Raw genomic sequence first — 103737 nt, forward strand, 5'->3', positions numbered from 1 at the left:
TGGACCCACCACTGCCGGGCCTAATTGACTTGAATTTTGCGTGTTCATTCCCTTCCCCAGTACAGACGCTTTCACCACCTCCTACAGAAAAAGCATTTCTCTGCTGGCCTTGCAGTACCTGTCTACTTTAGGGGTCCCGGCCCCTTTTATCACCAACGTCAGTACCTTGCTCATATTTTTTTAACATCTTACCTGAATGTTCTTAAGATTTTCGTGTTCTCTACATATTTTCATCACTGAGTATGTAAATGCCACGTTAAGCTGACTTGGGCTGTGGACAAACCCGTAAAGAAAACAACTAACAGACTAACAGACAACTTTCGTAGAGACAGCGGGCAGACCGCCGCGCATGCGTGTGTACCGCCCTCCTCCCAAGGGTAACACGCAGGCGCGCCCAGGCTACACTCACAGGGAAGTGCGCCTGCGCTGACTGACGCCCCGCCCTGCCAGTCGCCCGCTATAAAACCTCGCGCCTTTCCTCGCGAGAAACGAGTAGCTCATGCTCGCTGCTGCAGGGGTCGGAGGTCAGGGCGAGCGTCTCCCGGGCCGAAGGAGGAAGATGGCGGTGGAATCGCGCGTTACCCAGGAGGAGATTAAGAAGGAGCCCGAGAAGCCGATCGACCGCGAGAAGGTGCGGGCGGCGGGCCGCTACGGGGCTGAGGCGGGCGGACGGGCGGGCGGTCGCGGCCTGCCTGCGGGTGGGCGGGAAGGCCAAGCGGCGCGGCCGGGGCTGACTCCCCGCCTCTCCCCAGACCTGCCCGCTCCTGCTGCGGGTCTTCACCACCAACAACGGCCGCCACCACCGCATGGACGAGTTCTCCCGCGGGAACGTGCCCTCGAGCGAGCTGCAGATCTACACCTGGTGAGCCGCGCGGGACTGGGGCCTGGCGGGCTGCGCCCCGGGGGGACCGGGCTCTCTCTCCCCCTGCAGGGACGCGGGCTTACCCTCCTTGGAAGGCTCTAGGGAGCGATGAGGAAACGGTAGGGTGGAACGGACGGACCGGCCCGGCTCCCGCCATATGGCTACCGGGTACAGAAACACATAGGTCGTTTAAAATGCCACGGCGAGATGGGAGACTATCCGGAGTTGGGTGCTGCGAGCTGTGCTCAGAGCGTTGACACCGAGAAGCCTCAAGTATCGCAGCACCGGCAAACCCGAGTCCTTTCTGCTCTGGCACTCGGTGTGAAAACGTTTGGTGGTGGTTCAGTGAAGACGGCTGTGTACTCAGCTAGGACCGTACAAGCTTTGTGTCGGGTTAACATCGTAATGGGTTTTGGAAAGCAGTAAAAGCTAATTTTAATATATTTTTGTTGTCGCAAAATGTAACCAGAAATTTGCCTCTGTGACTTTTGAAAGCTCCACTTTTAAAATCTTTTCACACACATCACAACTAGAAACTCTGTACCTGTTATGCAAACAGTAATTTCTTGTTACTGGTGAATCTGTGTTCGAGGCCAACCTGGTCTACATGGTGAAGCCCACAGCCAGGGCTACACAGAGACCCCATCTCAAACGCACACCCCCAAAAACAAAAGGTAGTGATTGAAGAAATATTCAGTAATGGCTTAATGTAAGCCACTTTCCAAATATTAAAATTCCGTATGTCTTCCCAACGACTAAGATTTCAAATTTGTCAGTACTTTCCTTACACCCTGAGCTTGTAACGAATTGCCTTTCTGCACAGAGCGCAGCTTTTCAGAGGTCACCTCTCTGTATTGTTCGAGATTGTTCGAGAACCACATGGGTGTCAACAGAAAAGGAACGCAGTGTTTTTTTTACTTGGAAGCTGTATGCATCCTTCAGTTTATCCTTACGACTTCCTGCTGGTAATTCAGGCCCACTCAGACTCATAGAGCCTAGTTAAGTTTTAGAAAGTTGCCTCCAAACAAAAGAAAATTAGTTATTTCACCTCATAGTTTATGCCAGCGTTGAAGTTCACTGGAGGCAAAATTGCAATTTTCAGAGTTAATTGAAGAATAGAATATGAATTCTGAGAAAGTAAAATTCAACTGCAAAATTCCATAAGGTCACAGTGAGAGTCTTTCCGTCTGAAGTTTCACAACTCTGACTACACAGTCTCTGTGCAGCTCTTCTGAGAAAATAAGACTTCGTGAGGAGTACACCCGACATGAACTACATATTTTTGTGTCATAGTTTCAGTATGCTATCTTTCAGTTTTTAATTTACTTTTACGTATATGGGTGTTTTACCTGCATGTATTTGTGTGCACCATATGAATGCCTGGTGCCCACTGAGCGTAGAAGTGGGGTAGGATCCCTGCAGTTAGTTACATGGGGTTGTAAGCTGCCCTGTTAGTGCTGGGAATTGGAACAAGGGCTTTGCCGAAGCATCAGGTGCTCTTAACTGCTGAGCCAGCTCTTCAGCACCCCGTCCCCAACCCTTGGCAGTGGTGGTGCCCACCTTTATTTAATCCCTGCACTTGAGAGGCAGAGGCAGGCTAATTGAGTTTGAGGCCAACCTGGTCTACAACTGACCAGGACAGCAGTGAGTTCTAGAACAGCAGAACAGCCAGGACTGTTACACAGAGAAACCCCGCCTCAAAAAGAAGAAAAAGGTTTTTTAGGTTCTGAAGAGAGAGCTGAGTGGATAATAGTGCTCACGGGGCCAGAGTTCAGTTCCCGCACCCGTGTTGGGAACTCACAGCAGCCTCTAACCCCAGCTCTGGGGTCATCCTCTGGCTCACACTGACATTGGGCACACACATGGTGCACATAACATATGCAAGTAGAATACTCATAAAATGTTTTCCAAAATCCCTCTTGAATTCTGTATTTTAACGTGCAGAGAGGCCACAGTGATTATTTTTTTGATGGGTAAGAATTGTGCTATATTTCATTACATTCTAGAAGCAGTATGTATGCATTCTTGCAGTGCATAAAGTGGCCTTTGGTCTGGAACATTCCCATGGGAAAAGATAGGGGAGACCTTCTAATCTGTTTCTAGAAATATCATTCCCTGTTCTGGGCTTGTATACTTCTTTATTCCACTGAAGTGTGTGTGCACGTGCAAGCGTGAGTGTGACCACCTCTGCTCTGTCTGTTCCCAGTGGGGAGGAAACAGGTGGACCATGTCTGTAGTGAGATAAGGATGCCAGCTTGGGGGAGCCTTTGCTGATCTAACTTGTATCTTTGTGAGCAAAGTATTTATAATAATCAAGTAATGTCTTTCTTGGTGACTGACACCTACAAGTCACTCATTAGCTTGATGACAGGCTAGGACTTAAAAGATGCCAGGCATTGGCATCCTGTGCTATACTGTATGCAGGAGACCCTCCCCTAGAGGTGACAACAGGTGGCACTCCACAGCATTTATAGATTGGAGCTGAGGGTGTAGAACTCAGCACAGCTGAACATGGTGGGTATCGGATTTTCATCTGTGTTTAAGAGCTAGAATGGAAAGCCTTAGTTAGGGCAAGCTGGGGCAGCTAAATGAGTGGGTTATTTTAATCAGACTAGCAGAAAGGAGCCTATAGTTTATCTTAAAGTTTCATGTCCTTGACTTTATTTTTTTTGTTTGTTTTTTCGAGACAGGGTTTCTCTGTGTCTTTGGAGCCTGCCCTGGAACTAGCTCTGTAGACCAGGCTGGTCTTGAACTCACAGATATCCACCTGCCTCTGCCTCCCGAATGCTGGGATTAAAGGCTTGCGCCACCATCGCCCAGCTATGTCTTTGACTTTAAAAAATCATTTTTTATTATTTTGTGTTGTGCAGTGTGCAAGTACTACAACATTTGTAGAAGTCTGAGGGCAACTTTTGGAATATATTCTCTCCACATTTACTTGAGAATTCTGGAGATTGAACCCAGGACAGCAGGCTTGTGCAGCAAGTGCCTTTACCTACTGAGCATCTCACTGGCAGATTTTCATTACACTTTTGCGTATATATGTGGCATATGGGGTGTCATGGTACGTGTGTGGAGGTCAGAGGGCAGGTTGTGGGAGTTATATCTGTCTTTCCATGATGTGGGTTCCTTGGATCGAATTCAGGTCATCAGGCTTGGCAGCAAGCACCTTTACCTGCTAAGCCATCTTCTGCCTCCATCATTAGGATTCTATGAGAGAACGAGAAATTGCATATCCTATAAAGATGCTGTCCCTGCCCATTGGTCCTAAGATGCATTCCGATTTTAGGGGCTGTAATGTATGAGAGGTTATTTATCTTAGAAATTAGACAGTTTGTGTAGTTGAATAACTTTGACTGGTTTTTCTTGTAGGTAAGTATATCACTGAGCCAGATATTGTTATGTAGCCTCAGAAGAGTTATGTGGGAGTCTCTTTAATCTCTTGTAGCAAGATTAATTTATTGATGTTTTTAGCATTGAGGACAACACAGGATATATTCAGAGGCAAATTAATTTATTATTTAATGTGTGTTTGTGCATATTGCACGAAATGCTGGAAGAGGTCAGAGGACAGCTGGAATTGGTTCTCTCCTGACCTTCACTTGGGTTGACACAGGTAGCCAGGACTGTGCAGCAAATTGCCTTTTCCATGCCAGCCGTCTTGTAGTAAATCATAGTGCAAGGGCCCTGGAGTATGACTTGAGAATGTACTATGTGCTGGTTTTATGCCCTTGTTATACTAATGTTTATCAATCATCTTTTCAAAAAAATTAGGATGGATGCAACCCTGAAAGAACTGACTAGTTTAGTAAAGGAAGTCTACCCAGAAGCCAGAAAGAAGGGCACACACTTCAATTTTGCAATTGTTTTTATGGATCTTAAAAGACCTGGATATCGGTAGGTGACTTGTTACTTTAATTTCTGTAATCTCTGGACTTTGCAAGAATTTCCCCCCTCCCCCCACGTCTCTGTCAAGAGGACGTTCTCAGTCTGTCTCAGGCTCCAGTGTTGGAATCACATCATAAGCCGCCAGGCCTGGCTTTGGGATAATCTCCTTAGTGCCAGTGGTGGTGCCCGTCAGTTTATATTCAGAGCTCAAGTGCTTACATTCTGGAAATTCGTTATGTGTAGATCATTCCCTGTTCTCTGTAGTCTGTACTGTTTGCTGATGCAGTTTTAGTCTATTAACAGTTGACTTCCTTTCCAACAGAGTTAAGGAGATTGGCAGCACCATGTCTGGCAGGAAGGGCACTGATGACTCCATGACCCTGCAGTCACAGAAGTTCCAAATAGGGGATTATCTGGACATAGCCATCACTCCTCCAAATCGGGCCCCTCCTTCAGGACGGATGAGACCGTACTAAATTCTATTGACTTTCTTGAAGTTATTTTTCAGCCAGTTTGTAAAATAAACTTACTTAATCTTTTCCTCCCTTGAACCTTGCCATTAAGCCTTTAAATTTTAAGCAAATTGTAACACATTTATTTAGGAATTAGAGTTGGATGTACTTTGGTATATTAAAGAAAATGTATGTTTTAAACCCTTCTGTAAAATACAAAGAAAAGTGCTCTTAGCATTCTGTGTAAAAATATTGTGAAATACATGTGTGCAATTAGCCCATTTGTGAAAGTTAGTGGTGATGTGGGAGCAGTCTCAACTCATGGGATTTTTATTAAGCAGCAGAGGGCTTTTTAAGCCCTAGAGGCAGAACAAGAAAGCCGTCGAGTTTGTATAAAATGGTACAGTATGTTTGTGACCTTAGACTAGAGGCCTGACTAAGACGAGTTGAAGAAGCTATCTTGTGTGAAAAGTTTGTCTCACTTAGGTGACGAGAGCTGGAGAGATGACTTTGGTTAAGAAAACTTGTTGCTCTTGCAGAGGACCCAGGTCCTATTCCCAGCATCTTCGTGATGGCTCACATTCTAACTCCAGTCCTAGAGGATGAGAGCCCTTCTCTTGACCTCAGCATCAAGCATGCATGTAGTGGAGAGAGGAAATGACTCGGTCTAGGCTACAGTGAGCTACCTTCAAGAGCTGAGAGTGGAGGGAGAAAGGAAGCAGGTCCTGTGAAGTGCGGGAGAACTGCAAAACCTAGTGCCTGCAGGGCAGCTGAGATGGCTGAGCAGGTGTCATGGACTAGGTGGCATTTGTTTCAGTATCAGGTGTGTCGATGTGCGTGCTGGTACGTGTGTGAAGGGCAAGTGAGGAGGGAGAGCTAGTTACGCACTGACACAGAGCTGGGCTTGTCCTACTGCTTAGCTGTGCCAGGTACCGTCTCAAAACCTCCACAGCTGAGGTGCAGTGATTGACTCCTGTCCACGGGTAAGGCTGTGCCTGCTTTTGAGTTCAAGGCAGGCATTTGGAATAACTGACCCTGCTTTATTGAATTCATACACAATTAGAAACTCCAATCTTAAAAATTCATGGTAGTTTCCACATTCAAAGTGGTTAAGAGAGCAGAATGACTGCCTGTTGGGTTTGTTGTCATAAACACTCGCCGATGGCTATGATTTCATAGGGTTGGCAATGAAATAAACTTCTCAAAGTATTTATTGCATTGGGATTAATGTTGTCCAGGTAACCATTCTCCGAAGACTAAAAATCCCAGATTTTTTTCCCCCCAAATAAGGAAATTCCTAGGGGCACTAAGCTAAAACTAAGATCAAAATAAAATGACATTTATCTGGAGGAAGGAGAGCGTGAACTAGGACAACGTTGGGAGCTGGTTCTCTGCTTCCACCATTGAGTCCCGAGGTTGTCACTCAGGGCAGCAGGCAACTTTACCCACCGAGCCACCTCACTAGCCCCAAGTGCATCTTAACAATTTCATTATTTTATGTATATGGGTGTTTGCCTACAAATATGTGCACCACATGTATGAATGGTCCTTTCAGAGGTCAGGGGGTTGTGTCAATTGTGGACAACTGGTTGTGAGTCTGCATGTGGATGCCAGGAACCAAGAGGGGTTCTCTGTAAAAGCAACAAGTTCCCTCTCTGACCCTTGGTTTTGAGATGGGGTCTCACTGTGTAGACCAAACTGGCCTAGAATTTGGAGAAATGACCTGCCTCTGCTTTCTACACCGGGTCAAAGGCATGTGGGACCACACCTAGTACAAAGAGCATTTTTAATACCAAACACTTCAGTCACTTTAGCAGTTCACCTGGAAAGGTCCTGTGGTCATACTTTTTGGTTTCTCATGGATCCACCTGGCTCTGCCTCCTGAGTGCTGCAATCCAGCATGCGCAACCCAGAGCTTGGCACACAGCTGTTGTTTTCAAAGAGGGAAGGACCGCCTGTCCCTCTGCTCTGCACTGTAGGTTGCTGAGATGTCCTAACCCTGTTCAGCAGCTTTTCACCACTTCCAAGGAAACTTCATGTACAACAACTAAATTAAATAAAAACCGTTTTTAAGATGGTGTCTCTACTGTAGTCCTGCAACTCTCTAGTTAAGGATGACCTTGAACACCCGACTGTCCTGCTATTGGTTGTTCCCAACTAAAATAATTTGAATGAACGAGGGGAACTTTCAGATAGTAATCAGAAACTAGGAAAAAAAACTTGCTGCTTCTGATTTGCTCCACTCAAGTTTTCCAGCAGTGACAACATGTGACTTAAATACAAAGAGACAGATCCTTAAAAAAATGTAAGGAAGAAAAAAGAATGTCATGAAAAAGATAATTGCTGAAAGTACGCGGTACAGTTCTGGAGATCGTGTGAGCTGCTCCAGCTCCAAGAAGGGCCACAGCGCACAATGCAAGGTCCTTCATGTTAGGCAAGCACTGCCACTGAGTTACACCCCAGGCTTTCACCCGTAGTCAAGAGTTGAAGGTAAAGAAGTAGACATGTCAGAGTACATAACCTAGGTACGTAACTGAAAACATCCCAGATTTTAGAGATTAGAGTTTTGCAAACAGTATAAAACAGGATATGAGGAAAATGCCTGTTTCCTCATTTGAAATGCCATTTAACCTAACTTATGTAAGAATTATATAGAATTATAAACATAGCATTTAGAGTCGAAACTGACAGTAAACAAGGATTCAGCGAGTAGCTCGTGTGGAGATGAACATGGGTTTATACTTGCATATACAGAACAAGTTGCACCACCAGCTGGGCTGGGATCTGGGACCAGTAGCGTAGCACACAGGTTTATGACCATTTATATGGGAAGCCCAGGTAGACTCACCCTGGATGGCTCCAGGTGTGCCCCTGCACATTCCACCTAGCACTGGGTCAGAGAGTGCAATGCTACTTGGTTGAGCTGTAAGTTCTTTTTTGTTTTTTGTTGTTTTTTCAAGACAGGGTTTCCTGTGTTATCTCTGGTTGTCCTGGAACTCGCTTTGTAGACCAGACTGGCCTCGAACTTACTGAGAGAGCTCCACCTGTCTCTGCCTTCTGAGTGCTGGGATTGAAGGCATGTGCCACCACTGCCTGGCAATCCATTAAGTGTAGAGAAAGAGGCAAACAATAACTGTCAACTGCTGGAAGACTGTAAAGGATGAAGCAGAGTAGGCAGAAAAAAATTCTAGGCAGAGCAGCCAATTTGTAAGACCCAAGGCAGGAAGCTGAAGGCTGGTGCGGCTAAGCCACACATTGCAGGGAGCGGTCACCTATGCCATAGTAAAAATCTTGGCTCTCATTTAAAGAATAGTGGAAAACACCCTGGGAAGACCATGGCATATATAGCTTGGTGAGCTGGAAGCACCATTCTAAGTGACAAGCTAGGGATAGTAGGGAAGTGCTGAGGGTGAGGCTCAGGGAAACAAAATTTGTACAATCTGAGGATCCAAGATCAAAACGAGCAGAGCCCAAGCCCAAGACTAACCTTGAAAAGAGCCTATCTTGTCTTTCCCATTTAGTAGCTGTCTTTAGTAAATTCCAAAGAGCTGCCTAACCTGCTCTCTACTCCCTCCCCTCTGCTCTTCAGTCAGTTCCAAACTTCATGTCTAAAATTGGTTGACATCAACTTTGGCAAACCTAACAGCCTCAGCCTCCGTATTCTCAGCAGCACTGAAAGAAATGAATGCACGGCCTAAAACACTCCTTCCTGCGTCACCAGCCTCTTCCCCACCTCTGTACAACACTCCCCTCTTCCTGCTTCTTTAAATATTAGATTTACTCAACATATTTTATGTGTGTTTTGCTTGCATGTAGTATGTGTACCACATCTGTGTGTGCTTGGTGCCCTGGAAGTCAGAAGAGGGCTGGGGGTTAGGGATGGCTGTGAACTCAGGTACCTGGAATCAGATGGGGTCCTCTGCAGGAGAAACAGCAAATAGCACTCTAAGTGCAGAGGGAGCCCTGTCCCCAGCGCTCTTCAGCTCTTCACTCCTCCCGCAGTCCCAGCCAGTAGTGTAAGGCAAATGCCATGGTGTGAAAAGGTGGGCTAGAGTTGACTTTGAAAATTATTTATTTTAGCCGGGCAGTGGTGGCGCACGCCTTTAATCCCAGCACTGGAGGCAGAGGCAGGCGGATCTCTGTGAGTTCGAGGCCAGCCTGGTCTACAAGAGCTAGTTCCAGGACAGGAACCAAAAGCTATGGAGAAACCCTGTCTTGGAAAAAAAAAAAGAGAGAAAATAATTTATTTCATATTATGCAACAAAAAAATTATACAAGCACTTAGAATTCTGGAATTCTCCACTTAATTTTCAATGCATAATTAAAGTAATCTTTATGTCACAAAATATTTCCTAAAGCTGCTGGGAGGTGGTGACGTACTCCTTTAGTCCAGCACTCAGGAGCAGAGGCAGGCGAATACAGGAAGTGAGTTCCTGGACACAGGACAGTCAGGGCTACCAGAGAAACTATGTCTCGCGGAAAGGGGTGGTTAAAAAAAAGGGGGGGGGGGAATTCCCTAAGCCCATTAAGTACCTTACAGTATTTGCTAATTTGTCTCAAAATTTTAGCTGGTCACTACAGAATACAAGCTCCTCATTCCCCTACTGGCAACAATGCAAAACTCTCCCAAAAGCACTATCATGAACTTAAGAGATTACTTTCTAGCTGTTCTTGGATCAGAAGGATCTTAGATAGTTCTAGAATCAAGATGTTCCCATGACTCCTGGTTTCAGAATCTTCCAGACAGAATGAAGTTCAGATCTGCTGGGGGGAGAGGCCAACACAGTGTGGTGGAACAAACAATCGTGGAAGAATAAAAACAGTGAAAAACTGGAAGAAAAGAAAAAAGACTGACAGCAGTGAGCCCTCCTTCCTCCTCCACAGGTCTGTGCTAAAATTTCTAATAGAGAAATTTGAGAACTTGAGTCCAGCTTGCTTCCCCATTTTTGTATTTCTGTCCAGCTTCTGTATTGGAAGTATCCACACTAGAATTCCTACAAACAGAAACAAATAAAATCAAGTAAGGACAATTAAGAGACATCAGGACATAAGGCAACATAGTAGCTAAGTATTCCACAAACACACACACACACTAAATTTTTTTTATTAATTTTTTTTTTTTAGAAAACCTGTCAAACTTAAGATGAACTTAAGACACTATTAAATGTAGCTGAAGAACTTAACTTTATTCTTCCAGTGTATCTAGGAGTACTTAGTAATTTATTTCATGACTTATTTTTTAAACGTGCAAAACGACACACTCATACCCCATTACTCTAAATTTTATTTGTCATTCTTCCTTCAGTCTGAAGAAAAAGAGTAATTTATGAAGTTCTAGAGATACCAATCTCACAAATGTAACATTTATTCTCAAGTCTATACTCACGAAAATTAAGAATAGCCAGTATCACACTGGCCTAAAACCTGACTAAGTTCTTTACTTAGAACACTTGCTGCACATCTGTCGGCTCACACTAAAACACAAAACTAGACTGGGGTGTATGCATCTCATAAAAAATTCTTAGGACAGATTAAAGATTAACATTAAAATTTCAACTTCATTGATTACCAAATTAAACTTTTAAAATGCTTATTTACTGTGAATTAATTGCAAATAATTTTCTTTCAGGTTTCCAAGCACTTCAAAACAGCTAATAAGGCAATATAACCTTTAAGTAGACTATACATATTGCACTTTTCTAACAGGCTAGGCTAGTATCTTCTGTGATGATATAAAAAGTACTGAATAAAATATGTGTTAAAAATCAGTTAAGTTCTCGATTAATCTCCCTCAAATGATAAATATAATTCTCAAAACATCCCAGGTTTTCCTAAGACTTAATTTTAAAAGAGGATGGTGGCAGAATTTGAAGCAGGTAGGCAGATGTGTGATTTGAAGCCAGCCTGGTCTATGTAGCAAGTTCCAGGCCAGCCAAGGCTATACAGTAAAATGCTATTTCAAGAATTAATAATAAAAAAAATATAAAAAGGGAATGGACTCAGTACCACACAAACAGACTAGCTAATTCGGGATGAGACCATGGGCCAGTTCCATGCTCAGATGGAGCCAGGCTGTTAGGCCTCCCTGGCAATGCAAATGAAAAGGGAAACTACTTCCATTCGTGCCCTATTTTTCAGTCTCAGGTAACACAGGCTCGTTCTGCCATGGCATCTTACTCACTGTCACCAGTTTTCCTTGTTGGCAGCTCCCCGGACGCTCTGCCCCTCATACTTAAGGAAGCCTTTCCTGGGTGGCTTCGCTTTAACCTCCAGTGGAGTAGCTAGGTTTGAGTTGTGCTTTAACATCTAAAAAGCAACGACAAATCCAGAAGTTGTTATAAACATTCAAGAAAAGCTACCAACAATTAGATACAGGTTACTTAAAATACTTTAAAAATCAGCAGTCTATACAGACATTGAACAGCAAAGACAATAAAAAATGTTGCATGGAAGTTTGATGTCTGAAATCTAAATACATGTTTACTAAAGTTAATGGAAACATCTTGAGAGCCTGTTAAGTCTTGCTGATGGTGTGGATGACAGGAGGACGGACAGACTAGCGCACTGAAGAGAAGGTGTACAATGGGTGTGACTATGTGCAAATCAGCACCCATCATGGAGAGGGAGAGGCTCACAGGCCCTACCTCTCTGAGTATCTAGACACAGTTACTTGATGTAGGTGGGTCTTCTATCTATCTGTTGTTTCATTGGTTAATTAATAAAGAAAACTGCTTGGCCTTATAGGTCAGAATTTAGATAGGTGGAGTAGACCAAACAGAATGCTGGGAGGAAGAAGGCACTGAGGCACACACTATAGCTCTCCTCTCCTTCCTGGTAAGCCACTACCTCGTGGTGCTACACAGATCATTAGAAATGGGTTAATCAAGATGTGAGAATTAGCCAGTAAGAGGCTAGAGCTAATGGGCCAAGCAGTGTTTACAAGAATATAGTTTCTGTGTAATTATTTTGGGTAAAGCTAGCCGTGTGGGAGCTGGGAGGCAGGAAGCGGCCCGCAGCTCCTTCAACAGTTAATGAGGATGAGAGTCTTCAGTGGCTTAGCCACTCCTACATACTCACTCGCGCTCCAGAAAGAGCCCTAATGAAACTCATTTGAGGACACATTCACCCTCTTCTGTCTTAACATAAAAGGAGAGGGGCTCAGTTGGGAAGGGAAAGGATTGCAAGACTGGGACATGAGAAGGTACTGGGTGTCTATGCGACTGTGAAGGCCAACAAGATATATTATGTACCTGTATGAAAATGTTATCATGTAAGCCAGGAAGTGATGGCACATCCCAGCACTGCGGAGGCAGAGGCAGGAGGATCTCTGTGAGTTCGAGACCAGCCTGGTCTACAGCATGAGTTCCAGGACAGCCAGGACTATACAAAGAAACCCTGCTTCAAAACCAAAATAAAAAAAAAATCATGAAATCAATCACTTTATATAATTAACATAGGCTATTTAAAACATGAAAAAAAAACCCAGAAGCAGCATACTGGATGTAACGTGTCCTTGGGAATGGGCATGCAATAAAAGGTAGAATAAGAAAAGCAAACAAGGAAACAAAGACAAGGCTCCCTTACCTTCTCATAGAAAGGAAACCCACAACAGGAAATTGTAACCTTCTACATACACCCCCACAAAGACAGCCGTTCTGTTCATTTTACCTCCTAGGAAAGCAAGCCGTCAGGAGGGACTGGAGATGGCTTAGCAGATACGAGCAAGTACAGCTCTTAGGATTAGAGTTCGGTTCCCAGCCCCACTTTGGGCAGCTCACAATTGCTTGTAACTTTAGATTTGGTGCGCTCTTCTCTCTACCCAGGCACCTGCACATATCCCACAGAGACACACATACATCACACACATAATTAAAGACAAAATAAATATTTAAAAAGACAAAACTGTAACAGATCCTTTGTTGATCTTTCCTGGTGAGTCAGTTCTACTGGCATTTAGGCATTTTCTCACAGTTCATTGTCCTCACGGCTCCCCGTGAGGCTGAAAAGCTCTAGAATAGTCACTGAGGGATTCATTACACCTGAGTACTGACTGCCCAACACTATAGTAACTCGGATTAGAGCCAGACTGGCCCGCAGCATCTACTAGCTGGTGATGCCACACTACAGAGTCACCTATTTTAACATCATGTGAGTCAGTTTGAGAAATACAGACACACGTTATTAACGACACCCTGCTGTGGTAAGTATACAGAAAACAATGTTTTCCCTTCCAGTGGAACAACAAATAGTCAATGTGGCAACCAGAGATAAAAACATACTATAGAACATAAAGAGAAACCACCTTCTAAGAGTTAGGAACTGGTACTTGGTTCAGGAAAACCTTAAGGATTTTCTCAATACTCAAAGTTACACATTGGCTTGATGGTAAATATGACAGTTAATATGCAATTTCGATTCTCGTAATACAAATACACAATTGTGAAAATATTAGAAAACAATAGCCCGGGAACCAACCTGGAGAATGTCCTCTGGAATTGCAGTGACTTCTGGAGGAGTAGGTGTTCTGATATTTTCACAAGAAGTAATTGTAGGAGAAGGGGGGTCTTCAAAATTCTCATAGCATTCATCTGAATTTAAAATTAACGGAGCACAATCTTCAACTTCCAGATCACTTGATGAACTATTTAGTTTTGATAATGGATAATTTCTATATACCTATAGGATAAAAATAAAATCACTAAATTATATGGTAAGTAAATAATAATGTTGTAATGTATTCTTTTAACTCCACTGGAGTCTATTAAAGCAGGCCCACAAATGATCCCACTTTCCTGGCCGAATTCTACCAAAATCAAGAAAATTGTATATAAAGATAAAGTACTATCTTTACTATTAATGCAGGCTTTTGGGGAGAACTCAACAGAACGGTGGCTGAACCCCGGATCTAGGCAGATTCCCCACCCCATTGTGGGCAGCACAAAACCGACCAGTTAGAGCTGAAGAGGAAGAGCTGGGTAGCAGCTCCTGAGTCCTAAGGAGGAAGATTGAGCTCCAACTTCATGAAACGTTACCAAAGCCGTGAGTGCAGAATTTCAGTGCTAAGGGTAGAACAAAGGAGGAAGGCCCAGCTCAGAACAGAATGTCTATATACGCTGCCTACATACACACAGGATGCTTCCCCCATCTAAGAGAGACTTAACATACACTCAACTCATGCTAAGTCTCAAGTTAATAAAGACAGAGTGGCTAGGAATATCACGGCAATGGGGTGCCTTCCACAGGGACAGAAACACAAGTGGGCATGGTGGTGCAGGCAAGAGGTCGTAGTCAATTCTCAGCAATGAAGCTACGTGCAGCCCATTCTCTTAAACAAAATGAAAATACACACACAACAAAGATGTAAATGAGCTGAAAACAGCAAGTGCCTGCAGGCAGCCGACACGTGAAAAGAAACTGTCTGCAGCAGCACTGCCTGGTGTCACTTACTAGCTGCAGCTCAGGTGCACCAAGCTACATTTCAGTGCTTAAAAATACTGTCTGATTGCAGGCCACCATACTGAACACTAAAAAGGACAGAGCATTCCCACCATCAGCAGAGTACTGGCTGTCTCACCTGACTAATGAGGAAGGTTTTGATTATGTTAGATAAGGTAACAAGGAAAACTGAACCGGCGAGACATTAAATTACTTAAAAATTTCTTACTCAGGGAAAACCACTTTGATCTGTTTCTACTAATTCTTTTTTCTTTTTTGAGGGGGAGGAGGGATTTCAAGTCAGGGTTTCTCTGTGGCTTTGGAACCTGCCCTGGAACTCACTCTGCAGACCACGTGCTCTGCCTGCCTCTGCCTCCCAAGTGCTAGGATTAAAAGAGTGTATCACCACCACATATGCATGTATATAATTATTTATCTTCAAGAACAACAAATTTCTTGTAAACATTCTCTTTGCTTGGTCTCAGCTAACTTTCAGATCACGACAGACAGCTGCCATCAGCTCTTGGCTCCACTCACTGTACTCACTGCTGCCTTCTCACTAGCTACTTACATTTCTGTAGGCATCTTCTCTCTTTTGGTTTTCCAAAACAGGCTTTCTCTGTAGCTTTGGAACCTGTCCTGGAATTAGCTCTTGTAAACCAGGCTGGCCTCGAACTCACAGAGACCCGCCTGCCTCTGCCTCCCGAGTGCTGGGATTAAAGGCGTGCGCCACCACTGCCCGGCTTCCTTTCTCCTTTCTCTACTGTTATGAACAGATTCTGACACAATATGCACATTCCTAAGAGCTGCACTAGTCTAATCTGTTAGACACACTAACTCCAAAAGTCATGACTGAGTCCTAAGGAGGAAGATGAGAGCTTTTAACTTTAGTGGAACTTTACCGAAGCTCTATTGCTCACTGTAGAAGGGATTTTCAAACCAGGAGTACAGAATTTAGGTGGCAACGGTGAATCTGTATATTCAGCATCTAGAAGACATAAAATAGAAATGAAAATTAAGTTGAAATTTGGGGCAGGGAGCAGAAACCAGAAGCTGCAGAAGTCACCACGAGGCAAGGAAAAGCCCGGGGAACGCAGCAGTTGTGCGTGCGTTTGGGAAACTGACAAGTTGCCACACACAGTAAAGCAGTAAACTCTGCTGTGGCGGGGATTCCTCGCATGCACAAAGCCTGGAGTTCAGTCCCCAGTATCACAGAAAACGTGGTGGTGGAGGGCTGAAGAGACGGCTCAGAGGTTGAGAGCACTTGCTGCTCTTGGAGAGGTCCTAGGTTGGTTCTGAGCACTCACGGAGGCTCACAACCACCTGCAGCATGAGCTCCACAGCTAGTGCCGCCTTCTGCCCTTTGTGGGCACTACACGGTGCACAGACATTCAAGCGGGCAAAACACTTACATACATAAAATGAAAATAAATAAATCTTTTTGGGAAATGTTATTTTAAGGTGTCTGACTTTTGTTTATGCTGCATTTGTTTAACTCTGTGAAGCTGTGATTCTTTGCCTGTCTAAAACACCTGATGGTCTAATAAAGAGCTGAATGGCCAATAGCAAGGCAGAAGCAAGGATAGGTGGGCTGGCAGGAAGAAAGAATAGAGAGAAGGAGAAATCTGGAGGCCCAACAACGAGAGGAGGACACAAGGGACCAGCCACCGGTCTGCCACAGATAAGTGTGAAAGTAAGATTTACAGAAGAGGAAGATAAGAGCCCACAGGAAAAAGGTAGATGGGATAATTTAAGAAAAGCTGGCTAAAACAAGCCAACCTAAAGTCGGGCATTCCTAAGTAATAAGTATCCGCATGTGTGACTTTTTTTGAGAGCTGGATGGTGAGCCCCCCAAAAACCAAAAGAATAAAACATCACATAACAAAATCTTAAAAGAAAAAAAAAAAGATATTTTAACTGGTATGGTGGTGCAAGTCTGTAATCCCAGAACTCAAGAGGTTGGGGCAAGAAGACTGCTGTGAGTTCAAGACTCAAGGTGAGACACTGCCAAAATATATATATATATATATATATATACACACACATACATACATACAGAGTCTCCTTTCTCTCTTTCGGGTGAGTGGTGTGGTATATGCACAAGTGTGTCTCAGTACACACGACTAGAGGGTAGAGGCAGACATCAAGTGTCTCTTCAGTTGCACCCATTTATTTGTTTTGCTTCGAGACAGGGTTTCTCTGTGTTGCCCGGGCTGTCCTGGAACTCACTCTGTATGTAAATCAGGCTGGCCTTAAATACAATGCTCTGTTTGCTTCTGCCTCTGCCTCCCTCAGTGCTGGCTCTAACATACACACATCACCACGCCTGGACTTTTATACAAATTCTGGGAATCCAAACTCAAGTCTCTCCTCATGTTTGTGTGGCAAACACTTGACCAACTGAACTATCTCCCCAGCCATACTTAAAAAAAAAAAAAAACATACTCTAATGATTTATTTACTTTGGTGTGAATGAGTGTTTTGTCTGCTTGAATGTCTGTTCATACTTGTGCCTGTAGAGGTCAGAAAAGGACACTTCTCAAAGCAACTCTGAGATTCCATCTTACACCAGTAAGAATGGCCAAGATCAAAAACACTGATGACAACTTATGCTGGAGGAGGTTGTGGGGAAAAGGGAACACTTCTACATTGCTAGTGGGAGTGCATGCTGGTACAGCCCCTTTGGATGTCAGTGTGGCGATTCTCAGGAAATTAGGAAACAATTTTCCTCAAGACCCAGTAACACCACTTTTGGGTATATATCCAAAGGATGCCCAATTGTGCCACAAGGACATGTGCTCAACTATGTTCATAGCAGCTTTGTTTGTCATAGCCCGAACCTGGAAACAACCTAAAAGCCCCTCGATCGAAGAACGGATAAGGAAAATGTGAGGGGTTGGAGAGATGGCTCAGTGGTTAAGAGCATTGCCTGCTCTTCCAAAGGTCCTGAGTTCAATTCCCAGCAATCACATGGTGGCTCACAACCATCTGTAATGAGATCTGGCGCCCTCTACTGGCGTGTGGGCATACATGCAGGCAGAATGTTGTATACATAATAAATCTTTAAAAAAAAATTTATATTAGCCCGGCGGTGGTGGCGCACGCCTTTAATCCCAGCACTTGGGAGGCAGAGGCAGGCGGATCTCTGTGAGTTCGAGACCAGCCTGGTCTACAGAGCTAGTTCCAGGACAGGCTCCAAAGCCACAGAGAAACCCTGTCTCGAAACGCCCCCCCCCCCCAAAAAAAGGAAAATGTGGTACATTTATACAATGGAGTACCACACAGCAGAAAAAAATAATTTTGCAGGAAAATGGGTAGAGCTAGAAAACATCATTTTGAGTGAGGTAACCCAGACACAGAAAGACAATTATCACATGTACTCACTCATAGGTGGTTTTTAAACATAAAGCAAAGAAAGACAGCTTACAAACCACAATCCCAAAGACCTTAGACAATGCGGACACTAAGAGAGACTTACATAGATCTAATCTACATGGGAAGCAGAAAGTAGAAAAAGACAAGATCTCCTGAGTAAATTGGGAGCATGGGGACCTTGGGGAAGGGTTGAAGCGGGGAAGGGAGAGGCAGGGAGGGGAGCAGAGAAAACTGTAGAGCTCAATAAATATCAATTAAAAAAAGAAAAGAAAAAAAAACCCACCCAAACAAACAAAAAGGATACAGTAAACTACCTAAGGTTAGTAATCTAAAAATAGAGAATAGTTGTGCCCACAGTTAACTAGGAAAGAGTACAAAGGAGAACTTAATTTTTAAACTCACCAGTCTTTCTCAGCTGCTGGCTTATAGAACGAGGAATGGCAAAAGAACTCTCAGTGGTCACAGGCCCTGTCCCCATGGCCTCTCCACTGGCAGTGCTCAGAGGGGAACTGTAAAGTCACATGAGTTAAACTTTATCTTATACTTCAGTTTGGGGTCGTTCGTTTTTGGTTTATGAAATAAAGACCAATGAAAGAAATGAAAATAATTTAGAAATGCATTTGATATACACACCTTTAAATATTTAAAGTAGTATACATATTTATTTTAAATAATCAAATATATAAAGCAAGATGTGGAGGCACATACACACAATCCTAGCACTTGAGAGACAACAGGTGATTCCCTGCTTGATCGCCCGGAATCAGAAATCTGTGGATATTACCCAGTATACACAGTAAGTTAGTATTAATAGGCTAGTGTGGCAGGATTTGGTTGTTTTTTTTTAAATTAGTCTATCTGGTAGAAAGCAAAATTACTGAAGCCCATTAACAAGTTGGGTGGAAGGAGGTTAGAGAGATGGTTCAGTGGTTAAGAGCACTGGCTACTGTTCCAAAGGACAATCCTAGGTGCTCTGACACCTTTTTCGCCAGGCATGAATGAGGTGCATGCATAGACACACATTCAGATAAAAGACCCAAACATATAAAAAACTAAAACTAAAAACACACAAACAAAATAAAACTGTCATTATTTTAGAGTAAAAAGACTAAATCTGTCATTTTATTAAGATTGACTTGCTCTAGCTGGGCAGTGGTGGGTGCACAACTTTAATCCCAGCACTCTGGAGGCAGAGGCAGGTGGATCTCTGTGAGTTTGAGGCCAGCCTGGTGTACAGAGTAAATTCTAGGACAGCCTGGGCTACTCAGAGAAACACTGTGTGTGTGTGATGTGTGTGGGGGACTGACTTGATCAATTACACAAATACACAGGAGAGAATACTGCATGCTGTGTAGAGCCTACCACTCCTTAGGAAATTAACAGCATACACTTCATTGATGAAATTACTGATTCAAGATTTAAAATACAAAACAGTTGAAATCTTTCTAAAAGTGGGCTGGAGAGATGGCTCAGTGTTTCCTGTCCTTCCAGAAGACCCCAGCTCAGCTCCTAGGCACAGACATCAGGGATCAGGAACAGCTCGTGTTACCCTAGTTACCAAGGCTAAGATTAAAAAAAAAAAAAAAGTAATGGCATACATACACCTTTAATCTCAGCACTCAGAAGGCAGGGGCAGGGGCGTCTTTGTGAATTTCAGGCCTTCGGAGATTACATAGAGAAGCCCTGACTCAAAGGAACAAAATCAACAACAAAAACTCAACCAAACACAAAACCCCAAGTTTTGCTGGCATGGAGGTAGGAAAGCAGGGCACATTCTTTTACTATTGGTGGGAGTTTAAACCACTGATGGGCATGCGCCCAAAGGAGTCTATATCCTATTACAGAGATACGTGGTGCTCAACTACATCCACTGTTGCTTTATTCATGGCAGCCAGGAAAGCTTGCATGGTCATCAACTGACAACAGATAATGAAAATGCGGCACATTTACACAATGGAACATTATTCAGCTGATAAGAAAAATGAAATCATGATATTGTAGGTAAATGGATGGAGCGGTAAACAATCATATCTTCTCTTGAATGTAGAATGGATACAGTACTGGTGTGTGTGTGATATTGGACTCCCCTCTGTATGCTGTAAATATGATTGGTTAATTAATAAAGAAACTGGCTTGGCCTGATAACGTAGGGTAGAGCGAGGTGGGGAAAACTAAACTGAATGCTGGAAGAAAGAAAGGCAGAGTAAGAGAGAAGCCATGGAGCCACTGCCAGAGACAGACATGCTGAAATTTTGCCAGTATGCCACAGCCTTGTGGCGATACAGATGAATGGAAATGGGCTAAATTAAGATGTAAGAGTTAGCCAGCAATACACCAAGCAGTGATTTAATTAATACAGCTTCTGCGTGATTATTTTGGGAGTCTGGGCGACTGGGAAACGAATAGGCAGACTCCTATGACATGTGTGTCTGTGCGTGTGTGTGTTTGTGGTGTACAGAGATGATGGTTGTATAACCAAGTATGAAGAATTAAGTAGGGTGGGGGAGGAGGGCAGAACAGAGGGACAACTAACACTAACAATCTTTGAAAAAGTCATGAAGACCCACTACTGTAAATGCTTCTTAAAACTTATGAAACGTTTCAATGGAGTTACGCTATAACCAGGAACAATGGTGCCATCCCAGAGATATCACAGATTAAAAAGCCCAGCGATGGGCTAGAGAGATGGCTCAGAAGTTAAGAGCAGTGACTACTCTTCCAGAGCTCCTGAGTTCAATTCCCAAATAGTGGCTCAAAACCATCTATAATGAGATCTGGTGCCCTCTTCTGGTGTGCAGGCAGAACACTGTAAACATAATAAATAAATAAAAAAATCCCAGCGCCTGGAATTGGTTACCTTTTGGAGTTATTTGTTGGTGATGTCCCATAGACTCCCACACATTACAGATGACATATGTCCACTGGAATTTCAGAAATAAAACCATGCTTAACACCTAACACCACTATTGGGGACAAGAACCCATGGCTAGATGGGTCTTAGGAAAGAAACTACTATTAATTCTGATACATGGACATAGTATTAAACTGAAGCTTAATGACACTGCTATGCCACAGATTAGTGTACCCACCTACCCAATGCTTTCTTTAAGACAAGCTCTATGACGCCGGGCGATGGTAGTGCACGCCTTTAATCCCAGCACTTGGGAGGCAGAGGCAGGTGGATCTCTGTGAGTTCAAGACCAGCCTGGTCTATAGAGCTAGTTCCAGGACAGGCTCCAAAGCCACAGAGAAACCCTGTCTCGAAAAACCAAAAAAAAAAACAAAAAAACAAAAAAAGACAAGCTCTATGTAGGCCTGCTTGTCCTGGAGCTTACTATGTAGACCAGTGATGTGGGATCCCCTCTGTATGCTGTGAATACCATTGGTTAATAAAGAAGCTGCTTTGGGGCTATTGCAGCGCAGAATAGGGCAAGACAGGAATTCCAAGCAGATGCAGGAGGAGAAAGATGACGGAGTCAGACAGAAGCCAAGTAGCTGCTGCAGAAGACCAATACCGAACACTTACTGGTAGGCCACAACTATGTGGCGATACGATTAATAGAAATGGGTTAAGATATAAGAGCTAGCCAATAAGAAGCACGAGCTAACAGGCTAAGTGGTGTTGTAATAATACAGTTTCTGTATTATTACAGGCTGGTCTCGAACTCACAGAGATCGGCCTGCCTCTGCCTCCCGAGTGCTGGGATTAAAGGCGTGCGCCACCATCGCCCAGCTGGCCTTGAACTCTTGACAGAACAGCCTACCTCTGCCTTTTGAGTGCTGGGAGTAAAGGTGTGCGTCACCACGTCTGCCTGTCTGGGAAAAGCTTCTTTTTGCAGATGACCATTACAGTCAACATGGGGAGGGTAAAAGACAACAGAGTGCTCAGCCCTGAGTCTTGGGATCATCTTGGTGGAGATGAAAAGAGCAGAGGCAGTAGATGACGACATTAAAATGTATTTTCCTGGCACAATAGGCGGTTGTTTGCATATAGGAACTCACAACCATTTTGACAGAATACCTAAGGTTAAATCACACAAAATCCCAACATGGAGGAGGAAGTCACAAAGTCTTACCCTTAGCAGAGGAGCTACAGGCAACTGTTATCTGCTGTTTTCCTTAAGGTAGACTAGACTATGCTCCAGCAGTAAAGGGGTAACACAAATCAGACTCCATGGGTTATTAAAACAAAACAAAACAAAACAAAAAAACAAAAAAGACATGAATTGGAGGAGTTTAGGTACTAAAATCAAAAACACTGTATAAAGTTTCCAAAGAATTAACAAAAATATTTTCAAGGGCCTGAGGCCCAGCAGTTAACATCACATATGGCTCTAGGACCAGAGTTTGGTTCCCAGCATCTACATCAGACAGCTCACAAGTTGTGCACTTCCAGTTCCAAGGGGCATCCAATGCCTGTGCCTCTGAGGGCACCTGCACATGAGCTCACCAGCATATACTCACACATGTAATTAAAAACCACAAAATAAATCTTTAAAAAAATTCCAAGTTGGGCTGGAGAGATGGCTCAGTGGTTAAGAGCATTGCCTGCTCTTCTAAAGGTCCTGAGTTCAATTCCCAGCAACCACATGGTGACTCACAACCATCTGTAAAGAGTTCTGGTGCCCTCTTCCGGCCTGCAGGCATACACACAGACAGAATATTGTATACATAATAAATAAATAAAATAAATATTTAAAAAAAATTCCAAGTTGTTTACCTTTTAATGTTCTTCATATTTTTAAGTCCTATTGTATAATCTTCATTTAAACACATAGTGTATTCGGATATACCAAAGTTTTCTAATTTAGGAGTTACACACTCAAAATCATCCATCTTTAGAGCACACCTGGGAGTCTTTAGCACTGTGATGCAAGAGTCTTTGGCAGGAGGGGTTTCAGACAGGCATTCTTCTTCAGGGCTCTCAGCAGTCTGCGGAGGATTTGGTGGGACTTGGGAGACCATGTACCGCTCAAGTCCAAAATCTGAAAGCTGTGGGCTGCACAGTAGGGGCTTTTCAGCAACAGAACTGCTGGGAACACATGGCTCTGACTGCTCACCCTCCACTCCAGGTTTCTGAATGTCTTCACACACACCCAGCTCCGAGGTCGGGTCACTGACCGTGAGCTCACACACTGGGAGGAAAAGCCAAAGACGTGATTTCTGGTCAAACAGCAAGACAGAAAATCTGTTGTTCATTAAAACAACACAGTATAGCCAGCCCACCCCAAATCCTCCATGTCAGTCAACTGTCTCTTCTGCAAGTCTGGTATATACATCTTACCTACTTGTGTTCCATCTACACACTTCAGAGAAATGAAACTGCTTCGAAAAAACCAACACCCACTAAAAAAAATCCAATTTCTTATTCCTCAATATGATTTATTAATCAGACTTAAGTTTTCTGAAAGTATTATTAGTATGGAATTAGTGCATAAGCAACTTTATCGTAGATTTAATACAAACTGTAACAATATGATTTTAGACTGAGTTTTGTAAAAATTTTTAATTACATTTTGTTTATGTGTGCCACAGGGTACATGGGGGTCCTGGAAACCAAACGCAGGTTGTCAGGTCAGGTGACAAGTGCCTTTACCCAGAGCCGTTTTGCCAGCCACAGACTTAACTTTTGAGTACCCAAGTACAAAAGAAAAGGAGTATTTGAATCTTTGATTATTTTAGGAGGAAAGCAAACTATATTTATTATACATTTTCTATCTTCCAAAGTAAACTGAATTCTAGTACCTGTTGATTAACATAGCACACATATATACTTGCTGGATTTCATTAATGCTTTCCTCAGATACAAAGATCATCTTCATAAAAGACCAAGATATTGAAGCATACTAAAGCCCGCCCTGAGAGGTAATGAGCAGAATGGCGGCAGCATTAACACTGGGCGACAATCACCAGCTGGCCTCCAAAGGGCTGCAAAATGCTCAGCTCTAACTGGTCTTCATGAGACCTCATGAAGTAGACACATTAAATTCCCCCACCATACACTGAGGAGCAAGGTCAGTTATTAGACCCTGAGTAACGACAACTTTTTAGCTGGTGACCCTTCTCTCCCCGGTTCCTAGGTTACAGGCATGTGCTGCTTTGATGAGCCACCATGGTACAGTAAACTACTTTATTAATTTACATAGTTCAAACACCTTGTTCTGCTGAGGAGGAATCTGAATGTAAGAGAAATGAGAGAGTTCCCAGTGGTTCTCCAGCTACTTATTGGTGGAGCTAACCAGGCTCACTTGTTCATTTTCAACAGCTCAAAGACACTTTCACCCAGCACCACGGAAAGGAGAGCAAGGGCAGTTTTATTTCTTGCTGCAAGTCTTACTACTATGTAGCCCAGGCTAGCCCGAAGCTTGTTAGTTAGTGTCCAAGAGGTCCTTCAAATTCAAGATCCACAAGGACTGCTCACAGTGTACCGCTGACTAGCACAGAGTGCTGAATGCTCACCGAACAACCCGGCAGACAGAACTAAGGCCCCAGTCAAGCCTTTTGTTGTCTTACTCATTCTGCCTTCTTCTGTACCAAGATGCTAAGAAATGAAAGTCAGTCAAACCTGAATCTTTCTTGTCACGTGTCTGATAGCCATACTTCTGGAAAAACTCTCTTAGTTTCATGATGTCTGTTGAATTTTTTTTCATCAGTACTTTTGTTGCCTTTATGAATCTTGTGCTATCTTGACTTTCCAATCTTGCTTTATTGAGATGAGTGGTAACATCATCCTTTTAGGGAGAAAGCAAATATAATACGTATGGTCTAATCTACTGTGTAATGGCTATGTTTAAAGTTTAGACTTACTATGCTCAAGAGACCAAGAAACAAAATAGCCTCTAAAAATAAGCCCCTAGATTGTACAGGCTATCCCCTAATTGCCCACTTCCCTCCTTCCCCAGACAATGACAACTAATCTTAAAATTAAATGATCTTGTAAAATTTACTTTTCCTGCAAGAAGTCACAAGATTAACCGCCATTCCTGCTTTTGTAATCAAGCTTGCTTACTCTGCTCAAAGAGATGACTAGACTATTGCAAGACATACATGTTAAAACAGGCCCTACCTACATGCACACAGAATACTTGTAATCCCTGACTTTTGCCTTGATAAGCCCTGGGTTGATATGGCTAAATGCTGCAGCTTGGGAGCGCTCTCAGGGACTACTCTGGTCCCAAGCAGTCAGGTGCCAGGAAATAAAGTCTCTTATTAAAATCTTAGGTGCTGCCTGACTGGCGGATCTCTGAGAGACCCAGACTCGTAATAACTTAAGCTACAGAAAATCACCCACCATGAAAAATGATAAATAAATAGTACCTTTAGAGTCTGAACTTCTGAGAGAAGGTCATATAAAACTCTCATTGGAGAATCCTCAAAGTCTTCTAGGAAGGAAGGGAAAAAGTTCAATAAGGATGAGGAAAACAGAAAAGTTAGTATAGTTCCTCAGACATAAAAATCCTGCTGGGTGTGGTGCCTTTTAATCCCAGCAGTTGGAAGACAGAGCTGGCAGATCTCTGAGTTCCAGGACAGTCAGAGCTACAGAGAAATTCTGTCTTAACAAACTAACAGCAAAAACAAAATAAACAAATAACCTTCAATGAACAACAACATACGCAAAGTACATAAATCTCCAGACGTAGCAGGCCAGGTCTTTGATTCACAACTGAGGCAAAAAGCAGATGGATCTATTTGAGTTCAAGGCCAGATCCCCGGTTCTGATCAACACAGCAGCTACACAGTGAGTTCTTATCTCACCAAATAAAGTACACCTAACAGACAAATGTCCTACAAACACAGAAACACAAAATATAGCAACTGATAGAAGGGAGTAATGGAGTAACTGCTGTACAATGTGGATGATGGACGTGGGGAACGATGCTAAAGGGCTGCATCCTCTAGGGTTCTTTTTACAGGAAAGGTCTGGAATGGGCAAGTCCACTCACACAGAAAGACATAAGGTTGTCTAAAGCCAGCGGGGTGGCACTGATAGGACTGGGGGAACAACTGTTTGCTATTTTCTTCCTCCCTCCCTCCCTCCCTCCCTCCCTCCCTCCCTCCCTCCCTCCCTCCCTCCCTCTCTAATGAATCGGTTTGGGTTTACTAAGAGACACCTGTAAAGACAGGAGCAAGCTGAACCTTCTTCTGTACTGAGAGTTCCACAACTGACTATACTTAAGAACCAGTGAAAAGCATTTTGAAGAGTTTTGCTGTATGTAAATTATCTCAAAGAGAATTTGGAAGTCCATTTAGTGATCCAACACTATAGTCATTGTTGGTTGGGGTTTCTATTGCTGCAAGGAACACCATGACCAAAAGCAACTTGGGGGAGGAAAGGGTTTATTTGCCTAACACTTCCACATCACAACCCATCAGTGAAGGAAGTCAGGACAGGAACTCAAACAGGGTAGGAACCTGGAGGCAGGGGCTGATGCAGAGGCCATGGAGGAGTGCTGCATACTGGCTTACTCAGCCTGCTTCTACAGAACCATGACCACCAACCCAGAATAACCCATCTACAATGGGCTGGGCCCTCCCACATCACAAGCACTAAGAAAAAGCCCTCTGGGCTTACCTACAGCCCAGTCTTAGGGAGGCATTTTTCAACTGGGATTCCCTCCTCTCAGAGGACTCTAGCCTGTGTCAACCTGACAGAAAATTAGCCTGCACAGTTATAAAGAGTAAAACTGCTGGTAACTATCTTCTGTGTATGTTTACATAATAATTAATTATTACTATTACAACTTTTCACTGTAAAAAACAAATGAAGTTTGTGCAGAGGTAATGTTTTGGTAAGAATACTGACTAGCAAACACTTTGTGAAAAGCAATTTTTATAGAGTCAAAAATACTAATGCACTTTAATATATTATGCTGCGTTCACTCAAAAACATAAACAAATACAGCACACTTTAATCCCCTAAAATAAGAATGGCAGAAAGGCTGCTAAAACAGTAAGTTATGTCTCTTGTGAGTTAACATTTCCAAATGGACGGTTTGCCAGAACTAATAGGAATCTGTGTCTACAGGGTGCAATATTATTTAAGACACATTACAATTGTGTCATTTTAAGGAAACAATCTCAAAATTTGAACCACTGTTGCAACAATTTTTTTTTTTTTTTGGTTTTTCTGTAGCTTTGGAGCCTGTCCTGGAACTAGCTCTTGTAGACCAGGCTGGTCTCGAACTCACTGAGATCCGCCTGTCTTTGCCTCCCGAGTGCTGGGATTAAAGGCGTGCGACACCATCTCCAGGCTTGCAACGATTTTTTTAAAGACAGGTTCTTACTATGGACGGTCTGGAGCTCCCTATGGGGCGCAGGCTGGCCTGGAACTCGCCAACCACTTGGGAGGCAAAGGCAGAGTGAGTTCCAGGACAGGCTCCAAAGCTACAGAGAAACCCTGTCTCAAAAACAAAACAAAAGGCGTTGGATTTTATTTATTAAAAAAAAAAAAACAGCAGTACTGAGTATTTGTACTGGAAATACATTATCACTGGAGAAACTGCAGATGTTTGTTAACTTCAACGCACACACAGGAGAACTGCGCTTAGTGCGTTTCCGAACAGACGAAGGTGGATGCTGTTGGTAAGCACCCAACACCCCCAGGACGCCTGGCAAGCACAGTCAGCCTGGACGACACCGGCAAAGCACAGTTCGCCTTCGCCCACCCTGGCGTGGGCCGCCGCCCACTGACAACCGCGCCCGCCCGGCCGCCCGCGCCCTCACCGCTGTCCTCGCCGTCCAGCGCCCGCGTCAGCCGGGCCGTCTCGCCGTCCAGCACGGCGGCCAGACCCCGCAGCTTAGAGTGGAAACTCTGGATGGGGTTCATGCTGCGGGAAGCTGAGCCGACCGCCGACCTCCTCGCACACCCTCCAACCCGCCGCTCATTTGAATCCTCCCGCCCGGAACCAGGAGCCCACTCCGCGCACGCGCAGACTCTCGCGAGAGCGGAGATCTCGCACCGGGGCCCCAGGACTCCCAGGACGAAACTCGCGCGTGCGTCCTCGCTTCGGTCAGTGTCTGAGAACTCGGAGGTGAGAGCGTCTAAGTGAGTTCGAGGGGTCAGGCGCGTTCTTTGGGGGGCCTATCGTCCCCCGCCGTGTGGTCGGCACCGGTGCCCCAATTCCGGTGAGGGGCAGAGCGAGCCCTGGCATCGGCCCGGTCCTCTGATCCCCACTTCCGGTGAGGAGCAGAGCGAGCCCTGGCGTCGGCCCGGTCCCCTGCCCCCCACTTCCGGTGAGCTGCTCAGGCATCGGCCCAGTGGGCGCGGGACGTGGGAGGCAGCGCGGCACGCACGCTGCTCGCTTCCCGGCTCCGGATCTCAGCGACCCCGGCTTCCGTGTCCTTTCCTCAGGAGGCGCCATGTTCCTCACCGCCGCCCTCCTCCGCGGGCGCATTCCGGGCCGGCAGTGGATCGGGAAGCACCGGCGGCCACGAAACGTGTCTTCCCAGATGAAGGCGAACATGCTGCGTCGCCTGGAGGTGGAGGCCGAGAACCACTACTGGCTGAGCATGCCCTACATGACGGCGGAGCAGGAGTTCGGCCACGCCGCGCAGCGCCGGGCGCAGGCGTTCGAGGCCATCAAGGCGGCCGCCACTTCCAGATTCCCCGAGCATAGATACGTCGCCGACCAGCTAGGCCATCTCAACGTCACCAAGAAATGGTCCTGACCTGGAGTCATCACCTTTGCGCTCATGGAGACGAGACTGTTGTGTACTTTGCTGGCCCCGGAGCTGAAGGAAAATGTAATTTATGTAACCTTCGACCAGAATATTATTAAAGTAAACATGATTAATAGTTGTTTCCTCTAGGATATTTGGGACTCTCCCTAAGCACTGGCTCACGCCTGTGACCCTCACACCCAGGAGGAAGAGGGAGAGAAATCTCTGCTGGTGTGCTCAGACCCAGCCTCAGAAAGCCAAGGAAAGAATATTTGGGGCTCTATCTAACCTTGCTATCTGTGCGTAATTTCTGATCGATTGTCAGTTGTGGTTTGTTTGTTTCCTGACCTCAAATTTGCGGTAGCCTTGCCTGTCTCCAGGAGCTGAAATGAAAGTCATTGGCTCCCTGCCCTACTGTGAACTGTGACTTTTTTTTTTTGGAGCTAGGTCTCCCTGTGTATTGAACTCAGGAGATCCGCTGGCCTCCGCCTCCTAACGCTGGAATTAGCGGCTCCCCTTCGCACCTTGAGCTTTTTTTTTAAATACTGTTATAAAAACTAACCTGACGAGTCTAGTCGGAGACACTTGCCTAGGACTTTGTTGTACAAGCTTTCTTAGTTTCCGTCTAGAGCAGCACCTATGTGTGGGGAGCAGCTCCGTCGGTGGGGGATGGGATGTGTTGAAAGACCATTTCACAGGAGTCACCTAAGACTATCAAAAACAGACATTTACGCTTCAGAACAGTAGCAAAATTACAGCTATAAATGTGCAATGAAAACATTTTATGGTTGGGGTCACCACACCATGAGGAACTGTATTAAAGGGTCACAGCATTAGGAAGTTTGAGGACCACTGGTCTAGAGTGTTTACTCCCCAGCACAGTAAGGTGGGTATGGTGGAACATACCTGGAATCTCAGCATTCTGGAGCTGGAGGCAGTTCAGAAGGACAAGGTCATAGCCCACTGTGGAGCAAGGCTGAGGCCAGCCTGAGATACATGAGACCATTTCGCAAAAGAAAGGGGTATTTTCTTCCAGGATTTGAGCACCGTGGGTGGGCGTGTGAAGTGGAAGACGTTTATTAAGTCAGGTCTCTATATTTTCGTTCTTTGAAGAAGGGTCTATAAGTAGAAAAATTTATATTGTCTTTTTTTCTTGACTGTGTAGTGTGTGGAACAGTCTTAAGGTGGCAGTAGACCCTTTGTGTACTGACACTGCCAAAATGCTACCCTGCAGTTACACAGAAAAGAGTAGTGAATTTGTTCCCTTCTGTACTGTTTGTGGTAGGAAAGCAATTCAGGTCTACAGTCCAGAGACTGCTGCTTTTGACACTCTGGTTTACATCTTCGCAGCTACCCACAGATGCTTAGTCACTGTTCATATAGAGGGAATTATACTAGTGTTTCAGAAATGCTGAGTCAAGTCTGCACTTGGGACTGTTTAGGCCTCTTTGCTTATAATCCACCTTCTCTCTCTAATTTGGTCATTACAGTTTTTTATAAATTTGCAGGAAAGTTTGTGATTCACGAAACAACAGTGAAAACTATGAATGGTTCCCTTCATCATTTTGCTTCCTATTTCCCTTTCCTCAACAGCACAGTGTTTTCTTGGACATGAGTCAACTACCTTTTCTTCTAAATCTAATGGACATAAGCAAAACTAGTAGACTTAATACATAATCCATACATCTACTCTTAACACGTAGTGAGCACTTCTAAACAGGTAGCAAAACTAGACATTTAAGCAAAGGGCTGAGAGGTAATCACTACACTCACAGGGCAGGGTAATACACACATGAAGCAACAGTTCTAATACACAGATTTTAGAAGGAACCGTTCCACTTCCTTACAGTGGCATTTCATTTGTATTTTAATAAATAAAGCTTTCCTGAGGATCAGAAAAGTAAAACAGCCACACTGGCCAGCCTTACAGACCAGGCAGCAATGACACACACCTTTAATCCCAGTAGCCACACTAGCTTGCTATAGAAGCCAGGCAGTAGTGGTGCACAGCATTAATCCCAGCCCTAGAGAGGAATATAAGACAGAAGACAGCTCTCAGTCCCAGTCTCATTCTGAGCTGTAGTTTCCTGGAGGCAGGATCAACATTTTCGGACTGAGGTCAAGGTAAGAGCCAGTGGCTGACTGCTTTGCTTTTCTGGTCTTCAGGTTGAACCCCAATATCTGTGAGTTTTTATTAATCATGCTACACTTCCTACTTTCTACCCTCCAACCTGTGAGATAAAACTCTGGCATGAATGAGTCCAAGTGATGTGAACATCACATTACGAACTTTCCATCTCTCTAGATTATTAAACTCGATAGTGCTGCTGATGAAACCTGGGGTGTCACATGTTATACGGGGGCTCTGCCAACTGAGCTCCATACCCTGCCTGAAAAGTAGGGGATTTTGTTGGCCGTGGTGGATGCCTTTGATCAGCATTCAGGAGGCATAGCAGATGACAGTTCCAGACCAGTCTGGTCTACATAGCTCCAACCCAGCCAGGGCTACATAGTGAGACCCTCTCAAAACAACAAAAATGGGCAGTGGGTGTGGTCCACAGGATGTGTGAGGACAACTCACACAGATTCAAGTCAATAGAAACTATTAGCCAGTCGGTCACTACACTGGGTGTTTGCCACTTGAGTCCTCAAAACACACCTGGGTTGACATACTTCCCATAACAAGAACAGTTAGCCAGAAGCAGAACTACAGAAGAAAAAAAGGGTAGGAGACATTTAGAAACTTGCCCAGAACTCTGGACTTTGATGGGTTAGGTTTTGTTTTCATTTTTGGCAGGTATTGCTGCTTCTGTGCATGTCCATTGTGCTGTGTTGGGGAATATTTTCAGGTGTGTGACTTTTGTTTCCACTGTATTTGTTTAACTCAAGCTGTGTTACTATGCCTGTCTAAAACACCTGATGGTCCTAAAAAAAAAAAATGTACAACCAATAGTGAGTGAGGCAGGAGCAAGGATAGGCGGGGAAATCTGGGAGGAACAAGAGCTCGTGGCAAGAGAATAAGGAGAAGAGGACATAAGGGGCCGGTCACCCAGCAGCCATGGGAGTAAGAGTGAAAGTAAGATTTACAGAAGAGAAAGATAAAAGCCCAGAGGCAAAAGGTAGATGGGATAATTTAAGAAAAGCTGGCTAGCCTTTAATCCCAGCACTCGCGAGGCAGAGGCAGGCGGATCTCTGTGAGTTCGAGACCAGCCTGGTCTACAAGAGTTAGTACCAGGACAGGCTCCAAAGCCACAGAGAAACCCTGACTTGAAAAGCTGGCTAGAAACAAAACAGGCTAAGGCTAGGTTATTATAACTAAGAATAAGTGTGTTTACTTGGGAGCTTGGTGGCAGGCCCCTCAAAAAGCCAAAATAGGGGCTGGTGAGATGACTCAGTGGTTAAGAGCACTTGACTGCTCCTCCAGAGGACCAGGTTCAATTCTCAGCACCCACATGGCAGCCTGCAGCTGTCTGTAACTCCAGATTCAAGAGAATCTGACATCGTTATACCAATGCACATGAAATAAAGTTTTTTAAAAAGCCAAAATAAAACATCACACTAGAGTTGTTTATGTTGTGCTAAGATCTGGGACTTGTTACAGGTTCATGTAACCCAGACTGACCTACAAATTATCTTCCCCCAGTGCTGGGATTATATGGAAAGTGAGTTTTTCAAACTACTTCCAGCACACATCCACATCCCCACACTTTGAAAGGACAGCATGATACAGGCACCACATTCATTTGAAAAGATTGAAGTTGATTGCAGCACTCAGAAGGCAGAAGCAGGTGATCTGAGTTCGAGGCCAGTCTGGTCTACAGTGAGTTCCAGGATTGCCAGGACTACACAGAGAAATCCTGTCTCAAAAAGCCAAAAAAAGAAAAAGGAATGGGTTGCAGGTATACTTCAGAAGTAGTGTTTGCTTCCTTACCAGGTTCTAGACCCAGAATAGGAAAAAAACAAAAGCCAAAAAGGCAGAGGCAAAGCTAGGTCACTCTACATCCAGGTTCACTCGGAGTTGATCAATCTTCCAAATCCATGGCCATTACTACCAGTGGCCAATGAAGTCAGACTTAAGCTAACATTGTGTGTGTGTTTGAGACAGCCCTTTGTTACAGTTCAGAATGAATTTGAGCAATCCCGCCCCAACCTCCGAGTGCTGGGATCACAGGTGTGAGCTGCCACAAGTGGCAATGAGCCATTTCTTCGTGCCAGACATCTTCCAGAGCCCACTGCAGTCTTCAATTCTCTCACTGGCTGTTACCATCTAACCATCTTAGCCCTCCCTTTGCCAGAGAACCCCGGCCCTTAAAGGTGCCCACGTCTATACCCACTGCCTAGAGGACAGCTGCTTGGGGCATTTCCACCACTCACCCTGTGCAGCTCAATAGCTGGCAAAGGAACTTACGAGTACTGCCGTTGGGCCACCATGTGTGAAGGTTCCTGAAAACTTTCATTTTCGCTTCATCTTCAAGGTCTTTCCCATGTATATACTTCAATGCTTTTGTGTTGTTTTGTTGGACAGGGTCTCTGTAGGTAGTCCTGTACTGGAACTATGTAGACTAGGCTGGCCTCAAAGTCAGGTATCCTCCTCTATCTACCTCCAGAATGCTAGAATTAAAAGCTTATTCAACTACACCCACACCCAGGGATGCCCCAACTTCTCTATCTAGTTATAGGAAACATTTACATGGTTTCATGGTGTCTCTGTAAGTGCAATGTAAGACACAGGTCTCCCTCATCAAGTACCTTTTTCTCTGCACATTCCTGTGTACATTCCTAAGGGCATTCATCCAGAGGTTACATCTCAGGTCTCCATCTAATCAGTGCTACTTCCCAAGTCTTCATGTAAAGTCAACGTTTTCCTTTGATTACTAGCATGACAACTTAGCTGATTTCTTGGAATAGTTTTAAATTTTATTATATTCATGTGTGAGCATATGTACATGTGCTGGCTACTAAGCACACTGGCTTCCTGGAACTAAACCCAGGACTTCAGGTTGGAGCAACTGCCTTTACCCGCAGAGCTATCGCACTGGCCCAGTAGATTTAAAGTAAGTGCAAGTCCTATAGAATCTATGTGCATGAAATATGTATATGAAAGAGGCAGACCACCCTCAAATGGATAACACAATGGTCTAGCATCCAACGGTTTTCTCATCATTGATGTGGACTATCTATGGGAAATTTTTTGGTTTAAAACCCAATGTAGGCATATGGTAGGAAAATGTAAGACATACATGGAAGCAGCTGCTATCAACTCCAGGCTCCCCTCTCTGGAAGCAGACCTCCTGAGGCTTGGCTATACATGTCCTTAGACACTCCACTGCACGTGCAAACTCAGACACAGGGCACTTCAGTCTTCTCTTGCTTCAGACAGTACTGTAATGGATACTTTTTTCCTTGTAGGGTAGAGCATGAATACAGTCTCCCATACCACAAACGATTCAGCAGGGTTTCCTACATTAGGGGAAATTGCAGGTCAACACATTCTCGGTGCAATAGATAAGCCTTGCCCTGGGAAACCATTTTTGTGATCATGGTAAATCCACTGCCAGACAAATATACGTAATTATTCTTACACCAAATACAACTCCTGAAAGGAAATGAGTCAGACTGTGAGCACCTGAATCCTCAATGGCCACCGCCAAACCTATAGTCTCCTGAGACTCAGGCCACAGAAACACAACACTCGGATCCTTTTAGAAGGTATTTTTAATTGTGTATTTGTATGCTTGTATGTAGATATATGTACAGAATAGGTGTCTGCCAAGGTCAGCTGTTGGATTCCCCAAAGCTGGAATCAGTCACCATTATAGGTGCTGGGAACTGAATTCTGGTCCCCTGGAAAAGCAGTATGTGCTCTTAGCCACAGAGCTCTTTCTCTAGCTCCTGGTTAATCTGGGACACCATGAAAAGACCAAACCTAAGAATAATAGGGGTAGAAGGAGAAGAACTCCAGCTCAAAGGCACAGGAGACATGTTCAACAAAATCATAGAAGAAAACTTTCCCAACCTAAAGAAGAATATCCCTATGAAGGTACAAGAAGCTTACAGAACACCAAACAGACTGGATCAAAAAAAAAAATCCCCTCACCATATAATAATCAAAATACAAAACATACATAATAAAGAAAGAATATTAAGAGCTGCAAAGTAAAAAAAAAAAAGCCAAGTAACATAAAAAGGTGAAACTATCAGAATTACACCTGACTTTTCAATGGAAACCATTAAAGTCAGAAGGTCCTGGACAGATGTGCTGCAGACACTAAGAGACCACGGATGAAAGCACAGACTACTATACCCAGCAAAGCTTTCAATCACCATCAATGGAGAAAACAAGATATTCCATGACAAAAACAGATTTAAACAATACATATCCACAAACCCAGCCCTACAAAAAGTACCTGAAGGAAAACCCCAACCCAAGGAAGCCAACTGCACCCACAAAACACAGGCAACTGATAACCTCCCCCTCCAGCATAACCCAAAGGGAAACACACAAACGCTCCTACCAAAAAATAACTGGAAGTAACAACCACTGGTCATTAATATTGTTTAATATCAATGGACTCAATTCACTTATAAAAATACACAGACTAAGAGAATGGATACAAAAACAGAATCCAGCTTTCTGTTGTATATAAGAAACACATCTCAACTTCAAAGACAAACACTACCTCAAAGTAAAGGGTTGGGAATGGGTTTTTCAATCAAATGGACCTAAGAAACAAGCGGGAATAGCTATCCTAATATCTAACAAAATTGATTTTAAACTAAAATCAATCAGAAGAGATGGAGAAGGCAGTTTATACTCATAACAGAACAATCCATCAAGATGTAGTCTCAATCCAGAACATCTATGCCTCTATTACAAGAGCACCCACATATGTACAAGAAACTTTATTAGAACTTAAATCACTTATCAAACCCAACATAATGATAGTCGGAGACTTCAACACTCCACTCTTGACAACGGACAGGTCAACCAGACAGAAACTTAACAGAGAAATAAGAGAAGTAACAGATGTTATGAATCAAATGGACTTAACAGACATCTATAGAACATTCCACCCAAACACAAAAGAATATACCTTCTTCTCAGCACCTCATGGAACCTTCTCAAAAATTGATCACATCCTCAGAAACAAAGCAAACATCCACAGATACAAAACAAAATTGGAGTAACCCCGTGTCTTATCAGATCACCATGGATTAAAGTTAGAATTTAACAACAATACTAATCTCAGAAAGCCTACAAACCCATGGAAATTGAACAGTGAAGTACTGAACCAACCCTGGGTCAAGGAAGAAATAAAGAAATTAAAGACTTCCTTGAATTCAAAAAATGAAGGCACAACGTATTCAAACCTATGGGACACTATGAAAGCAGTGCTAAGAGGAAAGTTCATAGCACTAAGTGCCCACATAAAGAAGAGAGAAAGACCACATTAGTGACTTAACAGCACACCTGAAAGCTCTGTATCTCTTCAAGAGACTTATTGAAGTTTTGGCAATAGCAATAAGACAACAAAAGGAGATCAAGGGGATTCAAATTGGAAATGAAGAAGTCAAACTTTCATTATTTGCAGATGATATGATAGTATATATAAGTGACCCCAAAAACTCTACCAGAGAACTCTTACAGCTGATAAATACCTTCAGTGATTTGGGAGGTTACAGAATCAACTAAAAAAAAAAAATCAGTAGCTCTCTGTAGCCCTTCTATCCACAAATGATAAAGAAGCTGAGAGGAAAATCAGAGCAGCATCACCTTCACAACAGCCACAAATAACAGAAAATATCTTGGGGTAACAACTAACTAAAGAAGTGAAAGACCTATTTGACAAGAACTTTAGTCTGTGAAGAAAGAAACTGAAGATACAAGAAAATGGAAGGATCTCCCACGCTCTTGGATAGGTAGGATCAATACAGTAAAAATGGCAATCCTACCAAAAGTGATCTATAGATTCAATACAATCCCCATCAAAATCCCAACAAAATTCTTCACAGATCTTGAAAGAATAATCAAATTCATATGAGAAAAAAAAAACAGGATAGCCAAAACAATCCTGTGCAATAAAGAAACTTCCAGAGGCATCTCTGACATCAAGCTCTATTACAGAGCTGCAGTAATGAAAACAGCTTGGTACTGGATAAAAACAGAGGGTGATCAATGGAATTGAATCAAAGACCCAGATATTAATTATGATCACCCGCTTTTTGATAAAGAAGCTAAAATTATACAATGGAAAAAAGAAAGTATCTTCAACAAATGATGAAGGCATAACTGGATGTCAACATGTAGAAGAATGCAAACAGATCCATATCTATCCCCATGCACAAAACTCAAGTCCAAATGGAATAAAGACCTCAACATAAATCTGACCACACTAAACCTGACAGAAGAGAAAGTGGGAAGTAGTCTTCAATACATGGGCACAAGAGACCACTTCCTAAATATAACACCAGTAGCACAGATACTGAGAGCAACAATAAATTAATGGAACCTCCTGAAACTGAGAAGCTTCTGTAAAGCAAAAGACACAGTCAGTAAGACAAAAAGGCAACCTACTGAAGGGGAAAAGATATTCCCCACCCCACATCAAAGGACTGATCTCCAAAATATATAAATTACTCAAGAAATTAGACATTAAAATTATAAATAACCCAATTAAAAATGGGGTAGAGAATTCTCAACAGAAGAATCTCAAATGGCCAAAAGATACTTAAGAAAATGTTTTGAAACAACTCTGAGATACCATCTTACACCTGTCAGAATAGCTAAGATCAAAAACACCAATGATAACCTATGCCGGAGAGGATGTGGAGTAAGGGGAACACTCATCCATTGCTGGTGGAAACGCAAACTTGTGCAACCACTTTGGAAATCAGTATGGCAGTTTCTCAGAAAATTGGGAATCAACCTACCTCAGGACCCAGCAATACCACTCTTGGGCATATACTCAAAAGATGCTCAATCATATTACAAAGACACATGTTTAACTATGTTCACAGCAGTATTATTTGTAATAGCCAGGACCTGGAAACAACCTAGATGCTCCTCAACTGATGAATGGATAAAGAAAATGTGGCACATTTAAACATTACTACTCAGCGGTAAAAAAAAACGACATCTTGAGTTTTGCAGGCAAATGGATGGAATTAGAAAACACTATCCTGAGACAACCCAGACCCCAAAAGATGAATATGGTATGTACTCACTCACAGTGGATACTAGCTATAAACAAAGGATACTGAGCTTATAGTTTACGATTCTAGAGAAGCTAATAAGGTGAACTCACAGAAAAACATATAAAGATCCACCTGAAAACTGGAGACAGACAAGACCACCTGACAAAATTGGGAACATGTGGGTGGTGGGAGAAGGAAGGTAGAAAGGGAAGAGAAGGGGAGGGATGAGAACTTGAGGGAATGGGATAGTCGAGATGGAGGAATAGAGAGAAAAGAAAGCGTTATCTTGATTGAGGGAGTCATTATGGGGTTAGCAGAAACCTGGTCTAGAGAAATTCCCAGGAATCCACAAGGATGACCAGCTAAGACCCTAAGCAACAGAGGAAAGGGGACCCGATCTTGACTTCCCCTGTAGTCAGACTGATGAATATCTTAAATATCATCATAGAACCTTCATCCAGCAACTGATGGAACTAGAGGCAGAGACCTGCATTGGGGCACTGGACTGAGCTCCCAAAGTCCAGTTGAAGAATGGGAGGAATGAGAATATAAGCAAAGATGTCAAGACCATGATGGGTTCACCCACTGAAACAGTCTAATGGGAGTTTACCAATTCCAGTCACACTAGGAAGGAACAAGCATAGGACCAAGCTAGTCCCTCTGAATGTGGGTGACAGTTGCATAGCTGGGGCAGACTGAGGGGCCACCAGGAGTGGCACCAGGATTTATCCCTACTGCATGTATTGGCTTTTTGGGAACCTATTCTCTTTGGATGGATACCTTGCTCAGCCTAGATATAGTAGGGAGGGACTTGGACCTTCCACAAAGCAATGTGCCTTACCCTCTCTGAGGATTGGATGGGGGTGGGGAAGGAGGGTCTGTGAAGGGAAGCGGGGAGGGGAGTGGAACTTGGATTGGTATTTTTAAAAACCTAATGAATTATATAAAAAAAGAATTTAGAGTTGACTGGAGTCACACAACCAGCACGGCAAAATAGAAACTCTGGTAACCAAGGTGTCAACCTGCGATGGAAGCCAGGCAGCTCAGGGGTAAAGGTGATGGAGTTTAAATGCAGCCTGGAGTGGATCCCTGAGCAGAAGTAACACTTAGAAGCTTTATAGTTGGTTCAGTGCTTAGAAGTGCTTCCCACTCTCCAGAGGAATTTTGAGTGACTCACAACTGCCTTTAACTCTAGCTCCACAAAATCCAGGGCACCACTGGTCCCTTTCTCCCACCCCCCCACCCCCATAAAAAATACACCTTAACACAAACAAACAAAAAAACACCCTATAAGGTGGGAGTCATGGACACAAGGTCAAGGACTTAACATCATGAAACTGTCGAATACCCATAAAATCCTGTGGCTTCAAAGAGCTATTAGTTGCTATCCTTGTGGAGTTTGGAACACCACCTAATGGTGCTGTTCTGTTGTCTAGAGACAGAGTTTCAACTATGTATCCCTCGATTGCCTGGAAATTGATATGTAGACCAGACTAGCTTCAACTCACAGATATCCTCCTGCCTCTGCCTCCTGTGTTGGGATTATAGATGCGTTATCACCAAGACTGGTCTCAGACAGTATACTTACTGAACCAGAGGAAAAGGCGGTCACCTCTGTGAACCTCTCTCTATTGGCTCTTACACATACTCTTGAGATTTTAATGGTCAAGACAACACCTATTACTCAGTAATTTAACAACCACAATTCAACCATTTTACATATCTAGCAGGTATGCAAGATCCTAAAGTACTCTGTAAAACAACCTGTGTCCAGTTAAAAGCCTAATTAAACCTTTTAGGTTCTGAAGAAAACTGAAGTACAATGTAACTTGCCTCTCAGAAGCCAGCTGTCCTCAGAAATCACTAAGCTCTCTAAACCAGTGGTCCTCAACCCATGCATGGGCCAAGACACCTTGAGGGGGTCAAACATCAGATATCCTGAATCTCAGATATTTACATTGCGATTCGTAACCGCAGCAAAATTATAGTTATGAAAAATCAACTTATGGTTGGGGGTCACCACAACGAGAGGAACTGTTTTAGAGGGTTGCAGCATTAGAAAGGTAGATGAACCACTGCATTAAATAAACAATACTTTTAACAGATTTTTACACTGATCAAAATGAAATTATTTCCTCATTTGGCAAATATCACTTTATAATGATAACAAAACATTACAAAACAAGGCAATATCTTTTCTGTTTATTAATAAAGTAATTATGATTGCTGAAAAAAAGTTGAAAAATGCACACATATAATGTAGGTTAGGCCATCCAAAATACAGAGCAAAGAGTCATCAGTCATGGTTGGGGTTCACACAAACGAGAAATAAATACAAGGCTAGACTACTTGATAAAGACAAGTAAGATAAACTATAGTAAGTATCACCTTAACTAGTAGCCATCTTTTCTCTAGCATGGGCACAGGCTTGTCTGTATCCTGCACAAACGTAACGAACTAACAGCTTTCTGAGCCCCTTAATACAAATCTGATTCCTGCTTTACGTAACCCAAGAAAATAACAGTGAAGTCATTAGAAAAATATGGACCCTTCTGAATATCTATTGTATTTTAAATTTAAAAATACAGCTTAGATCATATGAAATATGAATTTCAGATTTACATCTTATCTATACGTTTACATATGTTCTTATTAGTTTGACTGAAATGCAAAAATATGTCTTAATATCAGATTAGTTAAAAATACTTATCCATGGCTAGAAGTACTAGTTTGTAGAACGAGATGTAAGCTAGGCGTATTTTTGAGTTACTGCCTTTCCCAAATACACAGGCTCTAACACTAAGCCTTTAATAGAGATTTGATTCAGAGAGAACGGGAGATCTCTTGACTCATCTCAAGCATTCCTGTAAACAGTCAAAATCTGCTTTCTGTAAAGATTAAAATTCAAGTAAATACCATACATTTAAGCTAACCTGTTATGCTCATAACACATTGAATCATAACCACTATGTAAAAAGTTTTTAAAAAATCATTCTTATGTGACAAGAAAACAACTCTGTAAACATGTTCATTTCAATAGCTGGTATACTGCAGCTGCTTTGGTTGGCACAGTGACAACGATCATGTGCCGCAGGTACTGAACGTCAGGTACCTCTGCACCTGGATAAACCAAGCCTCCTATCTAATGTTTTTAATGGCAAGGGCAAGACCTGAAATTCAACTTCATTTTCTTTACAAATGTTCAAGTGTTTGAAATTTTGGCAAAGCTTAATTTTGACCTGGTCTTCCCAGCGGACAGCAGACTTGAAGCCAGTTGAAATACTGAAGTCAGCCTTCCCTGACTCACCGTCACCTGCTGCCCCTTATGAACAGCCACTAGTAGGTATGAACAGATTCAGCCTGAACCAGTGGCAGAGGACTTCCCTAGTATGCACAAGGCCCTGGGGTTTGATTCCCCAGAACTCTGAAAACAAAACAAAATACAACAACAAAAACCAGGTAAATATTTTAGACCATGGCAAAATGCTGGCTATAGAGGCTACCAAAACCAAAAACTAAAAAAAAAAAAAAAAAGCCTACTATGCTAACAAACAAATGGTAAGAACTCAAAAAGATGATACCTCTACACAACAGTGCATTAAAGGGGCAACTGTGCCAGGAGCATGCAAATCCCTTGATGTGAAAAGAGAACAGAAGGACCAGGACACTTCTGAAAGCAGCATGCCACTACCAAACTGAGGTTGTAGTTTTGGGTGGTGATCTCTCTCTCTCCTGGTCTCATGAAGCACAGGCTACTTCTGAACTCGCCACAAACCTGGCGTGAACCTGACCATCCTGCCTCAGGCTCCCAAGTGTTGAAGCTGCCAGTGTGTAAGCGGTAATTTTTATCTCTTAATTCATTCTGTTTTTTGAGAATCAAAATTGTTAACAATAAAGAGTTGAAACAAAGAGAAATTCATGCTACATAACATTTTAAACCAAAGTTTAAAGCGAACTTACTTCTCTGGTCCAAAGGGGAAGTTTCTTAAGATACAGAATTAGTGCAATCAATGAGAATCCAATCAATTCCCAAAATTACAAAGCTGGAACAGCAGGTGTCTTGATTTGTGTAGGATTGGGAAATCATAGCGCTATCTTTAGTATGTTTGGTATACAGAGAAGACCAGAGCTAACTGGTGGGTAAATGAACTTCAACACTGGGGAATCCTGGGAGTCTGGTAGTTCAGTTCACTCAGGATACCCTCTCCCCGCAGCCCCTGTACAGACACTGTGTAGCCCTGACACCCGCACATCCGAGTGACACTTCTCTCTGCTGGTCTACTGCGAGCCATCATTTTCAGGTTTGTTCCTCTGATAACAGTATGAACTGAGAGCATTTCTACACTGTCTTTCTATAGGACACTGGAATGGTCTCCTAACACAACTGTTCCTGTTAAAGTTGGCAGGTGACTGTCAGGGAGTCACACTTAAGACTTCCCATATGAGTCCAGAGACTGAGAATTTAAAAAATAGAGTCTGTGCGCACCACAGTTCACACGTGACTGTCAGAGGACATGCGGGGCTGGTCTCAGGCTTAGGAGTAAGTGCCTTTATCCACTGAAACATTTCATCAGCCCATGACTGGGAACTGTTTTGTTTCAGCTTCCTCTGAAGTGCACTTTCAGTCACTGTTTAAGCCGCTGTAAGATGACTGGAAAGGACCACAGGAATTCTTAGACATCACCTAAACTGAATGTCTGTTCAGTAACATTTTGTAGCTTACATACTTCTAGGGCTGAGAATTTGTTTCACTGTTTAAAATAAAATGTTCCGTCTCCCACTCTTTCCTTTAGTTACTTCCACTTATTCATACTGTCAATCTCTGTATACTATGTGCACCTCTGTGCTTCCATGCCAATATAAATTCCCCTGAAAATTCAACTTACAATAATGAATAAACAGAGAGCATCCAAAGATTTCTCTTACTACCACGTTTCCTGAGCCTCGGGCACACACTATACCACACAGCTGCAAGAATGCTCCTTTACTCCGCTCTTTGGATACAGTCCCTATGTAACCTAGGCAAGACTCAAACTCACAGCAATCTGGCCTCAGTCTCCTGAGTGCTGGGATTACAGGTGTATATTATAGTGCTTCCAACTAAACCTTTGCTGAATTATATCAATGTCTTCAATGTTCTATATGATTATGTTTGTCTGAATCCTTCTGAGTGTTATTTCATAGCCAATAATAGAAAGTCTTTATTAAAATATTGAAAAATATAAAACAGCAATTATAAATTAGTAAACATCTAATAAAAAAGCAGTATTTTCTTCCCTTATACAGCACAAGAATCAGTGATTTGGGTATCATTTTTAGCCACCATTTGCCCTAGACTCACTTCACCACTGGAGACAACTTTTTAGTTTTTTAGGGTGGAAATCTATGTAGATACTAAGAAATAACTCTATTGTTTAAACTCGGGTGTTAAAAAATACAAATGCCATGTTAACATGTGAGGATAGCATCTCAAGACAGGTATTATTTCAAAGGAGCTGTGAGGAATGCTGCACAAATGGACACTGAAAGTTAAGGCATCTTTCTGCTCTGTAGTGCTCCCGTGGGTCCAGCAAACTGTACAAATACTTCCTTTAAAAATATATCTTCTCTTATACTTCCATTATTTCACTCCATCCATCATTTTCTTGCAAATAAAACTGAAAATAGTCCAAAATGTGTTTTTATATACCTATAAAAACAGAAACAATTATTAGTTGGAAGCCAATTTTCCTATTTCCTTAGATATTTAGTAATGCCCTATGGACTAACAAGTTAGGAACCAGTCTTGAATTCTATAATAACACAGGCTTTTGTAAACAGTGGAGAAGGTACCACTGAGCTTTCAACTTCCACTCAGGGTACCCTGCCTGCCCGCATAGACACCACCCTGCCTGCCTGCACAGACACCATCCTGCTGCCCGCATAGACACCATCCTGCCTGCCCGCACAGACACCACCCTGCCTGCCCGCACAGACACCACCCTGCCTGCCCGCACAGACACCACCCTGCCTGCCCGCATAGACACCATCCTGCTGCCCGCATAGACACCATCCTGCCTGCCCGCACAGACACCATCCTGCCTGCCCGCATAGACACCATCCTGCCTGCCCGCACAGACACCATCCAGGAGTCAGTCTCTCACATCCGCATGCACATACTGCTAGAGAAACTCTAGCGGGGTTTCCCCGACTACACAGTAACACCGTATGGCGCAGTGCCATAAATGCAGACCCTGCAGCTAGCTCTTCACAGTGTGGCCTATTTGGCTCAATGGAGGCTTGGAACCCCTGCATCGGGAGCCTGGATCTCATGTTGTTCTAGGTCTTGAGCCCTGCCTCTAACTGCATAGGCTCCAAGTCCTCTGCAAAGCCCTGACCTCATGATAAACCTGGAGGGGAGGATGCAGGTGCTCCACTTGGCAAGACCCCAGGTAAGATCCTCTGGAAAAATAAAAGTAGTCAGGAAAGAAAGCGGATACCAGGCCATAGGTTTGAGACAATGCTTTGTTGTGTCTTACAGAACTAACATTAACGAACCTGGAAGCCCTTTGTCTACCTTTAGTCAATCTTCACTTGATCAAACTTCAGTAGTGAGCACCCTTTGTTCATTAAACTAACTAGTAAGGTACTGTATTCAATTAGTTTCATTAATCTACCAGCAAACGGTTAGTAACATTGTGTTAGATAAGGAAAATGAGATTCTGGCAGATTGCATATTCCAGTCGTAGGACAGAACAGCTTGATTTAGGTGATATAGTTGAAAAAAAAATTACAAACTTTTTTGAGATGAAATATGCAAATAAACTACATTTTGCTGAAGGAAATTACCTGTATAGCATCTTACCTTGCACTCATCAAATGGTTAGTTATAAACAAGTAGTACTCAATTTTCTATTGCCACTGTAACATGGTTATTTGTCCCTGTAAACATATAATTAATTATAAGATGAAAGAAGTATTAAGTTTCTGCTGAATGGATTTGTTAATTACATTAAAGTAAGTTATGTGAATATTGAAGGCTTAACGACAACCGTCTGCCTCTGTGTAGAAGGCAGGCGTGAGCGCAGCGCGTTAAGAGAATTCGTTAGGTCTTCTTATATTCACCTCGTGAACATGGCACTGGGGTTAGATGTTAAGAGAATTCATTAGGTCTTCTTATATTCACCTCGTGAACATGGCACTGGGTTTAGATGTTAAGCAGCAGTAATTAAGAAGTGCATGGAACACATCTCTCCATTACCTTACCTAGGAGCTGAATAATCTTAAAGACCTTAAGGCCCTTCATTTATTTATGACATTTTTGATACAGAGTCTCACTCTGTGGTCTAGGCTGGCCCCTAGTACTTCAGCTTCTAAGTACTAGAATACAAGGATGTGTTAGCATGACTGGTAAGGGGAAAGAGGTTCTAAATGCTTCTCAAAGACCAGAGCTATTCAGACCAGGTCACAGGGTACTTCCTGGACTTCCTATGAACTGATCTGAATAGCTCCAACTGTTTTCCTATGATCACCAGGTTACTGACACTGGACTCAGGAAGCTCCTGAGATAGCCTGAGAAAGAACTGGGGGTGGTGACACTCGTGAAATGGTCAGATGGTACTGGAAACCCAGTTCTGATCAGAAATCCACTCAGCCTCAGCAGCTGTTCCAGTCACGGATTGGTCATTCAGAAAGGCTAAGACTTTGTCCGTGCCACTCTTTAAAGAGTACAAAGCTCACGACACCCTCCGGAGAGGTTTCACAAGGAGCCTAGTCTAGCACAGAACTTGACTCCTCTGCCTCAGCCTCCCAAGAGCTAAAATTACAGCTGTGTGCCATACCCAGTTGAATACAATGCTTTTCAAAATTGTTCTCAATTAAATATAACCTGGAACACTAAAAAAACATTCTTAAACCAGGTGGTGGTGGTGCACGCCTTTAATCCCAGAACTAAGGAGACAGAGGCAGGTGGATCTCTGTGAGTTTGAGGCCAGTCTGGTCTACAGAGTAAGTTCCAAGACAGGCCCCAAAGCCACAGAGAAACCCTGTCTCAAAAACCAAAACCAAAACCAAATTCTTAAAATATCATTCAGATTAGCCAACTTTCTGTACCTGGGTAAAGAAATGTGTGCTGGGAACAGCCCACCTGACCAGGAGCAGAGTGCGACTCGGTCACCATGCTGTGCCGTCCTCGTGGGTGACGTCTCAGCAGACAACCCACATTCTAGTACTGCAAATATCACTCCATTTTGGTTTCATTCAGTTTTGTTTAACCTGGTGATTTTCATCTGAACCAGGTGAGATTACCTGATCTGGTGACTCCTTCTTCAGCTCCATTCTCTAGCCACTGAGATTCACTGTCCAACAAACGGTTTTTTGATTCACTAAGTGGTTTGATAGGAAAAGGTTGATTTGAGCCAATACTGAAAAAGGAGCAGACAATTCAGTGAATACTTTCATGCTCAATTAAGGATACTTAATAATTAATAAGCAGCAAATTAGTATTTCTTTTCTGAAATATGTGAGGGCATCTCATGAGGTCTTAGCACTCTGAAAAGGCTATCTCCAAGAGAAAAATGCCCACTACCCCCACCCCCAATCAAACGGCTCTCTGGGCCCAAAGTGTGTATTCCAACACTGCCAAAGAAACCAGTTAGACTAAGAAACAACTTCAGGGGCCGGTGGGAAAGGGCTGTCAACACTTGTTAATCGGGAGCTGTGGTAGCATAGGACAGGTGGAGAGCTATGTCTGTGGCCAGTACAAAAGTTACCTGTCATCTCCCAGTTCTCTGCTTTCTACCTCTGCAGTTTAGATCTAAGGGGAAAAAATGATTCAGTAATTTATCGTAGACTTATTTTTCTAACTAAGAGAACCAGGGAGGAAGGGAAAGGAGGAGGAAAGGAGGAAAAGGAAGAGAGATTGCCAAGTACTTCTTATGGGCCAGACACTACGCTGGGTGCTACATACTATCTCCCCCCTCTCAGGAACCCAAGGAAAGGAAACAGACTTGCCTGAGTGACTTGTTAGAACGGCAGTAAGGGCTAGAGCTGAAGGGTCAAAGGATTTCGGTGCAGTGTGGAGGCCTGCCTGCTGACATCAACATGCTAGTCTGGAGCTTAAAGTCCTTTTATCAAGACAGGCTTTCCCTGTAACAACCCTGGCTATCTCACTCTGCAGACCAGGCTGGCCTCAAACTAACAAAGATCTGCCTGCCCTCTGCCTCCCAAGTGCTGGGGTTAAAGGCGTGCACTCCCATGCCTGGGTACCTTTCTTTTTTTGTATGTGTGTTGAGAGAAATATAAACTTATGAATCAGTTTTCTTGGTGTGCAATTATGTTAAGAAATTTCTTTTAAGATAAATAAGAAACTATTGGTACTTTCAAATCCTCATTAATTATCCTGACATTGTAATTAAAACCTAATTAAGGGTTATTAGAATAATGACAGTGCTTTTAAACTTTTCTTTGAAAAAATACAACTTGGTATAAGCCAATATAATCAAGTCTTGAAAGGGCTTTTCATTTCAAGAGGATGAAGACAGAGCATATTTACTTGCTTACTAGGTTCCCCAGACATGAAGCTGCATGCATCTGTGCTGTCCTAACTATCGACATGCTCTGCTACTCCCGGTGTTCTGGTTTGCATGTAAAGTGTGGAAGAGCAGGCACCTAACACACACTGCTCCTCCATTAGAAAGAGAACGGAGATAGAATTTTTCTTTTTCTGTCTGTTTCTTGGAGTGTGACTGTTTGTGCATGCGTCATTCACACAGAACAGGCATCAGACTATTTTACAATGAATACTGAAAAACTCAGGAACAAGGAACACACCTTCTGGCATATTCACTCTGGTTTGCAACAGAAGCTTGTTCCGGATCCATTCCCACAAGGCGAGTTGGAAAGCTGCAGCCATCACCCAAGCTGTATGATGAGGAACAACAATTATCTGAGTACTGATTTAATAACAATGGTCAAGTTTAACATTCTGTTTTCAGTGGCACAGTAGAACTAAAGCTTATCAAGTCTAAGTTTGGAAGTTCCTGCCTCCACTACAGACAGTCTTTTTTCTTGCTACTCACACGTACTTAGAAACAATGCAGACAGCCACCTTCACAATCACTGGAAACATCATCCACTCTCAAACTGAAATTGCAATGTAAGTCCATGAAAGTTCAACAGCACTGTGAGAAGAGCTGGCACTCCAGGGACAGCTCAGTGCTGAGCTCACAGGTAGTCCCTGTTCTCAGGTACTGAAAAACCAATCAGCCAACCAAAGAGCTGCTCAACACCTTGAAGTACAGTATACCAGTGAACAAAAAGACAAGCTCCCCCTGCGAGCTTATGGTTGTACAAAGAACCCAGCATGTTCTGCTGTCTTCACACTCCTGAGCCATCAGAACTGCGTACAGCAGAGACACTCACCTCTGGTCGAGACAGAGTGGCTGTAAATTTGACATGTTGTCATCAACAATCACAGACAGTATAGGGCAGGAGAGTAGATAAGAGGCAGGTAAGAACACTTGCTGCTCTTGCAGAGGACCCAGGCTCCTTTCCTAGCACACACATGGTGGCTCACAACAGTCTCGGGGCATCTAGAGCCCACTTTTTGCCTCCCCTGGCATCAGGCATACATGTAGCGCACATATATATGTACAGGCAAAACTCTCATACACATAAATTTTAGAAAATTCCATTTTAAAGCATAACAAGCCCCAGACATCTGCTAAAGCCTAGGGATGGGGTAAATGCAAGCAAAGTAGCCTCACTGAATAAAGGCAACAGAAAAGGAAGAAGCTTTGGGAAGCTGAGATGGCTTGAAGCTAAAAGACAGAGGAGAAATGGCTATAGAAATATGCGAAGAACTGTTACCACATCTGACTGATACTAGCCTGCGAAGGCAAACTGAGAAAAACAGCTGGAAACCTTACAGTGAACAAGTCCAAGCCCTGCAACACTGGACAGCATTCCCATTTGACCAGCCAGCAGGGAAAACTCTCTCAATTGAGATTCCACCTTTAATAGTGCTAGACTTAGCCTTAAAGAAAATGCTACTATTGATCCAACCTTGTAAGGCTTAAAACAAACGTCAAAAAGACTATTGTGAAGCCTAAAAAGCCTAACAGTGTGTCAAAACCAAACCTATCAGTTATAAAGAGAGACATAAAATCTAGACTGTGGGCTATCTAGCATTCAAAACAACCATGTTTAACTGGAAGTTATTGACAATGGAAAATAACAGGTAATGTGAACAGAATTAAGCAAAAACAACCAAGAGAAAACAAAGTGAGACTCTTGTAAGAGAGAGCAAGCACATACAACACTCCTGTGTCATAATCTATGAAAATATTTTTATGTTTCCAAAAGTGATTTATTTTTATTTTGAAGAGCTCGAGTCATTTTTATTTTTCTTCTTCCCATTCAAATGTGTAGTCTTACTTTATGTATGTTCAAGATATTTTGAATTTTCATTTTAAAGTCCTTTAAAAACAATCTCTGAATCTTAAGCTATTTAGCCAGAGGCAGAGGCTACCACTGATTCCTACACTCTGTAACTTACCTGGAAAATACTGGAACTAGCCAGTACTTCTTCTCGTCACCAAAGACTTGTCTCCAATTTTTACTACATCCAAGAGAAAACCCGTTTCCATCTATTCCATACGAAAACATAGGTGCGCGGAAAGACTCTTTAAAAAAAAAAGAAACAAACACAAATATGTATATACACATGAATAAATTTTATCTATTTAAAAATTAGAGGGAGTGGAAAATATTAATTTTCTTGCCTACGGCTATGCCATGGACAGCTATGAACACAATTGTCACAGAGGATAAAAGGGATGACAATCACTGAGGTGAAGACGTCCTAATCATCCGATCTGACCTGTACTGAAGTGTTACCTCAGCAAACACACAATCATTATGTCAACTAAACTCTACCTTAAAAAAGACAAATTTCAGACTTACTTGGAGACAGAATATTTTTATTTTGACCCTCTAAAATGAAAGGCCCAAATAATTATCTAATATTACTTTCATTTACTATTTTGAGATAGGGTTTCTCTGTGTAGCTCTGGCTGTCCTAGAACTCACCACGTAGACCAGCCTGGCCTTGAACTCAAAGGGATCTGCCAGTCTGCCTGAGTGCTGGGAATAAAGGTGTGCACCACTGCTGGCTGGCGGCTCTAGACATATAAGAATCTCAGAGCAGCCTGTGTTATGCAAGACCCTATCGGAGAGAAGGGAGAAGTGGACAATAAGATGCATTTTTAGAGGCTTTTCAGTTTCACACGATTAAAGACTCCAAGTGTGACTGTGACGAAGATTGTCCAACATCAAAGGGATATAGACACACTTCTCCATTTAAAATACTGGCTTCAGGTGGACACTGGAACGCAGTGAAATCTGGGTAGGTGAGTTAGGAAGACAGGCAGAGGTGGCATAGAGAATAAAGTACCCTCACAGGAAGAAACCACAGGCCTGCAGGAGGCCAGGGTGTGGGGGTTGAGACAGTAAAGGAAGTGGTATGCGAAGGCTACAGGGTTTCCAAAGCATGGCCACAGGAGCATCTGATTGGCTGAACTAGACTGTCCAAAATATCAGACCACATTACATAGGACTGGAATTAATGATATGCTCTGAAATTCCGTTTATCGATGTATTTGTAAATATATGTGCACATGATAAGTCATGATATAAAATGGTTTCACTGGTAAAAATAATGTGGCAAAAATTATTTAAGGAGGACAGTAGGAGGCCAAGAGGCACGGCCTAAGGTCTGGACCTGCACTGTGTTCAAGGGCGGCACTAGTTGATGGCACTACCTGAGGGCAGTGGAACCAAGGAAGCAGTAGGTCCTGGAGGGAAGGGTAACGTCCTTAAGAATTTAATGGGACCTTAAGGTGTCCTCTCTCTCCCTCGCCCCTGTTCCTCCTTGGCTGCCATTGGGTCAGCAGCTTTCTGGCCGCACATGCTCCCTATCAGTGCACATGGGTCCCCACAGCACACAGCACAGGAGGTGAACATGGACAGAGACCTCTGCAAACACAGTGCAAAATCAAATCCTGATTCTGCTTCTTTCAAGTTGACCCAGCTGAGGTACTCCATTGTTCTTTTACACACAGGGGCTCAACACCACACAGAAGAAACAAGCTATGTGAGAAACAGATTCAAGTGTTCACATCCCATCTATGACAAGGTTGCTCCTTAGACCTAGGTGGTCAGAACCAGCTGGGAAAATTGACCTACCAATACCACATTTATTATTATTGAATATGTAAAGGTGTTTTGCCTGAACATATGTATGTACACCATATGTGTCTCGTGCTCAGAGGCTGGAGGAGGCATTGAGACCCCTGAAACTGGAGTTACAGACAGGTGTCAATTCTGGTTTTCTATATTTCTATATATTGTTTGTTTGTTTGTTTGTTTTTTAAAGAGGTCTTTAGGATAGGGCTTTGCAAACAGGTCACGTTGTTGTCAGTTCTAGGGTAAGAGCACTTCTGTAAAGAGAACAAATTACTTAACAGACACAGAGAATTTTATTTATATGGAAAAAGTAAATCATAATGGACCTGAAGTGCTTAACAATGAAGGGTGAGCTGGCAAGGAAGAAGAAAAACCCTTATACTGAAAGTCACATAATTCACACAGCCCAATAAGAAACCAGACCATAGGGCTGGAGAGATGGTTCTGTGGTTAAGAGCACTGCCTGCTCTTCCAGAGGACCTGAATTCAATTTCCAGCAACCACATGGTGGCTCACAACCATCTGTTATGAGATCTGGTGCCCTCTTCTGGCCTGCAGGCATATATGCAGAAAGAACACTTTATACATAATAAATAAATCTTAAAAAAAATAATCAAGACCATATAATTCAAATATAGTAACTAAAATGTGTTCTCAAATCTCTTAATTCTCTATATTAAAAGTTGTTTCCTTCCAATTCTGGCAAACACACAGGCTTTGGATGCATGTGGACTCTAAGTATTAACACGGCAGTGGGCTGGCATGACAGTTCAGTGTGAGCAGGGCCTCCAGAGTGTCTTGCTAGGCACCTTAAGCTGGTCTCACACTTGTAACCCTGCCTTAGCCTCCTGACTGCTGGAAGAAAGGGCACACACCACAAAACCCAGTCCTACCACCCTTGAACACCTTTGTTGTGGAATATTATTTTAAGGTGTGTTACATGTTTGTGCTGTGGAATTATTTGTTTAACGATGCAAAGATATGTTACATTCTTTTATGTTGCATTTGTTTGACTCTATGAAGCTGTGTTACTTTGCCTGTCTAAAACACCTGATTGGCCTAATAAAGAGCTGAATGGCCAACAGCAAGGCAGGAGGAAGGATAGGTGGGGCTGGCAAGAAGAGAGAATAAACAGGAGGAGAGATCTGGGAGGAGAAGATGAAGGAGCAAGAAAAGGAGAAGAGTCACCCAGCTACGCAGCCAGCCATGGAGTAAGAAATAAAGGTATATAGAAATAAAAAAAGGTAAACACCCAGAGGCCAAAGATAGATGGGTTAACTTAAAATCTAGCTAGATACAAGCCAAGGTAAAGCCAGGCATTCATATGAAAGAAAAGGTCTCTATGTGTGATTTATTTGGGATCTGGGTGGTGGCCCCCAAAAGAGCACATGGTGATATTTTGTTTGTGATCTAACACATAAAGCTTGCCTGAAGATCAGAGTGCAGAGCTAAGCCACTAATTGGCCATACAGGCCAGGCAGTGGGGGCACACATCTTTAATCCCAGCACTCGGGGAGGCAGAGGCAGAGGCAGACGGGATCTCTGTGAGTTCAAGGCCAACCTGCCCCACACAAGATTGATTCTGTTTAAAAGAGAAACAAAGCCAGGGGGTGGTGGTTCACACCTTTAATCCAGTAGTTGGGAGTCACAGGTCTTTGCTGGGCAGAGAGAGAGAGGCATGTAAGGTGGGAGGAGACAGGAGCTCAAAGTCTCTCTGGTGACTGCTCCTTTGCTTCTCTGATCTTTTATCATTTATCCGATATCTGATTCTGGGTTTTTATTAAGACCAATTAGAATTCACCCAACAAGAGCAAAAGAATAAAGAGTAGAAACAACCAACGACACATCTTAATTAATTATTCCTCTATATTTGTTTCTGTTTTTTATGTTTGTTTCTTTTTGCATTTATCTACTTATTCGGTGTGTCTATATATCCACATTGCTAAATGTATGTGGAGGTCAGAGGACAATCTGTAGGAGCTAGTTCTTTCTTCTTCCACTATGTGTGTTCAGGAGACTGAGCTCAGACCATCAGGTTTGGTAGCAAGTGCCCTTACCTACACCAAGCCATCTCTCCAGGCTTGTATTTTCATTTTAAAAATTAGGAAGAAAAGGCTGATAACAATAATACTATGTACTAAATTTCACTGACAACTGACACAAAACTGAAAATAAAAACCATGTCATAAAGCAGTAGCCCCTAGAACATATGCCCATCAAATGTGCATGGGGGGTCAAGAATACACGAAATATGCTCTCTTAGCAAGAAAGTAAACCAAAGGATTTAAAATGGTTTATGTCTAAGCATCAACTTTAAGTATGCAAATCTATCATTCAGAGACTAGATTTCGAAAGATACTGTATAAACACAGGTAATAACTTTTATTTATAAGTTTATAAACTATAAATTTTGCTATATAATACATTAATGAAATCATCCTACATACAGTCACTTCGGCAACCCTCTCCAACACGAGTCTAGGTATCTTATACAGCCAATGTATTCAAAACTGAAGTTAAATACACAATAGCTTTTCGTTTCTTTATTGCCCACTACAATTTTTCTATACATTTCACATTAATTTGTGGTCATTTTTAAAAAAGACTTTATTTACCTATTGTTGTTCTATTTTTTCCAACTAGCCAGCAATGGTAGCTAAAGAGTGAGAGCACGCTGACGAAGAACATTGCGGACACAAAGAAAAGGAAGAGCACGTGGAACTTTGCACGAGATTCCTTCAGTTCATTCTGAGGAAAGAAGAAGGAAGGGTTATTGTGAGGATAGGAAACCTCTAAAACGCAACTTGTAATCTGGGTCTTCCTAAGGATGGAAGCCACCACACACATACAGACACACACATACTCTAAAAGTCATATATGAGGCGTAATAAAATAAATAAGACCATGTATTCTGAATCCAAAGTCTCATAGCAGGCTGAACCCATAAACAGTCCTAAGTCATTTAAAAACTGTCCTCAGGAGCTGGAGAGATGGCTCAGGGGTTCTTCACGGCATTCACAAGGCAGCTTAGCACAGTCTGTGACTCCAGTCCTAGGTGACAACACCCTCTCTGACTTGTGGGCACCAGATATAAATGCATGTATACTCCCACCCAAACACACAAGGGAATAATAAACATTACAAGCATTTTAAAAAGTTTTCCTTAAGCATCTAATGATCTCAGCAGTTCAGTCATGAAATGAAAAGGTAGACTGTTCCTGTTTCTTTCACGCCGTGCGGATGCACTCAGATTTCCCTCTACAGCCGGAGGAACAAAGGCACTTCCATTTGTGTAGACAGCTGCTACTCACACAGGCTCTAAACCCAGCGGAACGTGACAGGTCTCTCTTTTACTTCTGTGTATCTCTCCTCTAAGGGGTCCATGTCCTTAGAAGCTCTGAGGCCCACTCCTCATCCTGGTTCATTTTCTTTAGTCTTTGTAGGTGATGGCCATTTCATAAAGGTTGCCATAAGGAATTAAAGAATGAACAGATTCTTTCGTTCCTTCTTACAGAAATAAAGCTATTAACAGTAAGGAGCCTTTAAATATTTCCTCTTAAATAAAACACTGAAGGGGCTTGAGATGTAGCTCAGTCAGAAAAATGTTTGCCTAGTATGCATGAAGTCCTAGGTTCAGAACCTAGCATGACAAAAAACTGAGCATGGTAGTGCCTGCCTTAATTACAGGACTTAGAAGTGGAGGCAGGAGGATCACAAGTTCAAGGTCATTTTTAACTAAACAGTAAGTTAAAGGTCATTTGGGACACATGAGACTGTCTCAAAAACTGTATAGGCAAGTCTCCTAGTTTTTCAAAACAGGCCGCACTATTTAATTTAAAAAATGTTTAACGGGCTGGACATGGTGGCATGTACTTTTAATCCTAGCACTAGGTAGGCAGAGGCAGGATGATCTGTCTACATAGCTAGTTCCAGGATAGCCAGGATCACACAGAAAAATCCTGTCTCAAAGGGGGTGGGGGACCCACACACTGGAGGATGGCTCCTTCAGGTGGCTCACAACTACTTACAACTCTAATGCACACACCTTTTTTTTTTAAATTAAAGTTCCTAACCAAAGGGCCAGCAAGATGGCTTAGAGGTAGAAAGTGCTTGTTGCCCAAGTTCAATCCCTAGACCCATCATGGCGGAAGGAGAACTGACTCCCAAAGTTAACCTCTCGCCTCCACGTGTGTACGCATGCACGCGAGCATGTGCATCCGACACACAACTATAATTTAGTCCTAAAATTTGAAACAAAAAACATTTGATGGGGTTAGGAAGATGGCTTGGTGGTTTAAGGTATCTATCTGCTCTGAACGCCCCAAGACCCGAGCTGAAATCTCCAGCACTTACATAGGTAGTGGGAACGGCTACACCACCCTGTAATGGGGTAGAGATAGGCAGAGCAGAAAAATTTGCTGGCCAGGGAGAGGTGAAATGGCAGAGGAAGACATCCAACATCCTGCATTCGTGAAAACCTACACTCATGTGCATACACCACACACATACAATCCCACACATTACACACGCAGGCTTTGACAGACTGAAAGACTGTTTGCACTACTTTGTGTGTGCATGCATGCGTGCAAAGGAGACTGAACCTAGGGACTCAAAAACTTTACCATTGAACATTTCCCCATGAGTCCTACATTATTCTGATATTTATTTTTCTCCTCAGAGTAACCACTCTACTTTTAAAACAAAGTGACTATTCTATCTTGCCAACTTGTAAAGCAAATTTCAATTACATGCATTCACTCTGTAAAGAGATCATGAGAATGTCATGGCAATGATGTGTTTTACCTTCGGGCAATTCTCTGTAGATTTCCTGCGGCAAAGCTTGTGCAAATAGAGACAATGTATTAAGAAAACAACTTTTATACAAAGTTATCCTGAAAACCAGGCTTTATCAGTTATGTGCATTTGGAAGGAATACAAGTAGTTGCCCTCTAATGGTCTACATTTTTCCAGAAAGTAAAAAACACCCAAAACATACAGGTCACAACATTTCTCTCTTCAGGCACATGGCAGAGACATGTGCTTTTCCTCTAAACATGTGCTTTTCCACCCAACTACACAGAAACTTGTGTCTGAAAGAACAAAATAAACGTTTAACATGACCATCTGTAATTCTGTAACCTTGGTTGGTTAGTGCTTCCAGAAATGGGACCCGAAGACTCGGCACCTCACTGCTATTGCCTGTTTCAGCTGGGAAAACAATGGCAGCTTCTGACAGCTCAGCAATCAGAACCTTTTACAAGTCACAGCATGTCACCCTTCTGTTCCCATTTTACTGAAGACAGACAGATAGACAGAGACACCTTCTAACACTAGAGATCACTAAAGTCCCTTTGTCACTTAGCCCTACCAGGATCCTGGGCTTCCCTTTAGTACCCATCCTTAGTCTAATCTAGCTATAAAAAGTTCCTACGGCACTGGGCGATGGCGGCACACTCCTTTAATCCCAACACTTAGGAGGCAGACAGGCGGATCTCTGAGTCTGAGGTCAGTCTGGTCTGCAGAGCGAGATCCAGGACAGCCAGGAATGCACAGAGGAAACGCTCCCTTGGTATAGTTCAAACACTCCAGTGGTACCTACAGACTCCTCTGGCTTAAATGCTCTTCCCTCAGACATCAATTCCCTTCTATCTTGGTTTAGATTTCCCACTCACAGTGTGGCCTTCCTTGTCCACTCCCTTTAATAAGCAGCCCAGACACGTGAAGCTGAGTTAGCTGCTTAACCCTGGGGTCCTCGGTGCATCTCCTGCTGACTGAGGGCACAGAAACCTCATACAGCAACACTGCCTACAGACAGACAATTCCAACAAAGATGCATATTTAGAATACAACGTTTGTGACCTTGAATTTAACTGTATTAGCACTCTCCTAAGTCTAAAAAAATACACCATAAAAACCACATTAAAATTTCATTTGATTTTAGAGGCAGGGTCTTACTGTATATGGAGACCAGGCTGGCTTCAAACTTAAGAAAGTATATTCTTTAAAATAAGAGCAATAACTAAGCTAGTTCAGTTTTGTTTAACTCTACCTATTTTTTTAAACTTTGCTTCATCTTTTTTTTTTTTTGAGACAGTTTCCCTGTGTAGTCCTGGTTGTCCTGGAACTATTTTGTAGTTCAGGCTGGCCTCAAACTCACTGAGATCCGCCTGCCTCTGCCTCCCAAGTGCTGGGATTAAAGGTATGTGCCACTGTATCTGACAACTTTGCTTCATCTTTAAATCTTGTAGGTTGCATCTTCTGAACAATGTAATTTAGCCACAAAATCATAATCGTTGAAAGGATATTTAAACGTGACTCTAGAGAAACCTGCACCCATGCCTTGAGTGTGTACTGCCCTTTTCCTGCACATCTTCCTCTCAATGCCAGCATTTAACTCTAGCTCAATGGTTCTCAATCTTCCTAATAAACTGTGACCCTTTACTACAGTTCATTTGTGGTGAACCCCAATCATACAAATATTTTCATTGCTACTTCCTAACTACAATTTAGCGACTGTTATGAGTTGTAGAGTAAATATCTGCTATATGACCCCTCTGAAAGGGGTCATGACCCCAGGCTGAGAATGGCTGCTCAGAAGCATGTACTCTATCTGTCTTTGCTCACTAACTCTGGCTTGTCCTAAAAAGTTTCTGTGGAAGTCAGGACAGAGGCAGTGCTGGGCTGCATCTTCCTGATGGCGCTTAAGCTCACACTAGCACTTAATTAGTTTTTTGTTTCTTTGAGACTAGGTCTCACTATGTAGCTGTATCTGACCTGGAACTCTGTATTTCAGGCTGGCTTTGAACTCACAGAGATCCGCCTCCCTCTGCTTCCTGAGTGCTGGGATTAAAGGCGTGCGCCACTATGCCCAGCATGTAGAAAGTTTAGAATCACACATTTTAAATTTTATTTTATATAGAGGGTTTTTGTGTGGACATATATATGTGCACCATATACATGAATATAAACGGTTGTGAGCCAGGATGCAGATACTGGGAACTGAACCTGGGTCCTCTGCAAGAGCAACATGTGTTTTAAACCAGTGAGCCATCATCTCTCCAGCCCCCTGAATTACAATGCTTTAGTAAACATCTCTCTAAAATACACAAGGCATTTCCTGGAAATAACTGTGCTCCATGACTCAGAGCTGTACCCGGATTTTAAGAAACAAGTGACCTTGGAAAGTACCTGGACCCTGGGATAGACAGACCTGACTTTAAATTCTAATTTTCTATACTATGAAACACATGACCTAACTTCTCCAATCTCACTCTGACAATTGCAGTCACAACAACCCTCTGTACAAAACCACAGTTCCTTATCTTCCTGTATAGATACACTGGGATCTGGAGCTTCACTGACTTGAGGAGATAACTCCTGAAGTGACATTTTGTGTTTTAACAAAGTTTGCCTGAAGATCAGAGTGCAGAGTTAAACCACTAAAGGCCAGGTGGTATTGGCACACACCTTTAAACCCAGGACTCAGGAGTCAGAGGCAGAAGGATCCCTGTTAGTCAAGGCCACCATGGGAAACACTACACAAAATTAATTCCAGTCTAAAAGAGAAACAGAACTCACTCAAAGGTGATTCCAGCACTTGGGATCCAAGGCCTTTTATCCCAGCACTGGGGAGGTGGAGACATGATTGATATGGCTGGGCGGAGAGAAGAATATAAGGCAGGAGACAGGCACTCAAAGCAATCTGAGGAGCAGTCTGAGAACAAGATCGCCCCTTTGGTCTGAGCATTGGTAGAGGTAAGAACTCTAGTGGCTGGCCACTGCTTCTCTGATCTTTCAGTTTTCACCCCGATAGCTGGCTCTGGGATTTTACTAATAAAACCAATTAAAATTCACGCTACAAATGGGCCGCCCAAGTTCACCAGTACTTAGAAAAGCACTCACTACTAGGAGGGCAACTTTCAAAGGCTAACCAATCCAGAGCCCAAACTCCAAGCCTCGTCCAAGTTCCCATTCCCTAGCCCCCTGCCACCTTACCTAGAGGCAGCATTTCTCCTCCCACAATCCACTGAGATGGAGATTATTCAAACTGAGAACCCTAACGCAGTTCATCTGTTCAGACACCAGCAGCTCTCACCCTCGCTGAGCCGTGTTAGGCTGTGTCTGTTCTTTCTTTGATTACCTTCTCAGCCACAATGGCCCTAGGTCTGTGGCCTCACCAGACCTGGATAACAAAACACGCATTTTAAACTTTCCCCTGGGTGTTAAAAAGAGTAAATGTGGACATACTTCTATACCACAATTATCTCCTCCTCCAAATCACAATGTAAAAGTGAAAATGGAAGCAGTGATAACATCAGAAGAAAATGGGTGACCAGACAGCAGACGGAAACATGAATAAAAACAGCTGGTTAAGAAATAGAAAACTTTGACAGAAACAAAACAAACCTACTTAGAAGACACAAAATGAAATGGGAATAGAAGCTTTGCAGCCACAGTCAGAGAAAGACAGCACCAAGAAGAGCCAGCGCCCTGAAGACAGCATACTAGGCCAACAGCACTGGGGAGGCCTTTCAACTTGCAAACTCCGCTGTTCTGTGTGGCCGAGGGTGGGCTCACAGCTGGGGTCCAGACAAATCTATCTCTGCTAACAGAGTCCTCGACTACAGGTGCAGTCCCTCCTGGTAGGAGGAAGTGACAGTTTTAGTGCTGCCTAAATTATGAACTTTGCTGTTATAGCTGGTGATTTCTGTATTTTATTGAAGAAAGGCTCAGAGTTACCAAGGTCACATGAATAAAGACTCGTATCTATTTTATGAAAACAAAACCTATCAGAAAAAGTGGACATGGCACAAACGTGGGCGCTCACAGAAAGCCATGGCAACGGCTGGAAAAAGTCTCGCTCACACTTGCAGAGTAAAGTTGGGTACTGTGTTTCTAGATTAACGGGCGTTGCACCTATCAAAGGAGAGCAAGAACACGGCAGCAGGAGACAGACGTGGCTACAACTGAAATGGTTTGAGACATACAATGAGAAAAACAAAGTCATCTTAATAGGCTAGCGGGGGAGGATTGCCATGAGTTTAGGCCACACAGTGAGTTCTAGACTAGACTGGTTAATTTAAGACCCTGTCTCAAACACAGATGAACAGACAGACATCTACTGGGTGCTTATTATACACCACATGCTTACATTAACTTAAACTATCAATTCAGTGCAGTAAGTATGACTCCAGATTTCACAACTGAAAAAGCAATCTAAGCTAACTTCACGCTGCTTATTTTACCACTCAGCAAACACTCACTAAACACTTACTGTGTCGTGGGCCAGGTAACATCCTAGACGCTCCACCAATCAAAGACAGAATTTCTTGCCTTCATGGAGTTTAAATTATAGCAAATACATAAGCAAAGCCCATGCCCTTTCCCTGGGAGCCGTGTAATTCTAGATCTTGGTATGAGAGGAGGAACAAGACCTCAGAGATGACATCACTATTCTAGCCTGGCAACCAATGGCCTGGTGTAGATTTTGTTCCCATTACAGTAGATAAGCATGGAGAAAAACAATGGAAAGAAAATAGGAAACATATTTGAAATGTCCATTTTTATGAAGACTATCGTGTCTGATGGCTCAGTAATAATTATCAATTGAAGACTGGGTATTGGGTTTAGCAGTGTGACAGTCAAGACTGAACCTACATTTAATGGGGCTGATGACAGTAGGGAGAAAGAAACAGAGATGAAAATTATTCAGATATTTAAAGATTTTAATAAATAGGTAGTTTTAATATATTTTAAAGTTATTTCTAAATTATATCAGTAGAACATGCAAATATAAAAACCAAACATTATGAGAATGTCATAATGAAAAACAGCAGTTTCCCACACTACTTCTAACATGGAGTTCTTTCCACATTTCTGGTACTTATTTTCCCCTTAAGTATATACACTTCCACATTAAAATGGTTTCAACCTGATTATGTATTCTGAACAGATGGACATTTGTATATGGTAACCAAAATCCCCAGGAAAATAGGAGGGAGTGTCCTCCGTCCTGGCTGTGGCGCCCAGCAGCTCTCCAGCGTGTCCAGAGTGGTCAGGACACACTAGTAGGTTATTCCCGTTAGACACCACCACATCCTATACGCACTGATGTGGTCCTTGCTCCTGATGCATGGTACATCTCAGAGACCACTTCCCAGTCATTTGTCACACGAAGCTGCTTGTTTCTACAGGATTTCTCCTCAGATAAATCACACTTTAGCCCTTTGTTGATAAAACATTTGATTATTTTTAACTACTTGTCTTTTTTTTTTTTTTTTTTTTTGGATTTTTCGAGACAAGGTTCCTGTCCTGGAACTAGCTCTTGTAGATCACGCTGGCCTCAAACTCACAGAGATTCGCCTGCCTCTGCCTCCCGAGTGCTGGGATTAAAGGTGTGCGCCACCACCGCCCAGCTTACTTGTCATTTTTTTTAAAACTCGGAAAGGATCGGGGCCGGAGAGACAGCTCAGCTTTTGAGAGCACTGGCTGTTCTTGCAGAGGACTCGGGTTCAACGCCCAGCACATATATATCAAGTCAGCTCACAATCTTCTGCAATTCGTTTCAGGGGATCTGACACCCTCTTCTGCTCTCTGCAGGAACCAGGCACACATATGGTGCACAGACATAAATGGCAAAACATCCACATTCATAAAATAAAAATAAATCTTTTCTAAGATTCTGAAAAAAACCATATGCAGACAGAAAGCAAGTGTTTGTCTGGCCCAAGATGCCACTGCCTGCAGCACCACACAAGTGTCATCACAGCAGTACAAAGAGGCAGACATTCTCCCGCAGCTCTAACAGTCCGCACCAGTCACCTAGAGCCTGTGCACTGGACACAGACTTGCAAGTCAAGTGTAGTCCTGGCCGAGCCATTATACAAGATTATAAAAAGCATCAAGAAATTCATTTCAAATACACATCTTTAAACATTTTTTATATATGTTTAAGACAGAAAAAAGACTTACCGTCCAAAATTTTATGAAATACTCTAAAACTGTTGAAGCCACAAAAAGGCAATATAGTAGGGAATACAACAAAAACAGCATGAAGAATTTGTAATTAGTAAATCCCACACAGTTATTCACCCTAGAAGAATATAGAAAGTAACATTGTAAGATAAGACAAATCACAAAGAGAAAGCAAAACAGGGTCTCAGGGCCAGTGGGAGCGGGGTGTAGGGAGTGCCTCATGGGACAGCTCAGCTTTGTAGATGTGAGAATCTTGGAGCTTGTACCAAAATGGGAATATACCTAACGTTACTTAGTTTATGGAGATGGCAAGATAATAAATTAACGGATGCCTTGAAGTCATAAGTGGGGGAAAGAAAGCAGAAAGGTTACATCAAGGACAAGTGAGAAGTGGAAAACAACAGTATCGTAACTGTGGATGTTTTTAATTGTTATACAGATTTTTGCAACTCGAATGTTAATTTTTAATTTATTACCATCTGGATTATTTATCAGAGATATTTTTAAAGGAAAAATATAAGTGCCCATATCTACATGTGTATGTACAGATATACATATCTATATACGTTTATATGTGTGTGTGTATATGTATTAGTAATTTAATTGAGCTCAAAAACAGGACCACTGGAATGGGGTATATGGTTTTAGTCATAGAGAGCACTTACAATGTGTAGAGACCCTGGATGTAAACACTAGTACCAGTGGAGGAAAAAAGGATTACTAAAGAAAATCATTCTCAGTTTCCTGCTTCTAACGTCCAACCTCCACCCCTTTGGTTTAGGCAATTTCTACTATTTTTCATACATACCAAGGACAGTGATGATCCATCTTAAGAACACATCTAGGAATCAAGCATAAGAAAAGTCATTCAGAAAAATCCTGACTCTAATTTCTCATTATTTTACTGAAGTTAAAATATCCCCTTAAAACTAAATCTTTGAGCCGGGCGGTGGTGGCGCACACCTTTAATCCCAGCACTCGGGAGGCAGAGGCAGGTGGATCTCTGTGAGTTCGAGACCAGCCTGGTCTACAAGAGCTAGTTCCAGGACAGGCTCCAAAGCCACAGAGAAACCCTGTCTCGAAAAACCAAAAAAAAAAAACAAAAAAAAACAAAAAAAAAAACCTAAATCTTTGAGAACCAACCTAGAAACACCAGGTAACTTCTGCTACCTTCATAAGTACCTCCCCAGATAAACAGTCACTAGTTTTTACACTGTGATGTCAGTTCAACACAGCCAGCTTATTTACCACACCAAATGACATCTTATTATTCAGGTCTGGGAATGATTCTTGGTACATTAGAGGGCCCAATTTGAACATCAGCTAAGGAGATAAACAGATGACCTCTAGTACTATAGGCATGAGCAGATCAAGAAAGTCAATCCTTAGAAGTGCACACACCAGACACTAACACACAGCTTAAGATGGTTGCTTTCCTACATTCTTTAACATCAAGTTTCCCCGTGATGACCACTACTATACTTTAGCATAAGAACACCAAAACAAAACCAAACTTTCTTCCCTCTAGAGTACTTTTTATACATGTAGAAAGCGAGACTACAGAGCTCACAAAGAATGAGAAACTCAACACCCAGAAACTTACACAGCTTGTCTAAGAGGCTTGGATTAGTCAAGAGTTTTATTTTATTATTATTTTTTAATATAGATTTATTTATTTATTATGTATACAATATTCTGCCTTCATGTATGCCCGCACGCCAGAAGAGGGCACCAGATCTCATTACAGATGGTTGTGAGCCACCATGTGGTTGCTGGGAATTGAACTCAGGACCTCTGGAAGAGCAACCCGTGCTCTTAACCACTGAGCTATCTCTCCAGCCCCCCACTCAAGAGTTTTAAATCAAGTATTTTTCCTTTACCATACCACCTTCTCACATGAAAACAAGGATTAAAATGGAACAAATGGCAAATGAAAACAATTATAAAATTTACTCAGTGATTTGTTTTAATAGCAACATCGATAATAAAAACAAGAAAATATCATTATAGACTCATTAGTCTATAAAGTGGTCATATTTTACAAGGAGGTTATAACTGCTGGCTTATCAACATTACATTAAGCATGAGTGCAGAAAGAATATATTTATTTTTTTGGGAAAAGGTTCTCTGTGTAGCCCTGGTTGTCCTGGAACACATTATAGAGACCAGGCTGGCCTCAAACTCAGAGATCCACGCAAATGATGGCATTAAAGGCAGGCATCACCACACCTAGCTAGAAAGTAGATTTAAAATTAAAATTCTACTCAACTAGCAGAGAAATGGTTATCAAAGACTTCTTCTAGTATATTCTAGCTTATATACGTATTTATGTCAGCTCTATGTCCACAGCAAATAATGGGAAAGGATGAAATGGCTTTGCTAAATATGAAGAAGCATGTAAAATGTTTCTCTGTTGCCAAATTCCAGGGCAGGGTTAAAGGAAAACAAACTGAGTAACACTCACCGGTCACACGCAGAGCAGTGATGAGCCCGATCAGGTTTGATCAACTGACATTTTTCACAATATCGGATAGCTAGAGAGAAGAAAAAAAGAAACAACTCAAAGGTGTGCAAGCTTACTGATACAGAAAGCTTGAAATTTGGAATATATTCTGGAAACCGACAGTGAGCCATTTTAAAATACCAAAATGCACCAGAGAGTATCTCAAATAAAATGTCAAGAAAAAGGGGGCCTCATAATGTATCTTCCCAGAAGTTTTCAAACTAAATAAAGTAGATCTGAAGTAAGCAGTGTGCAGAAGGCCAAACACCAAGACGAATAGCAGAACTAGTCCAGAGCTCAGGTCCACCGAGTCCCAAACCCAGGGCTTTGTTGACTACAGCACAAGGTCTGTAACGGATTCTCACCATACTTAAGACATTCACCTTCTGTCTGAATCCACCCTATTCTAGACCAATGATGATTCATTTTTGGAACAACAACAAAAACCTCTTTGAAACTAAAATTCTAATACATGCTATGCTATTGTCTGGTTCACATTCAATTGTTCAAAAGATACTGATCACCTACTATGTGCCAGGTAATCTAAACAAAAATCCCTACTTTGTGAAGCTTACATATTCTATGTTCTAGGGACTAAGATAATTAATAGAATAAACAATGCATTGGATCGTGACAGTGGACAGTAAGGAAACAGAATGGGAGGAGTCCAACTCACAAACATCCGAGAAAACAAAGGGAGTTTGAGGATAAGGGTGTCTCTCAGAAGGCAGAAGGATCTGAAGTTCAAGGTCATTATCAACTACACAAGGAGTTTGAGGCCAATATGGGATACAGAGGCGTGAAAGAAAAACTAAGAAACAAACAAAACCTCCTACTCTCTTGGAAAATGAAGAATCTAGCTGGAGGAACAAACTCAGTGATAGAAAACTGCTTGACGGGTTTGAACAGTAACAAATGTGGAAACTGAAAAGATGGCTCAGTGGCTAAAAACATTTGCTGCTTGCTCTTTCAGAGAGGATCAAGATTGAGTTCCCAGCACCCATGGCATGCGGCTCACAACCATTTGTAACTCTAGCTCCAGACCTCTGGCCTCCTAGTATACATACTTACATGCAGACAAACATATACACACACACATACACACACACACCCCTACACCTAATTAAAAATAAATCTTTAAAATATAACAAATAAGAATGCTTATTACAGATATTTTAAATTTAAAAACGCCAGGGTAATTTCCTTTTTTAAAAAATGTGTATAAATGTTTTGCATGAATGTATGTTCCATGCAACCCGTTCATGCCTGGTGGCCTTGGAAGTCCAGAAGAGGGCATCAGATTCCTTGGAACTCGAATTACAGTTGTGAGCTGCCATGTAGGTACGAGGAAGTCCTGGGTCCTCTGGAAGAGTAGCCAGAGCTCTTAAGTGCTGAGCTATTGCTCAAGTTCCTAAGAATAATTTTATCCATTAAATGGCTAAATACTTTATGGTATGTCTATATAGTGCACTATTCTGCAGAACAACAAGTTCCCACACAAAACACATATTCCGTTAAGGAAAATACAGCAAGCTGAAGACGGCACCACTAATGCTTAGTCTATATACCAAACAGAAACCTAAGGTTGCATGTGTAGGAAGCTCAGGATCAGAAAGAAGCCAAGCACCTCATGTGCCCATTCCCCTACATCCTCCCTCCATGCTGTGTGTGACAGCTGTGCACATATTTAGGTGCAGGGATGTGAACAAAATCAAAAAGGTCCTACCAGAAACGGGTTGGAAAGAAAGGAGGAGAGGAAGGGAGGGAGGGAGGGAGGGAGGGAGGGAGATTAATCCAGTATTTAGAAGGCAGAAGCAGAGGGATTACTGTGAGTTCAATCCTAGCATGATCTACATATCGAGTTCTAGGACTCCATACTGAAATCATGTCTAAAGGAGGGATAGAGGGAGGAAGGAAACCGTACTTAACAAATGAGCAGATAAAGGCAAATAGTTGCACAATCAAAGGAAACTTCATTCTTGTACAGAGCAACCAAAAAAAAGGACAGTGTCAACGACAGAAATAGAGCAAGAAAAGACAGAAATGTCTTTTCATTTGTTCAATGAATACTTGTGAGTTCTACGAATGATAAATACTGCCCCTTTCTAGAAATAAAGGTGAACAGGTGAACACCTTTAATGCCAGCACTCATGAGATTTCTGAGTTTGAAGTCAGTCTGGTCTACAGAGGGAGTTCCAGAACATGGAGAAACCCTGTGTCAAAACAAAATAAAAAACAAACAAACAAATAACAAAAAAGGATATAGCTATCAACCTGCTGTTTTGAAAATTACACACTGTCCAAATTTTGCTAAACTTGGGGATTCATAAACCCATTGCAAGTATGGAACGGGGTTAAAAACATCTAATATACAGAACTACAAGTACTATTATCAACTAGTTGTTTCAAAATTCTTCATAAAATAAAAAGGACTGCTTAATATTAGCTGTCACTTTTTGGAAATGAGTTCTGCTAAAACCTCATCACACGCCGAGATGCACACTCAAGTGCTTTCTCTCATCTCACGCCGGGATGCACACTCGCGTGCTTTCTCTCATCTCACGCCGGGATGCACACTCGCGTGCTTTCTCTCATCTCACGCCGGGATGCACACTCGCGTGCTTTCTCTCATCTCACGCCGGGATGCACACTCGCGTGCTTTCTCTCATCTCACGCCGGGATGCACACTCGCGTGCTTTCTCTCATCTCACGCCGGGATGCACACTCGCGTGCTTTCTCTCATCTCATGTGGCATTTCTACAGACCCAGAGAGCAGACGGACCCTCAGGCTGAAATGAAGAAACTGCAAAGGACAGGAGGCAGGGGAGGGAAGGGTTCTCATCCTTCTGGCTAAGAATGAAGAAGACCTCACAGACAGCATGAACCATGGTACAGTCAAATTGCGTACTCTGACCTCTGTACAATTCACGGTTAGAGTTCCTTTGGCTTTCTGAACTGTTTCTATCCTTTCAATCTGAAATCTGTACAATGTACCTTAAAGATCCCATAGTGGTCTCATTTACAAAAAAAAATAATATACCAAAACACCTTTACTTAATCTCTTAAGCGTTTTTAACAATGTAACTTCGCCGGGTGGTGGTGGCGCACCTGGTTATTGTGGAATTCGCTTTACAGACCAGGCTGGTCTCAGAACTCACAGAGATCTGCCTGCTTCTGCCTCCTGAGTGCTGGGATTAACAGTGTGTGCCACCACCCCCCATTTGCAACAGAGTATCCTATACTTTAATATGCTAACTATATCTTTTATCATGTGTTGCCTGTGTGTAGTATGGGTTTTTTTGTCTTTGGTTTTTCGAGACAGGGTTTCTCTGTGGTTTTGGAGCCTGTCCTGGAATTAGCTCTTGTAGACCAGGCTGGTCTCGAACTCACAGAGATCCGCCTGCCTCTGCCTCCCAAGTGCTAGGATTAAAGGCGTGCGCCACCACCGCCTGGCCTGTGTGTAGAATGGTATACATATAGTACACACTCGTGTGGAGACCAGGAGAAAATCCGTCTTCCACTGCCTTGACATGGGATCTCCTACTGAGCAGGCAGCTGGCTGTTTTGGCCAGTGCTCTCAGGAAGTGCCTGTTCTCACCCTGCAGGGATACAGGCATTCATTGCAAAGCTGGATTTTTTTTTTTAAAAAACTGGTTTTTAAATACTTGTTTCTTTGGTTTTTCTTTTCTTACTGTTTTAAAAAAGACCTATTTATTTATTATATATACAACATTCTGCCTCCATGTATGACTGTAAGCCAGAAGAGGGTATTATAGATGGTTGTGAGCCGCCGTGTGGTTGCTGGGAATTGAAGCAAGTTGGGGAGGAAGGGTTTATTTGCTTATACTTCCACATCCATAGTCCATCACTGAAGAAAGTCAGAACAAGAGCTCCAACAGAGCAGGAACCTGGAAGCAGAAGCTGATGCAGAGACAATGAAGGGTGCTGCTTACTGGCTTGCTCTCCATGGCTTGCTCAGCTTGCTTTCTTATAGAACCCAGGACTACAACCCAGCATGACCCCACCCACTATGGGCTGGGTCTTCATCCATCAATGGCAAATTAAGAAAATGCTCAATAGGCTGGCCCACGGCCCCTTCTTATGGGGGCATTTTCTCAACTGAGGCGCCCTCCTTGCGGAGGATTCTTGCTTGTGCCATGCTGACATAAAACGAGCCAGCACATAGCTCAGAGTTCACGGCCTCACAAAATCTTAAATTTGGTCAATTTCTTCCCTGCTGTCTTTAATTCTCCCATTTTTCATACATTCTTTAGCTCTTTTTATTATTCAGGACATAGCATAGATGAATTCATAGCATAGATGATAGTGTTCTGGGAGCAGTACTTGAAAGGCTGAGTGTTAGAGGAAAGCAGGCAACGAGACAAACCAAACCCAGACTCACGAGAGTGAAGCCCTCCAACAACCTGCATCAATATAGGTAAGCATCCATTTACATCTGAAATATTGCACAACATACATTCAACAGGAGCCCGTGATCCTGGCATCACATGCAGGGATTAGTCAAGCCAAGCAGATCTATCAGGACAGAGACATTTAAAACTCCTTTGCCAAGTTCAGCCGATTTCTCTTACCTTTTGAAGCTGATGTGGTGTAGACAGGCAAGTCTCTTGCGGCTCTTCTTAAAATGTCTTGCTGTCTTTCTTGGCTGAACTCCTTCTCATAACGTTCTTTTTCCAAGTTTGACAAGTAGAACTAGAAAGAGAGAAATAACTACTAAACCCGTAATTCTTAGTTAATGTGCTGAGGAAAAGCTTTATCTAAAATAGGGGGAGTCTCATGAAGCAGAACAAAACTTGTTTCTTACTTACTTAAGTTTATGTACATTTTAACAAAAACTGCCCAGACTAAAGGAGTTAGGCTGGGTGGTACTGCCATGTGATTCAATCCCAGCACTGGGGAGGCAGGGGCAGGCAGAGCTCTGTGAGTTCAATGCCAGCTTGGTCTAGAAAGGGAGTTCTAAGACAGCCAGGGCTCCACAGAGAAACCCTGCCTTGGGGGAAAAAAAAGTATTAGTGCTTCCTAGTAATGACTGGATAGGGCAGGAAATCCACTATTTTTGCACCTTTGCCTTTTACAGATGAAATTAAAATCCTTAATAAAAAATAGTTTAACTGGGCGGTGGTGGCGCACGCCTTTAATCCCAGCACTCGGGAGGCAGAGGCAGGCGGATCTCTGTGAGTCGAGGCCAGCCTGGTCTACAAGAGCTAGTTCCAGGACAGGAACCAACTGCTGCGGAGAAACCCTGACTCAAAAATTTAAAAAAAAAAAAAATAGTTTAACACATCTATTCATTCAGTAAAAAAATATTGGGGGCTGGAAATATGGCTCAGTGGAAAAATGACTGCCTAGTGACACCAAGTAATTTTTCTTTTTTTATAAGTTACTATTAACTAGGAATAATGCCTCATGCCTACAATCCTAGTACTTGGAAGGCAGCAAAAGATTGCCATAAGTAAATACCTGGGCTGCAAGGTCTGACAAAAGAAAATTATGTAACAACAGATGAAATTAAAATAAGCATATATATAAGTAAATATGAAATATTTGCTAGTGAACTAAGTACGTAAAGTAAAAGTTACTACCAAGTGTTTTTCTTCTCCACTTGCATGTTTATGTATGTGTTCACAGTGGGTATATGTACATGTATGCTAATGCTGTATACATACGTGTGTGTGTGTGTGTGTGTGTGTGTGCGCGCGCGCGTGCAGAGGTGTCAGAGATCAGTGTTGTGTCTTTTCCTCAATCACTCTCCTGAGCGCTGGGACTAAAGGTGTGCATCACCACACCCTGCTCCCTCTACTCTCTGTCTCCTCCCAATTCTCCCTGAGTCCCGGAAGTAGCGATACAGACGCCCCATTAAAGGCTGAGCACTCAGCAAATCATTTCTGTGCTTTGAGCAGCTATGTGTCTCTGTAGTAATGCTGCCACCCTCTACGAAAGGAAGCTTCTCTGACCCGAGCTGAATTCTAGAGAAACTTTTTTTTTAAAGTTATTTATTTATATTTTATGTACAAGTGCACTGCATGTACACGTGCAGGCCAGAAGAGAGTGCCAGATCTCACTACAGATGGTTGTGAGCCACCATGTGGGAGCTGGGAATCAAACTTAGGTCCTCTGGAAGAGCAGCCAGTGCTCTTAACCGTTAAGCTATCTCTCCAGTCCCCCAAAACTTTTACTTTTTACAAGGCCAGACAAAGGTTCATATGCTCAGGTGAGAGGAAGATCCCTGGCAAGAACCCCATGTTTGGGGCTCCTTTTCTAAATGCCTAAGTGCCATCAAAAGCTACCCATTCATACTTTCCATTGTTTTAACCTTTATTTTCTTCTTCTAAATACATGTAGGTATATGCCTGCGTGTGGGTATATGAGCGTCAGTGTAGGTGCTAGCAGAGTCCAGAGATACTGGATCCCTGGAGCCGGATTTAGCGCTTTGAAGCCACCATCTGTCATGATGCTGGGCACTGAACCCAGGTCCTCTGGGAGCAGTGAGTGCTCCCGTCTGCTCAGCTACTTCTCCAGCCCCATCATTTTTATTTTTGAAAAGCCAACCAACTGTGCTATTCTCTCCAGAATTACCAGGGTTCATCATCTCATTGATAACCTCCTTTCCTCAATAAAACATTCCTTTCAGAGGTGTTTTGGCTGGTTTTTATTGGGGGGGGTATAGTTTTTCATATAATATATCATATTCATATATCATATTTTTCCCTTCCCAACTCCTAGATCCTCCCCACTTCCCTACCAACTTCATGTTCTCTCTCTCCAAAACAAACAAAAACCAAAGGAAAAAAATCAAAACAAATTAAAACAACAAAACACACAAAAATATCATGGAGTCCTCTAGTTTATTAGGGTTGCGCTACGCAGCTGGTTTAGAACCAGCTGTGTACCCCAGGCTGGCCTTGAATGTTCAAGCCTCTCTCCTCTGCATTCAAGGCCACCTGGGTTAATTTCAGAAACCTTTTCCCTGCCAAATATGAATTTAATTTCTCTTCTTTTTATGTCCTTCCATCTTCTAGGACTTCTTGTAACTAGGATTTTCTGTATTTTTAATCAAGTCTATTTCACAGATTTGCTTTTTAAAATTAATTATAACAGACTTGTTTTTTAAATGTTTTATATTTTAACAACACTGACTCTCTATTTTTGCTCGTGTTTTCACACGGTCACACTTAAGAAACACTGATCTGTGCTAATCAAACGGGAAGCTGCCCCACTGTCACACAGACTTTTCTATATCTTAAGTAAGGCAAGAGCTGTGACTCTGGAAAGTCAGGGGTTCCAGACTGCAGCATCACTGGCACACAGGTGGTCTGAACTCTCTGGCTCTTCTTCTCTGTGTCAACCACTAAGGTAAATGCTCTAGCTTCTTCCAACTGCTATCACCAACTGCTTACGAAATGCCAACAAGCACAGTGCATCCGAATGCTAACGCTGTCTTCCTAGATTCTCCAACAAGCACAGTGCATCCGAATGCTAACGCTGTCTTCCTAGATTCTCCAACAAGCACAGTGCATCCGAATGCTAACGCTGTCTTCCTGGATTCTCCAGCACTGCTTTCACAAAGTGAACAACAGAAAGAGCAGTCAGAACACATGCATACTCTCTTAAGGTGAACATCTTCACAAACTTTCCTCAGCCTCACAGACAGCTGAACACTTTCAAAAAGAAAGATAAAATCTCATGGTATGATGTTCAATAAATATTTAGCAGAGAATCTGGTCAGAAATCTGCAATTCCTCTAGGCTGAGATATCTACCCTGTAGTGATATTTCAGACCTTGGCTTGACTGCACATTTGTGTACCCATCTTTACCATTACTGCGATGGTTTGAATTCAGAATTCAAAGGTTATTGTGATGGTTTGGCTAAGAATGGGCTCCGCAGACTCAAGTGTCTGAATGTCTGGCCCAAAGGGAGTAGCACTATTAGGAGGTGTGGCCTTGTTGAAGAAAATCTCACTGTGGAGGTGGGCTTTGAGGTCTCACATACACTCACTGTGACACTCTCTCCCCGCTACATGTGGATCAAGACATAGAACTCTCAGCTTCTTCTGCAGCACCGTGTCTGCCTGCATGCCACCTGCTATGACGACAATGGAGTAAACCTGCGAAACTGTAAGCCAGCCCCAATTAAATATTTTCCTTTATGAGTTCCTGTGGTCATGGTGTCTCTTCATGCAATAGACACCCTAAGATAGTTATAAAACAATGAGAAGCTTAAAACAAATGAAAAAATTTCAGATATCAGGGTATACTCAAACTACTGAGTGTAATTCAAATTAAATTACAATATGCCATTATGACCTTAAATTCAATGTTCAGAAAATTCCACTTAAATATTAGACCAAGGATGGCTCAGCTTGCCTTTAGCATACACAAAGTCCTGGGTTCAATCACAGGGTTCAGCAGCAAAATGACTAAGAATAAATGTTTTAAAATTATTATTTTTGTTTTAAAGGGACAGTTTTGCTACATTGTTTAGGGTGATCCCAAACTCCTGAATTCAAACAAATCTCCTCACTCAGCTTCCTGTGTAGTCAGACTACAGGCTCACTCCAGAGTCTAATTATAAACATATATTAAAACCCTGTCTCAAAACAAAACAACAGCTATAATGACAAAACAATAGCTAGGCGGTGGGGCTGAAGAGATGGCTGGTCCAGTGATTAAGAACATGTGCTGTTTCTGCAGAGGACCTGAGTGCAGCTCCCAGCACTGGCATGGCAGCTTACAACAGGGTCTCGGCACTTGTCTGACCTCCACTGGCACCAAAACACATGCAGTGCACACTCATACACGCAGGCAGAACACTCTGCATAAAAATAGCGAATCTTTAAAGTCAGCACTGTTTTAAAAGGCACAGGTCCAAAGATGACTAAAATAGGAGCCTGAGAGATGGCTCAGTGGTTAAAAGCACTGACTGCTCTTTCAGAGGACCTGGGTTCAATTCCCAGCACTGACATGGCAACTCCAGGATCCAACATCCTCACACAGACATATATACAGGCAAACACCAATAAAATAAAAATAAATTTTTAAAAAGATGAATAAAAGCAAATATTGCCTTCCAAACAAAGAATTCCAAAAATACAAGCCAGTGTAATAGCATTACAGGTGCTATGCAGCCCAGCAGTGGGCTCTGTGCACTAGAATAGCTGTGCCTGCCAGGAAGGTGTCCACCGGAGCAGTAACAGCAAGACTGTTGTGAAGTAACCGACCACTTTTCTGACAGGCCCTGATGCCCTCATCCACATTCCTGGTAGTGTAAATCTAGATAATACCCACGGCTGGAGGTGGAGTTGGGTGGGGGTAGGGACATGTCATGTGATTACTCTTGTTGTCCATCTGTCTTATAATGCTCAAGTCTGTACCCATGCAGCAGAGCTGCAGCCTCAGCTGTGGCCGATTGCTAATAATGAGAGACTTATAACTGGCCAAAATGCTAAGAGTAAGCTGACTGTTGAGTGGTCAGCCCTTAACACAACATCTCCAGAATCCTTTCCAAAGTTCAGGAAACACGGTGGAAGGAGGCAGCAGAAACAGAAGGACGGTGTGATAAAACACTGTTTTCTGGACATGACGTGGCGTTGGTAAAATATTATTTTAAGGTGTGTTACTTTTGTTTATGCTCTAGAGCATCTGTTTAATGGTGCAAAGATCTGTTTAATTAAATAAAAGTCACCTGTGGTTAGGAGGCTGCGTCAGCAACTAGCTGACAGGAAGGGGTGGGAGAAGCCAGGTGGAGAAGGGTTTTTAAGGTGGGGTGAGAAAAAGCAGAAGGCTGCCTTGGGAGGCTGAGGTGAGCTGCTTGCTAGTCAAGCCTGGGGGGGGGGGGGGGACAGACACAGGAGTCTACTACTAGCACCTTTGAATCTTGAGTTCTTTAGAGGGACAGAGATGCAGATAAGTTCCCTTTGTAACTCAGACAGAGTCGGTGCCTTAGGGAACAGAGTGTCTTCAGGCTGCAGCTGGGCTCTCGCAGCCTAACCTCTGTGGTAGCAGTGGAGTTGCAGCTGCTGACTCGAATGGCCTTAGCATAACAGGCAGCAATAAGAAAGAGGACAACAACTGGTCACTGCACTCATGGACTCAGCAGGCACGGCTACCTGCACAAGCCTGAGTCAACACGCCATCACAAATAGGAGGCTCCTACGGCCTTACCCTAAGCCGAGCTGGCAGTTAATGGTACAGAGATGGGGGAATCATTTTTACTCAGTGGTGTGGTCACAGGTAAATTGCTCATGCTCCAGTAAGTAACTCCATACCCACGCTCAGGCAGGCCACCCTAATCCGACTCAGTGAACCATAATCACACATTCGTGTGTGTACAAAGGAGGGACCTTGTTGGGGAAAAGGGATTCAGAGGGCTGGGGTAAGATAATGGTGACTGAGTATGATCAAAATACATCATACACGTTAATGAAACCAAAGACTTTAATCTATGTTAATCGTAATCTTTATTCCAAAGTAAGATAAAATATTCATTTCAAATGAGATTCTTGGAGACAGTTGTATCTAAGCTAGATAAGGGGTGTTTTCCAGAAAGACAAAGGAAAAAATCTTGGCAAGGGAACAGTGAGAGCCAACAGGATGTGAACAGCCTGCTGCTGGAAGAGCTAGTTCCCCTGCAAAGGCAATGGTGATGAATTGCTGCAGCTACAGAGCAGAGCTGGCCTATTAGGTACCACATGCATGAACATGATCTGTATCTTGCAGTAGACTGGCAATTTCTGTACAATTATAAGCAGGAAACAGTGGTAAGACTCTAGCAGGTCAGGGAATGGCAAACTTGGCCCTGACAGGCCTTGCCCCTCCCCATTACCTCTGCCTTGCTGTTAGATTACATTCCACCAAGGCCCATTCTCTTATCTGGGGACTTCCTTCCCAAGGCTGACCAACCAGGGTCCAGCTATCAAAGTTCAGAAATCAAAAGCCTCCTTTTGGCAGTCCTGATTAACATGCCCAATCAAAACAAACCAACTCCTTCTAACAAGGGGTTTCCCTTTCTCCCTTTATAAACTGCCCTTTGCCTGTGGACTGTGCTGGTCTCTCAGTAGTGCCATAGTTTATATTGGTGTACAGGTCCGACCCCCATCCCATGCAGTTCTCATACACCTTCCGGTACCTGTCCTCCCCAATCAGCATCAGCTAATTGTCGAGTTCCCTACAGGTGAGTCCAATTTTCCTTTTAGAGAGGATAACATTTTGCTGGGCATGGGGGCTCATGCTTACAACCCAGCACTTGGCAGGGCAGGCTGAGGTAGGAGGACTGCCAAGATATAAGGCCAGCTTGGATTACAAAAAGAAACATTGTCCAAAACCAGAATGACAGAAACAAAACAAGAAAAACAAGCAGATATCTATGTTAAGGAGGGGGCATGGTGACAGCTGTTTACGTCTGCAGCTGCCCTTTCAGCCATCTTTCAGGTTTTAGTCCGCTGCCTTTGTATATAACCAGGTCTGATTTAGACAATGGTGACACTGCAGTGCACAACAGGAAGCTCAGGGAGAGACTGAGAAACACCTCAGCTGGACTCCACCTCCTCCCTGAGCACTACTGCCTAGCTACCACCGAAAAGGAGCTTGTTCCTCCCAGAGTAACTTTCATCCAGCTATGCTAGGCCGGATCACTTTTCAACTTTACTTCAATCTTCTAAATTTCTAATTGTTCTGTCATTTGCTCGTTTACCACCTTTGACTTTCACATAAAGACCAGGTGTCTCCTGATTTCCACGCAATCTCTAATCCAGCAGACACAAGGCTAGAAAGAAATTCCAGCATTATTGTAACTCAACTCCCCTAAAAAAAATTTAGTTTTTGCTTTTTAAGCCGATCTGATTCCCTGAGTCCTAACCCTTACACTCTTTCACTTCTGACCTAAAACGGTTCTGCAGCAGCAAGCTCACGAGTTCTGCAACTTCATCTATAATGCTATCCATCAGTCTACGGCATCTCAACGAGAAAAACAAATTTTGGTTTTACTTCTGCTCTTGGCTATCAAAAGACTTAGTTTAGGTGGCTCTTGAGGACTTAAAAGCTCATTCAACATTTGTCAAATATCCATGGTGTGCCAGATTTTCGGGCGCGGGTATTGTGAAGAACTGAACACAGTGAAAAATCTGTGTCTCGGGGACTTTAAGTTTGATAAAGTGAAACATGTCCAAGTACCAGGTGAGCTCCGTACTGTGGCAGTTTGAATGTAGCTGGCCCCATAATCTCAGAGGGAGCAGCATTATTAGGAGGTATTGTTGTGGGATTTCAATCCAATCCATTTAGCCAATGACTTTTGGGGCAAGTCCTAGGGCTTGGTCTTGTCTGTGACCACTTAAGAGCCAGAGAGGTGTGACCCCTCTCCCTCAGCACTCTCTCTCTCTCTCTTCCTCAGGTGGTCAGAGTCAGAGCAAGGAGCAGCTGGTCCCTGAGCAGAACGGCAGGACACAGGCATCTGATCTGTATCCGAGAGTATTTATCCCTGACACCTAAATATATTCTCGAGCCCCTTTAACACCACCATGCTCCTGCCGTGATAACAATGGACTGAACCTCTGAAACTCTAAGCGAGTCCCCTCAATTAAATGATTTCCTTCTAAGAGTTGCTGTGTTCATGGTGTCTCTTCACAGCAATAGGAACCTTAAGATAATGGCAGAGCAGACGTACAGTTCTAGGCAGGGCCAGTGGACCAAACTTAGCTGTAAGAGTCTGTGGAGTAGTGAGAATGGATGGGACAATAGGTATAAAAAGGTAAGGTCGAGGCAATATAATAAACCACCACAGTAACATTTAGCAGCCCCATGATGTTAGGCCATTCTTAGAGTACTGTACACACTTTATGTGTATGTACTATTTATCCAGTCCTTCAGCAATCCCACGCGGGATACTCCCACGAGGGACTGCTGTCTATCTCATTTGCCAGAGGAAGCGGTAAAGGAAATCTCCAGAGACACCGCTGGCAAGTGGCAGAGTGGTGTGACTCCAGAACCAATTCTGGGCCCCTCAAGCGTCTGAGGTGGAGTTCTCGCTGTTCTGATTCTCTACTTATTTCCTGTGTTGGGAACATTTACTTGTTACACAAGCTTACTCTTTTAGCTTCTGTCGTTTTGCTTTGAAATAGGGTCTTACTTTGTAAACCTGCCTACCCGTGCTTTCCGAGTGCTCGGATTAAAGGCATGCACCTCCATGCCCTATATTTTCAAGACATCACTAAGAATCACTTAGTTAGGCATTTTTCAACTTAAAAGATTATGAATGGATAGAAGTTTGTAATGTAACTTTAAGGACTAACCATTACCAATGTTCAAAGAACATTATCTAACAAACAATTAGGTTTGATTTATGGGTTTACTTTCCGAATGGAAAATTGGCAATAGCTTGTGTAGCCTTATCTGCTCAAATTCAGCATACGTGTAACTGACAGCAGCTCCGGTCCCAGAGAGCCATGTATAGCCCTACTGTAACCACCCTAAACAACAGGCCTGGTAAACACAACATTATCCTCCACAACAGAAGAATAATAGCAAAAATGACCTATAACAACACAGATGAACCCTATAATTAGAATGCTAAAGAAAAGGCAGACACACAACATATGAGAATGAGAGAAATGAATCTATGTACAAATAAGGCAGAAGAATGATTTGTTATGAGGTGACTGATGACCGGAATATTCTGGTCCCTGAAATTGCTGGGATAATGGCTAACATATGTCCTCAGTTTCTGGGAAGTAATGTTTGTTTGTTTCTGAGGCAGTCTCTTTACTAAGTAGCTCAGGCTGTCCTGGAATCTGCTGTGTAGACTAGGCTGGCTTCAAACTCAGAGATCTGCCTCTGCCTCCCAGAGCTGGGATTAAAGAGTAGCCAGACGTACTAACTAGTTTTATGCCAACCTGACACAAGCTAGAGTTACCTGAAAGCAGGGAAACTCAAGAAACTGTCTCCTTATGATCTGGCTGCAGGGGATTTTCTTCAGCGGCGAGGGAAGGGGCAGGGCCGAGCCACTGTGGGTGGGGCTATCCCCAGGGTGGCCGTCCTGGGTTAGGAAAGTCACACAGAGCAATCCAGTAAGCGCATCCCTCCATGATTTCTGCTTCTGCCTCCAAGTTCCTGCCCAGTGTGAGCTCCTTCCTGACTGCCTTCTATGAACACTGATGTGGAAGTGTCAGCCAAATCAACCCTTTCCTCCCGAACTTGCTTTGGTCATGGTGTTTCACCACAGCAAGAGTAACCCTGACTAAGACACCTGGCCTACTTTGTGTGACATCTTACCAAGGGTACACCTGGGACTTTATTTTCTGTATACAGACTGTCTATAGAATATTAAATGGAAGTTGGTATTTTAAATTAAATGGTCTATAATTTTTAACAAATTCTGAAAAGTTAACATGAAGGAAAACAATGATATTACTTCTATCATCCAATATTTGAATATTCATCTTGAAACAGGAATATCTTAAAAATTGGAAAATGTCAGTCCTCACATGCATCCCTCAGAGACAGACACAATTTTCTGAGAAGAAAACCGGAGCTCTGAAATTAATGTGTAGAAAAACAAAAACCTCAAACAGTCTTAACTCTGTGCATATGCAGTGTGTGTGTGTGTGTGTGTGTGTGTATGCGCGCGCATGTGCAGGGTGTGTGTGCGTGTACATGTTATTTGCTTGTTTGGAGGACAGGGTCTCACAGTGTCCAAGGCTGGCTTTGGATTTGCCATCTTCCCGCTGAAAGCTACGTTAACAGGAGTGAACCACCACCACGCCCAGCCTAGAGAGGCAGCTTCATCACCATGCTACATTACATTTCAGCAAGGAAGAACTCATCTGTGTCAAGGTAAGAAAGACTCCAGTCGCAAAACCTTCTGCACTTAAATGTTTAAAATATTTTCCAATTGCATCCTCCAAGCAGAGAAATGCAGTCACAGCAAGACGAACCCTGAATAACTGTCTTCCACAGTGACAGGTGATTTAGATACAGCACAACTGTTCGTGCCTGAGAAAATATGACGGAGGAGTTTCTAAAACCCAGCCCCGCTGACCTAACTCAATTCTGACCCTGAACTTCTTACCCCAGTGTTAAGAAAATTCAGCATGCCAGTAAAGTGTTAGGACAGCTAAACATTTACTGTGCTGTCAGTAAACTGTGCTGAGAACAAGTCAGTGACTCACACTACCCAGGGATTTTACAAACGGAAACAGACAAATGTATCATGCACGGTTTTAACACAGGTAACACAGGGGATATCATTCCATAATCAGTTAAAGCATTTGACAAGCATTTGACAATTTACCAACATAAAATTTACCTCTTTGGAGGGGCTAGCAGGAGATGTGAATATTGTCATCCAATAGGACCATACAAACATAACAAAGAACAGATGGAAAGCCACAAGGTAAACAACGGTCTTTCCTGGTAAATAAAAACAAATAATATTTTATTGAGTCTGGGTGAAAAGAAAAAAATACATTAGAACAGTATGGTCACAAGACCTGATTTAATAAAAACTTTCATTTAAATATCAAATATATAAACTCCTTTATCTTTATGCTACAACAGTAAGAGATACAAAGATATATGCTACCCTTGTTATTTCAAGGTGTAAAGTTATAAAATAAGCTTATAAACCTAACTTTATGAATAAAGGCTACATTTGGTGAGAATTAATTACATTCAGTTGCTGAGGCTCTAAGTTAAAAAAAAACCTTTGAAAATTTTTGCTCACTGAGTTTGGTTTCCTTCCTTCCTTTCTTTTTTGAGACGGTGCCTCCCTACATATTCCTGGCACTCACCATGTAGACCAGGCTGGTCTCAAAATCAAACTCAGAGATCCACCTGCCTCTACCTTCTGAGTGCTTGGGTTAAAAATGTGTGCCACCACTCCCAACTGGGTTTGAATCTTTTGTTTTGAGGGTGTCTCTGTGTAATAGCCCTGAATGTCCTGGAATTTGCTTTGGATACCAGGGTGGCCTTGAGCTCACCTATTTCCTTATGCCTTTGCCTCCAGTGCTAGGATTAAAGGCTAGAACTTTGGAAAAGAGAGTTTTTGACAGGCTGGCCTTGAACTTACTTTCCAGTCCAAGATGGCCTGGATTTACTCCTGCCTCTGCTTCTCCTGCCACGCTGGCCGGACAGAACTGGTGCGAACTATGTGCACACAGCTGCTGCTCGCTGTAATTGAGTTTTCCTTAAATGTTAATTCTCACCACCTTAAAAATTATTTAAAAGGATCCACCACTATAAACATCACACCAAGGGGAACTGGAAACAGAAAGACAAAAAGTTTTACTAAACAATAATGAATAAATTTGAAAAACAATTTCTGTCTGGGTTAGAGTATTCTAAAATTTATTCTCTTGTTCAACATAGGGTAACAAAAAAAAGTCAGCCACTGTGAACTTCTGCCATAATCTTTTCCAGTACACTAGTGTCACAGCTGACATCTGGGACTCCAACTATCACTCACTGGTGTAATATTGAGCCTTTTGTTGTGCTCTGCAGTTTTTCTATCTGAAATGAGCAAGGTTAGTTTTTATAAGAGGCAAGAATCAATGGCCAGAGCTGAACCCTGTACGTGTTTTGGTGTGAAATTTTACACAAACACACTCTGAAGACAAGTTTGAACTCAATTCATCTTTAAAGTCAGACTATAAAGTTCTCTCCACTCTCAGAACTTACTTTTCCTCACAACTGCGCAGACTTCGATAAAACACTTGTTTCTATAGTCATCAGATGCTTAAGAATGATAAATTAATATAGGAGACTTTCTAGTCACAGTTGACTTTAGCTTCTCAATTCTTCATTTCTTCCTACTGAAAGCCTCTTAGCATAGGACACCGGCTTTCTTTCTAACCTTAGGCATGTAAACACGAGGATCAGAGAATTTTAATGTCACTTGTAAGAAGCCTTAATGCCAGAACTGAAATTCATAACTGCTTGATAAAAATCTAAAGTTCTTCACTTCTGTCACCGAAAATTGTTTTCCTCCACTTTTTTAGTCAGCATTTAACTAGTCAGTTTACTTCTGTGCCAGTGTCTCATGACTTCCTCCTATAGCTAAAGTACTCTTTCTTTTCATTTCCACTAATGCTGTCCACTGTAAACATTCCGGCTCCTCAGCAAGCTGCATTTCTCTACGTTGTCTGTTCCCTTCAGGTCAAATCTTGTAGTCTATTGAGTGGACTCAAAAAATATTGAGTTGCCGGGCAGTGGCAGCACACAACTTTAATCCTAGCACTTGGGAGGTGGAGGCAGGTGGATCTCTTTGAGTTCAAGACCAGCCTGGTCTACAGAGCTAGTTCTAGGACAGGATCCAGAGCTAGAGTAACTCTGTCTCAAAAGAACAACCCCCCACCCCCCAAAAAAAAACAAACCAACCAACCAACACTGAGTGATTGATTTTTCCTTTGGGAACCCATTTGGGGGCTCACTCCCTTCTCTGACCCAGCTCTAAGGCCACTCACTGACTCTGAAGTGCTAGTTCACCAGTACGTCCTGTATTCATTTCCTGTCCGTCAGTCTTCACTTACACCATTGGTTCTCAACTTGTGGACCAGGATCCCTTTGACAAACCTCTATGTCCAAAACTATTTACATTAGTATTTGTAACAGTAGCAAAATAACTATAATTTTATAGTTTTGGGGAGGTCACCAATACATGAGGAGCAATATTAAAGGGTCACAGCATTTAAGACAGATGTCAGCACACAAGTACTTTAAACTTGATTACTTACAACTAAGATTAGCATAAACAGATGCTTCAACTTTTAACATTTACTATTCCTTTAGGAAATTTCTACTCTCCATACACACAAAATGGTTTGTTTTAAAACACATTTCAGTTAAATATAATTAACTTCTTAGCACAATACTTGGGATATAATTAACAGACAAAAACAAATAATAATAAAAGAAAATACTGCTCTTAACTAAATTCAAATTCGTGTGATGTGCTATTTTTTTCTTAAGGGGCTGGAGGGCTGGGGACCACTTAGAGTCGTGTGTGTGTGTGTGTGTGTGTGTGTGTGTGTGTGTGTGTGTGTGTGTGTTAGTAGCCTACTACTGAGCTGCCCTTCAATTCTCTCTCCTTTTTCCCCCTCAAGGTTTCTCTTGAAACCCCCCAAGACAGGGTTTCTCTGTGCAGCCCTAGCTGTCCTGGAACTTGCTCTGTAGACCAGGCTGGCCTCAAACTCAGAGATCACCTGCTTCTGCCTCCCAAGTGCTGGGATTAAAGGCACATGCTATCGCTGCCCAGCAACAGGGTCTTGATATATAACCTGGGTTGATCCTAAACTTATAGACCAGGCTGGCCTGTGCTGTGGGATGATCTTTCCAATCTCTGTAAAAATCTGTTGCTCTCATTGGTTGATAATAAAGCTAAATTAACCTATAAGCCAAGCAGAATAAAGTTAGGTGGGAAAGTCACACATATATACAGGGAAAAAGAAGGGTGGAGTCAAGAGAAACTTAGGTGCCCAAGAAGCAAGATGCACGGTCACACGGCAACATATAGATTAACAGAAAAGGGTTAATTTAAATAGAGGAGCTAGTCAGTAATAAGCCTGAACTACAGACCAAATATTTCATAATTAATACTAAGCATCCGAGTGATTGTTTAAAAGCAACTACATGACAGGGCAGGACAAAGATGGCTCCGCTTACAGGTCGGGAACCCATAATGCTCTTGGTCTTAGCCTCACAAGTGCTGGGTTATGTTCCAACATACCCAGCTTCCATGACTATTAAGAGGAAAAATTTGAGTCACATTCATGAAAGTGGGCTGGCAAGATGGCTCAGCAGGTAAAGGCACTCGCCAAACTGAGAGTGTGGCCCACACCGTAAAAGGAGAGAACCAACTCCCCAAAGTTGTCCTCCTCTGAGTGTGTGTACATGTGCGCACATACCCAATGTGAAAAAGCAAATGTATAAAAGTAAAAATATTTGTAAAAAAATTAAAGCTCTAAGAAAAATCTAAATCTATAAATCAAAATCTATGTTCAAAAATCACCTGTAACTCAATGTATCACAAAACTTCAAGACTGCTTTTAACAAGTGGGAAAAAGAGGAAAATATTCTTTTAAGATGTGGCTAAAAAAAACTGCAATACATACTAGTACAAATGAGAACTTTGAGAAAATAAGTCGCCAGGCGATGGTGGCGCACGCCTTTAATCCCAGCACTCGGGAGGCAGAGGCAGGCTGATCTCTGTGAATTCGAGACCAGCCTGGTCTACGGAGCTAGTTCCAGGACAGGCTCCAAAGCCACAGAGAAACCCTGTCTCGAAAAAAAAAAAAAAAACAAACAAACAAAAATAAAACAAAAAAAAAAAAGAAGAAAGAAAGAAAAAATAAAGTCAAGGCTGAACAGATGGGATACGCCTATGACATCAATATTTGGAGGCTGAACACATTATATATCTGTAACGTCATCATTTGAAGGCGGAGGCAGGTGAATCTGAAGTTAAAGATACAAAGTCAGTCCTGGAAAGCCTGAACTACATCAAAGACCCTGCCCTCAAAATACACAAAATAAAATCTTCAGATAATCCCTTCATTTGTGTCTATACTATCAATACACATAAAATAATTCTGCATTGAAAGAATGCAAAGAAAGACAGGACTTCCAAGATTGAATCTGTCTCTTCTGTTACTGAAAAGCATCCTTAAGGGCAACTTTAATCAGGCATGATCATCTCCGGTAATAAGAAAAAATATCAAGCACGGAGTGGTAGCACACACCTTCAATCCCAGCACCTGGGAGGCAAAGGCAGGCGGTTCTCTGTGAGTCTGTGGCCAGCCTGGTCTATAAAGTGAGTTACAGCACAGAAAGGGCTACATAGAAAAAACTTGTCTTGAAAAACCAAAAATATAATAAAACAAATATTAATACTGTTAATTATTTGTTTCAGAATCTTCTGGGTTTTTGTCTGTTAAAATCTAATTTTATTTTTGAAATTTTACTTCAATAGTACTACTAAAGCTTTCTTCAATTCTAGTGAAATTCGTAGAAAAAAATCTTTTCCCCTAGGCATTATTTGTTTGATCATTATAAACGCATTTATTCCCTTGACCTAATAATACAAATTTAAAATGTGATTTGATTAAATATCTATGAGTAATAATGTACTATTCTAAACAAATACACGAACAATGGAACCATTCCTAAGATTTAGGCATTGTAAAAGCAGACCTACCCCAGCCCAGTGAAGACTACTACCAGAACTGGAACAGACAGAGCTCCAGGGAAACACCAAGCAGAAATGCATGAATTTATACAAAATAGTGCTAGGAGCCTGCTAAAACATAGCCACATTAGTCATTTAAGATACTGCATGCCTAGGAAGAAACCCAGCAGAAGTACTCTCTCCTTCTAACTAAAAAGTTAAAGACACATTCTTTCTTTAAGGAAAACAAAACCCCATGAATTCACACTAGGTAAAAAGTACACGGTTACAAATGACTCTACTTAAAGTGAGACTATGAGAGTCTTACCGTTTTCTCCTTTTCCAGAAACAGTAACTGGAAGACAAAAAATAGGAGTAAATATACTTATACAAGAATTTTGTTTCATTTTCATAAAACCTGAAAAACATTCTATCATTAACAATGCAACTACTTAACATTTTTAGACCTCTTTAAACTTCAGTGTGTTGAGAGAGCCCTTTACCGCTCTCCTCAATCCCACTGTGAGAAAAGGGCTGTTCCTTAGAATACAGTACACGCTCAGCTGGCAAAGCACTGGCTGAGGAAACACAAGGGTGTGTGCTGATCCCCCACCCATGTGCGGGAGGCGAGCATTTGGAATCCTAGTTGTGTGACCCCTGGGTGGCCAGCCAACCTCACCTGGGCACCCATTGGGGCGGGTGTAAGGGAACAGCACAGCTGGGCAAGGCCGGACGAAAGGAAACATAATACAAATCAAGGTGCCTAGTTCCCGAGGGACGATGTCAGATGGACTTCTGACCTATGCACACATTCGTATTTCATTTTAACTGAAGCACGGTAACCATCATATTTAGGGAAAGACTGTAATAATTCATGTATACATGTAAAGTTTTCAAGTTAGGGTAGCTGACAGAGAAAAGGTACTCCATTTTTTTCCATTTTGTACTATTTTTTTTAAAGTTTTTATTAGCTGGGCATAGTGGTGCACACCTTTAATCCCAGAACTCAGGAGGCAAAGCCAGGCAGATATCTATGAGTTTGAGGCCCGCCTGGTCTATAAACTAAGTTACAGGACAGTCAGAGCTATACAAAAAAACTGTCTGGAAAAAACAAAAATAAAATAAATTTTAATAGCTGTGTACTGTTTAACTGTAAATTATTTTAGAAGCCTCTGCGTTTTATGTTAAAAATCTAATTTTATTTTTGAAATTTTACTTCAATGATACTACTAAAGTTTTTTTTAATTCCAGTGAAATTCTTTTTTTTTTTTTTTTTTTTTTTTTTTTTGGTTTTTTGAGGCAGGGTTTCTCTGTAGCTTTGGTGCCTGTCCTGGAACTAGCTCTGTAGACCAGGCTGGTCTTGAACTCACAGAGATCCGCCTGCCACTGCCTCGCGAGTGCTGGGATTAAAGGCGTGTGCCACCACTGCCTGGCTCCAGTGAAATTCTTAGATCTTTTCCCCTAAGCATTGTTTGTTGATCATTATTAACTCATTTATTCCCTTTACCTAATAATACAAATTTAAAGTCTGGTGGTTTGATTAAGTATCTGTGTAATAACATACTATTCTAAACAAATATATGAACAATGGAACCATCCCTAGGATTAGATGATGTGGGATGTCCTTCCCTATATGTGTTGCTTTTATTAGTTGTACAATGAAGCTGTTTCGGCCAATGGCTTAGCAGAGTTAAGTGAGGCGGGAAATCCAAACACACAGATAGCACACAAGAGTGCGTGTGCAGAGTGGAAGGAGACACCATGTAGCCTCTGAAGAAATAAATGTGGCACTGGTAAGCCAGTCTTGTAGCGATAACAGATAAATAGAAACGGGTTAACCTAAGAGCTAGCTAGGAATATGCCTGAGCCATGGGTCAAACATTAATGCAATTAACATAGTTTCTGTTATTAATACAATTAACAGAGTTTCAGTATGGGTGGCCTGGAAACATCTCCGCTTATTTTTAGATACTATGAAGCAGACTTCCTCCCCAGCCCAGTGAAGGCTGCTACCAGAACTGAAACAGACAGAGCTCCAGGGAAACACCAAGCAGAATCACATGAATTTATACAAAGTAGTGCTAGGAGCCTGCTAAAACATAGCCACATTAGTCATTTAAGATACTGCATGCCTAGGAAGAAACCCAGCAGAAGTACTCTCTCCTTCTAACTAAAAAGTTAAAGACACATTCTTTCTTTAAGGAAAACAAAACCCCATGAATTCACACTAGGTAAAAAGTACACGGTTACAAATGACTCTACTTAAAGTGAGACTATGAGAGTCTTACCGTTTTCTCCTTTTCCAGAAACAGTAACTGGAAGAAAAAAAAATAAGAGTAAATATACTTATACACGAATTTTGTTTCATTTTCATAAAACCTGAAAAACATTCTGATGTGGGAATATCAATCTGTTGATTTCATTGGTTAAGCAATAAAGAAACTGCTTGGCCCTCATAGGTTAAAACATAGGTGGGAGGAGTAAACAGAACAGAATGCTGGGAGGAAGAGGAAGTGAGCTCAGACTCGACAGCTCTGCTCTCTGGAGCAGAGACACCATGCTCCCCTCTCCCGGGTAGATGTGATAGCTCTGCTCTCTGAGACACACGCGATGAAGCTCCGACCCAGGATGGACGTAGGCTAGAATCTTCCCGGTAAGTGCACCTAGCGGAGCTACAGAGATGATTAGAAATGGGCTAGTTCAGGTGCAAGAGTTAGCCGAGAAGAGGCTAGATAGAAATGGGCCAAGCAGTGTTTAAATGAATACAGTTTGTGTGTTGTTATTTCGGGCATAAGCTAGCCAGACGGCCGGGGTGCTGGGGATGCAGCCCCGCCGCTCTTATTACAACAATATTCTATCATTAACAATGCAACTACTTAACATTTTTAGACCTCTTTAAACTTCAGTGTGTTGAGAGAGCCCTTTACCGCAGCGAGAAAAGGGCTGTTCTTTAGAATACAGTACACGCTCAGCTGGCAAAGCACTGGCTGAGGAAACACAAGGGTGTGTGCTGATCCCCTACCCATGTGCGGGAGGCGAGCATTTGGAATCCTAGTTGTGTGACCCCTGGGTGGCCAGCCAACCTCACCTGGGCACCCATTGGGGCGGGTGTAAGGGAACAGCACAGCTGGGCAAGGCCGGACGAAAGGAAACATAATACAAATCAAGGTGCCTAGTTCCCGAGGGACGATGTCAGATGGACTTCTGACCTATGCACACATTCGTATTTCATTTTAACTGAAGCACGGTAACCATCATATTTAGGGAAAGACTGTAATAATTCATGTATACATGTAAAGTTTTCAAGTTAGGGTAGCTGACAGAGAAAAGGTACTCCATTTTTTTCTATTTTGTACTATTTTTTTTAAAGTTTTTATTAGCTGGGCATAGTGGTGCATATCTTTAATCCCAGAACTCATGAAGCAGAGACAGGCAGATCTCTGAGTTTGAGGCCAGCCTGGTCTACAAAGTGAGTCCCAGAACAACCAAGGCTACACAAAGAAATACTGTCTCAGGGGAGAAAAAAATAAGTTTTTATTTTTATTTTATGTATATGGGGGTTTGGCCTGAATATTGGTGTACTGCTTTTGTTCCTGGTCCCAGATGTAAGCTGCTGTATGGGTCCTGGGAAATGAACCCAGGTCCTCTGCAAGAAAAAGCAAAAATAATAATAATAATAATAAAAATAAAAAAAAACAAAACTGAGGGCTGGTGGAGACTCCAAGGTGATAGGGCTGCCAAGCCTGACTACCTGAGTTCAAGCACTCACTGCGGCCACATGGCGGAAGGAGACCACCTACTCTACCATATTGTCCTCTGACCCTGCACATTTGCCATGGCGCCACACACAATAAGCAAATGTGGAAATAAATTTATTTTGTTGTTTCAAGACAGGGTTTCTCTGCATAGCCCTGGAGTCCTGGAACTCACTCAGTAGACCAGGCTGGCCTCGAATTCACTCTTTGCCTCTGCCTCTAGAGTACTGGGATTAAAGGTATATGCCACCACTGCCCAGAAAAAAAAAAAAGAACTTTTTTATAGATAAAAAAAGGTTGAAGATTCTCTTTATGATGGTGCAGCAGAGCCTTAGCCAAGCCAATGCTGCGCTCTTGTCATGTGGACTGTGGTAGCTGGAAAACAGCAAACACGGGAGGAGAGCACGGCATTCACAGCATCAGCACAAAAACTCTAAACCGCATCCTTACAACAAGCTTGTCTTCATGGTGTGCATGCAAATGTGACACACTGGTCAAGACATGAAGAAACTAGGGAATGAAATGTTGACTGTACAGTTAGCTGCAGCTGTGTGTCATAGACTATGGCAAAGAATCTCAGGCCAAGGGTGTCATCATAGAGTGCGACAAATGCAAGAAACGAACAAAAAGGGCCAGAGTGGCCCCAGCTTTCCTCCTCTGGTGTCACCCAATGTGGTTAGGAACTCACAGCTACTCATCTTCAAAGACAGCCACAGTTCTGGCAGGCTGCATGGGCCTGACCAAGGCAAACCGGTGTCCCCCTGGAGAGGATCAGGCTCAATACTGAAACTGGGTCTTCTAGGCAATCAGCACTTTGTTGCTGGGACATCTGGTTTCATGAGAAGAGTGGTGATCACATGGTCCAAATTAATGCTATTTGGCCGTTCAACTGGCCCTGACAGTAACCAACCCTGTTGTTGTAAGGCCAAAAGATTAGAAGTCTGAGTGCCCAGGCTCACTACTGAAAACCCATCAGGAGGATCAGTGTAAACCTTTGTTACTGTTTATTAACAGTAGAATTTAAATGTTTCCAGAACTGCGGAGGCACAGAGGGGAAGGCAAAAGCAAAACCATTTGCTGAAAGAATTTTTTTTTTTTTGGTTTTTTTCAAGACAGGGTTTCTCTGTAGCTTTGGAGCCTGTCCTGGAGCTAGCTCTTGTAGACCAGGCTGGTCTCGAACTCACAGAGATCCGCTTGCCTCTGCCTCCCAAGTGCTGGGATTAAAGGTGTGTGCCACCACCGGCTGGCCTTGCTGAAAGAATTTTAAGAAAGAATTCAAGCCAGGTGTGGCGGCACATGTCACCTGTCACTCAGGAGCAGAGGCAGGCCAGCCAAGACTACTGAGAAACGCATCTCAAAGACATCATAAAGGAAAAGGGAAGGGAGTTCAGGTGTTTTACATACACGCTCCTCCATTCTGCCAGCTGTATGTATCTGTCACCAGCGCCGGCATCTAACAACTTAGTCTCACTTCCTCACAGCCCTTACTTAGCCCTAGAGGAAAATATCTAATGTTCCTATCAGTGTAGTTGTACATCTACAGCCAGTCTGGCTACATGAAGCTCATTCGCCAGCAAACTGGCTTCACTGTAGATACCCTTTAAGGGTCTTACTCTGAAGTCACAGAGATCCACCTGCCTCTGCCTCCTGAGTGCCGGGGTTAAAAGCATGAGCCATTCCACCCAGCAGGGACGATGGTGGAGGCAGAGAAAGGTGGATCTCTGTGAGTTTGGGGGGAAGACGGTGACTTCTCAAGGCCAGGCGACTTATGAAATGTCTTAGACACTCTAGCAATCACGACACAGTAGCACACATCTATTTTTAAAGCACTGCTGTCTCCCATCATGTGGGTGTTCTGTTTTACAATCAGGCTTCTATGAGTGGACATCTGGGTTGCCTCCAATTTTGTGTTATTCAAACAATCAATAAATAACCCTGTGAATGTGCTGTTTACTCGTGGAAGCTTATGTTCAGTGCGGAATCCTCACAGCAGGATTACAGAACTAAGAGTACATTTCTGTTGTATTTTTAGCTTTTCCCAAAAACCTTTTTAAGGATTTTGTATTCCTTTAAGCAATGCATGCACACCCTGGGTCTTTCTAGTCTAAGTGTTTGCAAACTCTTGGTGCTGCAGGGTAATTTTATAGTCTGCACTTGTAGATGAGCATGAACATCTTATGTTTACAAGCCACTGTCATCTTATCCTGAACTAGTTATGTCTATCCATTTCTGTTTTTGTCTACCAGAACTGGCACTCTAAGCTACAGCGCGAGGGGCTTTCATTGGTGTCTCCTTAGGGATTATCCACTTTTCGTTTCTTCTAATGCTTGAATAGTTTTATTTTAAAAAATCAGATTAGGGGGGCTGGAGAGATGGCTCAGCGGTTAAGAGCATTGCCTGCTCTTCCAAAGGTCCTGAGTTCAATTCCCAGCAACCACATGGTGGCTCACAACCATCTGTAATGAGGTCTGGTGCCCTCTTCTGGCCTGCAAGCATACACAGAGAAAGAATATTGTATACATAATAAATAATAAATATTTAAAAAAAATCAGATTAGGTCCACTTTGAAACAGCCAATTCCAATATCAGGAAAATTACCAACCTTAAAAAACTATGGTGGCAGAAATAAGTGAGGGTGGCTGCAGAAACGGGGATGTGACTCCTATTGTCCTAATCAGAGACAATTTAAGCAACAAGATAAACTCATAAAATGGGATTCAGAACTGCATGTTCATGGTAACAAATGTATCAACTAAACAGGGAGGCTGGACCAGCAGGCTGGCACAGTGAGTAAAGGCACTTGTGACCCAAAATGGCAGAACTGACTCCAGCAAGTCATCCTCTCCTACACACACACACACACACACACAGAAATATATAGGAAGGGAGGTTATTCCCGCCTACAGAACTCTAGATAGTAAATGTAGATAAAATGGTGGCATTAAAAAAAAAATCACCATTTGGTAACTACTGTTTTTTTCTTTTTTACAAGCAAGAATCTTCAAAGTAGCTGGGTGGCGGTGACTCATGCCTTTAGGCAGATCTCAATGAGTTGGAGGCCAGTCTGGTCTTCAGAGGGAGTTACAGGACAGCCAGGGCTGTTACACTGAGAAACTCTGTCTCAAAAAACCAAAACCAAACAAACAAAAACAAAGCAAACTAATCTTCAAAGGACACTATATAGGAGCCCAGGGCCAGTACCAGGAACAGATGAGTCAGAGTTTCAGTGCTCCATACAAGGTAAGATACCTTAGGCTGAGTTCTGTAGAATCAAATGTTGTGCTAGCTAGTTTTATTTTATTTTATTAGTATTTGCCAACTTGACATAAGCTAGACTAACACAGAGGGAACCACAGCTGGAAGCTGCCCGTGTAAGACTGGCCACAGGAAGTCTGTGACTGGTGTCCGAGCAGAGCCAGGCAGTAAGCCATCCTCGCTGGCCTCTGCTCTGCTCCTAGCTCAGGAGTTCCGGCTCTGACTGCTTTCTATGATGGACAGCGATGGGGATGTGTAAGCCAAATAAACCCTTTCCTCCCCAAGCTGCTTTTGGTCATGGTGTTTATTTTCATTACAGCAATAGAAACCTTGACTCAGCATAAGGCGGGTGCTGAGACAGAGCCTGAAGTGCGGTCTGTTTTCCAGAAGAAACTGACAAAAAGCGGAAGCAAAGCAGAACAGAGCCGAGGGGGCGCTGTGAAGGGAGCACAGGCTTTGCAACAGCAAGGCTAGGAGCTCTGCAGGGAGCAGCCCAGCCCCACCTCTCAGGCACCTCCAGCGGACTGCACCAGAAAGGGTGTGACCTTGGGCGAGGCAAATCACACAGAAAGAGCTGGGCTGCTGCCTCCAGACCGCACTTGCTACTGCTGAGCAGCAAGTCCTTCCTCGAAATCCCTGCGTTGAAACTAGAGATAATCCACACTGAAGGACATCCTACCGGGTCTGGGCCTGTATTTTTAAAAATGTCATGGTCCAGTGCATAAAGACTGAGGAACACTTCAGATTAAGGCGCCAAAGAGGAACAGCTGTAAAGTATGAGCCCTTATTTATTTGCAGTGCTGTGGACCAAACCAAAGTGTCTTGTATATGCTCACAACTGACTTTGTTCTGTGAGATGGGGACTCAGTACGTAATAGACTACTTAGCTCACAACTCAAACTGCTCTTGAACCACTGCATAAAAGCTGGCCTTGAACTCACAACCCTGTCTCTCCTGAGTGCTGAGATTGCAGACCTGGGCCACGCATCAGTCTCTAAAGTGTAACCTTGACTGGACTGCAGAGCAGGAGGAGGAAGATGGAAGTTACCCAGTTTGCAGAAAAGGGCCTCAAGGGGAAGTAATCACACTATGCAAATTAAGGTAACACAGAAAGACAAATGTTTTCCGTCATTAAAGTTCAAATGTGACAGTAGAAATAAACCGTCTAGGGGACAAAGGAGAGTAATGAGAAATGGGAGAACAGGGATGTCAAGAGGATCATAAAAGTAAGTTCAAATTATATATGTGCAAAATCTTGGAAAAAATCTTAATCTTTAGAGTAAACAGGCACAGCATCCACAGCTTACTCTCAAACAATCAGGAGACTGTGACCACAGGACCCAGGGGGGGAGAAATAACAACACACAGGAGGAAATCTCTTCACAAGTGAAAGTAAAAGGCCAGGCCTCAGCCCAGTGAACTGCAAAGCAGGCTCCAGTATCTCAGAAGACAAGACAGAGAGCAGTGGAGGTAAACACCTAACAAGGAAAACGAGCTTTGATTCATGTGTAATCAACCCTGAACAGAGGCACGGGACTGACTTTCTCTTACCAGTGGTTGTCCCAACTTTTCCTCCAGTATTTGACATGCTACCTTCACTGTATTCTAGAGTGCCTATTTCCAAATATGGCATTCTATTCCACTGCCAATATATCTGTCCATTCACTAGAATATATAATTTTTAAAAACGTACCATTTGAGAGAAACTAGGAGAAAGCAAGCTGTCATGTGCCCGATCGCCAACTAATTACAGGTAACTGGTTTTACATCTAGGAAAGATCAGGGTGTGGTGGTGCACAACTTTAATCCCACTGCTCAGGAGGCAGAGGCAGGTGGATCTCTGTGAGCTGAAGCCCAGCCTGGTCTACACAGTGAGTTCCAAGTTAGCCAGGCTACACAGTAAAACCCCATATTTGCCTTTCTTGAAGCCATGTTAAGAGTAGAAGAAACTCCCTAGGTAGAAATGGGTCTGTTCAGTCACTGGCTAAAGGAAAGACAGCCCCACTCAAAGTTGTGCTAAGGAGACAGAAGGAGCTAGGTCTTCAGCTTCTGGATTGTTCTTCACCAGAGCCCCCACCCTAATTTATGGGTGTAGGCATGTAGTAGGGTCCTTACGTCTGCCACTTTTTCTGAAGTATTCAGTTTTCTGAACTCTCCAGAGAAGCAGAACCTTTCTTCTTTCTACGTTTCCGAAGCATGCTTCCCTTAAATTTGGGTTCTTGCCTCAACATTTTGGGGTTCCTGACCCTTAGTGTCATGTTGTCTGCCCTCCATTTGCTCCTCCAGTCAACTGTTGAGGTTTACAGCTTGCCTGCCCTGTAATTTCTCTTTGAAACATAACAAATTTTGTCATGTGCTTTTACTCGAATTCTTGAATTCTTCTATTAAGGAAACTAAGAACCCCAGCTGGGCAGTGGTGGCTCACTCCTTTAACCCCAGCCCTTGGGAGGCAGAGGCAGGCAGATCTCTGTGAATTCGAGACCAGCCTGGTCTACAGAGTGAGTTCCAGGTCAGGCTCCAAATCTACACAGAGAAACCCTGTCTTGAAAAACCAAAAAAGAAAAGTCAGGACAGTAAGCCATGGGAACAGCTAAATTCACTGAACAAGGTGTAGAGTACTGGATATTGTGAAGCAGACACCTAACAATCCTGATTTTGGCTTTAATCCTTAGTTTTGGATTCAATCTAGCCACCTGGGGGATGGCAAAGAATGATGTAAAGAGAAGAGATGAGAGGCTCCTGATATCTTTATCTCCGCACCAATGAGGTAGACGCAGGTGGATCTCTTGTGAAACTGAGGCCAGCCTAGTCTATACAGACTTGCAGGCTAGCCAGAGCTACATAGTGAGAGCCTGTCTTTAAAAAACATTGAGCATGTGTACATGACATTAAATATGATCATTGTCTTGGGTAGGGTTACTATTGCTATGGTAAAACACCATGACCAAAAGCAGCTAGGGGAGGAAAGGGTTTATTTGACTTACACTTTCGTGTTTTTTTTTTTTTTTTTTTTTTGGTTTTTCAAGACAGGGTTTCTCTGTGGTTTTGGAGCCTGTCCTGGAACTAGCTCTGTAGACCAGGCTGGTCTCGAACTCACAGAGATCCGCCTGCCTCTGTCTCCCGAGTGCTGGGATTAAAGGCGTGCGCCACCATCACCCGGCTGACTTACACTTTCACATCATGGTCCATCACTGAAGGGAGTCAGGACAGGAACCCAAACAGGGTAGAAGCCTGGATACATGAGCTGACACAGGTCACAGAGGGGTGCTGCCTACTGGCTTGCTCCACACATGGCTTGCTTAACCTGCTTTATTAAAGAACCCAGTACCACCAGCACAGGGGTGGTACCACCCATAATGAGCTGAGCTGTCCCCAGCCATCACTAAGAAAACCCCTGGTTGGACAGTGGTAGTGCACAGATTTAATCTTAGCACTTTCAAGGCAGAGGCAGGAAGATCTCTGTGAGTTTGAGGTCAACCTGGTCTATAAAGTGAGTTCCAGAACAGCCAGGAGTATTACGCAGAGAAACCCCTGTCTCAAAAAAACAAAAAGAAAACTCTCTACAGTCTTGCATAGTATAATCTTATAGAGGCTCTCAACTGAGGCTCCCTCTTCTCAGATGACTTTAGCTTGTGTCAAACTGATATAAAACCACCCAGCACAATAATAACAAGGATTTTTAGGTACTTACAGGAAATATATCAGTCATCTTTTGAAAGAACAAAATACATGTTCTTTATGTATATACATTTGGGGACGCAAACCTACAATCCTAGCACTTAGGAGGAAGCAAGAGGGCTACAGTGCATTTGAGGCCCCTGGACTACAAGGTCAGGCCTTTGTATCAAAATGAACCAATAGAAACCTATCCTGGAATAGAGGCTCTCACTGCAGTGTTTCAGATGAGTGCTCAGAAGTGCGTGCTCCATTTCCAGAACACCCGTGTCTGCAGGAGTAGGAGGTGTTGACTATCTCCAGGCTGCACGTGATGATGATGGGAGGGCTCCTTCTCTTAGACAGCACATATAATCCCGACACTACCAGCAGCTTAGCATCAAAACCGGCACACTTGCAATATCTTTAAAAAAAAAAAAAACTAGCTAAGAAAAAAAAAACATGAAAAGTGTTCCACACGGAAGTCAGGCTCTGGGTTTGAACAACAAACTGTGTTGTCTAAATTAGTTTCCTCAAGGTGTGGGGAAAGAAAAAGAAAAAAAGGAGAACAAAGGGGAATTCCGATCTAAAACTAAAACTCAGTATTATCCCGGGTCTTCTCCACATATCACTCTGAAAGCCAGGCGCTTGCATGAATCACTGCAGTCAACTGTGCTCTAAGTAATGTCCTTCCACAGGGCTCTGTCTCACTTCATCTGCAGACACACCTATGTTTGGAGAGGCAGCAAGAAAGGAGAGTAAAGGTAGTGCTCCCTCTAGTCGGTCATTCCCCTTTATTTCAAAGGCAGACATGGGTCAAGGGGCTTATGGTCGAGCTGAACTACCCACAACCCACAGGGCAGAGACTGAGAACCTGCTCCTAAAAGTCAGATTAAAAACAGACAAAACAGACAGACAGACAGACACACACACAATTTAAAAATAAAGGGATGACAAAAAAAAAAAACTACTGGACTTTTTGTTTCACTGTGGGTATTTTTCAAGTTAAGCTGTGCAATCTGAACCTGACTCGCATTTTTAGTGCTCCTTCAGCAAGTTTAGCTCATGCCGGTGCTGGGTGGTAGTGGTGGTGGCTGTAGTACATGCCTTTGATCCAAGCAGAGGCAGACCAATCTCTAGTTCAGGCCTACAGAGCAAGTTCTAGGACAACCAGGACTTCAGAGGCGCGGAGACACAATTCCAGCCGCCTCCAATTCCCCCATCTACCTCACCTCACCCCCATCTCAAAAAACAAAAGAAACATTTAAATTTAGTCAATTTTAATTAACTCAACAATTTTAGCAAACATTTTGGTATTATAAAAGATGAATCAAAATCATTACATTCAACAAATTTACTATTTGGAAAGGCATGCCATAATTTATTCTGAGCACAGCTACGGAGATAACTAAAAAATGAGGCTCAGCATGTAGGCAACTGACACGCAGGCCTGATGACCTGAGATCAATCTCAGGAACCTGCGCAAAGGTGGAAGGAGAAAACTGACCCCACAAACTTGGCCTCTGACCTCCACAAATGAGCCTTAGCCTATGTGCACCCTTGTACGTCACATAAAAAATAAATTGTTTTTGTTGTTTCGAGACAGGATCTCTCTACATAGCTCTCTCTGTCTGTCCTGGAACTCACTATGTACATCAGGCTGGCCTCGATCTCACCAAGACATGTCTGTGTGTGTCACCTTAGTGCTGAGGTTGAAGTCCCAGCTGTTTTATTCTAAGACAGGGCTTCACTATGTAGCTCAGGCCAGCAGCGCACACTCTTTCCTCTAAATCAATGTTCTCAGGTGCAGTCATTTTCTTAAGAATGTTGCCACTTAAAAACCCAGTGGTGGTAGAGCACTCCTTCAGCTGGATTTCTGTGAGTTAGAGGGCAGCCTGTCTACAGAGTGAGTTCCAGGATAGCCAGGGTGGTTACACAAAGAAACCCTGTCTCAAAAAACCAAACATAAATGTCTTTCTATGGACAGAGGCCTAGCTTTTCTTTTTTCCCTTAAGATTTGCTTATTTATTATGTAAATAGTGTTCTGACTCCATGTATGCCTGCAATGCAGGCCAGAAGGAGGCACCAGAATGCACTATAGACGGTTAGGAGCCACCAAGTGGTTGCTGGGAATTGAACTCATGACTTGTGTAAGAGCAGCCAGAGCTGTTAACCTCGGAGCCATCTCTCCAGCCCCGAGAACTTGAGCTTTAAACAAGTACTTGGTTCAGATCTAAGCAAATCCAGAGCCACAACTGAGGTCTACAGTCTGCCATCTTTATTTTTTTTTTCATTCTTATATTTACCCCATATGCTTCCCCCAAGGAATGGCTGTCTTGTAGATAACTGGGCAGTCAGAAAATTAAAACCACATCATTTTGGGGAAACCAAGGGACTGCTTTGTCTTGGATTTTCATTTGATAAAGCTGGTATGAGAAAAGCACAGAAAAGGGCCAGTCGGTATAAAACATATATATTCAGTTATTCAATATCACAGACAGTAATGGCCTCCGGTGTTTGGACGACAAAGAATTTTGCTCCACGTTAAAGGCAACCTATCTGAACCAAGAGGTTAAGTCCTTTTAGTAAAATGTGATGTTATTCCTTTATTCCAAGAAATCAGGTAAGAACTACGTGGTAAAAATTAAAAAGGGAAACCAGCAAAAGTAAAAATAAAGCAAAGCCCCAAAATTAAAGGTATAAAAAATACAAACCATCAAAATAAACAGCCAAGAAAAGCTAACCGTGCTATGCACCTTTCGTTCAATTCTTTGTGCCTCAAAACATCATCTTGTATAAATTCAGCACTGACATTCGAAATGATCTTTAAAAAGGGTCAAATACTGCTCAAAGGAGAGGATGGCAGTCCCTGTCCCCGGGCTGAGCCCTCACTGCAGACCTTGCAGACACACCTCCCTCGCCAGGCCGGAGGCCGCGCTTCTTCTCGCGCAGTCAGGAGATAAACAATCTGGGAGAAACAAGATTTCTTTGTTGTTTGTTGTTTTTAAGGCCAAACTGACTTCACAAGCCATTTATGAAGGGCGATTTTCTCCAGTTCCAAAGGAAAGGCCTTTGTGACCGTTCCGTCACAGAAGGGTGGAAGCCCGAAGGCGACCTCAGCCACCCGGAAGCACCGGACGTGGGCGGCACGCAGGCCCGAACTCGGGACCCCAAGAGCAGCGAGCTGTGGGCCGGAACCCTCGGCCAGGGAGCCCACCGGCGGGGCAGCGCGGGCCGGAACCCTCGGCCAGGAGCCCACCCGCGGAGCAGCGCGGGCCGGAACCACGTCCAGCCCGTGGGCTAACAACCAGCGCCGCAGCCCCGGCCTGCCCACCGCGGCACGGCCCGTCGCCCGCGCCTCCCGTACTCACACACGCACAGCTCCACCACGTACGCGTAGTAGGACCAGACGACCACGAAGGTGATGAAGAGCACCGGAACCCAGCCCACCACGCGTTGGCAGCAGCGCCAGAGTGTCCAGGGCGCCATGTTCCTCCGGTGACCCCCTGCGCCCGATTCCCACGATTCTGCAGGGCTCCAAGACCCGGGTCGTCCTTCCGCCAGCTCCCCCTCCCCCGAGGTACGGCGGCCCCAAGCAAAGGCGTAGGGCGACGCCGCAACTCCGCCCCTCGGGGCCGCCCGGCTGGGCCCGCCCCCGCCCCGCATCCCGCCGCTCCGCCCCTAGCCCGGGCGCCGGGCGCTCCCCGTAGGGGGTGGGGCTTCAAGGCCGAAGGAGGCGGGGCCTGAGGTTGGGCGGGGCTCTTCTCAGGCCCGCCCACGGGATTTGGGGAGGGGTCTGGGTGGAAAAGAGGGGAGAGTGCCAAGGGTGTAGGAGACCACCCAGGACTGGGTGATGAGAGCGATGGGGATGCACCTGGGGAGAAGAATGAATCCTTAGCCACCGTGGGGGGACTTCAGTGCTCAGCCAAGTTGGGGTCCTTTTTTATATAAGACCATGCTCACTCCAGTGTGCAAGCGAAAGGGTATTATATACATTAAAACAAAAGACTTCATGATTCTGATGTGTCTTCAGCAAAGAATCCCTGAGATAATTTGGTCCTCATCCCATCCTTCACCCCCATGATTTTTTGAACTGGTAGGTGCCTGTGATTTAAGGTGAAAGCCATATACAGCCGGTTATTTTGATTTGGAGCCCACATTTAAGGTTACGTCGTGAAAGCAGAATATATAACCACTTCTTTCCCAGCACTGAATTTTCAAAAGTTTATTTACTGCTAGAGATCGCTAGGCAATGACTGTAATCCTAGTAGAAGCCATGCTGTGAAGCATCATAATGTACCATCATTAGAAATAATTCTAGGGGGAAAAAAGTAGTAATTCATTTCTTTGCTTTGAATGTGGATGCTCACAGTGCGTGTGTGGAGGGGGTCTGAGGACAAAATGTGAATTACTGGAATGAGTTTCTCCTTGTGGGTACTGGAACCACACTCAAGTCACGTTTTCCACCCTGCATCTCACTGACCCCAGACTGCATGCTTTGTTTTATTTATTTATTTATTTGGTTGGTTGGTTGGTTGGTTGGTTGGTTTTTCGAGACAGGGTTTCTCAGTAGCTTTGGTGCCTGTCCCGGAACTAGCTCTTGTAGACCAGGCTGGCCTCGAACTCCCAGAGATCCTCCTGCCTCTGCCTTCCGAGTACTGGGATTAAAGGCGTGCGCCCGACTATTTATTTATTTTTTTAGGTTTATTTATTTATTTGGCAGTGGGGCGTGAAGACACACACCTTTAATCCCAGTGCACTCAGGAGGAAGAGGCAGGTGGATCTCTGTGAGTTTGAGGCCCGCCAGAACTACATAGAGTGTGACCCTGTCTCAATAAATACATTGTTTTTCTTTAAGTGTATGAGTATTTTACCTGCAGGTTTGTCTGTGCACCATTTGGGTGCCTGGTACTGAGGAGACCAGAATAGGGCATCAGAATCCTAGAACTGGAGTTACAGATGATTAAGAACTACTAAGTGGGTGCTGGGAACTGAACCCTGGTCCTCTGCAAGAGAAGGAAGAACTTCTCGCCAGCCTCAGACAGGATTCTTAATGCCAGTTCCTGCCACTGCCATGGCAATTTGGGTTTTAGATAAAGTGAGATTTTAGTTAGCTACTCTTCTCTAAAGTCTCCAGGGAGAAGGCAGCTGCTTTTACAGTATGACAAAGATTTAGTAAACCAAGCACTAATATTTAACCACCACACGGCACTGTTTAAAGTGAGACAATATGTGACATGGCCGGGCCTCAATTTTCAGACTACGTATTAGTGACAAGGTCGACACAAGGTCAGCTAAGGGCGCTGAGGTGGATAAGATTCAGCCAGTTTTCCAGAAAGGTGCTTCTACGTCTTGCTTATAGGAGGAAACATGGGATCTGGAGGCTAGGGGTATAGCCCAGTGGGAGACCACCTCAAATATGGGTGTAGCAATTGGTTCAGTCAAAAGTGAGGTGTGGGGGGGTGGCTATGATGGAATTAGGATTGACAGGAAAACCAATATTAAAACTGCTGTCTCGTGAGCCTGGTGTGGTGTCCCCTTTAATCCCAACACTGGGGAGGCAGAGGCAGGCCTATCTCTGTGAGTTCAAGGCCAGCCTGGTCTACAGAGTGAGACCTTGACAGCCAAGGCCACACAGGGAAACCCTGCGTCTAAAAACGAAAATGCTGTCTGGGGCTAGTATTGGCATGTAGTAAATGAAGCCCCTTTTTCTCCTGCCATCTCTCTATATAAAGCTGTGCTAAAAAGGTTACGTCCTTTACAACTTCTCTGTAAAACAAAAAAATTCTTTGTTGTATCATTCACTGGGCCTTGCACAGCTCTAGAGACTGGCCAAATTGGGGTGTCTTAGTCAGGGTTTCTATTGCTATGAGAGACACCATAACCACAGCAACTCTTATAATGGAAAACATTTAATTGAGGTGGCTGGCTTACAGTTCAGAGGTTCAGTCCGTTGTCATCATGGTGGGAAACAAGGCAGCATGTCAGCCGACGTGGTGCTGGAGAAGGAGCTGAGAGTTCTTACATCCTGACCCATAGGCAACACTGGGTGTGGCTTGAGCATATAGGAAACCTCAAAGCCCACCTCCACACTTCTTCCAACAAGACCACACCTGCTCCAACAAAGCCACATCTGATAGTACCTCTCTCTAAGAGCTTATGAAAGTCACCACCTCATGGGGCATTAGGGGAATAAAGGACCGCTTTACAGAAGAGAGATTGGGTGGTGTTGGCTCTCTGATAGCGAAGACTCAGCACGCTAGGTCTTAGTCAATGCTCTGTTGGTGTAGAGACCTTATGACCACAACAAATCTTATAAAAAGGAAGCGTTTAATTGGGGCTTGCTCACAGTTTCAGAGTCAGTGTCATCATGATGAGGAGCATAGAAGCACAAAGGCAGACATGGTACTGGAGAATATATATACATATACATACACACACACACACACACACACACACACACACACACACACACACACATATATATTCTCAAGTATATAGTTCAGGCTGTGCTCAAACTGACAGTCCTCCTACCTCAGCATCCCGGAGCTTGAATTGAAGATGTCCTCCACCACACCTAACCTAATGTAGGAAGAATTCTTCTTTGCTCCTTTCTTTTTTTTTTTTTTTTTTTTTTTTTTGGTTTTTCGAGACAGAGTTTCTCTGTGGTTTTTGGAGCCTGTCCTGGAACTAGCTCTTGTAGACCAGGGTGGTCTCGAACTCACAGAGATCCACCTGCCTCTGCCTCCCAAGTGCTGGGATTAAAGGCGTGCGCCACCACCGCCCGGCCTTCTTTGCTCCTTTCATCTTGTGGCTGTGGCCTGAATCCTTGGCATTCCTTGATTACTGTGTCCTCCAAGATCCACCTCCCTTGTCACCTGGTGTTTTGCTTTCCCGCCGTTCTCTCAGTGTCTCAGATTGGATTGAGGCTGACACCTGCTCCAGGAACCTTGTCCTAACCAGTACACGAGTGATGACTTCCAAGAAGGGCCACATTCCCACTTCCCGTGGGGTGAGCGCCTCAGCTTACCTTTGGGGAGGCACAACTCAGTAGAGAACATAATTTTGAATCTAACTGAAATGAATCATCTTGCCTATTACTTTGGAAGGTTCTTAAAGCGAGAAAGTATTTATTGTGAATCAGTGCCATATGGGTAAGAAATATTTGGCAACTGTAAAATGAATGTTTGAAGGTTTCTGTCTAATGTTTCAGTCAATCAGATAGTCCCTGATTTCTAAGTGAGTGCCACATGTATGTGTCCCTAAAGATAGTAGTAACTTTTACAAGGGTTAAGGAAATATTTCAGAGCCGGGCAGTGGTGGCGCATGCCTTTAATCCCAGTACTCGGGAGACAAAGTAAGGCAATCTCTGTGAGTTCGAGGCCAGCCTGGTCTACAAGAGTGAGTTCCAGGACAGCTGGGGCTATTACACAGAGAAACCCTGTCTCAAAAAAAAAAAAAAAAAAGGAAATATTTGAGAACTACGTTCTATGCTTTTGTCTTAAAGTCACCTTTGGGGCAGGTTGTAATTTTCTTTAGGCAGGGTTAGGGTTACAGCAGACCCCTGCTAACATTTTGGAAATGTGTCGTTAGTGCTCACACACACTTGCATTAACTCCTGCTCTATTGCCTGTGAGTAGTAGGAACCAGCATCCCAACCCCTCTGTTCCTCAATGGGCAGGCACGTGACTTCACTCTATCTCTGCCCCTCCCCCCCGTTTCGAGTTAAGGTAGGGTCATGATGTGAGCGGGGAAACTGCATTTGATGACAATCCTCAGACTGTGGGTTTGAAAGAATAGTGAGGGCAGAAAAAAGTCTTCAGACTAGAGGAGCAGCGGGGAGGCTGAAGCTGTTTCCCAGGCATGCGGAGGGCAGCCTGAAGTGGGGCTGGTTGCAGAGAGAAGCCGTTCTGAACTTCAGGTTACCTTTGATGCACTGCTCCAAAACACAGCAGTGAGAGAAGAAGATGGAAAGTGAAAATACCACATCCTCCATCCCCAACCTTGATTTTCCCCACATCTGACAAAAGAAATAGGAAAAAAAAATGTCTCCAGTCTCTCAGACAGTGACCTCCTTCCTTCCCTCCTGTCCTCCACCTCCTTCCTTCTTTTTACCAGCCCTGATGATTGATTTCTGGGGTCTCCATTACAACCACCAGCAGTAACCTACGTATAGTTCAAGTTCTGTCTCCGGATTGAGGGAGAGGACTGACATAAAGCTCGCGGTGTGAGTGTGCAGAGTGCAGGGGAATCAGATGTGGTAGCACACCTGAGTTCCCAGCACTCAGGAGGCAGACGTGGACTGAGAGTTAGAAAGCAGGCTGGTTGGGCTACA

The 103737-nt window shown here is 43.1% G+C and overlaps 4 protein-coding genes across 12 annotated transcripts; 2 read left to right on the plus strand and 2 right to left on the minus strand.

Annotated features, from left to right (window-relative positions):
• The first annotated feature begins 428 nt into the window (after nt 1-428).
• Sap18 (Sin3A associated protein 18) lies at nt 429-7277 on the plus strand. The gene is made up of 4 exons (XM_075949888.1): nt 429-631; nt 753-862; nt 4637-4759; nt 5073-7277. The coding sequence occupies exons 1-4, from the start codon at nt 500-502 to the stop codon at nt 5224-5226; spliced, it is 519 nt and encodes a 172-aa protein (XP_075806003.1). The 5' UTR covers nt 429-499; the 3' UTR covers nt 5227-7277.
• Nucleotides 7278-9423: 2146 nt separating this feature from the next.
• Nucleotides 9424-27868, minus strand: Ska3 (spindle and kinetochore associated complex subunit 3). 2 transcript variants are annotated; one of them, XM_075949886.1, is made up of 9 exons: nt 27736-27868; nt 25330-25394; nt 24578-24743; nt 22733-23147; nt 18415-18521; nt 15540-15625; nt 13678-13878; nt 11384-11508; nt 9424-10196 (listed from the first exon to the last, which is right to left on the minus strand). In XM_075949886.1, exons 1-8 carry the CDS (start codon nt 27836-27838, stop codon nt 11386-11388), a joined length of 1266 nt encoding a protein of 421 aa, XP_075806001.1. In that variant the 5' UTR covers nt 27839-27868; the 3' UTR covers nt 9424-10196; nt 11384-11385. The 2 variants fall into 2 exon arrangements, with proteins under 2 accessions (XP_075806001.1, XP_075806002.1); XM_075949887.1 differs by having other exon boundaries at nt 25330-25391; nt 27736-27867.
• Nucleotides 27869-28371: 503 nt separating this feature from the next.
• Nucleotides 28372-28807, plus strand: Mrpl57 (mitochondrial ribosomal protein L57). The gene has a single exon (XM_075949890.1). It carries the CDS (start codon nt 28372-28374, stop codon nt 28678-28680), a length of 309 nt encoding a protein of 102 aa, XP_075806005.1. The 3' UTR covers nt 28681-28807.
• Nucleotides 28808-40040: 11233 nt separating this feature from the next.
• Zdhhc20 (zDHHC palmitoyltransferase 20) lies at nt 40041-99054 on the minus strand. 8 transcript variants are annotated; one of them, XM_075950123.1, is made up of 15 exons: nt 98774-99054; nt 87027-87053; nt 85067-85093; nt 79885-79988; nt 69160-69280; nt 64529-64598; nt 62873-62905; nt 62062-62182; nt 55894-55929; nt 53706-53838; nt 49403-49529; nt 47677-47766; nt 46153-46268; nt 44711-44787; nt 40041-43555 (listed from the first exon to the last, which is right to left on the minus strand). In XM_075950123.1, the coding sequence occupies exons 1-14, from the start codon at nt 98889-98891 to the stop codon at nt 44750-44752; spliced, it is 1161 nt and encodes a 386-aa protein (XP_075806238.1). In that variant the 5' UTR covers nt 98892-99054; the 3' UTR covers nt 40041-43555; nt 44711-44749. The 8 variants fall into 8 exon arrangements, 7 of the variants coding, with proteins under 7 accessions (XP_075806238.1, XP_075806244.1, XP_075806240.1 ...); XM_075950129.1 differs by having other exon boundaries at nt 98797-99026; XR_012907993.1 differs by lacking the exons at nt 44711-44787; nt 55894-55929 and adding an exon at nt 46617-46660 and having other exon boundaries at nt 98774-99038.
• Nucleotides 99055-103737: the final 4683 nt, after the last annotated feature.

Source organism: Microtus pennsylvanicus, chromosome 15 (genome assembly GCF_037038515.1).
Source record: "Microtus pennsylvanicus isolate mMicPen1 chromosome 15, mMicPen1.hap1, whole genome shotgun sequence".
NCBI lineage: Eukaryota > Metazoa > Chordata > Mammalia > Rodentia > Cricetidae > Microtus > Microtus pennsylvanicus.

Excerpts from the sequence above, each read along its gene's own strand:
- Mrpl57 (XM_075949890.1), top strand. The coding sequence starts at position 28,372 with ATGTTCCTCACCGCCGCCCTCCTCCGCGGGCGCATTCCGGGCCGGCAG.
- Ska3 (XM_075949886.1), bottom strand. The coding sequence starts at position 27,838 with ATGAACCCCATCCAGAGTTTCCACTCTAAGCTGCGGGGTCTGGCCGCC. Across the intron at positions 25,395-27,735 it reads GCTGGACGGCGAGGACAGCG|AAGACTTTGAGGATTCTCCA; the intron begins GTGAGGGCGCGG and ends CTTCCTTCCTAG. Across the intron at positions 13,879-15,539 it reads CAGTGAGCAATAGAGCTTCG|GTATATAGAAATTATCCATT; the intron begins GTAAAGTTCCAC and ends TTTATCCTATAG.
- Sap18 (XM_075949888.1), top strand. The coding sequence starts at position 500 with ATGCTCGCTGCTGCAGGGGTCGGAGGTCAGGGCGAGCGTCTCCCGGGC. Across the intron at positions 632-752 it reads AGCCGATCGACCGCGAGAAG|ACCTGCCCGCTCCTGCTGCG; the intron begins GTGCGGGCGGCG and ends GCCTCTCCCCAG. Across the intron at positions 4,760-5,072 it reads CTTAAAAGACCTGGATATCG|AGTTAAGGAGATTGGCAGCA; the intron begins GTAGGTGACTTG and ends CCTTTCCAACAG.
- Zdhhc20 (XM_075950123.1), bottom strand. The coding sequence starts at position 98,891 with ATGGCGCCCTGGACACTCTGGCGCTGCTGCCAACGCGTGGTGGGCTGG. Across the intron at positions 64,599-69,159 it reads CACCACATCAGCTTCAAAAG|CTATCCGATATTGTGAAAAA; the intron begins GTAAGAGAAATC and ends TCTTCTCTCTAG. Across the intron at positions 62,906-64,528 it reads CACTGCTCTGCGTGTGACCG|ATGTGTTCTTAAGATGGATC; the intron begins GTGAGTGTTACT and ends CTTGATTCCTAG.